The sequence below is a fragment of the Panthera tigris genome, chromosome B1 (genome assembly GCF_018350195.1).
Source record: "Panthera tigris isolate Pti1 chromosome B1, P.tigris_Pti1_mat1.1, whole genome shotgun sequence".
NCBI lineage: Eukaryota > Metazoa > Chordata > Mammalia > Carnivora > Felidae > Panthera > Panthera tigris.
The window spans coordinates 69,355,263-69,499,441 of record NC_056663.1 but is presented as its reverse complement, the minus strand read 5'-3'; the positions used below and the strand labels follow the sequence as shown (position 1 = coordinate 69,499,441).

Genomic DNA, 144,179 nt, shown 5'->3' with positions numbered 1-144,179 from the left:
ATGTGATCTCTTCAGATGGGATAGTTTGGACTTCCCTTACCTGAAGGCAGTGGGATTACTCACATTAAGTTCAGAACTCCAAAGAGAGTGTTTCAGTGAGCAAGATGGAAACTGAATGTCCTTTTTTGATCTTGCCTTTCAAGTCATCTAACAACACTTCTGTCAAACTTTTTAGGCAAAACAGCCTCAGAAGTCTTCTATGTTTCAAATTCATGGGATATAAATCTAATCTCTCTATGGAGTATGAAAGAGTATGAAGGAGTATGAAAGACATATTGCCAGAAATTCATGCAGGATGGGAAATACCATGGGGGCCATCTTTGGAAAGTACGATCTGTCACGGCAGTATTTCCCATGCCACATGACCTTCTGACAACATGTCTTTCATATTTCTTTCATTGAGAGGTTGGATTTATGTCCCATGCTAACTTATTTTTTACTAGATGCTAGCAATAATAAAGACAATGATATAATAAAATAGCAAAGTATCTTATTTAATCCTATAACTACTCCCATTTATAGTTTCAATAATGGAGCTTCACAAAGTCTACTTAGCATGTTCAAAATCACACCTCAATCTCTTTTGCATTGTTGGTGGCAATGCAAGCTGGTGCAGCCACTCTGGAAAACAGTATGAAGGTTCCTCAAAGAACTAAAAATAAAACTACCCTACGACCCAGCAATTGCACTATTAGCCATTATCCATGGGATACAGGTGTGCTGTTTTGAAGGGACACATGAACCTCCATGTTCATAGCAGCACTATCAACAATAGCCGAACTATGTAAAGAGCCCAAATGTCCTTCGATGAATGAATGGATAAAAAAGATGTGGTGTATATATACGGTGGAGTATTACTTGGCAATCAAATAGAATGAAATCTTGCCATTTGCAACTATGTGGATGGAGCTGGAGGGTATTATGCTAAGTGAAATTAATCAGTCAGAGAAAGACAAAAATCCTATGACTTCACTCATATGAGGACTTTAAGAGACAAAACAGATGAACATAAGAGAAGAGAAACAAAAATAAATAAGAACAGGGAGGGGGGATAAAACAGAAGAGACTCATAAATATGGAGAACAAACTGAGGGTTACTGGAGGGGTTGTGGGAGGGGGGATGGGAGAAATGGGTAAGGGGCACTAAAGAATCTACTCCTGAAATCATTGTTGCACTATATGCTAACTAATTTGGATGTAAATTTTAAAAAATAAAAAATAAAATTAAAAAAAATCAGACCTCAAATTGCTAACATAACTAGTCACCCTGATAAAATCAGTTTATCACTGAATTCTTAATTATTATAAAGGTTACTTCTCAAAAACACTTTTAAGTGGAAGCTCAGCAGGAGACCCACCAAAAATGATGGGAAAATGTTCAGGTTAGCCCCACAAAGGGCTTGCCAGGTCTGCAAAACTCAGACTTTTGACTGGTCCATCAGCACTGTTCTACAAAACACTACTTAATTTTGTTCATATCACCTTCCTCTTCCACATCAGTTGTTATGATTTTATTTTAATGTTATTTAACCCAAGGGTCAGTTTTCCCACTCCTAAAAGACAACCAAGACTCCAAAAGAAAATACTGTCTGGCATGAATTCCCTCAAATTCCCTCACCTCTACATCAAGTTTATCTTGAACCACATATCTCTTTTCACTCAATTCCTACTTCTACTCAAAACGAATCCCTTCCCCTGCACTTTGGATCCCCTCCCTTCCTGTCTGTTCTGAGAATTTTGTTTTAATTATGTCCATTTATTTTACCTTCTACCTCCCTTCTTTATGAGAATTTTTCTTCCTTTTAAAAACAAGTTCACATTCCTTATTCTGGAAAAAATAATCCTGCCCTAGTTTCTTCCTGCCTCATTTATGCTGCTTCCTTTTCCAGGTTCCCTTGCAGGTCTAAACTGCCTATCACAATGGTTTACACGTCATGGATTCACTTTATTGTCTGCTACTCATTCTATGACTCATTTTGGTCTGGTTTCAACCACTCACTTCCTTCAACCTATTTTTTTCAAATAACACAACTCTTTAATACACCTTTATGACTAGAGATATGATAGTTGCATATGCATCCTTTTAAATATCCTTCTCATACCATTTATCCCAGGGGCTGTATTTGCCAGGGATAAAGATTTTACTCAAATGTCATCAGTTCGTCACTAAAATCATTTATTCCCTTTACTTTGTGTATATACCTAGAATAGGAAGTGCTGGATAATACAGTAGTTCTATTTTTAATTTATTGACCAGCCTCAATACTGTTTTCCATAGCGGCTTCAACAGTTTACATTCCCAATAGTTTACAAGGATTCCTTTTTCTTCACATCCTTGCCAGCGTTTGTTACACCTTGTCATTTTGATGATAGTCTTCCTAACAGGTGTGAGGTGATATGTCATTTTGGTTTTAATATGCATTTCTGCAATGATTGATGATGTTGAGTACAGCTGTTGGTTATTTGTATGTTTTCTTTGAAAAAAATGTCTATTTGGGTTTTTGCTCATTTTTCAGTTACTTTTTTTGGGTTGTTTTGTTTTGTTGCTGTTGAGTTGTAGAGATTCCTTATATATTTTGGATATTAACCCCTAATCAGATATGTGGTTTGTAAACATTTTCTCCCATTTCATTGGTTACCTTTCATTTCATTGATGGTTTCCTTGGTGTAGAAGCTTTTTAGTTTAATATAGTCCCACTTGTTTATTTTTGTTTTTGTTGTCTTTGCTTTTGTTGTAAAATAAAAAAAAAAAAATCATGGCTAAGACCAATGTCAGGGAGCTTGCCCCTACTTTTTTTTTTTTTTTTGAGTTTTATACTTTCACATCTCACATTCAAGTTTTTAATCCATTTTGAGTTAATTCTTGTTTATGGTTTAAGGTAGTGGTCCAGTTTCATTCTTTTGCATGTAGCTGTCCAGTTTTCCCAACACCATTTATTAAAGAGACTATCATTACCCTATTTAGTTTCTTGGCTCCCTTCTCAAAAATTAATTGAACACATATATGCATGAGTTATATCTGGTCTCTGTATTTTGTTCCATTGATCTATATTTGTCTGTTTTTTAAACCAGTGCCATACTGTTTTAGTTAATATAGCTTTCTAATATAGTTTGAAATCATGAAGTATGATGTCTTCTGCTTTGTTCTTCTTCCTCAAGATATTTTTGGCTATTTAGGATTTTTTGTAGTTCCATATAAATTTTAGGATTGTTTTTGTCCATTTTGGGGTATACACCCAAGTGAAACAAAATCATTAAATCATTATCTCAAAAAGGTATCTATAATCTTATGTTCATAGAGCATTACTTACAATAGTTAAGGTATGACAACAACCATAGTCTGCCAATGGGCTTCATGGATGAATGAACCTGGAGGGTATTTTCTTAAGTGTAATAAGCCGGACAAAGAAAAACAAATGCCTCATCGTATTATTTATATTGGGATTAAAAAAAAAATAGAACTCATAGAAAAAGAAAATAGAAAAGTGGTTACCACGGACTGAGATGTGGGAGAAATAAGCAAAAGTAGGCCAAAGGGCACAAACTTTCAGGTAAAGATGAATGAGGTCTGGGGATCGAATGTATAATATTTTGATTATAGTTGATAACACTGTATTGTATAATTGAACTTTGCTAACAGAGTACAACTTAAATATCCTCACAAAAAGAAGAAGGAAGGCAGGAAGGAAGGAAAGAAGGGAGGAAGGAAGAAGGAAAAGGAAAGAAAGAGGTAAATATTTGAGGTGATGGTGTGCTAATTAACTCAATGGGAGGAATCCTTTCACAATGTATATATGCATCAAATCATCATCTTCAACATTTTAAATATCTTACAATTCTATTTGTCAATTATACTTTAATAAAGAAAAAAGTAGCCTCATGACTCTAGTAAAATGCCAGCTAGAAGAGCCAAGACAAAAATGTTTTCACTTCTCTACTCTCTCAAGCCTACATGGCTTTCAGAGCACATGTGTTACTTATAATTAATATCCAGATGCTTCTCATGATTAAGTGCTTATCCCTTGAAGTCCAGCATGGCAAGCTCAGCCAAAAAGTTAGGAATACTAAGAAAGGCTGTAACAACATATTTTATCATTAATGTCCTCCCAGCAGGGCTGGCCACTTTCTTAGTCTGCTCAGCTGCCATAACAAAATACATAGAATGAGTGGATTAAAGAACAGAAATTTAGGAGTGCCTGGGTGGCTCAGTCAATTAAGCATCTGACTCCGGCTCAGGTCATGATCTCGCAGGTCATGAATTTGAGCCTTGCATTGGGCTCTGTGCTGATAGCTCAGAGCCTGGAGCCTGCTTTGGATTCTGTGTCTCCCTCTCTCTCTGACCCTCCTCTGCTCATGCTCTGTATCTCTCACCCTCAAAAATAAACATTAAAATTTTTTTTTTAAAAGAAAGAACAGAAATTTATTTCTCACAATGCTGGAGGCTGGACAGTCCAAAATCAAGGGGCTAGCAGATTTGGTCTCAGCTGAGAGCTCTCTTCTTAGCTTACAGACACTCTGTCCTCAGTATGTACATACAAAGAGAGTGAATAATTTCTCTTTTTTCTTCTTAAAAGGCCACTAATCCCATCGTGAGAATCCAACACTAATGATATAATCTAGCCCTAATTACTTCCCAAAAGCTGCACCTCTTCCACCTACGATAACATTGGGAGTTAAGAGTTTTGACGTACGAATTTGAAGAGGTTTCAAACTTTCAATAATAGCTACCCTGCAGTTGGTTCCAAAATTACCAAAAACTAACAACTGATTTCAAGATCACAGTTCAGTTCAGAATTATGAACTTCCTCATGAGCTCTGAGTGTGATAAGAGCCATAAATTATAATTTCGTTTTTCCAAAGCTAATGTTAGGTTTGTGGTAGCCATCTACATTCTTCATCATAATAAGTCTCTGGGATTTTCACAATCTTGGGTCATGATGAATCTTTATTAGTCTTGAGTATTCTTGTTGATCCCAACTTAGGACATTTTGGAGAACAGCAGCCAAAGAGGTAGATGACTAGGAAAAGACAGTGGATTGAACATACATATTTAATTTGAGCTTTTCCTGGGACAGCTGGGTAACTCGGTTAAGCGTCCAACTTTGGCTCAGATCATGATCTCATGGCTTGTGAGTTGAAGCCCCGCGTCGGGTTCTGTGCTGACAGCTCAGAGCCTGGAGCCTGCTTCAGATTCTGTCTCCTTCTCTCTCTGCCCCTCCCTGACTTGTGCACGCTATTGCACGTACTCTCTCTCTCTCAAATATAAATAAACATTAAAAAAAAAACTTTTTTAAAAAAAGATCTAATTTGAGCCCTTCCTGAGATTACACCAAAGCTACAATTAAAAGGCTGTTTTAAAAAAAATGCACACACCAGTAGTTACATAGATCAATGAAGCAAAAATAAAGGCCCTGGAAATAAACCCACAGTTACATGGTCAATAGTTAACCTATGACAAAGGTGACAAGAATATACAATGGGCATGGGGTGCTTGGATGGCTCAGTCGGTTAAGCATCTGACTCTTGATTTTGGCTCAGGTCATGATTTCACAGTTCTGTGGGTTCGAGCCCCACTTAGAGGTCTGTGCTAACAGAGCAGAGCCTCCTTGGGATTCTCTCCTTTCTTTCTCTCTGCCCCACTCTGTCTTTCTCTCAAAATAAATAACTAAATACATTTTTAAAATATAATGTACAATGGGGAAAAGACAGTCTTTTCAATCAATGATACTGCGAAAACTGGACAGATAAAAGAATGAAACCAGACCACTTTCTTATACCATTAACAGAAATAAACAGTTTTTAAAAAAATCATACCTTTTTCAGAAGCTGAAAGACACGGATCATAGATTTTTATTTAGTACATCCCAGGAAACCAATCGAATCCTTACTTCAAAATCTTCATATGGCAAGGGTAGTAAAAGGACCAAATGTTTTTGTAGCTTGGGATAATGTTTTGTAGCTTGGGAGTACCAAAATAAAGAGATGGCATTAAAAGCTGCTGAACATGTGGTTAGACATCAGGGCACCTGGGTGTCTCAAGTTGGTTAAGCGTCCAACTTTGGCTCAGGTCATGATCTTGTGGTCCGTGAGTTCGAGCCCTGCATCAGGTTCTGTGCTGACAGCCCAGAGCCTGGAGCCTGCTTCGGATTCTGTGTCTGTCTCTCTGCCCCTCCCCTGCTTGCATTCTCTCTCTCTCTCTCTCTCTCTCTCTCTCTCTCTTTCTCTCTCTCTCTCTCAAAAATAAACAAATGTTTAAAAAATGTGGTTAGACATTAGATCTTCTTTCCATTCCACCCTACCAGAAGACAATTGGTCCCCAAACCCAAGAAGACTAAACGTTTGCTAAATAGACAAGGAAGAACAGAGGGTCTGCAAATTTGGAATAATCAGTTAGAGGGGATGAGCACATACCAAAAATAGGGGATTAAGTGAACATGTGAAAATGAAGTGATAAATTCTGAGACCTTATTGTTTCTCCAACGAAGTTTTTATAACACTAGAAACCTATGCTTCACTCTCTAGGAAACTTCAGTTCACAGACCTTGAACTCATGCTTCTCTAGATACTCTGAGCATCCTTAGAGGAGAAAGACCTAAGGAAACAGGCATTGAAGTTTCCCCCAAAAGACCCAGCCAGGTGGCTCAACAATTCTGTGTCTGAAAGAAGAATGGCTTTGTATTTCTAGATCATATAAATGAATCTTATTTATGATTCTAAGTGTTCCTTAAGTTTACCCAGATCCTTCTTAGATAGGAAAAGAGTAGAGTGGAACCAAGAATAACTAAACCAAGGTTTCATGTGTAACGTCAAAGGTGGGAGTGTATAAGAAATATGAATCCTCACAGAAGGAATTTCATTTGGTACCTGTGGTCCACAGATCATGCTGAAGAAGAGATACAGTTTGTGACTAAGTGATGAGGATTGAAAGATGGCAGCTGATAAAATGTAGATAGATTGCTATTCCAGAGAGCAATCAGGACTTGACAATGCTGGACTTCAAAATAGGAGAAGAAGTTTCAAGGTCTCATTTCCATGCACAGCAACGAAGCACCTTGTCACCACTAGGTTTTTTTTCCAGGAGTCACGTAACAAACAATGCTTAATTCCCTAGTGTAAGAGCTAGGTAAAAAGAAGGGCATTTCCCCCTTCATTCCAACTAGCCTATTAGTCCTCTCTCTTGGACTAGGAATTTGTAGTTCTATATTTATATCATAAGCTGAGACCTATCCAGATCCATATGGAGCTCAGCATGATGTAATGGTTCAGCACATGGCCCAATTTACTAGTTCTGTGGGGCAAGCTAAGAAGGCTTTGGACTTGGCATTAAATCACCTCTTCAGAGATATAGTAGGTGGAGGTGCAGAGAATCAGCTGGGAGGACACCAATCCAGCAATCAAAGAACGGTATACAAAGGATAAGCCATCAATAGGAATGCATCACCACACAAATAGATCAGCACAGAAAATGAGTTTCCAGCTATGTCAAGGCTAACATTTAGAATGAGCTAACACTTGGAGGGGAAAGTTTCAAAAAGATGAAGATGTTTTATCTGAGTTATTATCTGAACAAGGAAAATTGGAGGCCTAGGTCAAATGCCCAGGGGTGGATTATATATCAGACCCTGAAAATGACAAAATAAACTGAACATAAGCAGATTGAAGAACAAAGAATCAGAGAAGCAATCAATCACAAATTTCAAATACTTAAATATTTGTTGTATAAAAGAATTCAAATTATTTCTGAGCTATCATATTTTTGTAACTGGGCATAATCCACTGAATCTGTGCTGTGATCCGTCTATGAGGCAGGGTGGATCCCCACTCCAGTTTTGGTTCAGATGTTGAGATGGCGCATGATTACACACACACTAAGAGTGCATGGAAAGGTTCATTGATCACATAATGAGATTTTCTGAGGAGAGCAGTGCAGGTCTGAAAATGGCTTGAGAGATTTAATTTTTACTGTTATGAAGCAATTGGGCTTGGGTGAGGAGTCCCACAGGCAGACCAAGGCTTGTGTTGTTCAAACTTCCTGCTAGTGTCTAAGAAGGAAATACACTGGATTTTCCCAAAACTTGCCCAGATGTAGGGCAAAAGGGGAAAGGGCATGATGGGGCTTGAAAGCTTTCAACAGTCAAACAAACATCAATAATGGAGTCAGATTCTTTATTATAATCTAGTATACTGAATCTTGAAGTAGCAGAAGTTATACTTAGGAGGAAAATCTTATTTTTGCAGAATGTAAATGCTGAAATGATGAATTTATGTAAGGCTGACTATTATCTTGACGGTCTATGACTATACCCTTGCATGGCATATAAGACACCTTTAGAAACATTTATCTCAATTGCTAGATTAAACAAAGGTGGTCTCGGATGAAGAATTTTAGAGGAATATTATAATTGGTTTTGTACAGCATCTGATACAATATTTGTGTTATGTGAGTTAAATAATAACTAAATCAGATGAATATTTTACCACTATATAAGTTCCAAATCAGATAAATCCACAATGAGTTGGAAGAATAAATAAAGGTGAACTGGGTTTCATTCGAGTAAAACCAATCTAAATTAAGTCAAGAAGCGCATTTGATTCAAAGATATCTTTTAAGTTTGAAAGTTCTCGGATGTCAGTTTTTAAGGGGATATTTCCGTTTCAATACCTACTTGATAGTAATGTTTTTGGATCACTGCTCATTTTTGCATAATAGTCCATGTACATAAGAAAATATACCTCTGTCTTATAAATGGAATCTCTTTGGCTAAAAGCCCTATGTTAAAAAGTACCTACTAGTCTGTCCATATACTGACTTCTGAGAAAAAAATCAATCACACAGATATGTCAGAAATAGCACTTACCAGTATGACATAGAGGCAAGTGAATAAACATGCATGCTTACTATTTTTGTCAGAGTATACATATTTTTAGCTTTAAAAAAGCTCTAACTTTAAATATTATAGCAAAATAAATGTTAACCTATAACTGTTTGAAGTCCTACAACTGAAGGAGATTAGAGTCAAAATTGACAATATTACAAAATAGTGAACAGTGGACCCTTGAACAGCACAGGTTTTAACTGCATGGATCCACTTATGTGTGCATGTTTTTTTTTTGATAAATACAGTATAGTATTATAAATGTATTTTCTTTTCCTTATGATTTTCTTAATAACATTTTCCTTTTTCTCACTTATTTTATTATAAAAGTACAGTATATAAGACGCATAACATACCAGAATATGCGTTAATAGACCATTTATGTTATTGGTAAGGATTCCAGTCAACAGTAAGCTATTAGTTAAATTTGGGGGGAGTCGGGATGTCTGGGTGGCTCAGTCAGTTAAGCATCTGACTCTTGATTTCGGCTCAGGTCATGATCTCATGGTCTGTGACATCAAGCCCCATGTCAGTCTCTGTGTTGATGGCATGGATCCTGCTTAGGATTTTCTCTCTCCCTCTCTACCTGCCCTTCCTTGGCTTGCACATGCTCTCTCTTTCTTTCTCTCTCAAAATAGACCAAACTTTAAAAAAAAAAAAAAGTTTTTAAAAAACTAGAGGGAGTCAAAAGTTATGCATGGATTTTCAACTATACGGGGATGGGCGGACAGGGGACATGCCAGCACGTCCCTAACCCCCATGTTGTTCAAGGGACAACTGTACTTAGATCTAGCTAGCAAGATGATTTTCTCTATTCCTCAATATTTTCAAGAGGAGGATTAAATCAGGCATATCTGTTCTATATCCGCAAAGCTACCGGGTACATACCCCACCTCACCAACCTTTGTGGTAAATCAAAAATTACTTAGGCAGAGGAGTCTGACTTTGCTGATCCCTCATTGCCATGTCATCACACATATGGTTCCCAGGTGAGTTAACTGTGTCTACTTGGGACTACCAGATCTCCTCTGCGATCTTGAGGTCAATCATTGAGTCCAATCCATGCTGCTAAGAAAGCAGCCCTGCGGTGTGCTGATACGCCGTAATTTAAGATGGTGCAAGTACCGGATCTAACAAATCTTCAGCCCGCGATTGTTTTCAATACCCCAAAGAGAAAATTCTCACTACCTTAACACTTGAGTTAAACTGTTCCATCAATAATGCAGATCTCCATTTAATTTTCAATCTGTATTTTTAGTAAAAGTTACATTGGAAGATTAAACCCTTTTCTGTATATATTTCATTGTTATAAATGTACCTAGTATTTGTGTGTGTGTGTGATTGCTGCTTATTGTTTTTATACTTTTTTTTCTTTTAATTCTCCATTTCTAAGCAATATGGTTACTTAAGTTTTATGAAGGGACAGAGTTTTTTCTTTCCAATTTCACATGCAATGCACATGCTTCAGAATGGAGTTTGGAACTAATCACTGGGAAAGAAGGGAAGAGATGAAAAGTTGGAAGTATGAATCTGCAACTGATCACTGAAACTCTGCATTATGAAACTGAATTCAGTAAAGTGATCATTGGCTCTTCTGATAATCCTGCAAAAGTGATTGGTGAGAAGCTAAAAATAAAGATAAATAAGTAGTCTAATAGCCTCCCCCAATATAAAACCTTAGTATAAAAACTTTTCTCATTTGCAGTCAGTAAAGAAACTGTGGAAAAACACTTAAAAACTAAAGAAAAAAATGGGGTGCCTGGGCGGCTCAGACGGTTGAGTGGCTGACTCTTTTTTGATTTCAGCTCAGGTCATGATCCTGAGGTTGTGGGATCGAGCCCCACATCAGGCTCTGCTCTGAGCATGGAGCCTGCTTAAGATTTTCTCTCCCTCTGCCCCGGTCCACTGCTTGTGCACTCTCTCTCTTTCTCTTAAATAAATAAACAAATAATTAATTAATTAAATTAATATAATCCTCTCATCTAGTAGCATTTACCTACTATTAACATGTTAGACTTTTACTTCTAATAATTTTTCTTTTTATGTGTGTTGTGTATTTACCCCTAAAAATTTATGTTTTGTGATTGTACATAAAGATAAATATTAGGGGCGCCTGGGTGGCTCAGTCGGTTGAGTATCCGACTTCGGCTCAGGTCATGATCTCACCGTCTGTGGGTTTGAGCCCCGCATCAGGCTCTGTGCTGACAGCTCAGAGCCTGGACCCTGCATCAGATTCTGTGTCTCCCTCTCTCTCTTTGCCCCTCCCCCCACCCCTTCCTGCTCATGCTCTGTCTCTCTCTCTCTGTCAAAAACAAATAAACATTAAAATAAATATGCAAACGCAAGTATGCTGCTGCTTTTATTTTACTTAGTGCTACACTCTAATTTTCCATGCTGTTAAATTTTCTTCAAAAATACTAATTTTATGTAACTATATAATCTCCCATATTATCAATATGCTACAATTTATTTAACTTTTTTCCCTATTATTGAACATTAAGTTTGTGTCCAAGGAGAGGGTTGAATGTCTTTGTCATAAACAATATTTCAATGATCCTATGCTGGCATATGAAGATTTGTACTCACCTCTAGGTATTTCCGTTGATATAAGAAGTACTTTTCTAGGTCTCAGTGTTTGCCATTGCACACTTATCCACATTTCTTCACAAACAGATTGCACCAATTTACAATCCCATTAGCAGTTCATCATAATGCCCTTTGCATCACACCCTTACTATCACTGAAATTGCCTTTTAAAGAACTTCTACAATATTATATAGGATCATGATACCATTTCAAAGTGATGTTAGATTTTTCTATGATTCTAAGCCAGGTATATTTTCTTTCTTTGAATCATATCCCCATGTTCTTTCCATATTTTTATATTGTGTTACTAAATACTTTTTAATTATTATTTATTTGTAGGAACACAGCTTTTAAAAACTTGTATTTTTAAGCTCTGTGTTCACTTTCTAAAATCAAGTGAGTCTGCTTCAACTTCAGACTTCAACTAAGTGTCAGTAACTCTCCTATATTTCTAAATAAGCAAAAGATTAGACGTAGGAAAGAATACATCAAAAGAACATTTCTTGCTTTCTTCTTTCACTGTGACCTCTAGGCATATTTTTTGTATTTGCATCTTTAACTTGAGTAGAATACATACATTTTGTATGAGGTCAGGAGTCATCATTTTTCTCTGACATCCCCTTCATCTTTTCGAGACCTCATTGTGCATAATAGACGTGTCCACTTACACAAGCACAATGAAATTTGATAAATTGTAGAAAAGCATTCTTCTGTGGGGAAAGGGTGCCACACATGTCTTCGGAATGTAAGGAATTTAACCCTAAGGAGACAGAGTCACATTTTATATAAATAGTGCTCTGTGGCAGTAACTTGCATCAACTTAAACTATTATGTTCGCTTCAGAGGAATAATAAAAAAATTGCTAGATTTTTCATAAACTTTCATCAGAAAGAAGGAGGATGTTCATGAAGTAAGAACTGGTATTGAAACTGCAAGTGCAACATTGTGTGAGGAATTCATGTCCAGAATCTGCCCTCTTGACAAGACAGCTTTTTGACCTTTGACTTTTAACAACTTGTGGTTAAGTTAAAACACTATCTGCAAATCCCCCGGTTAACATCTGCATTGCATTGCAACTATGCTAAAAAATAGGAAAGATACTGAAATGTGAAAATCATTTGATCAAAATTATTTTAATTTTGTTAAATGGCATGAGGTACTTATAAGAGACACTATTTTAAAAAATTCACCAGCCAATCAGAGACAGATTGCATGGATAAAAGCATACGTAAAAATAATGAAGGCCTAAACAATATATTTTTTAAAGTAGGTCTGATGCCTATATGCAAATATTTCCCTGAGAATAGGCACAAGGGCGGATGCCTTATGCATAAAAAAGATCATACAATAGGTCATAAATCTAGACTTCATAAATCTAAAAATATAGAACTAATACAAAAAGCATCCCCTGACCATAATATAGTGAATTCAGTAATTAATACAAAATAAGAAACAAAAGTCCTTCCATTTAGAAATCATTTTATTTGTTTAAATTTTAAAAATTAAAATCTTGTTTATAAATGTTGAGGACAAAGAACTGTAAACCAAAAATTCAAAATATCCAGAAAGTAATGATGATGGAAGATACTATATTTTTCAGATATAAATCATAAAAAAGAAGAAGAAATGAACAAATACAGAAATAAAGGCAAAAATGAATGAGTTAAAATTTTTAAAAAATGATGGGAAAAAAGCAGATTAGAACTAATAAAAAATTAGTTTATGTATTCAAATAAGACAAGAAAAGTAACAAAAATCAAAAATAGATCAAAATCTTAGCTATTAGAATCTAGGGGGAAAAAAGCAGCAAAAATCTTATGTGCACAGAAAGATCACAAGAACATAATAACATAGAAATAGAATAATTTTATTATATTAAAAAACTTTCCTACCTCTAAACATAACAAATTTAAATCTCAGATGAAATAAGTATTTTCTGGGAATATATAACTTACCAAAGTTGACCATGGACTCTACATAAATCCTTAAAAAAAAAATCAAACTAAAAGTTACACATAAAAGAGATATTCCCCAAAATAATAAACACTAGGCCTTGACAGTTTCACAGAGCATTGTTCTAAACTTTAAAACAAATAAACAATTCTAAATTACATTAAAAAATAAGATATCAAATTGCTCTAATAAAGTGTGAGTTATATTGATATTAAAACATTTTTAAAAAGATTGCAAACAAACAAATAAGCAAAAAAGATATACTGACCAATCTTCAATATTTAAGAAAATCTTAGATAAAATAGTAGCAAGCCCATCTAGCAATGTATTAAAATAACAGTGCATCAAGAACAAGTGTAATTTGGGGCGCCTGGGTGGCTCAGTCGGTTGAGCCTGCGACTTCGGCTCAGGTCATGATCTCACAGTTCATGAGTTCGAGCCCCGCATTGGGCTCTGTGATGGCAGCTCAGAGCCTGGAGCCTGTTTCAGATTCTGTGTCTCCCTCTCTCTCTGACCCTCCCCCATTCATGTTCTGTCTGTCTCTGTCTCAAAAATAAATAAACGTTAAAAAAAATTTTTTTTAAAACAACAAGTGAGATTTATTGCAGGCATAAAAAAAAATGGGTGAATGTTAGAAAATCTTTTATTATATGTAATTTTCTTTTTTGGTCTAAGGTTAAAAAAAATGATTATTTTCCTGGTCACTGAAATGGCATTTGTTTAATTTTCTACTGATTTTTTATTTACAAAACAAAACAAAACAAAAAACTTCAGAAAATAAAAATCAGTCAAATTTTCACTAACACCTAGGTGTACACATATGCACACATACACGTATCAAGCCCTGAAACCAGCACACCAAATGGGGAAAGAACACTGGAGTCAGGAACAAGATGAAAATGCTCACCGTTAGAATGACTAATGAACAAGCTGCTAGAGGTATTAGCCATTGCAATTATGGCAGAAAATTTATTTTTTATTAGAAGTTTAAAAATGAAATGAAGTTAAATCAACACTCTTTGCAGATGATTTAATTGTACAGGTGGAAAATCCAAGGTAAGTTATAAAGGAAACAAAAACAATATAGCTACAAAGCATAAAGCCATGAGGTATTAAAGAAACATGGTTGTATTTTTTGATGAAAGAATAGAGAAGGAAGATCTTTCTAACCATGACATAAAGTGAAGTCATTAAAGTGAGATTGATAAAATCATAAGTGAGATTTTTTAAATGCCACTATAAGAGAAATGAATCACAAAGACACCATAAGCAAAAAGAAAGACACTTTTCCTACCTAAAAATAAAAAGAACCTTTTTGTAGGCAATGTGTTATCTCCCAGATATGTGAATACCTAGAAATCAAGAAGCAAGAAGCCAATAGCTCAGTAGAAAAATAAGGGAAGACATGAACAATTTATTGGAAATTTAGTAAAAATATCCCCTGAGAAATAAAAATTATGCAACCTCATTCATTACAACTGAAATCTTCATTAAAGTATGATAACATTTTTTTACCTATCATATAGGTCAATATCCAAAATGTTTGACAAAACACTCTGTTGGGAAGTTATATGGAAAAAACATTTTCATTCATTCTTGGTAGGAGTACAAAATACCACAACCCCCGTGGAGAACAACTTGACAAAATTTAACAAAATTTAAAATACATGTATCTTTTATCCAGCAGTTTTTCTTACATGAAGATTTGGAGGAAGAGGCGGGGAAAGACCTTAGAAGATTCTATATCCTTGTATGGAAAACTTCCAGGATATATAGTTAAGTTTTAAAAAAATACTCAAGGGACTACCGGGTGGCTCAGTCGGTTTAGCATCTGACTCTTGATTTCAGTTCAGGTCATATTATGGTGGTGGGATCAAGCCCTGCATTGGGCTCTGTGCTGAGCATTGAGCCTGCTTGGGATTCTCTCTCCCTCTCTCTCTGCCCCTCACACAATCTCTCTCACTCTCTCTCAAAATAAGTGAATACACATTTTAAAAAATTCAAGGTACACAACAGTGTCATATCTTTTGTTTGGAAAAGTAATAATATATATTTACATGTGCCTATATTTCCACGGAGAAACATTGGAAGATTACACAATGACATAATAAAACATAGTTCCCTAAGAGAGTTCAGTCAATACAGGGTGACCAAGGCAGGGGTGGTAACTAAATGTCTAAATACATATCTTTGTATATATCACTTGGATTTTGAACTTTATGAATGGACTGAACACTCAAAATAAATATTTTTAATTAAAAAGGTATACAATATCTTCCCAAAGTACAGAATATTGTATAATAGAAAGGCTGCATTGCAAGTACTCAATGAGTATTTGTTGAGAGAATGAATACATAAGAATAACACTTGTCTCCTATACGAACAAATGGAAGGAAGGAAAGAGCAGAAGAATGTAAGGAGATAAGAGACAAAGAAGGAGGGAGGGATAAATTCCACTTGACTTTCACGCTTTCCATTTTTATTTGAAGTTAATTTAAGTACAATATTTGCTATCGTATCAGTGAACATTTAATGTAAGTTTCTTTAGGTAATGCTGTTTCAAACCAAAATCATACATCCTCTTATGAATACATACTGGGTGATTATTGAGATACCATGCAAATATACATATGCACTATGCATGCAAATATATTAAGTGTTTCATTTAAAAGAAAATTTGAGGTGGGTAGCACTATTACTTAACTTTGCCTTTTCAATCATAATAAAACTTGATTTAAATTTTTAAAATTAGTTTCCAAGAACTGTATTTCCATTCCGCTTCGCAACACGTTTGAAATGTATTTTAGCCTCATTTTTCCTATGATGCTTTAAGAGGTATTTGAAATGTGCTACAATCCATAGATTGGCACTGTGTATGTGTGTATGTAGAAATAAGAACGATTGTATTTTTCTTACTAATACTAAAAAGTTTTACCCACAATAGAGAAAGTAAATTTCAGGCTAAGTATAATGCATTTTGAGTAAAATACTCAAATAATTAAAAAAACTACACATTTTTGAGAAGATGGGGAATTCCATGGGTACATCATCCCAACCGTGTAGCTTTGTACAGGGTTGTCTTCAGTAAGTTGTTCCTGGCTGACCTTTAATCACATATATTCAATTACCTACTAAATGCATGTGGACACGTATGGGGAAGGCTGTAGGTGCAGAGGGGGTGGACATTTATTCTACAGATGGCACATGTTGTCCAAGGAGCACAGCAGTAAGTATGGCAAGCGGTTAACATTCAAACCACAAAACATGTGAGTGGAAGGAGTGGAAGAGTCCTTGATATGTTGCCCAGCAGAATTTTATCACTGTAGGGACAAGTTGGCTACGTGACTCCCATTTTCCCCTTCCCACAGATGTCTTTATCATGACCGTCCTGAAGCTGAGCAGTCATTGTATATTGAGCACATGTAAGGCAAATATCTTTTTATATTCATAAATCTCTGGATCAGGGGATGCCAGACCTGGACTTCATGGAGTGATCCCAGCACTATCCCTTGAGGTGGAGACTGCTGTGTAAAACTAGAGGCCTGGTCTTGATGCTGTGACGAGATCTGGCTTTTGGATTGTTTCCCTTACAGAAGTGTTATATATTTAATATTGATCTTTGTTCATCTTTTCCTGGATGCACAAATGATGTGGACTATGAGCCAGATTATCATTATTTACTTAAAAAGCAAATGATAACATTGTGGTCCCTCTTACCCTGATTCTTGCCTCAGGAGTGATACGAGGAAAGTCACATAAAATGTTCTACCCACACAAACCTCAACGTCTGTGTCTCCAAAAGAATGGAGAACAATGGATTTTCTTTGTTTATATCCAGTGAAGAGACAGCTGTCTGCCCCCCACCCCTCTTAAGAGGAGAAGAAGGAAAAACAAAAACAAAAAAGACACTTTTGCTCCTTTGGGAAAGGAAGGAGAAGATCCCGGATTCTGACCCTAATCTTTGGGAATGTAAATACATCTTTCCAAGGGCCAGATAAAACACTGGATGTCTCCTGCTTTTGTGACCTAGAAATATCGCCAACCTCTGAACTTCATAGACTTGGGAACGTAAATACCTAGGAAGAGAGTTCTCCAGTTGCTCATGCATCTTGAAGCTTAACCCAGGGACCTAGTCTAAATGGGCACAGAAATAATTCTCATGATATGTGAAGAGTAAGATGCTTCCAGGAAAAGTGAAAGCAAACATTTCCTAACTTTGTGTTCTATTTCTCTCTCTCTCTCAAAAGGCTAGGGCTTTTTACAGGAACACTGAGAAATCCAGAGACGTTTATTTACCCACAAGAGGGAGAAAGTGTATTTGTTGTAGTATGTGGATTAATAAGCTCAAAATTGGTGACCAGTATTCTAAGTGATCATAATCACTAGGATAGTTCATTAGTATTTTCATTACCATTTCTTGCTCTCTTTCAGTCTGTGGTAAAATTGTGCTTTGCTGTCCCTTGAAGTTAGACATAATCATGCGACTTGTATTGGTCAATAATATAGGAGTGAAAGTAATGTGTCATTTGCAGGCAGAAAGCTTGAAAAACCAGCACACTATGATCTTTCCCCTAAAGGGTAGACACTCTGACACCTGGAATTCCTGAGTGAGGATGAGGTGACACATAGCCCAAAGCTAATCCTCGAAATACATATGGAATGAGCAGAAAACTAAACCTTTGGTTTTAAATTATTCAGACACTGTGGTTGCTTGTTATACAGCATTCATGGAACTCTCCTTTCTGACATAAATACATATAAAGTAATTGAAAAAGTGCTATTGATCTAAAGTTCTAAAAGTTGATACACTTTGAGCTCTTTTCTCCTCTGAAACATGTCCGTCCCTTCCTCAAGTGACATGAAAGGCTCAAGAAATTAATTTTCCAGAGATTGCATCTCTGGTGTCAGCGACAACCCATAGAGTCTGATCCTTTCTCATCAAAGGACATTTAATACTCAATTTAAGATTTGAATTCTGAGAGTGCCCTATGTCAACCAATTTCTATTCATATGTATAAATTCATTCAACCAATTTCTATTCCTATGTACATATAGAAATTGAACTCTTTGTAAGAAAGTTGCTTGGTTTAAGGAAATCAACCTTAGTTCATATACATGTGAAATTTGGCAACAAACATTATCTTTAGCTTCCTTAGATACAAATAGGAACTTATTTCAATGTATCAGACAGTAAATTTGAGGAGTCCTCAGAGTATTTCCTTGACTTTTTAATATTCTACAAACATGGTAAGAAGAGTCAGAAAATGTCCTTTAATAAAGTTGTTTTCTTGTTTCCGATTCTGTGTCTCCCTCTCTCTCTGCCCCTCCCCCATTCATGCTGTCTCTCTCTGTCACAAAAATAAATAAAAAACGTTGAAAAAAAAATTAAAAAAAAAAAAAGGGGGGGGCGCCTGGGTGGCGCAGTCGGTTAAGCGTCCGACTTCAGCCAGGTCACGATCTCACGGTCCGTGAGTTCGAGCCCCACGTCAGGCTCTGGGCTGATGGCTCGGAGCCTGGAGCCTGTTTCCGATTCTGTGTCTCCCTCTCTCTCTGCCCCTCCCCCATTCATGCTCTGTCTCTCTCTGTCCCAAAAATAAATAAAAAACGTTGAAAAAAAAATTTAAAAAAAAAAGTTGTTTTCTAAATTTTATTGAGTCAAGACTATTTGTTTCCTATAGTTAACCCTTCTTCATTGAGTTTCTATTGCTGAGTTTTATTTACTATCTTGTGATGTCCCATCGGTAATGAATCAAAAGAACCCTTTTAAATGCAGATCATATACCTACATTTCAAACATTGGACAGCTGATATCCATGGACTATTATGGCAATTCAAGCAATGCTCTGCATTAATAAATTGTGTTCATGACACTCTAACTGGAAGCCAGGACATAATTTACTAATAAATTAACTTCTCATTTTATAATCTCAGATTTTAAAATTGGTGTTTTTTCATTTAGAGAGACAGTTATACTTCTGAAAACAAAAGATGATCGCCCATTATATATCTGAAATTCAGTGGGGACAAGCAAATAAATTACTGTCTTTAAAATTATTATTTATTGAAGGGTTTAAGATTAAACCTAAACACAAAGTAGGCAATTATTTATGCAATTCAACACAAAGATACTTCAATAGAAATGCCCAACTATTGAATTTGAGCCAGTAGTATTTGGGAAGACTCCATTTATAATTATCCCTATCTACCTTTGCTCTGTCTGTTTTTTTTTTTTTTTTTTTTTTTTTTTTTTTTTTTTTTTATGAGAGAAACAAGATCCTCTTCTTGATGGCATCAAATGAGTAAACAAGTTTTGTTACTTTTATCTCCATCCATGGAAAAAGTGGTCTTATTTGAGATCTTGTTTGGTGCAAGCTCTGATTAAATTAAGCTTTTTTTTTTCAAAATCATTATTTTTCCAAAATTATTTACTTTCTGAATATGTATGTAAACCCTAAAAGAATGACTTATTAAGAGTTAATAAAACACACAAAGAATAAATTTGTTTCTACCTAAAATGACTTTTAATAAAGATCTCGACGTTTCCAAAGATACTCAAATCAACGGTTTAGGTCTGTTTTTGTTTTCTTGAAGCTGGTTTTTCTTATTAATGCATAGATAAATAAAAAATGAGGAAAATAAGACAAAAAACTAACTAAACCTGGTTGAAGACATATCTATTATCACAGATGCAAACTTGAGGACAAGTTTTACTTTCTCTGTATACTACCACAATTGTTTTAAACATTTATTTTAATGCATCAAGACCAATTTACCTTCACAGATATCCTTAGAGGTAAGTTACGATTTAAGAATGTTAACATATTACACTTTTTAGTGTTTACTTCCACTTTTATCTAATCACTAAATAATCCTGGATTAATGATGAACACTGAATGCCCTGGGTTAATTGAATAAATAAGTGACATTATTGAACTCTTTTGTTTGTGTCTAGATAAGTGCTCTCTTCACTCAGTGTTCTAAGACATTTTTATTCAGGTCTGATTAGACCGGCTTTAGGGCGACATATAGGCTAATCTGTTCATAAACAAGGCGCTATGAGTTGATGTTTTAAAAATAATAATGTATTAAATCACATAAATATTCTTTCATACACAAAAACAATTCATTGTGGGAGAAAGAAAGACACTCTAGATGTTAATATGAACCTCATCTTAAATTTTAACATAATCTAGCCCAGACCAAAAATATGAAAGAGGGAATTTGGTGTTTGCTGCCTAAAGACCATGAGTCTTTTATTCCAGGGACAACAAGAGAAGGAAAACAGAGATTCTAGCACCTTGCTGTTTCAGAAAAGGATGTAAAATCCCAGTTTCAGCATAAGGTTGAGAATGACAGAGGAAATGGATGTCATCCATGCTACAAAGCTGTTACACGGTTGTCAAATTAAAAACAATAACAATAATAATAAGCCTTTAGATTCTAAAGAGTTAGAATGCAGTCAGCCAGATATGTAATTTAAAATAATTTAGTTAATGTCTTGGGACCTCTGTTACATTATCAGAGATTACACACCCAAACAATATAATATAAAGTCTCTAAGTAGGTGTTTGGACCAAATGATAAGTTTCTTCTTCATATTAGATCTTTGATTTTATAGTGCCCAAGGAAGCAGAGGAGTTTGGATTTTTTTCTCCCCCTTTAATATCTCAGTTGTCTTTTTTTTTTTTTTTTAAATCTCAGAAGAGTGAGTAAGAACAGACATAGAGTTGAGTCCCAGCTTTCCCAGTCCTGACTCCCACACTTTCTCTTGGGAAAGAGTTCCCTCCCTCATTGTGAGTGTTCAATGAATCAACTCCTCCAAGGGCCTTGGGATTCAAGTGGAAGTTTTACACTGATGCTCTGAGGTTTTGGCTCTGAGGAAGAAAGGAATTTTAAGAGTTTTGACATATTATGTATTATTTTGTCCCTGTTCTCTCATAAGTTTAAAAAAAAAACTGTTGAGAGAAAATGTTTCCCAACTACCCTGGCACCAAAGGCAGCACAGAGACCTCATAAGGGATTTTAAAAGAATACCAATCCCTTTGCCCCATCCCTGACATGGTCTCGGGATACTTGCAGTAAAGAGCATTGGGAAGGGGGAGAACTTTAACGTAACCCAACACTTTTGCATTCCAGGCATCTGAGACTTGGAATGAGACCTCATTTCCTCACAACATTGCAAAACTGTACCTCCCAACCTTCTAAGGGACTTGGGATATTTTAAGTTATTTCTGTTGGCATCATATAGCACAGAATAGAAGGTCTATAATAAGAAAATAGAGTAATTCTGTCCTCTCTTCACCTCCTTTCCTCACTACTGCTCGACCAACAACAAATAAGGCTGGAGATATTTCAGAAAAGGAATGTGACAAGGCCTGTTTCATTTTAAAACAGTAGCTGTTGAAGATATTTCCTCTGACTTAAGCATCATGACGCCATGTTGCATTCCTTCCAAAGAAGAGGCTAATATTGTTTGTTTGCTCTTTGAACCTAGTAAGTTACATCTCTAAAGAGAATGTTTTGAAATCATGGATATGGAAATGTCTGGAATTGTGCCTGGCATTTAGAAGCCAGTTAATAAATGTGCATTTTATAAAAAATAACTGACACTATTGCATTTATATGTAAAACCAAATAGTCTTATTTAATAAATTTTATATACTTTAAAAACGTTGTGCTTCTCAAACCTGGATGTACATCAGAATTATCTGGAGACTTAAAAAATAGTATCATGTTTTGCTTAAAGCAAATGGCCTCTGCTCTCATCTTCAGGAAGAGTCAATTCCACTATCCACATGGCTCAGAACCATCTGTTGAGAATTCATATCATATGAATTTTACATTGACAAAAGAATATTAAAGTATGACATATTTGGCTGCTAATCTATATGGTAAAAGTATATAATACTTTTCTAAGAGTCATCTTCAAATCCTATAGGATATTAAACTTTTTAAAAATAAATGCTCGCCTATCACACTATTGCATCTTAAGTGTAATTACAATAAATTAGATGTTGCTATTTCTAATAATTTTTCCAGGAACAAAATGTTTATGTAAGGGCCTCAGAAGGATCCAAGACTATTATAAACATGAATGCCTGAGTAATTCGCTCATATAATTGTGAAATCTAACCCTTGAGGATGAAGTAACATGAAGTATGAATTAAAGCATTATTCAATGAGGGATGAAAATATAGCTTACCTTGAGTTATATTTCGTTAATAGTTGACTGTTTATCAACATTTACCATTTCACCAAGATAAATAACTATATAGATGGGGGACAAAGAACATACAATAAAATAGTTGGGGTACTGCACTTCTATGTCTCAGGATAGCACTGGTGACAAAGACTCCATGTGTTCCGTCAAAGCCCATCAGATGTCAGAGAGTGCTCTATGTGCTGACCGGTTTTAAGACAATAGGCAGTTATCTCTGATGTGATGGACGCATGGCAGGCAGGCCAACATGCCCTTCCTAACCCTCCATATGTGCTGACTGACTTCTGACGTTCCAGAATGCTCCAGGCACACGGGTGGTTCAGTTGGTTGGGCTTCCGACTTCGACTCAGGTCATGATCTCAAGGTTCATGAGTTCGAGCCCTGTGTTGGGCTCTGTGCTGACAGCTCAGCTTCTGGAGCCTGCTTCAGATTCTGTGTCTCCTTCTCTCGATGCCCCTCCCCTGCTCTTGCTCTATCTCTGTCTCTAAAAAATGAAGAAACGTTAAAAAAAATTTCAAAATGCTTTATCCCTCAGATCAGAAGTTGTAAGGAGGTCTGCCTTCAGTGTTTTAAAATACTCTATTTCAAAATACAGATGTCCCGCCAGAATTGCTGAATCAGAATATTGGGGATTGGAAAAAATACGTGTGAAACTTTGATTTCTCATAAGAAACTTTGATCTCTCCCTATCCTATCCACACTTCTACTGGAGCTCTCACCTAAAGCTATTGGCAAACATTTGAATTTTAGTATGAATTCTCTGAATGCAGGTTTTGAAGAGGTAAAGAAAAGAAGAGTCCATCAGGATAACTGTGGAAAGGCCAAGGTAAAAATTTCAGAAAAATGTGGGCTTAATCTCACGTCTTACATCTAAGCAGAAACTTATGAGAGGATAATATTTTACAGGACTTAATATGAACGAGACTTCTGCTTCTTTCTTTTTCTTTTCCTTTCTTTTTAAAAAAAAAAACAATAAAACAGTAAATTTCTGTAGCAGTTTGAAAAGCTTTCAAAAATTTGCAAACTAGAGGAAAATTCGGCAGAAAAATTTAAATGGACAACAATTAATAACTAAATAATGTTTTATGGTGCTTATGGACATTTTCAAAGCACCTTTCCCATACTGAGCATCATTTAAGTAGCATAACAACCTTATTGTTCTGTAGAATTAAGTGTAAGTAGATAGTGATTAATAGTATTTTAGAGATGAAGAAACTCAAGAAGTTTAGGTGGCTGTACCAAATCCCTGTTGCCAGGGCCTGAGAACCTGTGCTTGAATCTGTTTATCGAATGTTAACAGTCCCTCTACAAATCACGAAAATGTGATTTAAACTCCCTAGAAAATAAAAAAAATAATAAATGGGGCTTGAACATTTAAGATATGATTCCTGTCTTGGAATCTAATAATTAAAATATATGGGCAATGTCTTTCTCAAAGGAAAAATATTCCTCTTGTGTCCCTCATCCCCTAGAGAATCCTCTTGCTAACTGTTCCTTAGCTAGGTTCCAAACCTTTCTTAGTGGCCTGGAGAACGTTAGGATGCTCTTCTAAAATTCTTTGGCATTGCAGGAAGCTGGGGATTATGTCAGACCCTCTCTCTCTACTGCTTCTATGTCATTATGGCATAGGAAATATCTGTTTGACTAACATTACCTAGTATTTCATATAAAACGTGAGATACTAGTGACCTCCCATCTTCCAAATTTATCTTGGGAGTTCCACTCTCTGCAATCTACATCTGGCAGAGGTAAGATGAAGGTCAACATCTAATGTTGTTGTTGTGCAATAGCTTCTATCTCTCCCTCTTTTATTTTTATTAGTCCAGCAGAATATCTATTGACTGTGTTGATCTTTACAAAGAACTTTTAGTTTCATTGATTTTCCTCTAATGGTTTTCTCTTTTCTCTTACATTGATTTCCACTCTGATTTTATTATTTCCATCTTCCTCTTATTGGCACTGGGTTTGCTGCTCTTGTTTTCCTAGCTTCTTAAGGTGGAAGCTGAGATTATTGGTTTTAAATCTTTCTTCCTTTCCACCATAAGTGCTTAAAGTTACAAATTGTCCTCTAATCACAGACTTCTTTCTGTTGTCGATTTCCAGTTTAATTCTGTTGTGGTTGGAGAATATATTTGACATGATTTCAATCCATTTGAAGTTATTGAAACTCATTTTATGTCCTAGCGTAGGGTTTATCTTGGACAATGGGTCATGTGCATTGAAGAGTATGTGCATTCTGCTGTTGTTGGGTGAGAAGTTCTCAATATTTCCGGTCAAGTTGGTGATAGTGTTACTCAAGTCCTCTGCAATCTTACTGCTTTTTTATTTTTTTCTAAAAGAAAGTTACTGCGAGAAGAGTATTGAAATAAACTATAATTATTGAGTTGTCTATTTCTGTTATAATTATGTAAGAAATTGCTTAATTTATTTAGGGACTCTGTTTAAGTGCATTTATTCACATTCAGTTGCTAAACCTTTTTAGTGTATTGGCCACTTTATTAATTAGAAAAGTCTATTTCTGCCTCTGGTAATATTTCTTGTCTTAAACTCTACTTTGATGTTAATATAACTACTTCAGGTTATTGAGAATTACTGTCTGAATGGCATATCTTTTTCTTTTCCTTTTTTTACTTCAACTATATTTCTTTGGATATAAATAAAATATTTCTCTCATAGAAAGCATAGGATTGGATCTTTTGTATTCAATTTGGCAAACACTGTCTTAGATTGGAGTTTAGTCTATTTACATTAACATAATTATTGTTAGGGTTGGATTTACATTTTGCTGGGGTTTTTTTCCTATTTCTCATATCTTTGTCATTCTTTTACTGCCTTCCTTTGGAATAACATTTTTAGTTTACCGTATTACTTTCTCTGTCGATTTTTAGTTTTACATATAACATATAGTGCATATACACACACATATACACAAATATGATATTTAATTCTTCACTGATTTTATTTTTCCTCACCAATACTTGGCATGTGTCATTCCACACTGCCTTTTGGTCTCCATTGTTCCCAATAAGAAATCAGTTATTGGGGCACCTGGGTGGCTCAGTCGGTTGAGGGTCCAACTTCGGCTTAGGTAATGATCTTGCAGTCCGTGAGTTCGGGCCCCACGTTGGGCTCTGTGCTGACAGCTCAGAGCCTGCAGCCTGCTTCACATTCTGGGTCTCCCTCTTTCTCTGCCCCTCCCCTACTCATGCTCTGTCTGTCTCTCTCTCTCTTTCTCTCTGTCAAAAATAAACATTAAAAAAAATTTAAAAAGAAATCAGTTATTAATCATATTGTTGTAAATCATTTTTGTTTTGCTGCTTTCGAGATTTTCTTTTATGCCTTTGGCGTTCACAGTTTGACAATATGGATAGGTGTTGTTGTTTTTGTATTTATCTTTCTTACAATTCAGCGAGTTTCTGGGATCCGGGGCATCATAGTTTTCATCAAATTTGGCAAATTTTTAGCCATTATTTCTTAAATATTTTTTTCTATTCCTTTCCCTCTCTCTCCTAGTTGAAGATAGGAGATAGATGGAATTCATGGTGCTTCTCACATTCATGGGGATTCTTTCTTCTACCACCTCAAAGCTATTGTGGATCCCCCCCATTGCAGTCATTGTAACTTGCAACTTTAGAATTTATTTCCTTTTGTGTAGTTTACATTTCTTTACTAACATTCTTTATTTACCAACTCATGGGCATCCTGATTTACTTTTATTCTTGGAACAGTGTTTCCTTTACTTCTTCTGTGAATATATTTATAATGGCTGTATTTAAACCTCTGCTGCATCTGGCAGATGACCCCATTCAGAGTCAATCTTTATTGACAGCTTCTGCTTCTGTAACTGAGTACGAGTCACACTTTATTATTTCTTTGTTTGTCTTTTTTTTTTTTTTTTTTTTTTTTGCTTTTTTGGAAAGTGTTCATTTTAGATTATCTATTGTAGCAACTCTGGGTTCTTTTTTTTTTTTTTATTTTTCTGAGGCCTATTGGACTTTTAAAAGGTCCTTGTCTGGATTTAAACTGTAGAATCTGTCTGCTCCAGAATCACTGATGCCTCTGCTCAGGTTTTTCATTCTCATATTGATATTTTAGCCTGGCTTCCTAGTTATCACCTCCTGTATTTGTCTAAAGGGTTAACTAATGCTTTAGACAGAGGTTTTGCTAAAATACCTTGACCATGTAGTTTCCACCCCTTGCCAATTTACCTGTGTGTGGTTTAAGAAACACAATGTTGCAGCCTGTTTTCAAGTCTCCCTAGGCTTTTTTCTTCATACTCTTCTTGTTTTTCCCCCCTGGGCCTTGTTAGACTTCTCATGCACATGCATAGGTTCCCAGTCAGCCAGTAGGCACATGGAAAGCTTATCTCAGCACTTTTATGGCTCTCTCATTTCCCCATGAAATGTCTGGCTAGAGGATTTTCCTGCCTATTCCCAATTGACTCCATCACCATTGTTAATCAGCCAAGTGGGGGGGTTTGACCCCTACCCTGAATTGAGTTAGTCTGTCCCCTTTGGCAACAAAGCCACATGTTTTTTCACCCAGCCACAACCTGTGAATCTAGCTCTTGTCTCCAAGCAGGGACTAGGGATGTGAGCAATCCCCGGGAAATGGCCAGAGATTCCTGCCATCCTAGCCCAAAGCTCTCACAGGTTTTTGGGAATTAAAAATTCTCAAATTGTGATCTGCTTTTGGTTAATTTTCAGTGCACTTCATGATTGTTTTTGACAACTTTGTCCAGTTTTATACACTTTTTGTGGACATGAGTTACTAAGCTATTCACACAACTATTATTTCATTGTTATGCCAATCTGCAAAAGGCAGAAATCATAGAGACAAAACATAGGTCAGTGGTTTCCAGGCACTTAGGATGGAAAGAAGTTCTAACGACTGAGGTACAAGAACCTGTTAAGATGATGGACATATTTGATATCTTCGTTTTTGTTTTGGTTTTAGGACTATATGTATTTCTCAAAACTCATAAAATTGTGCACTAGAAAAGGGTAAATTTTGCTATTGGCAACTGATAAGAAACCTGGCTTTACAAAAACAATAATACAGTTAGCTAACCTCAGTTTCTTATCCCATCATTGCCAATAAGTATGATAATTGCATTAGTTTCCCATTGTTGTTGGAACAAATTACCAGGAGCTTGGTGGCTTATCACAACACAAATGTGTTATCAGACAGCTCTGGAGTTCAGAAGTCCAACATGGACTTCACTGGGCTAAATTGAGCTGTCAGGAAGGGTATGTCCTTCCTGAGGCTCAAGGGGAGAAAATGGGAGAATATGTTTACTTGCCCTTCACAGTTTCTGAAAGCTGCCTGCCTTCCTCTATCTTCAAAGTATACACCAGATCTTTAAATCTCTCTCTGACTCTGACCTTCTGCCTCCCTCTTCCACATTTAAAGAATGCTTATGATTACATTGGGCTCACCCGGATATTCCAGGATAATCTCTCCATTTGAAGAGCTGAGAAATATCCTTCGTTCCATCTGAAGCCATTTCTCTTGTCACATAATATAATATGCAATATAACATATCTACAGATTCTGGAGATTAGGAACTGAACAACTTTGGGATGCTTACCACAATAATAGTATGTACTTCATGGGTTTGTTGTAAAGATTAAGTGAGCTATAAATATAAAACACTTAATACCAGGAAAGAACAAATAGTACATTAGCTCTATCACTATTAATCATTATTACTATGTAACTTCTCATATAGGGTTCAGGCATGGAGAAAAAAAGGGAGTGTGGGAAGAGGCGGGAAAAACATAAATCAACACAATCTTGCCGACTCGCAATGGAACTGAATGTGGAAATGCCAATTCAATAACTTTCACTCAAACAGTTATCATTCAGCCTTGTATCCCTCTGGCTTTCTGTGCTAATGTCAAGCCTACACATAACCAAATCACAGAAGAAGTTACCCAACTAATTTTGTGGGGTATAGAAAATCTAAAATCCTATCTAATTTCCAGATCCTCAGGCCATCACCAAGGTAAATAAAGTGACTGTGTATCGTGAAAAATGGGCTCATTCTAAGAATTCCCATAAAACTCAACTACTCTTTGTGAATCCATCCATAGACATACACAGCCTTCGGGCACTGTAAAGCTCTTTGTTACACCACAGCAGGATACGTCATTCTCAAGCCTGTGGTTACAAGTAAACTGGAACAAGAGCAAGCCAGTTGCATTTTTCAAATTTCTAAAGCGTTGGTTAGAATAGAAGTCCTTATTCTCAGTCTAGGATATGCAAACCAGCTAAGCAAAAGAGAACATTAATGACTGAGCCTTAGAACCTTCATTTATTCATTTTTTATGATTGCCAACCCATACAATAGAAATGCTTTATTCTTTCAGATGGAAAAAAAAAAACAACATATTTCCCACGTATGTACTTGATACCTTATCATTTTATTTAGATATATTTTTATTTAGTAATTATACAGAGCCACTCCAAAATAACTAAAGTACTTTAAGGTTCATTAGGCTCAGCACAATCAAATATTAAAAGTGTATTTGGCAGAAGGAAATAACTTCTGAAAGACATGCAAGTTCACACTGGAATAACAAACTTTGAACAAACATGCATAACAGAACTAAAACATTGTTCAGAGGAAAACCTGTAGTTTCAAATATCAAATTAATTCATAAAATAATAAAATTAATAGAATAATAAAATGAATGACTAAAACATTTATCTTGAGAAGTTATAAAAACAAATAAACCTATGAAAAGTAAATAGAAGGGATTAAATATACAACCAGACTTTAATACATTAAAAATCATTAAATTAATAGAATAAAAATGAATCTAAGAATTGTTTTCTTTAAAATACAAAAAATATATAAACCATTAATAATCACATCAAGGACAAATGAGTAAAAGCACAACTACAAAATATAGAAATTTTTTGTGGAAATAATTATGAATAGAAAAGAAACAAAAAGAATGATAAGAGAATGTTTTGCTCATCATCCTGTGCAATGACAGTGAGAACTTATATGAAATAAATTATTTTCTGGGAACACATAAATTAAAATTAAATCCCCAAACAGTATACAATATTAACAAACAAGTTATTCTGGAGGATGTCACTATAAAGCTATTTCCAAAAATTAGAGGTTTAGTTTCACAGGGATTTCCACTGAACTTGTAAGGAAAAAATAACTACAATGCAATTTATACTGCTCAAAAACACAAAGAAAAGAATGGAAAGAACTCAAATACTCTTTAGAAAGTTATTCTAATGTGGAGCTAGAACCCAAAAACAATAGCGTAAAAGCAAAGCAAAGTAAAAATCATCCTTATTGAATGATTATGAATGTAAAAACAAAAACAAAAAAAAATAGCAAACAGAATCCAAGAGCACATTAAAATAATACAGTTTAAGAAGTTTATTTATTCTAAAAATGAAAAGATTGTTAAATCTTAGTTATGGTTAGATAAATAGATCTATTTCTATAAATTTACATATTAATTAAGGTACCAATGAAGAAAAATCATACAGTAATTTCCATACATAATGAAAAGTCATACAACCAAAAGCTAACATAATTATTAGTATTCTCAGTAATAGAAGGCATTTCACTTAGTTAAATAATGCTTAATTGGGAAACATTAAGAACAGTTTAATTAAAATCAAGAATAAAAAAAAATTTCTTCTTTGGCACCATGATAATTAACATTGTTCTGAATATATTTGTGCAATTGGATCACAGAAAAAAATATAAAAATTGAAAATAAGGAAAGTTATATTATCATTATATTTAGATTACATGTTTGTTTTCTGGGGAAAAGAATAAGCTGAAAAAAAATTACAAGCAGTAAGAAGATTTATTGAAGTTGAGTGGAAAATTAAATATGTAGAAACCAATGATCTTCACATCAACAAATAACTGCCAGTTGGAAGACATAATCCACTTAAAATAACACAAGAATAACTAAAATATCTAGAAATAAATTTGAGAAGCGCACACAATGTACAGGAAGAGCAATTTAAATCCTACCAGAGGATGCAAAAAGAGGCTTGAAAAATTGTATGGCACAACTTACTATTGAACAGGAAGGCTTCACATAATAAGATGGTAGTTCTCTTCAATTAACTTACAATTTTTTAATTACAATAAAAAACACAAGGTTGATTTATTTTTGGCACTAAACACACTGACCTTAAATTTCATAATAAAATTGAATAAGAATATAATGCAAAAGGCATAATCCATGAAGAAATATTTGATAGGCTGAACTCCATTAAAATTAAAAACTTCTGCCCTGTGAATGAAATGTCAAAAGAATGATGAGCCACAAATAGGAGAAAATGTTTGCAAAAGATACATCTGATAAAGGACTGTTATCTAAAATATACAACAAAGAACACAGCAATAAGAAAACAAATAGCCCATTAAAAATTGAGCCAGGCGCCCCTAGGTGGCTCAGTCGGTTGAAGTCAGGTCATGATCCCACGCTTCGTGATTTTGAACCCCACATCAGGCTTTGTGCCTACAGTGAGAAACCTGCTTGGAGTTCTCTCTCTCTCCCTCTCCCATTGCCCCTTTCTCTCTCTCTCTCTCTCTCTCTCTCTCTCTCTCTCTCAAAATAAACTTTTAATGATGTTTATTTAAAAACAATTGAGCCAAAGACCTTAATAGACACCTCACCAAAAAAGATATGCTGATAGCAAATAGGGATATGAAAAGATGTCCCATATCCTTTGGAAATGCAAATGAAAACAATGAGATGCCACTACACACCTGTTACAGTGTGCAAAAGCTAGAATACGAACAAAACAAATTCTGGCAAGGATGTGGAGCAACAGGAATTTTCATTTATTGCTGGTGGGAATGCAAAATACACTGCCAGTTTGGAAGGTACTTTGGCAGCTTTTGGTGTGTGTGTGTGTGTGTGTGTGTGTTTTAGAAAACTAAACATAATTTTTTCTATGAGACCTAACAATCATGCTCCTTGGTATTTACCCAAAGGATTTGAAAACTTAGATCCACAAACACATACACATGGATGTTTATAGCAGCTTTATTCATCATGGCCAAAACTTAGAAGCAACCAAGTTGCCCTTAATTGATGAAAGAATAATTAAACTGTGGTACATTGGATAATGGAATATTATTCAGTGCCAAAAAGGAATGAGCTATCAAACTATGAAAAGATATGGAGGAACACTTACATACATACTCCTAAGTGAAAAAAGCCAATCTGAAAAGGCAATATACTGTGTGGTTTCAATTATATTATTCTAGAAAGGCAAATCTGTGGAGATAACAAAAAAGGTCAGTGGTGGCCAGGGATTGGGGCAAAAGGGATAGATGAATAAGTGGAGCAGAGATTTTAGGGCAGTAAAAATAATCTGTATGATATTACAACGATGAATACATTTTACTATACATTCGTTCAAATCCAGAGTGTAAAAGAAAAAGAGCGATTCATAATGTAAACTATGAATTCTGGGTTATAATGATGAATCAATTATATCAATTATAATGATGTATCAATGAACCTATCAATGTAGGTTCAATAATTATAACAAATGCAGCACTCTGGCAAGGGATGTTGATAATGAGGAAGGCTATGCATGTGTACGGGTAAGAAGTATATGGCAAATCTCTGTGTCTTCCCCCCTCAGCTTTACTATAAATCTAAAACTATTCTAAAAAAATAAAATCTAAAAAGAAATCAATAAGAGGGTTTTTCTCAACCTAGGCAGTGGAGAGCTGAAAAGAAGGCTTCTCCCTCTAAAACAAGAAAAAGCCAGATCAACTGCAAAATCGTCAATTTTCTTGAACCTTTCAAAAAGCTGATGTCACAGAGCAACACCAAGTAACCTGCCAATCCAATAAGGGGCAAGCATCCATCAGAGAGAGCATAAGTGTGGACTGTCTCATCTATGATAGAACATAAGATGAAGACAGGATCATAAGACACGATGGTAAAAAGGGATCATCTGAAATTTTAATACATTCCTCAAGACTGAGGATGGGACAGCCTAATAGTACACACCTGCTAACAGACACAAAAGGAATTTGCATTTACTCACAAACTATTTTTACAAAACTTCCAGTGGGTAGTAAGTGAAAGACTGGGGACAGCAGCAGCGTAAAAGACTGAAGAGAACTTCTCCTGCCGGTAAAGACATAGAGGAGGAGGTTCACTGCCACTGCTGCAAAGGCAAAAATCACATTTCCCAGCCTGCTCCCCTATCTCCTAAGAAGCAAATGCCTTAGGTAGAAAAACTGACATGTGTCAAACCTGGGGAATAAGTAAAGATCCATTGAGGAATTCTTACAGCAGGCTCAGCAGTAGACTTGTCTTCGCAGACGAAAGGATCAGTGAACTTGAAGATACATCTGTAGAAATCACCAACACTTAAACACAAGGGGGAAAAAAAAAGAATGAACCAAACAGAACAGAGCATCAAAGAGCTGTGTGACAATATCAGATCATCTAAATATTTGTAACTGGAGTCCCAGAAGGAGAACAGAAAGAACACAAGACAGAAGAAATATTTGAAAAGATAATGGCCATACAGGTTCCCAAAATAATGAAAGACATCAAAACTGAAACTCAAGAGGTTAAGAGAACGGAAAGCAGTAGTTAAAAAAAGTACACATAGATATATCGCATTCAAACTGCTAAAAAATATAAAAAAGAAAGCTTGAAATCAGCCAAAGGGGGGGGGAAAAAAAGCCTATCACATACAGAGGAGCAAAGACAAAAATTGCAGCAGCCATTTCATCAGAAACCACACAAGCAAGAAGATAACGAGTAGTGTCATTAAATTTTGGAAGCAAATATGAAAATCTGTCATCCCATATCTATATCTAGAGAAAACATTTCTTAATGAAAGTTACATTCTTTTTCAGACACGCAAATGATTGCCTGAAGAATCCACTGAAGAATAGCTTCAGGGCACCTGGGTGGCTCAGTTGGTTGAGTGTCCAACTCTTGATTTAGGCTCAGGTCATGATCCCGGGGTCATGGGTTGGAGCCCCAGGTTGGTCTCCGTGCTGAGCGTGGAGTCTGCTTGAGATTTTCTCTCTCTCTGTCTCTGTCTCTCTCTCTCTATGCCCTCTCCCCTGCTTGCACATGCTTGCTCTTTCTTAAAAGAAAAGAAAAAAAAAAAGAAAAAAGAAAAAGAATAGCTTCATTAGCATTAAATGTTTATGTCAGGACTGAAGAATGTCCCAAATCATTAATCTAAGCTTCTACCTTAAGAAACTAGAAAAAGAAAAGCAAATTAAAGCAAGCAGAAGGGAGAAAATAATAAAGAGCAGAACAAAAATCAATTACATTGAAAATAGACCAAAAAAAATAAAATCAGTGAAGCCAGAAACAAGAAAAGCTTGTTCTCTTAAAAAAGGAAATAATACAGCTGATAAACCTCTGGCAAGACTGATGAAGAAAAAGACAATGGCACATAAAAACAATATGCAGATTTTGCTGATATTAAAGTGAAAAGGGAAATTGTGTAACTGGATTGTGAGATACAACATAGACATAACACAAAAGTTGCAATATGAAAAACAGTCAAATTGGGAAATAGAAAAAAGGGACCCTCAAAACCTGACATAGCTACATAGATCAAGATGGTTGCATGTGGAACCACAAAGTAGTGAGCAAAGGAGTGATTATTTAAGAAATGGTGGAAAGAGAGCCAGATATTTATGGAGAAAAATAAATCTACACAAATGAAATTTTGATGTGTTAAGTATGAAAATGGGAAATGTAGCCCTCTAAAGTTAATGGTAAAAAGGATATCAGAAAGCACCAATCAGAAGGTGAAATATTGATAAGTACATCAAAATTAAGGATCTTTGCTTTTCAAAGTTTCGAGAGAACATCGGGGTGAAAACTGCAAAAAAAACCAACCAAGACAATGTCATCTAGAATAGAAGAGTCTCTTACAAGATTGGAAAACACTTAATGCTCCTGTTATAACAAAGGGAAATCTATAAGAATAAGAAGTGAAGCTTCATAGATTGAAAAACACGCGAAGATATTTCAAATCTCCCTAATCATCGGAAAAATGCAAAGTTAGATAATTATTTATCACTTTATATCCAACCGATTAAAATATCTAGAAAGTTATATGCTACCGAATGCTGATGAAAGATGTGAAAACATAGGAAGCCCGTATGTCTTAGGTGGAAGCATGATCTGGCAAAGTACCCAACAAACATGAGTATGACCTAGCAATGCTATGATGCCCAGCAATGTTGGATATAGAAACATTCATGTATAGATCCCTATGGGGGTATGTATACATATGTTTGCTACAGCATTATTTGTGAACATGAAAGATGGAAGCACCCTACGTGTCCATGGCTGGCAAATTAATTAAAAAAAAAAAAATAACAGGCATATTAAAAAATATCATGCAACAGTTAGGAAGTAGTGACCATGAAGTATCAATAACACAATGCCATTAATGTAATTTTTAAATACAAAATACACACACACTAGCCAGTAGTTTGTAGCTTACAAAAATATATTCATATCTGAGAAAATACCACACCTTAGAGCAACGGCTGTGGTACAGGAGAAGTGAACAAATGCATTTGGTGATCAAGGGCAAAGGCAAGGGTAAAATGGAGCGACAGAGGAGACTTACAGAGTCCAACAGGATAGTAGGAGTGAGCTAAGCAATAGAGCTTCTGAGTCTGAGCCCTACAACACACACTCATACACACACACACCACACACACACTTACACAGGCACAGACACACAAAAAGGAAAACAGAAAGCCAGAAAATTAGAAGAAAACTCTGCTATGGGAGCTGCTCAAAAATATTATGTTTCATTCATCCAATGGAATATTTTGAAGCTGTTAAAAATAATGAAGTGCTGATAGGAAACCATCTCAAACATATAATATCAAGGTAAAATAACAGAGCCCTGGCCTGTATGAAGAACATGGTACTATTTGCATCATAAAAATTATACATATGAGTAAATGCTTGCGTATGTACAGACTAACTCTGGAAGGACACAGAAGAAAATGGTAGCCGTGAGTGCTCCCAGGAAAGATAACTAGAGAGTTGACACATGACAGTGGGAAGAGACATTTACATTTTATAGCATATCATTTGTTTTCAATTGTGTACTCTTATTTGCATGACCACTTCAAACATTATTTGTTTGAAATGCATTGTTACAGAAAATGTAGGGGGGGAAGAGTTTTCCTTTCTTCCTTTCTAGGTTCTTTGGCTGTTCTTTTTTTTTTTTTTAATGTTTATTTATTTTTGAGAGGGAGAGAGAGACAGAGTGTGAGCAGGGGAGGGACAGAGAGAGAGGGAGACATAGAATCCGAAGCAGGCTCCAGGCTCTGAGCTGTCAGTACACAGCCCCACACAGGGTTCGAACTCATAGACTGTGAGATCATGACCTGAGCCGAAGTCAGAGGCCCAACTGACTGAGCCACCCAGGAGCCCCTCTTTGGCTATTCTAATAATTAAATTGATATAAAACAGATGAACAGGAGAAAAATGCTTTAATTTTGCATGAATGGAAGCCCCATTAAAATATGAGACCCAAAGGGACTCAGGAACTGAGGCTTATATAAAATCCTAGGCCTGAGCTGTGGAAAGGGGTGGGGGGGTCTGGAGATACAGCATTTGCTGTAGCTGGAGATACAAAGGAAAGGGAGGCTGCTTAGAAAGGTGAGAGGAGATGTTTGAAAAACAAAGCCTGGGGGCCCCTAGGTGACTGGGTAGTGGAGCATCTAACTCCTGATTTTGGTTAAGGTCATGATCCCAGGGCTCAAACCCCCTGTCCGGCTCCATGCTGAGCTCGGACGCTACTTGAGACTATCTGCCTCTCTCTCTCTCTCTCTATGTCTCTGTCTCTCTCTCTCTCTCTCTCCCTTTGCCCCTCTGCCCTGCTTGAGCGCACTCTCTCTCTGAAATATAAATAAATAAATAAATAAATAAATAAATAAATAATTTAGAAAAGAAAAAAGAAAAACAAAGCCTGCCCTGTTACAGAGACAAGTTTCTTAGCTAAAAACGTATATCCGATAACAACTGTCTTCCTGGTGCAGGCTGCCTTTCCAATGTAAATTTAGGCAGGTCAAGGGGAGGTAAAGAGCTCTTCCTGAATCTGCTGGGTTTTGATTACCTTTAGCTCAAAATAATCCTCATGCCAAAGTGTCATATTTTAGAGTCTCCTCTCCTTCTGCTCTCCTTCAAAAACTTACACACCAGTAAAATAATTGTCTACTTTGAAATTAGCAATGAGATGATCATAGGCTAAATTACTGGCAAGAACTAAAAATTTAAATATTTGTGAGATTAAAAAAATGTTTTAATAGTTATTTATTTTTGAGAGAGAGAGAGGGAGGGAGACAAAGCATGAGCTGTGGAAGGGGCAGAGAGAGACGGAGATACAGAATCTGAAGCAGGCTCCAGGCTTTGAACTGTCAGCACAGAGCCCCACACAGGGCTTGAAGTCAGGAACCTGCAAGATCATGATCTAAGCCGAATTGGACGCTTAACCTACTGAACCACCCAGGCACCCCTAAATATTTGTGCGATTTTGATTAAGGTAACAAATGGGAATACAGAAACAGGACTGCTGTGAGCTCGGAAAGTCTAAAGGTCCCAAGCTTTATTTAAAATGTATTTTATATCCAAACACAGCAGTTTTAATCCATACCTGCAACTCTCTGCTTTTGTAGTATTTACTATATCACATTTCTTACAGGTAAAGCTATACTTCTGATAAGTCAGAATATCATTTAGAATTCTGAATAATTAGTAGGATGGTAATAATCCCTTTAGGACATGCACCAGCATTTTCTATTTTAAACTGCCTAGGGTCTCTAGATCCTAAGGGCCTTAAAGAATTATCCATGACTAAGCCTAATGTATTGATCTGCAAATGTGCTGCAAAGCTTTCCTATGAAAGTATCTTACCAGCGTGAGGACTAATTCCAATTCCTGTCTCTTCTGGAGTACTTTCACTCAGATATTCAGCACAATTTCAAAGCCATTCACTTAAATTGTCCTTGACATGCTTACTCATCATGCTCTCGGGTACACTCTCAGAAGTCCATCAACCTGCACTCAAAAAGCTCTGATTCCTTAAAGTAGGGACAATATCTTTTCTAAGTCTCTCCATATACCTCACATAACTGATAGGGGCCAATTCTATCTTTCAACCACCCTACAAAACTTCATCAGTACAGTCATTATTTCTAGAGCAGAAGACTACCTTGACTCAGGAATTGGGCATTGACTTATTTTGATCACAGCATGATCTTGTCAAAAACAATGATTTTGGCCACTGTGTTTATTCCTGCACAGGAATAGGAGAGAATAAGAAAAGAAAACTTGAGAACAATTCTACTGCAGATTTATACTTCAGATTCTGGCTACCAGAGGATTAAAATTATTAGAAAGATTAAATATTCAGCTAAAGGAAATTAAGTTTAATTGATCTAAAAATGTTAGTAAAGATATTCCAACATTTCCTTACTTAATGATTCAGAAAGCAATTGCCAACGTGGATAATAACTAGTAATATGATTTGTATGGAATTTACAAAATTTAGGGAGGTATTCATTACCATTAACTTTGGTAATGTTTTCAAAAGGAAATACTGTCAAGGAAATACTCCCATATATTTACGTAGATAAATTGGAAACACGATGTTATTCTCAACTTTTGCACTTAATGAAAACAATAAAAATTAAAACACAGAGAAACAGAAAGGAATCAGTATTGGTTTTTCTTCAACATAGAAGGGAGATAACGTGAGTTGTTGCATTGTTTGACTTTTACCTGTAATTTATTTCAGGTATCAGCAGGCTTTTTCTGTAAAAGGCCAGGTAGTAAGTACTTTAGGCTTTGTAGGACTCTGTCACAAGTACCCAACTCTGCCATTGTAGTGAAGCAGCTATAAACGGCAAGTAAATCGGCATTGTTGTGTTCCAGTAAAATTTTATTTATGAAAACAGAAGGCACGCTAGATTTGAGCAAGTTTATGATTGTTTGCTTCCATCTAGCCTATTTGTTAAAGATAAATGATTTATAAAGGTATGGTAAGGAGCAAATAATAATCCAAGGCCCCACATCTCATTAACTGTGTGCCTTTTGTGACTGAGCTGCCATGAATCCATAAATGTACTCATCTGATACAATTTGACATCATTTTAATCCACACATTACACTTCCCCTCCCCTCAGATACACATTGGTTATCATTGGTAGAATTTATGGATTAATTTATTTCTTTTATTTCACAGTTTATTTTGTTTTGACCTATTGTGGATATTTCACAAAGAAAACTATATTGTCTTAGCAAATATTTCATAGAGTTCTAGTTCTGTTATCAGCATACTATAATGTGAGGAGTAAATATATGATAAAAGAGTTGAAGGAAATTTGAGGGAAGGGTAGAACTTTCAACATGATTAAAGGGATATGTGTTAAATAAATCACTGAATTGAATCTGACTCAGTAAAATTCAATAAATTAAATTCCTAGCTGCTCTCTGTTTGTGTGAATAAATGAATGAGTACTTAAAGATGCCATGCATGTTGAAATTAAAAGAACTAATCATATCCGTAGGCAATGTAACACATTTTTTTTTGTTTTCCTCTCTTACAACTTCCCTGTTTCAGTTTTTTAGGGAAAAATAGTCATTAAATGTCATGAGTGGAAGAGAACCTTAAATCTATCCCTATTTTATTTTTCATTGCCCAAGAAAAATAACCAGTCACAAAAAAAGTCAAACAAATGAACAAAAGATCACTGTCCGCATTCCGTATTTTGAATTTTCTTCTTAATGCCTTTTAATTCTGTTCTCTCTTTTAAGCTTACGGGCAATACATGGAAACTGTCTAAGTAATAGGATTGTGAGTGACATGTAACAGACACGAATGCATGCTAGTTTTATTCTTCTCCTCCTATTTCTTCACCCTATACTTTCAGTCCCTATAACAAATCTCTGTGTTATAATTATGCAGTTACACAAATTTTCTCTATGCCCAGAGTGGCTAATGAACATATCTAGATGGTTAAGAGATACATTGAGAGAATTATAGAAAATTCATATATACATTAATATTTTGTGAGAAAAGATATTTTAAATATAGTAATAATTATATGGCCCACTTACATTGTATTAAGTCTGTATTCCAGACTGCTGCATAATAACTGATTGACAGTAGAAAGTTCAGTCGTATTTACACAATATTTCTAAATACTTTTCCCATTATTAACATGCTTTATTCTTTAAAATTCTCTGAAGCAGTCAAAGTAGGTACTAATATATTCATTTTGCAGAGCTTCCTGGGTAATTTAGTTGGTTGAGCGTCCACCTTTGGCTCAGGTCATGATCTCGTGGTTTGTGGGTTCGAACCCTGCATCAGGGTCTATACTCACAGTGCATAGCCTGCTTGGGATTATCTCTCTTTCTCCCTCTCTCTCTCTCTCTATCTCTCTCTCTCTCTCTCTCCCCCCCCCCACCTTTCTCAAGAGTTATTTATTTATTTACTTACTTACTTACTTAATTAATTAATTTGCAGATACAAAGGTGGGCTCCCAGGGGCTAAATGATGCATACAAAATGAGAAAATCAGTTAATGATAGAACCTAAATTAGAACCCAAATGTCCTTCCTTTCTTATTGGATGTATAGTCTATGAAACTCTGCTGCAATTAATAGTCTTGAGATGTGCGCACCATAATGTACAATGTAAATGTAGATCTAAACACAAAAAATTGAGGTATCTTTCAAGGGATGGGGCAAGAGGCTCAATTCAGAAAAGCTGGATTGGGGCACAAGTTTAAACACCAGGAACAGAAATGGTAGAAACATAGCCAAAGGAGAACTTTTAAAGGCAATTTATCAAATAACATTTTTAAGGAAAGAAGAAATAGGGTATGGTCTTTAAAAATAATGGCTGACAAGAATGAGACAGGTGCCAAGCAGTAGGTTGGGGACAAGAAGAGATCTGTTTCCTCTGCTTCTATGTACCCTGGAGTGAGTTGAGACAGCATTGTGACTTCTCCACAGAGGCCTTCAGTGAGGCTGTCTTACCTATTCTTTCTGAAAAATATTATGCTTCTGTTTTCCAGTGACAGAAAAGTCAAACTTTATTTTCAGCTCATACTGCCTCTTGGACAAAGGAGCAATGACACTGATATGTACATGCTATGCAGGCTGTACTTGTTTAGTCTCAAGAAAAGGCAGGAAAGTTTGCCTTTGTGCAGAAATTTATTACTAACAATTAGAAGGGAGCTGGGATAGTGCCAAAAGAGAGTGTGTTGTTTATTAATGTCATTATCAGCCTTCCATGAAAAGGGTTTCCATTTTAAATAGTCTTATCCAGCATACACCCCAGTGCTTCTCAACCAAGGTATCACCCTAGTGTAGGGTCATTCCTCACCAACATGATAGTCCCATTTGATTGATTAATTTATGGACTTAGCAACTTTTTTAAAAGATCAGTCAACAAATAGTTTTGAGCAAACCTTTGGTCCAATTCTTCATCACTGTTTTAAATCTTTCGTATATATATATTATCTCATTTAATTCTCATGACAACCTTAGAGTTACTAAGATTATGTTCATTTCACAGATGAGAAAACCAAAGCTTGATAGGGATTAAGAACCTTCAAGGTTTTCCAGCTATTAAGGAGAAGAGCAAGGATTCAAACCCAAGTCTGTTGACTCCAAAGCCCAAGGGTTTGGTCCTCATTCTACTGATGGCATTTATTTAGAAAGTCAAGATTTAGACATAGAGAAAGGAAACTAATCATGCAAACGAGTACAGTAGTCAAATAAATAGCACACACAGGAAGCAGTATACAATTTCTGAGTAAGAAAACATGATTGTGGTTTCATTTTATTTATTTTAATGTTTTTAAATTTTATTATTTACTTATTTAAATTTAAATTCAAGTTAGTTAATATATAGTGTAATAGTGATTTCAGGAATAGAATTTAGTGATTCATCACTTACACATAACACCCATTGTTCATCCCAACAAGTGCCGTCCTTAATGCCCATTGCCAATGCCCATTGCCCATTTAGCCTATCCCCCAACCCAACATCTCACCAGCAACCCTCAGTTTGTTCTCTGTATTTAAGAGGAAAAGATGACTGTGTGATTTTAAAAATGAAGAGAGTGGCGCCTGGGTGGTTCAGTCAGTTAAGCGTCTGACCCTTGATATTGGCTCAGGTCTTTATCTCAGGGTCATGAGTTCAAGCCCACATTGGACTCCACTCTGGGCATGAAGCCTACTTACAAAATAATAATAATAATAATAATAATAAATAATATTTATTATTATATATATAAATATAATATAATAAATATAATAAAAATAAATATAAATAATAATAAATAAAAAGGAGGACAAGGGGTTAAGACAAAATTTATATAAGTTAAATCTAGAAAGTTAAGAAATACACAAGTAGGTGGAGAGAGTTGGGGCATTAACCAGAGGGAAATGTGGGAAGAAATGAGGTGGCATAAAGACACTAAATGAAACCTACCTAAGAGGTAGGAAATGCCCAAATGCTCATTTTCAAGAACACACAATGGGCATGTCTGGTGGAAATAAAGTAATGAAACTGTACAAACACAATACCAAAATTTATATGAACAAATATAATCACAGTTCCCGTACCACAGAAAAGATGCTGTGCCTTACTACTTAGGAAGCATCTGTTTCTCCTATTAGAGTCCAGAAAATAGCAAGTCCTTCTTAGGCAAGAACAAAAAAGAGAATTGACAGGTACAGCCTAGTGTGGAAGTTTCATATTGTATAAGAATTAAAACAAATATTATAATCATAATGAACTGTGTTGTGGCCTCACACCTTATGTCATCAACTGAGCTCAAGTCAAGCTGTAAGACGGGAGTTAAAAATGGCAAAGAGGTCATGCAGACAGAAGATCAGGACGAGAGTCAGAATTCCATAGTGGGCACAGGGCTCCTGGGACCTCTGCATTCTTAGCAACTTTACTCCTAGTGTTGACCAACGGGAGCATAGCAGGACTGTCACAGCAATGTGCCTGTCTTCATTAATACACCTAAAAGAGGGATTATCATTACCATTCCTACCGCAGTATCCTTCTTCCCTCTGACACATCTTGTGCTGGGATTCTTCTTATATATTCATGGCCTATTTAGGCCCTAACAAAGGACAGGTACTGTACTTGTGGAGGAGAGAGGGGAGAGCAGAGTCAGAGCATGGAGAATTCTTAGAAAAGCTGCTATCTCTCCCAGCTCTAGAGAGGATAAAATAGAGACTTGTTTCTCTTTCAAACGAGATTTTCCATTTTCTATGCATGACTGTTTACTAGAAACAAGAGAAAACATTTCCTCTCCATGTACAACAGGAAAATATATGTAGAGAAAAATAGCATCCATTCTCCATGGAAAGAATTTTAACAACAATAGAAGTTTGACTTCTTTCCAAAAAACCATGCGTGTGTGCGTTTTTCCCATGAACAGGTGTGGGATTGGACATTGAATTGTGCTCACTTCCAAGAATATTCTCAGATCTCACTCAGATCTTACAAGGAGAATATGAAAAAGAACTCAATAGTCAGATCTCTTTACAGACACCAAGTTGCATTATTACAAAATGTCTTTGGTAGAACATTGTCTTTATCAAGACTGCATTCTAACAGTTCATGCAACTATGTGGAATAAAAGCAAGACCATGATGCTTCAGCCTTGCTTTCCAGTGTAACCATGAAGAAGCCTATCAGCATCACCACTTATTCACTGAAGGCCCACCTGGATAGGCTCAAAGGAAACAAGATGGCTTTGCATGAAAACAATAAAATGAAACTATACAGCAAACCATTCTCTTATACCCAGTCTATATAGCACCCATGTTTTTCTTATGTGGTTTTATGTTGTCACATCATGCCCTGGATCTCTCCAAGTGGATGGAATACTAATACCTCAAACTCATCAGGTTCACAACCAAACCATTCATCTTTTCTCCCACTTAAACTCTAGGCCCTCTCTGTTTCCCAATTCAGACAATGCTGGCACTATCTTCCAAGGCTATAAAACTCAGTAGAATCTCTGCCTTCTTCATATTGTTCATTCTCCAAATTCAGAGGATGGTCATCCTCACCACTTTCTACCCCCTCAGCCATGACCCTAATTCAGACTTTCAACATCTCTTACCTGGAAAATCTCAGTAGTCTCCTAACTTAGCCTCTTCAACCTCTACTGTCTCCCCACTTTACTATCTCTTTCATGCAATGGCCACAATTGGATTGCTTCATCTTAGATTTGATCATTTTAATTCTTTGTTTGGAACCTCTCATTGATTCCTTATTTAGTTGCAAAATTGGCTTTGGCTTGTGCCAAACAAGGGGGAAAGAAAGCAGGAAAGAAGCAAGGACAGAAGACATAGGAAGGAATAAAAATATTCCAAAATCTATACAAATAATTTTACTTCAAAATTGGCTTTGTAGTTTATTTGTTTATGCTTAATGGACTTATTATATAAACAATTCTATTTAGGTAAATGAGAAAATGTATACAAATCTGCTTTTTTCCCAAAAACAATCAAATAAAGAATAAATTACATGCTAATGTAATTAGCTGTATACAAGAGGAAAATGTAGATTAGATTGAAATGTTAAATTTCCTAAATCTGTTAACTGCACTGTGCTTATAAGAAAATATTCTTGTTTCTAGGAAATACAGACTGTAACATTAACAGCTAAAGGATCTGAATGTGCAGCCTACTCTCAAATAGTTCAGAAAAATAAATAAATAATAATTGTGTGTATGTGTGAGAGAAGGACAAGACAGAGAGAGAGAATGGTAAAGCCAATTTTGCAAGATGTTAAAATTGCTCAGTCAAGGTGAATAAGTCATTTTTCCCCTGACATAACATCTATCATTTTTTGCTGCTGAGGACCAAGTAGGAGACTTTTCCCCAGTCCAATATTTATTTCTAATCTCTAATGGACTTGGAACCCTGATAGTTTGCTAATAATTCTGTAGCAGAAAAGATTGGCAGGGTTTATTTGAAGTTCTTCATCTTTGACCATGGGTTTGTGGCATATGTTTAGCAAATAGCTATTTTTGTACATTTTTCCTTTGGTAGCTGTGTTGCAGATAGTTAATTGTTACTGTAATCTATTTTGAGGTTTATTTGCCTGGTGTCTCAAGTTTGTTCTTGTGAAATGAGCATTTCTGGGCTTAAATGTCCTTGTCTGCAGAATAAGAACAGTTGAGTAATCACTACATTACATTTCTAAGGTCCTCTCTCTTCAAAAAAAATCTCTTTTGTGTTTTACTTCCTCCATGTTTTTCTTTAATGCAGAAGAAATTTAATTATCTCACCCATAGTATCTCTATATCACTAGGGAGGAAAAACCAATGCATTTGTGCTCATGATTGAGGTGAAGTAAGGTTTGTTGTCATGCTTGGTCCTTTCTACGCAATTCTAATTTCTTAATTGAGCCTAGAATCGAAAGAAGCTGATGATAACTAGGACTCTAAAAATACTAACTCATGCCTAAGATCACTTGCATTCTTACAAGTAAAAGAAAATTGTTGAAATAATTGATTTGTGGCCAGTCAAATGCTTTCGACTTCTGTTATTTCTCAGCACTGGCTTGTACAGTCACTGTTCCACAGCTTTGCTGCGGTGCTAATTTGGCATTTGCTAAAAATATTCAAAATCATGAAGCAATGATGTGCAGGACAAATGGCTTTGTAGTTGTCTACAATCTTTCCAATGGTAATCAATGTTTATTTGTTTTGGAAATCAGCAGCAGCTAAATACTGTAAAAGGCAAATGGATTTCCTCTTCCTTTTTTCCCAAGGAGAATCTGAAAAGAAATGAATACAAATGCCACTGAGAAGCTGTGTGTGAAGTGGGGTTGTGACCTGTAACAGACAGTGGGTCCAGATGGACTTCTCAGGGTCTGAGAGATTAGGTGACAAAGGCTTACAGATCACGTCTCCAGTAGCTGCAGACCTGCTGGAAAAATGCATAGATAAGCATCTGAGTCCTCTTTTCAACAATAACCCTTACAGACATCCTTTGCCATAATAGGGGGTCTGCCTTAGAAAAAAAAATTAATGTGTAAAAATTTAATAAGGAGAGTCAGAAGGAGGACCTGCTGTTTATCTTCTGGGCCCAAGTCTGCACCCCTTAAGAGCAAAGTGATCTAGGCCACCTGCAAGGATACCATCAAGAAGAAACGGATCGAGCAAATTCAGAGGCGTAGGTCAAGGACCACTGGTAGAGAAGCTGTGGGGACAGGGCCCTGCTCCCTGCAGAGCAAGCCTTCGTGGGTCTCTTTCCAGTCTACCTGCCTGAAGCATCTGGCAGCCCCAACCTGCCCACAGAGGTTGCAGGCTGACCTGACTGCCAGGGGGACTGAGAGGATGCCAGACTGAGGAAGGCAGTCCTTCATCCCAGTTGCCAAACTATCCCTCCTCTCCCTGGACTTTCCTCCTCCTGAAATCCCTGATGGTTTTGGTCTTTCCAAACCACTTTTATTTATTTATTTTTTAAGTTTTTAAATGCTTATTTATGTATTTTGAGAGAGAGAGAGAGAGAGAGAGAGAGACACGGAGAGAGAGCATGCATAGGGGAGGGGCAGAGAGAAAGGGAGAGAGAAAATCCTAGGCTCCCCACTGTCAGCACAGAGCTTCATGCAGGGGCTGGATCTCATGAACCCTGAGATCATGACCTGAGCTGAAATCAAGAGTCAGATGCTTAATCAACTAAGCCACCCAGGTGCCCAGCAAATGGCTTTTAACCTCCTGAATGTTCTTGGGCTGAAGCAGAGCAAGTCCCCCCTCCCACCCCCCAGGCATCCCAGCAGAGGGGGGGCGGGGGGAGAGGAGCTATATTTTTTAAGTATAAAATTATATTGATGCTAAATAAAATCAATATCTTATATGGGGCTAAAGTTGAACGGGATCTACATTAATGGTGGAAATCATTTTTTTTAAGTCAGTTAAAATTCACAAATTAAAAAAAAAAGCTTTAATTCACTCACCAATAAACATACATTAAGCACTTACTTTCTTTATGTCAGGTTCTGTGGTCCACAAGACCAGGTTCTCTGTTCTCAAGAAACTTATAGGTAAAAAACTTAAGAAAAATTTTGCCCTTCAAATATAAATCTTTAAAAGATAAAAATATATTAATCTGTAGTGGTTTAAATTTTTTATTGAGTGTTTTTATTGTGAAAGACAGATGAGTATGCCAAGTATATAATTAAAAAATTACACATAAATGTCATTATGCTTCATGCTTAGAGACCCTTTGAGAATGGTCTCAGGAAATATTTTAATGTTGCTTTCTTCTAAACCATTTTTTAATATTTTCTTTTTCTAATGTTTATTTTATTTATTTTTGAGAGAGAAAGAGAGAAGGAGAGCAGGGAAGGGACAGAGGAGAGGGCAACAGAGGATCCAAGGTGGGCTCCATGATGACAGCAGAGAACCCAATGCAGGGCTCAAACTCACAAACCCTGAAATCATGACCTGTGCCAAAGTCGGACACTTAACCAACTAAGCCACCCAGGAGCCCCTAGTATTTTCATATTTATTTTAATTAACCTTGCCACTCTACAAAGAGCTTGCATGTTAAAAACCAAAGGTGTATTTCCAGGGATCTTCAGGATCAATATGCTAGAATGTTGATGTTCGGCAGAAAATATTTTTATTTGCTGCTATGAAATCCAGCCACCTTCAAGCGTTTAGGATTCAGACATGTAGCTCATGTTGACAACATTGTTAATCTTCCTACACAGACATTCAGGAGAACTTACCAAAGCAGGATAGGGAAAAGTTAGCGTCATTAAAAAAATAACTTCTACTCAAACAATATTGTCATTGTCTAGATGCCAAGGTCCTCTTGGAACTGTAAATGTTTTCATGATATCAAGCCCGACTGTTTATAAGCCAATAAGTAGTTCTTGCTTTCTTAAATGTTCTTGATGTGTTTCTTCCCAAGAAATGTTGTCTTTGAAGGAAAGATAAAATTATTTTAAAAGTACTGCTTAATGAAATAGTTTTGGTATAACTGATATTTAAATAAAGTATAAAATTATATTGATATTTTAATGTGTTGATACTTTCATATAAAAACCAATGTTATATACTAGGCTTAAGTACAACAGGCTCTACCTTAAAGGTGGAAGTCATTCTTATTGTCTTTATACAGTCAATTAAAGCTCACCAATTAAAAAACAGCTTTAGGGAGTCTACCCTCATTAATTAAAATAATAAGTCAATAACTAACCATAAATTAACAACCCAATTAAATAGGCGTTTCTGAATAGGTATTTCTCCAAAGGAGATACACAATGATCAATAAACACATGAAAAGATGTCCACCTCATTAGCCAGAAGGGAAATACAAATCAAAACTGGGATAATCCATTCCACAGCCTTTACTAGGATGACTATAATCCAACATACAGACTACAGGAAGGATTGGCAAGGACGTGGAGAAATTGGAACTCTCACATATCTTTGGGGGATGTAAAATGGTGCAACGGCTTTGGAAAACAGTCTAGGAGTTTCTTAGAGTTACCATGGGACCAGCGGTTCAACTCCTAGGATATACCCACAAGAAATGAAAACATGTCGACACAAAAACTTATACAGGAATTTTCTGGTTTTTTTCACTACTATATCAAATTTATTATTCCAATGGCACTAATACTGCTGGGGGTGCTCATAGTGACATCGCACAAAATTTTATGACTTTGAGCTTTTGTTGAAAGAAAAAGGGCTACCTGCTTGTTCCTTCCTCCATTCTGGGGCAAAATCCACTGCAGGCCATTTACCCAAATAAACCTCTTAATGCGTTAATTTTTTGTTATAGTGATAGAATTCTTCATAAGAACCAAAAGTGGCAATAACTCAAATGTCTAACAATTGATAAATGGATACATATGTGAAGTACAACCATATGATGGAATATTATTCAGCAATAAAAATGAGTGAAGTTTCTATACATGCTACAATATGGATAACTTTGAAAACGGTATGCTAAATGAAAGAAGCCTGTCAAAAAGATTATATACTGTGTATGAAAGTTCCAGAATAGGCATATCTTTACAAATAGAAATCAGTAACAGCCTAACTGTGCAGCTTGGAGTAGGGTAAAATAGTGAGTGATTGCTAATGGGCATTTTGGGGAAATGACAAAGCTCTAAAGATCATTATAGTGGGGCGCCTGGGTGGCTCAGTCGGTAAAGCGTCGACTTCAGCTCAGGTCATGATCTCGCCGTCCATGGGTTCGGGCTTGCCTCAGGCTCAGTGCTGACAGCTCAGAACCTGGAGCCTGTTTCAGATTCTGTCTGCCTCTCTCTCTGACCCTTCCCTGCTCGCGCGCTCTGTCTCTGAAAAATGAATAAACCTTAAAACATTTTCAAGATCATTATAGTGATGGCTACACAATTGTGAATATACTACAAGCCATTGCATTGCACACTTTACATAGGTGAACTTTGTGGTTTGTGAATTGTATGTCAATGAACCTATCAAAAATATCTTAATTGTAGAAAACACTCAAAAATTATAATTTCATTTTTCCCAGTACATACGTTATCTCAAAAAATAGGTGGGACAGAGTTACTAAATATAAGTGATGTTGGAGCTGCTTGAAAATGTCTGAGATTCATTTACAACCAACATACTCATTGAAAAGAAGCTTTTTCTGTTGAAAATCCAAAAATGAAGTAATTTTATCCTTAAATAACAAATATTTCCTAAGTTGAGATTGTATACGATTAATTTTCATCTGTATTTTTTCTCAGAATAATTAAATAGTTATTAATTTAACTAAGCCAGATTTGGCATACATTTGGTATAGTATGACTATAGTTCTATAGGAATAGTTTTTTTAATGTTTATTTGAGTATGAAATTGTTAGTGTACTTATTCTCTAATGTCAGTATTAAAGTGTTGCAATTAGCATACTATTACAAAAAATATTAGAATACATTCAGATTCCTGGGTAAAATTCCAAATATATACATATATACATATATATATGTATATATATAATGATATCTCCTAAATTCAAAATATATATATACATATATATATATATGTGTGTGTGTGTTTGTGTGTGTAACGATATACCCTAAAATATTTTAATAAAAATAGATAGTGTAAATTAGAGAAGTTAATGTTTTTTTAGTAGTTGACTGAAATGCTTTGGTTAGACCTTATAAATAAGAATGCTGACTTCGCTTCATCAAAATTTTGCTATAGAGAAAATGGAAAGAAAATTAATTTCATTTCAAAAATTATTTAAGGGGCGCCTGGGTGGCTCAGTCGGTTAAGCGTCCGACTTCGGCTCAGGTCATGATCTCACGGTCCGTAAGTTCGAGCCCTGCGTCAGGCTCTGTGCTGACAGCTCAGAGCCTGGAGCCTGTTTCAGATTCGGTGTCTCCCTCTCTCTCTGCCCCTCCCCATGTTCTCTCTCTGTCTCAAAAATAAATAAACGTTAAAATTTTTTTTTTAATTATTTAAGAGATAGGGGAATATCTAAGCCAAATGTGATGTTGAAAGCATGTTCATCTATATGCAACTCTGCACTGAATAAAATGTCAGATTGAGAATGGTCCTTCCTAGACAGGACACAACATCCACACACTACCACCACATAACTGATTTTTTTTTTTTGCGGGTTGGGGGGGCTAAAATATTTTAATCTGCAAGAGACAAGATATTTTCATTTGTAAGGGTAGAGATAATTTTACATTCAATAGTAGTACTTCACAGCAAATGAAATACAGTATGTAATTAACTAAGCAGCATCTATAAGCTATTGGTCCCCCTTCAGAAGTTCCTGAAAGTCTTGAGTTTTCATGATGGCCCTGGATACCTGCATATAACTTTATTTTACCCTATATTCACTCAACACCTTCTGTTTTCCCGCATTTGTCCCTATTTCGTACTTTCATGATTTTTTAAAAACTAGAGGAAAATTAATAAGGAAAAATATTCACAATTACTTGGAGAACTGTATAGCTTTGAGTTTTGAGTGTGTAGGAAACAATTGGTTTACAACATCTGATGGATTTCATTTTCATTGCCATTTTAGAGTAACTGTATTTCTCCCCAAGAGGGAGAGATTCAACAAGTAAGTATTTAAAAAGAAGAAAAAGGAGGAGGAAGAGGAAGAGAAAAAGGAGAAAGAAGTTTTTGTTCTGTTCTTGCCTTTGTCTATTCTTGTTGTAGTTGGTTTTCCTTTTATTTTTATTTTTTTATAAATATAATGGCTAATATTTATTGAATGTTTTTTGAAAGATGAAGCAGAGGAATTTGCAAGAAGCACGTGTAGTAGTCAAAACAAAAATTAGAAGCACAGATAGCTAAACTAAAGAAACCTAAAACTAACAAAACTAAATTGTGCAATTACGGGAAAAAGTTTTGAAATTTTCACGAAGTGACTGATTTCATCAAAGTTTGCTTCATTCAACAACCACAGATTATTCACAAACATTTAAGTCATGGATAGGTCCTGCGATGATACAGAAGGTCCAAAATGGAAAAAAAATTGTATAGGGTCTTAACCCACATAATGGCCAAAATTGTCTAGAACTGTGGCTACAGCTCAAGATATAGTGGCAACAAGTAAGTCCATAGAAAAGCAATTATATTAACAATAAAGAAATGATAAATCACAATATTCTAAAGCATCTGCCCACAAATACTGAAACATTCATGAATTTTTTTCTATACAAAATAATACTTCCTTGCTTCTTTAAGTGTAGTCTGTATCTATAAAATAGTTGAGTCTGTTCCTTTCCTTCAACATATTTAATATGACCCTCTGTGGTTGAATAAGACCAACATAGACTGTTGCTATGGTATTTATGTATCCAGTGCACATTCCCCACAAAATAGTTTATGATACTGAATGTATATGAAGGCATTTTTATTTACATGTTTGGCTATATACACAAGGAATCTAAGGTATTATTACAGGGCACTGAGGAAATGCTATTCGACTCTAGTCACTCTTAACTTGTAAAAAAAAATAATCACTACCGCTCTTGAGAGTACCCTCCTCTTGCATTTAGTGGAAAGAAAATTGTTGGGCTATTTCATTTCACCAACATAGTCCTTCCTAGATGGGAGAATTGCTACAATTATTTTGTTTCATCTTTTGATTCCTCCAGTCTGTATCCCCTTTCTATATTGCAAAAAAAAAAAAAAAAGGCAGAACATAAAGAATGGATTATTTGAGTTGACACATTGTGCAATTCTCTTTATTCCCCTTCCTACTCCTAATTCCCCTGTATAAATTAAGAGAACTAATTTTTTATATTTCCTCATAAGAATCCCAGTTACACTACCTATGAGCAGATAGGATCTAGTTTATTTCACTGTTTCTTGCCTTAACCCAGAGTGAATAAAAACCAAAAACTTGAATTAGGAAATAGCTTACCTTTCCCCCTGTCCTTATTCTATAGTGCAAAACATAATCAGGAAACTCTTTATCCCTAATTATTTTTATAATTTAAAAATACAGTGAGTTCAGTCCTTTTATTACTTCGTACATTTAAAATGCTAGGTTTCTTAATATAAAAGCTGATCAATCATGTAAAACATCTTTAACAAGAGTTTATAGAAAGCAGGTACATTTTTTTAATCTGTTTTGTGACAAATTTCTTCATCCAAAAGGTATTTATTGGGTTGATTTTTTTAATCTGTTTTTTGACAAATTTCTTCATCCAAAAGGTATTTATTGGGTTGATTTTTTTAATGTTTATTTATTTTTGAGAGAGAGAGAGCACAAACGGAGGAGGGCTAGAGAAGAGAGGGAGAACAGAATCTGAAGCAGGCTCCAGGCTCTGAGCTGTCAGCACAGAGCCCGACACTAGGCTGGAACTCAGGAACCACAAGATCATGACCTGAGCCAAAATCAGAAGCTCAACCAATTGAGCCACCCAAGTGTCCCTATTGGTTGATTTTTTAAATCCAGGGACTATTACACTATCCATTATTTTCACTGACAAAGAAATCCAGTGATAGCAAGAAGTAGACTTCCACAACAGTAGGGCTACATTTTTAGAATAAAAGTAAAAGGAGAAGTAAAATGAAAAAACTCATGAAAAAAGAAAAAAAAGGATGAAAAACAAAATCATTGAAGGTGTGAAGAACAGTTCTAAGTATTAAAAATAGAGTAGAAAAGGGGCGCCTGGGTGGCACAGTCGGTTGGGCGTCTGACTTCAGCCAGGTCACGATCTCGCGGTCCTGAGTTCAAGCCCCGCGTCAGGCTCTAGGCTGATGGCTCAGAGCCTGGAGCCTGTTTCTGATTCTGTGTCTCCCTCTCTCTCTGCCCCTCCCCCGTTCATGCTCTGCCTCTCTCTGTCCCAAAAATAAATAAATGTTGAAAAAAAATTAAAAAAAAAATAGAGTAGAAAATCATAAAGGTCTGATACAGGAAATCACTTAATTCAGATTATTCATTAAATATTTAATAATTGCAAGTATTTACTTATTACATTTTTTAGAGCTTTTCTTGTATAAGTGCATTTAATCCTCACGGCTCATACTGAGTGATGTTATGTACATATTGGGAAGCCCATTTCCACAATCAAAATAATGTATACATCCATCACCCCCAAACTAGTCCTTTCTTTTTCCCTTTGCCCCAGTCAAGTAAACATTGACCTGTTTTATGTTACTGTAGACTAGTATAGATTATATTACTTAGATTAGCATTAGTTACTATAAATATAACTAGACTTACATGTAAATGGAATCATAAAATATATTCTCCTTTTCTGCCTGGCTCGTTTCCCTCAGAATAGTTATTTTCAAATTCATCTATCTTGATGCATATATAAATAATTGTTCACTACCTTTTATTGCTTAGTAGTGCTCTAGTGTATGGATACAGCACCACTTGTTTATTCACATGCTGATACATATTTGGATTATTTCTAGTTTGTGGTTCTTACCAATCCAGCTGCTATGAACATTTGTATATAAGAGTTTTGGTGATTCTCTTGGGTAAAAGCCTAGGAATGACATGGCTAGATCATGTGACAATTGCATGTTTAACTTTTGAAGATATGGCCAAATGGTTTTCCGAGTGGTTGTATCATTTTACATTCCTGCCATGAAGAAGTGAGGGTTCCAGTTCCTCTATACCCTTTCCCACATCTGGCATGGATTTTTAAATCTTAATTTCAATCATTTTTACACTGTCTACAGTGGCATTGCATTATGGTTCTCATTGGCATTTGCCTAATAACTAATGAATAAACATCTTTTTGTATGCTTATCTGTCATCCACAAATCTTTTGTGAGCCATCTCTTCAGATCTTTTGCTGATTTTTTATGGGTTGATTCTTTTTTAAAATTATTTCATTTTGAGAGTTTTTTATACTTTCCAGTCACAAGTCCTTGATTTTTCTTCTAGTATATGGCTTGTCTTTCCATTTTCATAAGAGTGTCTTTTGAAGAGAAGATTTTTAAAATTTTGATGAAATCCAATTTATCAATTTAGTCTTCTATGGATTATGCATTTGGAAATGTATATAAGATATCTTTGCTTAACACAAGGTCACAAAGGTTTTCCCCTATGTTTACATCTAGAATTATTACCATTTTAGGTTTGACATTTAGGTCTATAATACATTTTGGGTTAATTTTGTATACTCTGAGATAGTATAGATCAAAGTATTTTAATTTTATTATTTTTGCACATTCAGTTGTTCCAGCACAAGTTGTTGGAAAGACTATCCCTTTTCCATGAAACTACTCTTTCATCTTTGTTAAAAATCCATTTCCAAGTATGTGTGGGCCTGTTTCTGAATGCTTTTTTCTTTTCATTGATCTATCTGTCTATCTTCATAGCAGTACCACACTATGTGATTACTGTAGTTTTATTGATGGTCTTGAAACCAGTTAGTACTAGTCCTTTAAACTGTTCTTTTTCCACGTTGTTTTGTCTATTCTAAATTTTTTATACTTCTGAAAGAATTTTAGAACCAGTCTGTCAATTTTTACAAAACACCTGCTGGGATTTTGAATGGAATTTGTCCTTTGGCTGGAAATATGATTTACCTTGGTAAATATTCCATATGCAATTGAAAAAAGAGTATAGTATTTTGTCATTGGGTATTCTATAAATTTCAAATAGGTCAAGGTGGTTAATAGTGTTAAGTCTATAATATGCGTATTGATTTTCTCCCTACTTCTATCATTTACTGAGAGAAGAGTATTGATGTTTCTATCACTGAGAATATTTCCATTTTTCCTTGCAATTATACCTGTTTAGTTTCATGTATTTTGAAGTTCTGTTACTCGAGACATACATGTTTTTGATGAACTGATTCCTATCTGTGGAATAAGGTTTTCATCAAGTTTGGAAAAATTGTGGCCATTGTTTCTTCAAATATTTTTTTTTCTGCCCTTCCACTTCTCTTCATCAGGAACTTGAATTACAAGTACATGAGACTGCTTGAAATTTCCCTACAACTCACTGATGCTTTACAATTTAAAAATTCTTTTCTCTCTGCTTTTCATTTTGTATAGTTTCTCTTATTATATCTTCAAGTTCACTAATGTTTTCCTCTGCAATGTTTAATCTATTCTTAATTCCATACATTTTTCATGTCATACATTGTAGCTTTCACCTCTAAAATTTTGAATTAAATATTTTTCTATCCCTACTGAACACATTGAACATATGGAATACAGTTACAATGGTTTCAACATCCTTTTTTGCTCATTCTAATACTGTGGCAGGTCTGGGTCAATTTTGATTTTCTGAATATTCTTTTCATTATGCATTAGGTTTTCCTACTTCTTTGCATTACTAGTAATCTTGTTTAATAACAAACATGATGAATTTTGCCTTGTTTGTTGTTTTATTCTGAGATGCAATTAAGGTACTTGGAAATAATTTAAGCTTTTTGGATCTTACCTTTCTTTTTTTTTAGGCAGAAGAAGAGAGGTGCTCATTCTAATAATTTCCTAGTACTTGGGCAAGACCTTTCTTGAATTATGACTTTTTCCATTCTGGCTAGTAGAAATGGGAATCATTCCCAGGCCTGTGTGAGTGCCAGAAACTGTTCACTTAATCCTTTTGGTTGGTTGTTTTCTCAGTGTTGGATAGTTTCTTCTTCACATGCATGCACTGATTAGTGCTTTGTTGAATATTCATGGGGACTATCTTAACATCTCAAAGGATCTAATTCTGTGCAGCTCTCTCATCTCCAATGCTCTGTCCTAAGAATCTAGCCTCCTTGTTGTCTCCAGATTTCAACTCTCTCATATCCAACTTCTCAACTCAAGGAGTCCATTTGGTTCTGCCTGGGGGGCCCACCTTGTGCTACAACCTGGGGGCTTACTGTCCTCTAGGGATCACTATGTTGTGATGCCTGATATCCCCTGTTTTAACAACAGTTTTTATATACTGGTTTTATTTGTGTGTGTGTGTGTGTGTGTGTGTGTGTGTGTGTGTGTGTTTTGTTTCATAAACAAGAGGAAATTTTTGGTACCTGATACTTTTCCTTGTGCAGAAGGGGAACTTTTCCTCTTGTTAAAAAAAAAGGAACAAAGGCAAAAACAATAGATAAAGAGAGATCATGGAAGAATTCCTCTTCCTAGCTTGTGTGATTATGTATAGTAGTTGATGGGTTAGCTTTCCATTGCTGCTGTTACAAATTAGCACAAACTTCGTGACTTAAAACAATAAAAATTTATTACTTATAGTTTTTTAGGTCAAAAGCCTGACACAGGTTTCAGTGGTCTAAAATCAAGGAGTCAGCGGGGCTGAATTTCTTTCTGGGGGCTTTAAGAAACAATCCATTTCCCTACATTTTCTAGCTTCTAAAGACCACCCGTATTTCCCTGCTATGGCTTTCTTGTCCCATCTTCAAAACCAGGAACTTTGCATCCATCTGATTATTCTTCTGTAGTCATATCTTCCTCTGACTACCTCATGTGATTATATTATGTCCATTTAGATAATCCACTATACCGTCAGCCGCGTAGATTCTTAACTTAATCACCCCTGCAGAGTTACTTTTGCCACATAAGGTAAAACATTCACAGGATCCAAAGATTAGCATATGGATATCTTTAGGGGATGATTATTCTGCCTGTCACAGCTGGCATTTGGTGTCTTAAATTTTACTTTTTAATTTATTTTTAAGCAATGAGCATGGCAATCACAGAAATCTTTTGGAAAACATTCAATCAAATACAAAGTTTTAAGAAAAGAAATGTGCAAGTTTTTCTTGGAGTTGATGAAAAACCTAATAAAAATATTAATGCAGTTGGCGAAAAAATTAATTGGTCAGAGTTCTTCTTTACACAACTCACTTGCAAGCCCTCCTTTCTTCGTCTATGATACTGGTTCTCTATACCAAGATTAAAATAGTTAAGTCTAACATGCAATGAATTCTATTTGTTTCGGAGTTCAATTATGTTTCTTAGCATTTATTGCCAATAGTCTTTTCTAATTATTCTATATATATGGGGTTTTATATACTAAATGTAAAATTTTTATATATTATAGATATATGATTCAAGATTATATAGTCAATATAGTTTCTAAAACCAATTTCATAAATGATATTAATGACATAACAATAGGCAACATTTATTAAGCATTTGCTCTAAGCCAAGCACTTGATTTAACACAAATAACTCCTTTGGCATATAAAGTAGCTACCATCAAGGGTGCCTGGATGGCTTCGTCAGTAGAGCATGTGACCCTTGATCTTGGGGTTGTAAGTTTGAGTCCCACTTTGGGTGTAGAGATAATAAAATAAAATAAAGTAAAATAAAATAAAATAAGTAGCTACTATCATTAACCTCATTTTATGAGTGAACAAATGAAGCAGAGGAAGGGTAATTTGCTCAATGTCTTAGAGAGAGTATGAGTAGAAGTCAGTCAAAGCTAGGGCAGTCTCACTCCAGGGTCTGCACTCTTGGTCCTGTTTTCACTCCATTTCAAGTTCCTGGGAGGCAGGAACTCTGCCTTAATATTTTGTTTGAGGCGAGGTGAATTTGGAAGAGGTGACAGGGAACATAACATATACCTACCATTACATACTGGTAAATAGAAAAATGGTGTCATATTACTGCTACAAAAGCTAGTCAGCCATACTGGGAAGCCTCTTTATAGCTCATCGAGATTTGTTGTTATTTGCCTTCATGCACGCACATATATGTATACCTGAATACTTGAATCTTGAATACTAGGCATGATTTTTAAATCTTGAAAGAGTTAAAGTCTGAAATCATTTTTACTAAAAGAAAGCAGGAGAGTCTTGCAGATTTACAAATTGTTGACATTGTGGGTCATGGTGGGAACAACTTCTAAACACAGGAGGAAACAAAGGACCCCCTCTCGAGGCATCAGTGAGAACATTTAGTTCAAGGTTACAATCCTCAGGTTTCTCACAACTCTTCCTCCGGGGCTTATTTCTATTACTTGCATGTATTTTAGGTCCATCATCCAACACAAAATGACTTGGAAGAAGTTGCCTACCTATACGAGTTTCTTAGAGCTGCCGTAACAAATTGTCATAAACTGGGCAGATTAAAACAAGAGAAATTGATTCTCTCACAGTTCTGGAGGCCAGAAGTTCTCAATCAAGGTATCGGCAGGGTTGGCTTCTTTTCAGGGATCTGAAGGAGAATCTGTTCCTCGCCTGTGTCCTACCATCTGATCACAACCATCAGTCCGTGGTGGTCCTCAGCTTGCAGGTGCATCACTCCAAACTCTGCTTCTATCTTCACATGGCCTTTTCCATCTTCTGCATCTGTGTCCAAATCTCCCTCTTCTTGCAAAGACATCAGTCACATTGGATGAATGATCTCACCCTAACCTGATGAAACCTGCAAAGACTGCATTTCAAAATAGGGTCAAATTCACAGCTACTGGGAGTGAGGATTCCAACATATCTTTGGAGGGGGCAGAGACACACAATCATAACATTACCCTACCTATTGAAGAATTTAAAAGTTAAGTTAGGAACCACTTAAGCCAAGATTCCACTGAGGCCTGATTATCTGAACACTTTATAGAATTTAGCGGTTTGGTTTCACTCTGAAGACTATCACTTTAGGCATCAAAGCCCTGATAGAAATCAAGGAAAATGTTCAAGTCAGACACTGACCATTAAAATATAAATTTGTAATCCTTCTTTCCTCAATCTCATTTACGTATTATTTATCAATCATGTAAAACCTATATTCTTTTCCCGTCTGTGTTATCTGGTTACTGCCAGGTTCCCCTGCATCTTATTTAACAGTCACTTAATTAGCAGCTATTTAATGGCTTCCTATGTGCTTAACACCATACTAAGAACTGAGGTACTGAAAATGCTCTAAAGGTGACACTAGAAGATCCAGCAATCCAGTCTTCCCATTGTGCTCAGAGAAGGAAACTAAGCCCCCACAAAGGTCAGTTGTTTCTTAAGCTAACCTTTTAGTGAGTAGCAGAGTCAGATATCCCTCAATTGTGTCGAACCGTCTGTTTTTTTGCTCAGTTGATCACTACACTGTAATGTCAGTATAACTCACAAAAATATATGTGGGGTAGTGGCATTTCAATTTTTCCTCTCCGTTCCTGATTATGGCCAATGTGGAGGAGAGGGCTCCCAAGTTATCTCTGGGAAAGGAATCCTCCCCTCCACATTTCACTCCAAGGACCTAGAAGTACACTATAATATGCCAATATGGCAAACGTGTGTTATTGTCATTCTGTACTCTAATAAATAAGCATCTGGGAAAAACCAAAGCTTCTTTCACATTCTATGCAGCTGCTTGCCTCTCTCAAAGTCTGTTTTCTGCACGCCAGGCTTCTAGTTCTCAGCATTTCAATTTTCCCAAGAAAGCACTGAAAGGTTTGCTTGGGCTGCTGCTAATGTCTAGTTCTGCATATAAAGAAGATAGTTACACATGGAACAGTCACATTCTTAATCAAACAATGATTTATGTCCTTCAAACTGGACAATAAAAATTCAGATTGACTTTTTGTAAGTTACACCTTCTTCACTGCAATTCCCTCATCCTTTCTCCAATTTTCATTTTCTGTACAATCAGGAATCTCGAGCACTATTGTGGCTTTATAGTTGCAGGAATGAATTTTAAAAGGGAGCATGATTAATTTTGTCTTGATCCCTTTTTTAAAATCAAAGAGGAAACGTTTCACAGTATGTGAGTATCTTTTTCAGCGCTAAATATGTTCATTTATTAATCTAGGTGTCCACAGTCAAAGAAAAGGGAAGGATTGAGAACTATGCTAGAGAAGGGAAAATTTAGTCAAAAATAAAGGGGAAGAAATCCAGTTAAACGTATTTTAACTTAGTTCCTAAGCCAAATATTCATTAAGGATATTGTTAAACATAATTTTTATAATTATTATTTTTATTACACCAAAATAATTTTATTATATCAAAATAATTATTTGATAGACCAATAATTTGAACAATATGATCATATTGTCAATAATTATTCTACATAAAGTAGTTTGGAGCCCATAACTCACAACTTTAACAGAGAAATATGGTCGAGTTCTTTCTGGAAAAAGCCAGATAATTTTATTTTCAATCTACATAAATTCAACTAATTTCAATCTACAAAAATAACTCTGCAGAGACATAATGTGGCATAACATTCAAATCAAGACCTCTGAAGTTAGATTTCCTGGATTCAAGGCCAGAGATGACAAAGTACTAGCCATATGACCTTGGGCAAATGAATTGACCTTTCTAAGCCTTCCTCAATTTTCCTGTGTATAAAACAAAGATTATAAATAATGCTTGCCTCAAAGGTATGTTTGTGTAAATGTAATGCCACTACAAGTAGTGCAACTATAACTGATTATTTTTCTTTTTTTCCATTTTCCAAAAAAAATTAAATTCAGTTCTATTATGTTTAAAACAGAATATGATTTTATGAAAGTCATTAGAGCAAATGGATTACAGTGGAAAACTTTAAGTTACTGTTAATGTTTCTTTCTGTATGGAATCTTCCAATTTCTATAAATAAGCCTCTTCCCCTCAAAACAAATACTTCTTACCCCAAAATGAGGCTTTACTACAGTCTAAACCCCACAGGGCCTATGCAGGGACTCACTGCTTGGCACAGATTCAACCAACACTTCACAGTTAAAAGTTCTGTTTTAAAACATCCCAAGAATTAAAAACCCATGTTTTGCAAAAATTCAAGAAAAACAGAGCTGACTTATTTGTATAAGATATGGACTGGTTTTATATCAAATGCTGAATTTGCATTAAACATTTCCTTTAATATATTGTCCAAACTTGATCTTACTAAAATTAACTGCTATGGATTGACTATTGTGTTAAGGAAGTGGGGAACATAGATATTCATTTAATTTCAGGAATGGCTTTTTTGATATCAAGATTATTCATGTCAAGTTCAGTATCTGGAAATCTAAAAGAATACATGATTTTAGGTGGAGGAAAGGGAATAAAGTCTACTCACTTATTCCTTAACAATAAGAAATGGAGAAGTGATTTAAGGAAGTTTACAAAAATATATTTAGTAAGAAAACAAACGAAGCAACGAAACACTATATCCACACAAGAGAAACTTCTCTGGAAACAACTAGTGGACTTATGAATAACTCACTTTAAAAGTATTCAAAAGCCATTCCTAATGACCATATTAAAGCTGGTTATTTGATTTCTTATCTTATATGAATTTTGGAGCAATATTTTATAAAAAGGACAGAAAAGTTATGCATAAAGATAGGCAAGAGGTTTTTCATAACATTTCTTAATAAGGTTACAAAAGATGAGAATTTGGCCATGACCCATAAAATTTAATCTGAGTTCATTTCCATTTTTTTTTTTTCCTGGTAGTGTGTCTAAGAAAATGGCTCATTGCCTCCCCTGGAATTTAAAAGTGTAAAATATCAGCACATTGTTGGACTTAGCTTCTCTGGAGATGGATGAGTAGAGAAGATAATCCAGGAGAATACTAACAAACACAGTGTCACCCCTAACAACAATTTGTACAGGAGAAATTAGGTAAAAATAAGTGTCAAAGATATCATGAAGTGACAAATAAGTCATACATAAAACCTAACAATCTGCCAGGATTCTTTTCCCTTGCCCCAAGCTTCTTACAGTTTGTGAAAGACCCAAGAAGTAGCCGTAGATGCCTCTTAAAGATGATAAGTGGAGTTCTAAGCACTGGCTGTGCACACGTCTTTTTTTTTTTTTTTCCACCTACAGACAGGGGCCACCTCCTTATTTCTATCCCTGAAACACGTTATTCTCAATAGTACACACACCAGTACAAAGTATGAGTAACCCTGAAGGCACATGTGCTTGAGAGGTACATTAAAACGAAGAAGTTGGCTAAATGAAGTGCTATTTACTTCCTACAGAGATTTGTGAATACCAACCTAAGCAAGAAAGCACTATTGAAATATCATTGTTGAGGCTATCACTCTGAAATTTTTACAAGATCAAATGCAGACACCTCTGAGTAGGGAAGGTGAGATAGATTTTGTGCCCATCCAACAAGCAAATGTATAATTTATAAGCATTTTTCTTCTCCGAAAATAGCATATTCTCCATTGTTTTTTAACTGCAAAATATTCCCATTCTGATGAAATCATTTTTTAAAGAATTTTTTTTATTAAAAAAGAAGAATTTTTTATCTCACGGAGTGCCTGGGTGGCTCAGTCCGTAGAGCATGTGACCCTTGATCTCGGGGTCATAAGTTCAAGCCCCATATTGGGTGTAGAGATGACTGAAATAAAATAAATATTTTTTAAAAAAGAGAGAATTTTTTATTTGCAATATGTTAAAAAAAAAAAAAAAAAAAAACAAAACAAAAAAAAAAACCTGTGTTCTGTTCTTGGCAAATAACCTTGGCCAACTGCAGAAGCAGATGCTTGCCCACACTGTTATCCAGAAATAATAACAAAAACAAGGTCAGAGCTATCTGAAAAAATCCAGTAAATGAGAGACGAAGAAAATTACAGGAAAGGAGGGATAGACAAGAATGGCAGCTACCAGTAATTCCATGACTGAATTACACTGAATTCAGTAGTGCACGTTCATGACAGAAGGAAAGCAGACAGCCTCGTAGCATTCATTATGCTTCATTCTTACTATGAGCTCGTCACCTGTAATTATAAAATAATAGCTAACAGCTTTGTAATTAGGTTCAAGTGATCACAATTCCAACTTTGCAAAATGTCATTTTCCCTACTCTTTGTTGAAATAAAATAATTTAAAAAAATGTTTTTTTATGTTTATTTATTTTTTTTAATTTTTTCTTTTAATGTTTATTTATTTTTGAGACAGAGAGAGACAGAGCATGAACGGGGGAGGGTCAGAGAGAGGGAGACACAGAATCTGAAACAGGCTCCAGGCTCTGAGCTGTCAGCACAGAGCCCGACGTGGGGCTCGAACTCACGGACCGCAAGATCATGACCTGAGCCGAAGTCGGCCACTTAACCGACTGAGCCAACCAGGCGCCCCTTTTATGTTTATTTTTGAGAGAGAGAGAGAGACAGAACGTGAGCAGGGGAGGAACAGAAAGGAAGGAGACACGGAATCTGAACCAGGCTCCAGGCTCTGGGCTATCAGTACAGAGCCCGGTCGGCCCACGAACTGCGAGATCATGACCTGAGCCGAAGTCGGATGCTCTACCAACTGAGCCACCCAGGTGCCCCTGAAATAAGATAATTTTTTAAAATATTATTAAATATCAACTCCAATCTGCAAAACACACTATGTACCCTGAGGAACAGTCAACAACAGAAATTCATGAATTGCTGGAATTAAATGGGATCCCTGTGTTGTTAGGACAGATATCTTTGAAAGGAACTATGAAATTTTTTCATAGCTTCACAATGGAAATGCCACACAAATGATGCTCATTTGCAAGTTTGTTTAGACATTTCTTCTATGTACCTGGGTTTAGGGAATGAGTTAATCCTCAGCAAAGGAAAAAAACATAATCGCAAGGTTATTTGAGAATCAAAGCTAAATTCTACCAAGTGATTAATTTGCTCTAATTAAAAGTAATTCTGCAGAAATATTTGGAAATCCAATGGTCTGTAAAAATGGTAAATAAATGCTCCCTGACCAACTGTTGCATAGGATTTCACTGTGATTTTGGCACTTACTAATGCTCTCTTATGCTTGTCTGATATTGCTTATGTCTGCTTGGTTATGAGTTTCCAGGTTAATTTCCAGGTTTCAGACACAGTCTCTGTGTTTAGAGATGGGGTAGAGAAAAGCATACATTAGGATCAAGTGAACATGTCGATTAGCTAGGAAAGAAGCACAATTTTTATCTTCTGATAGTAAGTTCAGGAAGGCAAATATCTTGACCCAGATTTGAGTTCCAGGAAGTGCTTATTACCATTGGTCCCTAAGCGAAACGTTCCAGTTTTTACAGCTGTCCTTGTTCCTTTACCTCTCCTCCAGGGAAATGGGGGCTGGAGAGTGCTAGAAGCACCTGGGCCCAGGGGCAGAAGTGGGAGGTGGTTATTGAAGCAATACCCATTCAGAGAAGCTTTTTTCCCCTCCATTATATGGCTGAGAAATGATGGGAAATATTCCTAAAATACTAAAGAAAATAAAATCTTTAATAAGGAAGCATTTCATAAAGAAAAATATTGACCCAAATTTAACTAATATTTGGTTCATACGATTATTTAACTCAGGTAATATCTACCCTCTGATTACTTTTACTCGGGAGCCACTTGATATTTTATGTCTGTTTCTTTTTCTCAGAGATACCACAAGGTACTCCTAAATTTTTTAAAGGTGGTGACTTCACTGTATTCATGTATTTAATCTCTTCCCTGTTTATCCAGCACAGCAACATAAACAAATGCCTGTTACTGTAATCAGATATCAGCACCATATTTCACTGATATTTTCTTACCTCTTATGATATGGAAAGTCATCGAGTGTACATAGTTTATTCCAATAGGTTCCATGTCCAAGACTTATTTTCTTTTAACTCCCCTCTCCACCCATTTGCTCCAGATCTATTTGGGGGGGGGGGGGTTGTTTTGCTTTTTGTCTTTTGTTGGCTTTTTGTCAATCCTACAGAGAAGATGCAGGCCTGGAAGGTCATCAACAAATACATGGCATTGGATCGATTGAAAGTCATCAGGAAAGGCAGAACAAGTAAAGTCAAAGAAGGTATTTCAGGAAGAAAAAGGTACATAAAACATAAACCAAAGTGGTGCTTCAGGGATGCTTGATCATCCACTAAACATAGAACAAGAATCTCTGATATAAAGCACAATAACCTAAAATTTACTGTACAATTTGGTCTTTATGTTCTGAGAGTCAGAACCTGTCAAATGTGTGTTATTTACAGACACTAGTTAGTGAGAAGGAGCAGCCTGACTCTCTGCTGGGACATTCATGAAAATATCCCCACCGACACTGGCGTAGCTTTCTCATTAAAGTCCCAGGAGCTTCTGTTTTTAAGACCAAAAATAAAAAAGGTTGCTTTTCAATTTTTACTCTTCTCTCTCCCAAATAAGGATATTCTTCCAGAGAACAGACTGGATGATCAGCATGTTAAGCTTTGTGACAAAAAAATAACTTTAGAATCAAACATCAGGATAGGAAAATTATTTGTTTATATTTGAGTTGTTAATTGTAACTGCTCATAATATTAAAAGCCTATACCATAATGATAAGTATCTGAAAATGTGTAACTTATCTAATAGATCATTCCATAGAGTATGCTAAGAGAGACGAGTTTAAGGCACGCTTGACTTAATATCCTATTGGTTTGGTCACGTTGTGTGCAAATAAGTCTTTGGGGGTTAATTATTCTTTCTTGTCATATAGAGATCTTTCTCTAGGGTTGGGTTGATAGAGAAGAGTAAAAACATCATAGAGTATTGAAAATTCCAAAGAATAACATAAGAAAACTAGATTTTCCAGGGACTGTGAATTTCAAATTAATTTCTTACTACCTTAAACTATATTTCAGTTATACACTCACCATCTCCAATTTCTCTCCCTACATTTTTAATTTTTTTTTATTTTTATTTTTTTACTCCCTACATTTTTTAAAACCACTCCACTTGGACTTTCACCACCACTATTCCAATGAAACTGTTTTTAAGGGCACTAATGAACTGTCAATTCTCAGTCTTCAGACTCAGTTTCTCATTCCTTTCTCTTTGCTATGTTTTGTTTTTATTTTTCTTGGTTCCAGGACACTAAAATAGCTTGGTTTTCCATCTATCTTGCTGGTCACTCCTTTTCAGGCTTCTCCATGCCTGATAAACACCACAATCTTAAAATTTACAAACGTGAACCTCTCTCCAACCCAATACCCATCCAACCTACAGTCTTCCTCATCTTGGTCGTCACTGATTCTTCTATATGTCTCATACCCACATGCAGGCTGCTAGCTCCACCATCAAAATGCATTCAGCATCTGACCACCTCCCTCCACTGCCACTGCTTTCACCATGGACCAAACCATCATCATGACCCACCTGGATCACAACAACCTCCTAACTGGTCTCTCTGCTTCTACTCTCACCCATGTAGTACATTCTTCACACATCAACTGAGCCTATCAAAAGGAAAGTTAGATGGTGTCACCCCTTAAATCCTTCAATCTGAATAAAAGCCAAAGTACTTACAATGGCATACAAGTCCTTACATGGCTCAACCCTTTGTTACTTCTCTGATACTATCCCTTGCAAGTCTTCCCATGGCTCCCTTTGCTCCAGTCATGCTAGCCCTCTTGTTCTTTCCAGAACACATGAGGCAGTTGTTACCTCAGTACCTTTGAATGAATGTTCCCTCAGTTTGAAATGCTTTTCCTGCAAATATATGTGTGCCTCAGTCCCTCCCTGCTTTCACAATGTCACCTCTTATGAAGGTCTTCTAATCACCCAGTTTAAAATTACAACCCTCACCTTGGCTCTCCTGATCTCCTTTAACTTGCTCTATTTTTTTTTCCATCCCATTTACAATCTTTCAACATTCTGCACCATTAATTCTTTTATCATCTGCCTTCTTCCTCCAGAATGTAAGCTCTAGGAGGGCAGGGATTTGTAAATTATTATTTATAAATTAGACTCTCAAAAAATACTCAATTAATAAATGATTAATTTGCAACAATAACACACTGTTTTCTCATGAAAGATTAAGAGATAGTCCCCTATAATGGTCCTGATCTCTTTATATGTATTTCTTCTTTCATCCTCCTCAACTGTCTCCTTTTCTCCTTCCCAGTGAGCGCTGACAAGCCCTGCATCGGCAGTTTGCAAACTGCTGTTCTAAAAATCTAGAGTCAGACCCACCCCACCCAACAAAGCAGTCACCAGTCTCTACTCAAACATCCTCAGAAGCAGAAATTTATGAATAGCTTTGATTGTGAAAAAATGTCTTAAATTGGAATGAAATCGGGCTCCCTATAACTTCCGACCACAGGTTCTGTTTTTGTTTTTCAGGAAATCCCTGATTAATTATTTTTCCTCTTCCACATGAAATCTCTTCAGGCATTTAAATAGAAAAATATTTTCCTTTTGCTTCCAAAGTTTCTCCTTCTTTTGCAAAATAGCATCCATTCTTCCTATTACTTGAATGGTTCAAAATTTTAAGCCATAAAATTTATTCTAGAGCAATTTATGGCACTTACTCTACAGCAGGCACTGTATTAGTGGGCGTATCAAATGCAATATCTCGTTCAATGCTCACAGCACCTCAGTCAGGTACTACTATTCTCACTTTACAGATGGAGAACCTGGGCTTCAGCGGAGCTTGGCAATTTGTCCAAGGACACAGAGCAAGAAAGTGGCCCAGCTGGAATTCAATGTCAGGCTTTGTCTAGCCCCGGTACTGGACTCTTATCTGCTGCACTTGATGTCTCTTACAAAATTACTACACAATTAAAACATCCAAGTTCCCAAACATTTCCCAAGGGAACATTGTTCCGTAATCTTCCCAGTCAGACCTCAGCTTTTGGAATCTCTGGTTTACTGCTCACGCTCCTGTGCGCACCATACTGAAGCACTCTGGGTACTGTGCCCTTCATCTGTAAAACACGATAACGTGAAAGTTAGTTGAGTTAATATGTGGGGAGGAAACCCGCAGTTAAGAGCACTAGCTCTGGAGTCCAGCACTCTGGGTTTAAATTCAACTCTGTTCCTTATGTGTTCTGATCTTGGGTGACCTGCCAATTTCTCTTAGGCTTCTCACCTGCAAGTCAGAGATAACGATAACACCTTCCTCACAGGTTGTTAGGAAACCTAAAAGAGAAAATCCTCACAAAGTATTTGTCACATAGAAAGTGCTAGATAAACTTAAGCCATTATTCATATTACATAAAAACATCTGGCAACTACAAATACTAATTATTAATATGTGTAAATAGAGCAAGTGTGCTTGGCACATGACAAAACAGAAATAAGTAACCTAAAGAAACCCAAAAATTGCAAAATTAAAGTTATACCAAGGGTAATGATCTTGACAATAACATTAATATGACTAAAATTGACTTGTTTAAAAGCAGTCTATCAAATTGAAGTATAAATTTAGTGTGATGTTACTTACAGAGATACATCTAAAGTCAGATAATACAGAAACAAAAAATAAGAATATATTGGATATAAAAATAACATATTTATGTTACAAATACAAGGGCATAGAAAAATACATGAAATAAAGTCTATGTGAGATTAAAGAAAAATTCAACAGTAATATTAAAGAGGAAAATTCTAACTAAATGCTTTCAGCCTATAGTGGGAATCAAAACAAAAATTTTTAAAGTCATTGGGTATTTTTTTAATTTTAAAGATGACATTAACAGAATCTACAAAATCTTCTATGATTCGGAGAATATATCCGTTGCAATGAGTCGTGCAATATTTATCAAATGTATTAAGATACAAAGAACATCTCAAATAAAAAATAAATAAATATAAAGGCTATATTTGATTATCATAATCCAATAAAACCAGAAAATTATTTTTTTCACACAACACAGTTGATTCCTTACCACTTTAATAAAAGAAAAGGGAAATTAAAATTTAAGACTGTTTACAGTTCTGGGACACCTGGGTGGCTCGGTCAGTTAAGCATCTGACTCTTAATTTTGGTTCAGGTCATGATCTCACAGTTCATGACATTGAGACCCATATGGGGCTCTATGTTGACAGTGCAGGGCCTGCTTCGGATTCTCTCTCTCTCTCTCTCTCTCTCCCTCGCTCTTGCTCTTGCTCTCGCTCTTGCTCTGGCTCTTAAAAATACATAAATAAGCATTAAAAAAAAAAAGACTGACGTTAACACCAAGTGAAAGTTTGGGGCTGTGGTTGAGGACCTTTGATAGGTGTGTGTTGAAACAAGCAGAAGGTCCCAAGATCAAACTAATATATAAAGAAACAGAATAGTTTTAGTCCTTGAGGTATATATGTTGTCCATGTGCTCAGGAGGAAAAAGAAATATATAGGTAGATTGATTTTTTTTCCCTCTTTTTGCTTGTATATAGTGAGTAGCAAAACCACACAGGAGAAAACTTACTCAGATTAATCTCCAAAACATTCTCTTAAACTTGATTTGCCTTCTCTAATTTTTAAGGTTCCTCAGGAATTGTTGGTAAATCCTCTTCTCTTCTGTCTCTGTCCCCTTTACTTCGATGACCACTCTTTTTAAATACTTTGTATTTCATTTCACCAATCTGCAGTTTCCGACCCAGTACTTAAGCTGAATTTATAAGCATTGTTTTTTCAGTTCTTGCCATTTTTCTCTTTTTCCTATCCTAGCCTTTCAGAACTCCTAACAGATATGTGCTGGTCCACTGCATGCTATCTGCCATAAAGAAGTCATCTTTAAGCTCTTTGATTGTCATCACCTAGTATCTATAATCTGGGCTATTTCCTCAGCTCTATCTTCCATAGCTTAGGTTTCTGCAGAGCAAGAAGCTACTATCTAATTTCCATTGCATTTGTAATTTCACTTGTTATAATTGTCTTTTCGAGAATTCCATCTTCTCCTCTTTTTTCTGTCCTGGTGTCTCATTCTTCTTCTGTATTTGTTTTAATATTTTTAATTATTTTCCACATTACTGATTTATAGTCAGCTTTAGGTTATTTATTGTTTCAAGTGATTAGAGCAATAATTCTCCTGTGTACTGTGCCTATAAATTTTGTTTCATGATAAATGGGTTCTTTATATTTTAATTTTTAATTCAGTACTCCTGGAAAGGGGCTTGGTTTTTGCTGGAGTCTTGTTGTTGACCAGTTGTGGGAATGATCCTCTGAGGAAGTTTTGCCTCACTTCTTCTATTTATACAAAAGGTATCATAAAGACCACCTTTTAGGTTAATTTCTCAGCTGGATGATTCTGGCCTTCTCAGATACTCCAAAGTTAGACTCCAACCAAAATGGGACATAACTTTAGGCTTCTGATTGCTTGGAGTAGCCTTTTTCCCAGACACTAGACAAGTATCAGTTTCCTCATCAAATCCTGGGCCATGGGGCAGATATTTATGTCCACCTTTCACTGAAGTTTCAGCCTTCCATGGTTCAGACTTTGTGAAAGAGTATTTTTCACAAAGAGTTCTGAACCTTTGCCTTGCACAGTCCATATAGAAGAACTAAAACTCCAGTCCTGTGCTATTTCACAAGGAGTATGGAACCCCTCTAACTCCACTATCAGGGCCACCACAGCATCAGTTCTATGTTTATTTACTTAAGTTTCATTCTTCTTTATTATTTATTATTATACTATTGCTTGGATATTTTCTTTCTTTCTATGTTCTCAGTGTTAAATCTGTGATATTGTTCTATTTTGTCAAGCATTTCAAACATGGTGGGAGAGTTTCTGCGTCTATTTGCTATACCAAAAGGTGGAACTTAAACTCCCTGGGTGATTTCTTCTACCTGAATGGATTTTAAATTCCCTCTATATTCCATTAATTCCCAAAGTATATTGCTAAATTTGTCATTCTGAATTAGTGGTGCTTTGACCCCCAAAGGACATTTGGCAATGTCTTGAGATATTTTGACTGCCATAACAACAGGTCAGTGCTATTGGCATCTAGTGGGTAGAGGCCAGAGATGCTGCTGAATGTTCTGTAATTCCCAGGACCTTATCTCAGCCCAAATATCAGTGGTGCCAATGTAGAGAGACCCCTGCTGAGCCCATCCGTCCCATTTGTTCTTGACACCTCCACTCGCATGTACATTGACATGTATCCAACCAAGTATTCTTTTTCTTTTTATCCACAAATTTGTTTCTCACTGATCTTTTCCATTTCAGTTAAGGGCACCATAATGAACCCAATTATTTAAGTTAGAAATCCGGCGGCCATTCTTGATACCTTTGTTGCCAATCTTGTTGACTATGCCCTCTAAGATGTACCTGACATCACCAGATTTTCATCTCCACTCGCCTCATCATAGTCTACAATCTCTCACTAGAGCTGCTAAATGGTCTTCTAATCTGTATCCCTTCCAAACTTGCCCATCTCTAGTTCTTTTCCACACAAGGTAATCTCATTGCACTCCTAGCAAAATTCAAAATCTTTAGCAGGGCCCTCAAGTCAGGGGTTCATGATCTGGGCCCTGCTGATCTCATTAACCACCTTTGTACTAGTCCCTGATTCATCACACTTTAGAGAACTTAGCTTTCTCTTTTTTCCTGGAGGATGACGCTTTTTTCACCTCCACAATTCTGCGCACTGTTCCTTCTACCTGGAATGCTTTTCCTCCAATTCTCAGGGTAAATGCTGCTCAATCTATAGATCTGTTTAAATACCTCTCCTCCAGAAGGCCTTAACTTGTGCCCCAAACTGTAACACATCTTCTCTATTATTTCTCACAACATTTATTCAACTTTCAATGTTACTGTTCATATTTTCCCCTAAATGTAAGTCTCATATAATCAAGAACCATGTCTGTTGAGTTCACTCTTTTTTATTGGGCCTGGAATAAGTATGGCAGGCATTCAGAAAATGTTTGTTGAAGGAATTAATGTATACCAGAAATTTAACAGGAATCATTACTTGGCTAACACCAGCTGTAGAGGTTCTGTGAGACTTGAATGTATAAGGACTTCAAGTTTTAGGTGTATGCCTGAATACAGACTACGTATGGACAGGGTATGTACAGCCGCTAAATCGTTAATGCATTATATAATATAGATACATATATGCATACAATATACATATATATATTATAAATGTCTGTATATATTATACGCATACATATATACATATGTGCATCTATGTATATAAGATGTATATATCTTACGGGTATATATGTGTATTAAATATATGCATGCACATATATAATATAGTATGCATAATATATAATAATATTTCTAATATAGTGCCTTAAATTCATATTCATATGTATTCTATAATGTAAATATGTCTTATATATTATAATTTGGTTCTAATCTTCAAAACCAATCCTGGAATTAATAAAACTTTTACATGGCTTTGACATCAGAGGCATTTCTTTCCCATATCTTCGTAAATCTTTTACACTTTGATTGTCCTGGTCCCTAAGTGCCTTGCTCACTTTTTTCCTGTTTCATAAAGTACTATATCCAATGCCAACATCTTCAAAATAATCCCTTTATTTCCTAGTCTCTTTCTTTTCTATTTTCCAAAATTCAGGTTTTCATTGTCATTTGTATTTTTATAGCTTTAGGAATTTTGCTACTCCTACCTGGAAACTAGGTGCTCCAAATCCTTTTTAGAATGACATAGAGAAATACATTAATAAAAATAAGTCAATTACCATATAAATGAATGTCTTGATAGATAAAATATAGAGCTTTGTTTTCCAACAATAGCATTTTATAATGGGTTTATTAACTAGTTCTTTGGGAATGGCTTCTCTTTCTCATTTCCACATTATGGCAGTGAAATAGATTTGAGAGACTCTTTTGGCTTTATAAGAAAGAATATGGTATTCTAGGGGTGCCTGGGTGGCTCAGTTGGTTAGGTGTCCGACTTCAGCCCAGGTCATGATCTCACGGTTTGTGGGTTTGAGCCCCGTGTCGGGCTCTATGCTGACAGCTCAGAGCCTGGAGCCTGCTTCCGGTTCTGTGTCTCCCTCTCTCTCTGTTCCTCCCCCACTCTCACTTTGTCTCACTCTGTCTCTCAAAAATAAATAAATGTAATAAAAATGTTTTTTAAAAAAGAAAGAATATGGTTTTCTTAAAAAGCACCTCATAACCGCCCCCCCCCAAGAAACTGGACTGAAGCCATGAATTTCATATTGTTTTGTGTGTCACAATCTCAGATACCCTATTGACTATAAACTTTGAAGCTGCTTCACGCTCACGATGAGACAGCTGCATGGAGAGTCCCAATGTTCTTGAAAAACCGTGCATGCCTATTTATAAAAGGACATGTGTATATTTTACCTCTCAATCTTCCACAATCCTCAGTATAAAGTTCCAAAGCTTTATTTAAGCCAACCAAATAGATATTTAATTTTTGACCATATATGTTGAGGACTTATACCATTTTTAAGAGTGCTGTCACTCATACAACTGGAAACAAGAATGCAAAACAATGTTTCAATTGCAGTAGTGGTATAAGAGTTTATCAAGTATCACTGTTTGGTCATGGAAATAAGCTTTTTTATATGACTCTAAGTGAAAGTAAGAATTCTTTCCCAGCACAGAGCTGATTTTATAGGAGTTTAAATGTGTTCTTTATTTTTTTTTTCAATCTCTTGCTTTAAACACACTAACTAATCAGTTGACCAAAGCTCTAATGGCTATTATATCTACTTGCAAACTAGCAAATTCAATTTTCAACATAACAACACAAAGTAAAATGAAGTGGAATGCTGTGATTTTAAGGGGGCTTTGCCCTCCTTTGTTCTGTGAACTTTACTGGCTTTCACACCACAGCAGTCTCACAGCTCTTTGTTCAAACCCAACATCGAATGTAAAGAATGGCTTTACATTGTGATTTTCTTACCAGAGGAATCCAAATGCATCAAGAAAAATGTTCATCAAGGCTTGGAACAGAAAGAGGTATTTATTTTACATGTGTCCTAGTTCCGTGTAACTCAACATCATGACAAATGAATTGAGATGGCAATTGAGAGTTGAAATTCTCTTTGTCTCCTATGAATCATAAAGCCTCAACACATGGCCCAACATAACACTTCTAAATATTAGTTACTGATAGTGGGAAACATGAAGGATCACTATCTCACATACATAAGTAGGACCAGACATGTCTGAAATATTGCAAACTTGAGTGGCTTCTGCTTATCTCTATCAGGTGTCTATTAGTCCATTTTTCCACTTAAACACCTGGCCATAGTTTCTGCAGTTCATCTCAATATGTATAAGAAAGACAAATTCTATCAGGGAGGTCAGTCACTGCGATAGAGGGGAGAGAGCACTGGATGGAATTGGGAAGGCAGTGTGGCCTAATCATAACAAGCATACGTGGTAAAGTCACGTAGATTCGGACATGAATTTCAGTTTGGTCCTCTTTGTTCCTGGACAAATTATTAACTCCATTCTTCTATTTCCTCATTTGTCAGATAGAGTCATGAGGACTAAATTGGATGGATAATATTTTTAAGTGCATCAAACCATGCCAATTTCATAGTAGGAACCTGTTATGGGTGGCTGTTGTTATTAAATTAGAAGAAATACCCTATTTCTTTCATGCCACAACTCTCTGGAACTCACATGTAATCATTTTCAAAATATAAATGAAAAATTTGTACCAAATAAGCCTAAATAACAACCAGATCTCCAACTGCGTCTGTACAATCCAATATTTGCCTCTTGCTTTATCTCATGCTCTTTCAGTTGATTTAAATGGCATCTATACTTATATAAGAAATTTTAAAGTGTTAAAAGATAAGAAAAGCAAGAATTTTGTAAAGTATTCAGTGAGAACAAAGCTAATTTAGCTGCCATTTGTCTAAGCAGCAGAAACAAAGCTATGAATTTTTTGAGAACAAAAACATAGAGGGGAAAAGTAGATAGGAGTGAGGAAACCATGAGAACAGAGAGAATTCCAAATTCTGCATCTCTGTGTCCTAGAGAAAGAGGGGGGAAATCCGCATTATTGAAAAAGAGAAAAAGTTACTGGAGATTTTGCAAAAACGATATAGCTGTATATTGCAGAAAATTCTTCCAATGGCCAGAAATTACATTGAAGAGGCTTCTAGAAAAGATAAGATAGAAGTGGCAATTCTGCCATGAACTTAAAAACAAAATGTAAAGACAGAAAAGAATACTGCTCACAATAGAGCAATGATCTGAAATGCTGAAGGCTCTTGAAAAGGATTATGTTGCAACAAAGGAAAGCAGGCTTAAGGAGGACAGCTTCTTGAACTATGCTGTCTGGTTCCCATTACTCTTACTCTTCAAAAAATGTCATCCATTTCTCTCAGAGGAGAACATTTGGCCAAATACGCTATTTAAATATTGATCGTAGAACATTTCCTTGATTTGAAAGTAGACTACCAAGATTGGCAAAAATCCAAACTCTCTTTCTGTAGTCTTTGTCATGATTGATACAGGTAGTTTTTCCTACCAAGACAAAATGGAAGAAGAGCAGAATGTAAACTGCACAATACACACAATTCCTGATGATAAAATACATTGGCTGGAGGTATTGTGAATGATATTGGAGATATTACTCGAAAGATTCTGATTATGTACACAAATATATCTGAACAATCATGCTTCTGTTTTTAACGGGAACATTCAAAAGCAGAAAGGAAAGGTTAAGGGAACCCTGTAAAATTAGTTCTTATGTATGCAAAACTTTGGCTGATGCCTCTGATTTCTGTTATACCACATATACACAAATATTAACCATGCAGTTTAATTTTCAAAGATTTGAAGAAAGAGGGCTGCTAAAGATGCCAGTGCTCACTTATTTTTCTCTCCTGTATCTTAAGACCTAAAGCAGTGTTTGGCACCTACCTGGCACTCAACAAATATTTGTTACATGAATGAATAAATAAAGCCCTAGAGAAGTCAAATTAGCAAATAAACTCTGTAATCATCACCAACTGAGAGCTAATTAGGCCAGAACATCCTGAGATATAAATTTGATCTCCTAGTTTGGGGCATCCCAACCTGAGTTCCGAGCCTCAATCCCGATAATAGTAAGTAGTTTGATTTATAATCAACTGAGAAGAGAAATCAGCTTGTTCGTTATGAAAAAAGAAAAATAAACAATCTAGCTCCTTATCTAGATGTATCGCTTCATGTATTTGGCCACATGTTGGTGTGTGTGTGTGTGTGTGTGTGTTGCTTCATCCATCCTTCTGAATGTTTCTGAATAATACAAACTCAAGTGACCTTCTCTAGTTTAGATAGGCCTCTTTAGATAATACTGGGGTGGTGACTATATTTGAAGAAAATACATCTAAAGCCCTAAGCAGCCTGTTTTATGTAGTGTTTCCAGAATATCTTTTCAAGTTGTCTCCAACAGCAATGACATTTTTTCTCAGAATTGTTAGTTAATTCACTTTGAATCTTAAAATATGCAATGGTCCACAATTATGTGTGAAAAATACTTCAAAATTAGACCCATCCTACCTCATCCCTTGATTATCTTATGCCTAAGTAATTTCTAAAACTTCCTAAATTATTTCTCCATGTCTTCCCAACCTTGTCCTCCCAACACACATGCCAATCAACTCTAAGAAACACTTTTATGACATGGCTTCCTTGCCTAAGAACTTATAATGGCCTCTCAGTAAAACATGGCAGGAGAAAAATGGGATAACGTTATTCTTAGGACCACTGAAATTAATACAGAAAACTAAAATATGGGAAAGAATGATATATCTTGTAGAAAGCTGTAAAACAACTACCACCAAACCAGAAAGCACTGTGTAGATTTCTTTGAAAATAAGCAATAGGGTTCTCAAAGACCTAATTAAAAGAAAATGGGATTATACCAGCAATGACATTGCCAATTTAGACTAAAAGGGACAAGAGAAAGCAGGACAGATGAGAGAAGGCTATCAGGCTGGCTGACTGCAGATCATGAGACTTCTCAACCTCCATTACTGCATGACCAACAAGATGAGACTATAAAGCTGTTGGGCTGTAAATGTGTCCTATTCTCAGAAAGAAAAGGGAAGAATGGTGCTGAAGGTGATTCAGAGATCACTGCTATTTTCACCACAGGCCCAGGGGGCAGAGCTGGTTTCTGCTGGTTTCAGCTGCCTCAGGGGAAGGCTGCCCTCCCAGAGAGTCAGGAGGGCAGGTCCCTTGCAGAGAGCCCTGGGGTGATGGCAAACTAAAGGAGCAAGATCAAGCCATGGACCTGGGAGGTGGGACATCAAGCCAAAGAGGATTGTTCTTGATGCTTAAAGGCCAGTGAAATTTGCCTTTGCTTTTTAATTTTTTTCATGTTTATTTATTTATTTTGAAAGAGAGACAGAGAACAAGCAGGGAGAGGGGCAGAGAGAGAGAGGGAGAGAGAGAACCCCAAGCAGGCTCTGTGCTATCAGCTCAGAGCCCAATGCAAGGCTTGATTTCATGAACAGCGAGGTCATGACCTGAGCTGAAATCAAGAGACAGATGCTTAACCAATTGAGCCATCCAGGTGTCCCTAAATTTGCCTTTCTACCTTTGGACTTACTTGGGACATGTCACCCCTTTCTTCTTTTCTATTTGTCTCTTCTGTAATGGGAATGTTTCTCCCATGCCTGTCCCACCTCTGTATTATGGAAGCACATAACTTGTCTGGTTTCACATGTTCACAACTGGAGAAGAATTTTGCTTTAGGACAAATCATAGCTCAAGTCTCCCCTCTATGTGATTTAGATGATATTGAGATGAGACTTTCGACTTTAGATTTTAGAGTTGATGCTGGAAAAAGTTAAGACACTTTGGGCTCTTTGGTATAGAATTAATGTATTTTGTGTATGAGAAGGACATGAATTTGGAAGGGCTAGTCCTATGGACTGAAATGTGTCACCCTGAAATTCATACATTGAAGCCCTCGGTGTGATGGTATTTGGAAATGGGGACTTTTGAAGGTTCAGATGAGGTCATGAAGGTGGAACACTCATTGTGGGTTTAGTACTCATACAAGCAGAGACACCCAAGAATTTGCATTCTCTCTACCACCATACACCAAGGAAAGGCCATGTGAAGACACTATAAAAAGGTGGCCATCTACAACGTAAGCAGAGAGCCCTTTCCAGACACTGGCCCTGCTGGCATCTGGATCTTGAACTTCCACCGTCCAGTATTGTGAAAAATATATTCCTGTTATTAAAGCCACCTAGTCTGTGGTGTTTTGTTAAGGCAACCCAAGATAACTAAGACAGAGACCAAAACCCTAACCTAGATATGCTGCCTGGCAGATAAGGTAAGGGAGAAGAATGGGGGGACCAAGCAACTCCTGCTGAAGACAGAAAATACAAACCCCACCACACAAGAAAATATACAGAGACCTGTGTTCTACAGCAACACCAGCCAACACACTTTTCTACAAAGTTGGAAACGTTCTACATCTGTGCTGATAATATGGTATCCACAAAGCACACATGGTTCCTGAACATCTGACATGTTGTTAGGATGACTGAGGGAATGAACTTTTTAGTTTAATTTAATTTTAATTTTAATAGTTTCAAAATCTATTCCCTACAGCCTCAAAGAATATTTTTAAAGTTCTTTGAAAAACGAGTTCAAATAAAAAACATGAAAAATGAAAAGTCAATAAAGAGTTAATAAAGCAGCAAAAGATCAAAGCTGAGCTCTCCAAAAAGAAATTTGAAGATAATAAAATCATTAGGAGAAATTAAGACTAATGGGAAGCAGGAAGAAGTAGAACAGATGGGGCTGAAATAAAGTCAGAGATAGAAAGGAAACACTTGAGAAAATAGTATATTTTGTTCAAAAAAATACAGAGGTAAGCAAAACAGGAAAATACAGTTGATTCAGAGGCAGAGTCCATACACACATAATAAATCTCTTTACCTGAACACAGAACAAATAGAATAGAACCAAAAAATATTCAAATATATATTGCAAAAATCTTCCTAAAGTAAAAGAATATATAAATATGTTGATTCTGTGTTATGTTCCAGAAAAATGTGATGAAGAACGACTAACTTTAAGACACATTCTGAGAATTTATTAAAATTAAAGTTTTTAAAAAAAAAAAGAATTCAACATACATCAAAACCAGAAAAGCAAATCACCTGCTAGTTAGAGGAAAACACACACACACACACACACACACACACACACAGTCTGGCCTCTGAAATCTTATCTGCAATGTTTAATGCCAAGCGATAGTGTTATAATGTCTATAGACTTCCAAGGGTATTTTGTTTTGAAAAAAATAAAAAAATAAGTGTGGAATCCAAATTTTAAATCGCCAGGCTGTTGTTTACCTACATAAACAAAACAGAATGCTATACACAAATAAGCAAGGCTCACTGAATATGGAACTCAGGGGTAAGTCTGTAAAAATCATTTGATGACAAAGCCAGTCAGCAAAGAGATGAATGAAGAAAACAAACAAAAACCTCAAGAATGAAGAAGCTGTAATTGATGGTGGGCAGGAAATCCATTCAAAAATAGAATTAATTCAGCTGTGACAAAGTGAAAACCAGAAAGTAAATATTAAGAAGATTAACATGTAAGCATGATAAATATTTTAGAAGTTTTTTTGTGAAGGAAAGAAGTTGGTGGGGGGGGGCAGTCAGCAAAATTAAGAGCATGAACATCTTTATCTGTCATAGGAAGAACTCATGATAAATTTCTGAAATTGATAAGTTAGAAAAAGACCTAATTACTTTAGAAACTAATTACAGATTTGCCATGCATTGCAATGATCACAAAAGCTATCCACCTAGATTAAGTTGAAGCAAAAAGGTGAATTAAGAAAGAACTTCAAGGAAACCAAAAATTGGAAGGGACCTCCAGAGCAACTAACACAAAGGATTAAAAAGGCACCGGACCTCCCCATCTCATCTACCAGCCCCTCTGAGGGTTTCACTTGATCTGTCCTTTTCCTCTACAATTAATTTTCTCCACTCACATAGAGGAAAGTCTAAGATCTCCAGAACATGACCCATAATTGCTTTAGTCCTGGGTCTTGGTTTCTTTTTATCTTTTGCCATTCTAAAATTCTGAGGCAAGTTTTCTGATTGACCTACTTAGGTCAGGTGTTCAATTTTGAACCAATCGTGACAGAAAACAGTTGAATAGAGGGAGTGTGACTGGCCCAGCATTAAGTCACATGTACATCATTGAACTTATCAACTATGGCCTAAAAGCCCAAGCAGAGGTGAAGTTGGAGGGGGCAGGAAACAGGAGTGTCCCCAAAGAAGAGGGTTATTTGATAGACAATAATAGATTTAGGATATAAATATCTCCAATATAATCAGAACCACCACTGGAAGTTTTCACCATCCTCTGTAGTTACCAACGTTACTTATCAGACAGTTCAAATTTCCCTGCTCTCCAGACTGTTTTTGTCCAGTTAGCTGTGACAATGTGTAAAGCCCTTCAGAACTTTCTTTCACTCTGGTACAGAAGTGGAAACATCCAGGCTGCCTCATCAGGTTGGGTCTCTAGGTGTTTATGCAAAGCAAAGTTTCCTGCCAAGTTGTGGTGGACACAGGCTGTGAGAAATCCACACTTACTGCTTTAAGCCACTGAGATTTGATGGCATTTTGTTACTACAGCATTACTTAGTCTACCCTGTTGATATTCCATTCTTCTACTTCCCACTGTGATTCTTCACCGTCCATTGGCTACTGACTGTATCACAGTGGAACAATTCCACTCCAATGCACTTTGCTACTCTTCTTCCCATCCTGCTAATAAGGAAACACCCTCCATTTCCTTTGACACTCTGTCAGAGGAGGCTCCCACACAGCTGTCTGGGTCCTGATGAGAGTATGGCTTCTTTATATTCCAGGCATCTTCTCCAAGACTATAGATATGGGCCTCTGGAACAGAGGAAGGTAGAGCAGATTTTCAAACACTTCTGCCTCAACTACCATCCATTCCAAAAATTAAACCCCGATACTTAATTGTATTCTCCTAGATTTATTCTTCACCTAAAATTTTTATTTCAGAGCCCAATATGTCCCTTCCTCCTATTATACGGCTTCTTTTATTGATCTCTTTCTCCAAACCATAGGACCTCTTAGGTTTCTGAGTGATGCCATGCAATGTGGCAATACAGTCTAATACAAGGAATTCGACAGAGAAAACCTTCATTAGCTGAATGCAAAAGGACAAAAAAATTAAAAGGTTTACCATTTGTGGAAGACTTTCTGTCAACGAATGTACTAAATCACGAAGAACAAATGGTTCTCAACCGCGGAATGGCGTTGCCTCCTCAGGGGACATTTTGCCATATCAGGAGATATTTTTGGTTGTCACCACTTGGAGGGCGTTACTGCCCAGGCTAATGTGAAGATTTAATTAGCAATTTATGTCTTTAATTAGGAATTTGCTACACCAGCCACTGCCATGTCACTCGTCTTTAAACCCAACATGCTATCTCCACTTGCAACCAATAATAAATAAGACAAAGGAAATGATACAATATGAGCAGCAAATAGTATTGTCACAATAGTCACCAAAACTCACATCCTATATTGTAACTGGCACTTATTACCTGATTAAGAGTGGAAAACTGACACTTATGAGAGGCTATACATTATTCCATCATTCTCTTAAGAAAGGCCCGAATCTTGCAAGCTTAATGATAATGTATTTCACAAAGTTGGAGAGGATATCTAAATCAAAGTTTTTGTTTTATACAAAGTTACTATGAGGAAAAAAAATAAATGCTGACCTCAATTTTAACACCCCTGAGGGCCTGAAACAAGGATACAGAACAAGATCTCTTGTTCTAAACAGAAGTTGAGCCAATAAAATAGGGTACTTTATGAGCCAAATAATGTCTGGTGTCCTGGAGCTAAAGAAAATGTTGGCACATCTTGCAAAATCACAGCTGTTTCGGTCTCATTTAGTGACTGGTCCCACTCTTTGCAGCCCAGTTTGCCTTTTGAAATATAGCCCAGCTAGCTATTCTGCAGCATGTGATTAAAGCCACTGACAAGGGAGGTTTTATTTTTTAGCTCTTTGTCTCAAAAGCTTTAGAAATCTTGACAAGTACTGCTAAGAAATACAGATTACTTTTTTTAGAAAGGAGATGCATAGAGATTTCTTAATGTGCACATAATTGTGCATTTTTTTATCAGTAAACTAAATGCACTTTGGAATCACAATGGTAAAAAGGTAACTTTCTAAGATGGAAAAAAAAAAATGGTTGAACTAAGTTAACCATATGCAATGTTGTTGTAATAAAAGACTTCTGTGACTTCATTCACTTACCATGTGCATTTTTAGGTTGCAAAACAGTCTGCCAGCAACCCCTCTGAGTCAGACCTTGAACTAGATAATCAGCTGATAATCTTTAAAAAATTAAAAGATTAAAGGAAAGTAAGCTCAAAACGCTAATCACATGGTACCCTTCAGTTCTTAAAGTATATAACAATGTTTTGAAAGATTATTAAAATAACATTTTCAAAAATTTAAAATCATGACTATCAAGCAAACAGAATAGGACTCTGTAGTCAAAAGTTTATACAGGCAAAATTTTCAAAAGAATGAAACTGCAATCCTTATGCAAATATAAAATGAACATATGTCAAAGATTTTATTTAAACAATTAAATTAATGAGAAAACCAGTAAGATGGTAAAACCATTTCAAAGAGTATTTCAAAAGCCAAGTATCTACAGGCAATGTTAGGATAAGATTGTTGGACTAGATATAAAACTGGTCAATGTCCAACAGGGTAATAAACTGCAAAACCGTTAGGGTTGTCTTTTCCACCAGGCAGAAATTATTTGCATCTCTATGGGATAAAAATCTACAAGTTGACCTCTGCCCTACAACATTGTTAAATAGACAATTCAATACAAAAGCAAGCCCAGCATTGCACTGAAAGAACACTCAAAAATCTCTTCTGGCTATTTCAAAGTGTCAGATAACTTTTCTAAGAAGTCAAATTGTCTTTCATGAATAAAAGTTCTTAATTCTTGATGATACTAGTTTTTAGAGGAGGGTCTTTATCATCTTTATTTGACCCATGTGCAATTTCCATATCTTATTTTCAGACTAGTGCTCTAAATGTGCCCTACCTTGTTCTGCGCTGAGATAAACATTAGAATGTCATAAGACACTGTAGATAAATCTATATCCAGGTTATTTTAGTCATTAGATATAATGTAATGTATACATTGTTAAAAAGCAAAGGTGACTAAAATAAACCTGTGTTCCTGGACCTTTAATATTAAGCATGTCAGAATAAACAGGCTATTATACAGGCTCAGAGATCATAAATATTTTGAACATAAGTCTAAGACATTTTATATTTCAATAAATTCCCTGGGTACCTAATAAACTTAATAAATAAGAATGTTCTTTGGAAAACCTTAACTTTAATTCTAAGACTCACCCCCAGAAAAGAGAAACAAAAACTAACCTCTCACAGTTTGTGACATCTGTTAACTAATTTGCATACCACCTAAAACAATGTTGTATATGCACCAAGAGAAAGCATGATATCACTAGTAACAATACCAAATATATGCATACATAAACACAATCCAATAAAACTCTTAATGGTTCAATTGTTTCTTTCACCATGGGCAACGGTAGCAAACAGTCTTCTATACTTAACTTCTGAAGAAGAGTAATCTATCAAAAGAAAACCCATTTACAAAATAAAAAGCACACATCTTTAATTTCTAATATTTTTATTATAGATTTTTCAGATATGCATTTATTTGCATATTATCAGCTTAAAGAAAATAAATCACACAACAATCAGCTTTTGCATGTCTGCCAAGGTAAATTGTTTTATTTTAAATTTATCAAGTTATAAATAAACCACATAATATGCTTACGTGAACCAAACCACAGCATAATCTGAGTGCATTTGAAAGGCTCAGGGTACTCTCATTGTTTCAGTAAGAGAAAAGAGCATTACTTAAAATTAAAAGCCTGGCGCTGCAGCTATCCATTATTCAAAAATAATGCAGCATGAATTATTCACTGATTATAGCACAAAATACATTGTTAAAAAGCAAAGGTGACTAAAATAAACATGTGTTCCCGGACCTTTCATTTAATATTAAGCATGTCAGAATAACTGGAGGGAAATAAGGAAAGCTGGATCCACGTAAGAGTGAACCCGGCTGCCCAAAAGCAGTGTAGCTTGAGACACAAAATTAAAGCTCATTTCTGAGGATATGGGAATTCTCACCATTAATTTCACAAATTTAGATAAAGATGATATATTCCATAAAAAGCATATGAAAATGCAAACATGCCAGCTTGATAAGGCAAGGTATAAGGCAACCTCACAAATAGTTATTTCAAGTCAATGGCTCAATATAAAACCTGGGTTGCCAAACTTTTGTTAGGCCAATTTTTTTTAGTAATATACTGATTAATGAGGGAAAGGGGGACTTAAAAAGCCCAAATACAACAGGTAAAAGAGGAGACTCAGGAGAGTCAGAGTTTGCTGATTGCGTAGAATCAGAGGGAGGAACTCAGAGATGTAGAGGGATAATGGAAGAAAAGAATGGTCTGAAGACCTCTTCTCCAAAGGTCAGCCTAGCAAATAAGGATGCTAGAAAACAGTACATGAATGTGAGCCTAGAAAAGTTATAATTAGATAATCAAATGACCCCTCTCTCCTTGGCCTTACCAAGGTAACTACCTCTTGTAGTTACCATGTTGTTTTGACATTTTGCTTCGACACATTTGTATAAATTAGAATATATAGTTATAGTTAAAAAAACAGTCTTCATTTTAATGCCTTTAATAGTTCTAATTTATGGTGATATTAAGTTGCCCTTGATTAGGACACAGAAAATGCAATGGTATCTTGCCAAAACACAAAGACCCAACACATGAAAACTATATGTCCACGTCCCTATGCCTAATTAAAATGAAGGTAGAGGGAGTTTGGGGAGAATTATTTGAGCCTGAATAGTATCCAAATTCACTGTTAGTTCTAGTCATTGAGGAGAATTGAAAAGAGTCAGGTTTTAATTTATTTTGTTCATATTTCTCATATTAGAATAAGCCAAACAATATATTTAAATACATTCGATATCTGGTTCTGTTGTCAATATCTGAGCAAGATCAATTAAATCAGTCTAAGTATAATTAGAACAAATCTGAAGAAATCCACTATTATTTATAAAATATACAAAAACTATAGTGTAACCACTGTAAAAATGACAAAATTTTTCAAAAAAGCATCCATTAAAAAAGGCATTCTAAAATAATATTTTCAAATAGGTAACTTATACCTTAAAATTATTTAATTTCTAAGCCACTAGACATAAACTGGACTCAAACTGAGAAAGCAAAACTACCTAATATATAAACCATCAGATTTGGATGATTTCTATATTGAAAACAAAATAAATTTACTTAAAAAATGGAAAATGTGATTCTTGCCGCTCAGAATCAGAGATGGCTGATCATTTATAGATAAAATAAAATAAAATATATACCGGTGCTTTTGCAAATAACCCACCATTTCTATGTAGAATTATCGCATACCCTGATGTTTTTTGCAGATGGCAGCCTCAGGTTTCCAATGTAGAATCGCCTCTGGGTCATATTGAGGCTGCCCTGTTTTAACAATCAGCAACCAAAGAATATCAAGAGCCATTCCTATCAGTACTCAGTCAGACCAGTCAATATGGCATAAAATATGCCTTGTTAAAGGAGTCCGCACCTCTGGTTTACGCTGTTCCGTTAAATGGCATGACAAAGCTAACTGGAATAATAATTGCGGCCACCTGTAACCAGATGTTGAGACTCCTATGATGTGATGTTAGAGAAAAATATAAACAAATATTTTTTGAACAGTATGTTTTTTAAAAGGTTTTAAGCCTGCTTATAGAGCTCAGATCCATCATATACACTTGGTCAAATTCATTTCTTTTATGTATTCCTCCACGCTGCCTCATTCCTAAAAGGACTTGAGGTTTGTGTACCTGATTTCAAAACAAAACAAAACAAAACCAAATGCATAAATATATCTAGTATTCTAGCCAGAAGATCCTTTCATTATTCATTCATAGGTAATACTTTGGCCCCATGTGCGTTGATGTAGGTGAGAAGGATTTTGGCTCTCTGTTCTATTACATCAATAAGCTTTTCAATTCCTTGTCTACCTCCTTGACTTTCCCAATAAACTTTATCAAGAAACAGGGACTGAAGGAGTTTCTGCCGCAAGTGCTGGCTCTTCAAAACAGAAACTGCAGATTCGGGAAACCTGAGAAGATAAAATGATATTTCATTCTTAGTAATTGCTTAGAAATATTATGCCTTACCCAATTGCTTTGCCCTTCATTAATCTGGCATAAATCACACTATCAAATGGTACCTGGAGAATGAAAACATTTTTGTCACTGTCAAACTGACATACTTCTCTTAATAATAATATACTAGAAGAATATGTTTCAAGGGAACTGAATTTTCTATGCTGAATTTTCCATTGAGAACTTGACATACTAATGTCTTACTTAAGGTCATTATCTGTAGGCAAAGAGAGGCACAGAATTAAAGAGTTCTGTTAGCTGGGCAAAAATACTTTCCTCCATCTTAAGCTCCATTTCACCCATGGAAACCTCTTCAATGTGTCAAGTAGAATAGTATCCTCATAAGTGTCAATGTGGGGTTTTATGCAAGAAAATGTGAGAAGCAAAATGCTGACAAATGCATGCCTGAATTTAATGTGAAATAATCCAAAATGTAGGTAGTAAAAAAAGAAATAAATCATTACATAATGCCCAATTAAATGAAGAATTGCTTCTGATTCAGATTATACTTCAGGAATTCTGAGAATCTGGGAGCATGTCACTAAACTGGAATATTAAATTGTTTTCAAACAAATTTAGCAAAACTCAAGTTTTGGAGCCAAGGCATACCACAATGAACCATCCCTGGAAAACCTGAGGCCAACCCAGAAGGGTCCTTGCTGAACTATGTTAAGAGGGGCAATATGTCCTGCTCTTCCTTTAGAAAGTAAAAACAGAGGGTCTAGCATATACATTATTGGAAGAACTTTGTCAAGTTTCTGGTTCAAAATCTTAAGGAATGTTTGAATCTCCCATTGGCCCCATCCAGCTTTCATTCAAATACTGATGAACGCACAATAAAATCATGGGGGTTTAATAGTAATTTTCAAGTAAACTTAGTTGCTCCTTAAAAACGAAAACAAGAATATACGCTTGTTTGAGATGTACAAATAGCCGAAAGTTTCAGGCCTCTGAAACACCTTTTCCAAATTTCAATGGAGTGAGCTAGGGGTGGTATTCAAGGGGCATGAGTGCTGCAGAAAGACCAAAGGCCACAATGCTGGACATGCTTAATGAAACTGAGTAAGAATGGGATTAAATAATGCTGATAAGATGCTCTTAGCTCCCTAGAGACATGTACGATATAATTTAGTGGCCACAGTATTAATTAAGTAAGCATTTTCCTCTATGAAATATTAATAATCCATGATATATAAGTTCTATGACCCTTCAACTAATTTAGCTGTGTCAGAGTGTATGAGATGAAACTGTTAAAATCATGGATCTCGTTAGTGACTAATCCTTTTCATAAAGGAAAATCAAAAAAATTACCTGTCTGTACGTTATATTGATTAATAGGAATAGTCTATGCATAAATCTGGGCTAGCAAAGTCCTCATTTTTGCTTTGCAAAGTGTGATTTACCTATTCAAAGAAAATTTCACTTTAAACTCATTACTCCTCATATTGCATTTAATGTTAATTCTTTGAAAGCATAAATAAAACAGTATTCACATTAATATGAATGTATAGAATGGATGGACCATATTCTCCAGCACTCCTAATTCCTAAAGAAAATTTAGAGATTTAAGAAGATTCCATGACATCAACTCAGTAAGTGATGCATTTTGTAAATTTTTCTGCATATAAAATTTCCTTAGTTTAACACTTTAAAGAAAGAATCTGCTATATATTCACCTAAAATCCACAAAGAGATGTGAAAACGAGTATTAACAGGGCAAGACATGGCAAAAACTCATGAAATTGGGGCTCATGAAACTCTCATAGGAACAGTATTACCTTTAGTCTTGAAAGTACATAAAATACACATTAGCTGATTCGGAGTGCTAGGAAGAACTAAAGAAATAGGCCTCAGTGTTATTAACAAGAATAAAAATAACAGCATGAACCACACAAGTTACTGCATGAAAATTATTGGACTTGGATTTGGAAAACTGGAGTTCTACCCTCAGTTTTAGACTCATCCATGTGCTCTCTAGAAGTCACTTAGCTTCACACAGCTGGCTCAGTCTTTCCCCAATGCACCCCCTTATTTTCAAGTCTCAAACATACCCCAGTGTCCCAGACACTCTGATTTCTGACTAAGGTAGGAAGACCAAGAAGAGTGGCTATGAGCTGGGGCCTGAAATTCAGCCTCAGTGGCTGCAGCCAAGGTTGAATAGCCCAGACTCTATAGGAGGGTTCCCGTTAGTTTCCTTTATTTCCAAAGAGATAAGCTTAAGATACTTTTCCCCATAGTCTATGTCTACTGGAAAGATTTCTAAATGTTCCAAAACCTTTCTACCTGAATTAAATGGCCACTATCCTTTAATACTGTGTCCTAGTCAGCAGATTAGCTCTAATTTCCTACTGCATCCAGAAGTCTCTTGAGTTTATTGTGCCTTTGGACATCCCGCCGTGTCAATATCTGCATGCCTGTTAGTTTCCCTGCCCCATGGCCTGATAATGGAGCTTCTGTCACATGCTCATCCATGCTCTGTCAATTCCTATTACAGAGGTCCCTGCATGCTTCCACCCTTACCCACATGGATTTCCACTGAGGGCCAAGCAACACGATAGATGTGAAATGTAGCAAGAGTTTTCTAGGTTGCATGGGTTGGTGATAGTGACGCCATGACTGTGATCTTGTTCGTTTTGGCTTAGGTCTGTTTCCCATTACGGGACCTCCATTCCCAGATTCCAGATGTACAATGCCATTCAAGGGTTAAATCAGGATTAAATAGGTTAAATAGGATTTAAGTTTTCTCAAAACCGTACTACTTATGTAACAGAAATGTGATGTCCTGCAGATGTTACTATAGCATAAAACTTACTCTTTGATGCCTTCTAACAATTTGAAGTTTAAGTTATCTTCGCTTCTGTCAAAGAAACCCTTGTTGTCTATAAAGACCAAATGCCTTGGGTCATGCTTTCGCTGGATAACGTGTGCTAGAGCCACAGAATCTTGGTTGTCACACTTTGGCCTCAGTCCATTCTGTACACAGGCATCTTCCTTTCGAGGTCTGAATCCACAGCAATTTATATCTAAGCGATTATAAATCTGAAAATGGAAAACGAAAACAATATCCAAGATGCTGAGCAAAAACAAAACTTGGAAAAGCTAGATTTCCAAAGAATTAGTGTTTTCTAAATAGCTGCCTTGCCAGAATCTAATAAGGTCAGGCTCACTTAATTAAAGGCAACTGTCAGAATAAGTCCAGGGTTCATATCCTTCTGACTCAGCCATGGTTAAAAGCATTTCCAGCTTCTAACAGTTCCAAAGTCAGATCATCCAAGTTAGACATCTCCACCCTTAGTATTAAAAATTCCCACTGACATCATATGTAGACACATGGCCAGAAGAATCTCTGACTGTATTCATGACAAAAGATGGAAACCACTGCACTTTCACATAGCTAAAGGCTGTATCTTGTTTTCTTCCTTGGGTTGGGTTATAGAAAACCTGAATTATCTCAGTGGCTCTAAAAGTTTACTGCGTCCCCTAGTTTCTCTGGACTTTAGTATTATACTAACTAACCTGAAATAACATAGAACAAATCTTTGGAAAAGATGTGACATTCAATAATGATAACAAAAAAACACTACCTGAGTGGACCCCACAGTTAGATTCTAAATAAGTGAGCAGAATGAACAAAGCTATTGGGCCCAGTGGGGTTTATTACAGGGATAGGGATTCTACCCTACAGAAGAGGTAAATAGATTAATTAGAAAGGGAAAATTGTGTTATTTTCATTTCTTTGGGGCAGGAAAGAAATAATATTTATTAATCAGGGTAAATTAAAGCCTCAGCTTAGGGGCACCTGGGTGGCTCAATCAGTTAAGCATCTGACTCTTGATCTTGGCTCAGGTCTTGATCTCACAGGTCCTGAGTTTGAGCCCCACACTGGGCTTTGCACTGGGAGTGAAGTCTACTTCTGAGTAGAGGCTCAAAAAGCCTCAGTTTAGGAATTAGATAAATTTCAAGTCAAATCTCTGTTCTCACACTTAGCTATGCAATCTTGTGTAGATTCCTTTACGTCACTGATTCTCAACTTAATTACCTGTATGATGGGAATGATACTATTGTACTATACCTTTTACAGTCAGTAAGAAGATTAATTAAAATATGTATACACCCTCCAGCCCTGACGCAGGCACCCAGAAGATATTCAAAAAAAACCTGAAAACAGTTATAATTGTTGACACACACACACACACACACACACACACACACACACAATATGACATGATTTACCTCAAAACAAGCTTCGAAGACAAAAGGCAATTTCTCCACGCTAATGAAGAAAAACTGAGCCTCAGAGAGGTTAAATAATCTGCTCTTGGTAGAATATACGTAAGTAGCAAAGATTGACACACAAGTATATTTGTCTCCAAAATTCCATGATTTACCCCCTAACACATCATGGTGAACAGTTTAAGGCTAGTCGAAGAAAGTACATATGCTCATGATTCAAAAAACAGCTGGACTGAACGCTGTCACTTTTATTCCTTTGGCAGTCATTCCCATCCTTTCTCTTCCCTTGTGTTTTTGCAGATCCTGTGGGGCTAGCCACTCGAGGAGGCCAATTGCTCAGGAAGGAATGCTGAGAGAGTAGTGCTAAAATTTAGCCTACTTTGAAATGGTACCCACTCATTCACTCATTCATCCAACAAATGTTTATTGAACATCTTCTACCACCTGTCAGTGGGCTGGGCACCAAGGAAAAGAGTTGCCCATGGTCAGTACCTCCCCACCACCACTACTCCCAAAGGGAAATGAAGTGGTCATTTAATTTTGTCTCACTACCACAGCAAACTTTAAGAACTGGACGAATGACCTTCCTCTGTTTTCCGCACATAAGTGGACTTTGTACCAAATAGCAATATTTTGAGAAACAAGGAGTATAAAAGAGGTCAGCCTAAGCCAATTTTCTATGACATTTGCACAAAACCAGTCACATGGGGCAGGGGTGGTCAGTGAGCCAAGAGGCATGTGGATAGCTCAGGGGGGTATACTGCTGATCCACAAGCAACCTACAGATAAAGGGAGGCCTCTGTCAGGATTGGCTCCAGGCAGCTGATCCATGGGGCTATAAGTCTCAGCAATGATTTCTCCAAAAGGTCACAGAGGCCGACTACAGAGAACAGTAAGTCCCCACTTCTGGTTAAAGTGTATTTGCCTGACATGAGGACAGGGGTTCCCCAAAGGTGAGCAAGAGTGCCCCAAGCAAATCACTATAGGTTAGATGAAAAAAGCATAGATCAGAAACTATTAGATTAGAAACTATTAGCCCTTTCTCTTCACACAGTCTGATTAATTTTGTGTAGTAACTTGACTGCCTTTGAATATAAGAGAAACCAAGTGACATAAAGAGATTGTATCTGATTGGCAATTATTTAAGCTAAGATCAGGGAATCAGGGGGGACATGAAAAATAGGCTTTCTAGAAGCTGCTTCTCATCCAATCTCCCCTTTTTTTGCTACATTAACTATTAATTCTCCAAAACTCTCTATACCATTGTCCCCTCATCATCATATGTTTATATGCGGTCATAATGGCATACACGGGGAAAAACATAATACATGGAAAAAAATAAGTCCTATTTACTTTTGACTACAACATCAAGGTCTGTTATGTTGGATAAATGGTTTAGAACTTAAGTTATAAGGACCAATCTATCAAACTCTTCACAAATGGTGTCCTGAACCCTGAGCTCTCTTCGTTTTTGATTTCACACCAGTGAAGAAAGGACTAAGACCTATAGCTACATTTCTGTCATTTCTACACCAAAGCCATGAGTATCAAATATATTAGTGTTAAATGATAAGCACTTTAGAGTTTAGACCCCAACTTTCGGTACTTCTATAAATATTATACTTTTCTATTTTTAAACTACAAGGAAGCATTAAAAGTTAGAGGTGGAAAAGACCAAGTTAGGTCATTTTTTTATTGCCTTCCCAGCATGAGATTGTTTCCTACAGTGTATTTTTAAAGTGCTTTATCTGATCTAATTTTGAATCACTCAACAGTCTGTGATGATTTCACCGCTTCCCCGACAGACTGTTGTGCCATTCAAGTCTAACAGACCTTATTATTAAAAACGGGTGTGTGTGTTCAACTCAACTCCTCTTCCGTAAGATGTTTACCCCTCCTTTTATTCAGATTTACACTTGAAGTTGGTGGGTACAGTGACACGTGTTGAGTGTGTGTATGTGTGCATGTGTTTGTGTGTACACCTACAGATACAGACCCAGTCTGTAAGGCCTAAATAATCTGGGTTTTACTTTGTCTTTCTTATCCTCTAACTATAGTAAATTATGTCTTTGTATTATTGCCCTTGTCTAGCAAGGGCTTACGTAGCTCTTAAATCTTGTTCCCTAGCTCTTCTCAGAATTTTGCTTATAGTCTTCCTTTTGAATTCACATTCAATATACCCAAAATAATTTGACCACAAAACCATCATCCACTCCCTTAAATTCAGTGCCATGTGCCTGGCATTTAATTTAGTTATATATTGAATATATATCTGCTTACTGCCAAGAGAGTGTACCTATTTTTAAAGCCTAATAAAGCATATCCTAGATAGCTACGAATCCGTAATATGGTGCTAATATACTTTTTAGTGCACACATTAAAACAATCATTTCACTTAACTATCGCATAATTAAGCACTGTAGTTCACATGAACATGTCTGCATCCTTAGATAATTATCTTACAAAGAAGGCTCACTGGGGGTAAATTGTATCAGGTAAGTGACTATGAGTATTGATCATCATCTCTGCAACTTGTTCAAATTCACAACCTCTCACCCTTTAAACAAGGAAAATCTTTTACAAAATTGAACCTCTGAATCGGAAGATTACTGCCAACCATCATTTTCCATAAAATTACTCTGTCCTCTTTTAGGAAAATATATCTTTTCAATGTTTACCTAACTAAAATTATACTCAGAAAAATCCAGGTGTTCCAGCCAAATTTTTTTTTTGGTTGGTCGTGGCAATATTTTTAGATATACTGCCTTCTCCTAAAGTTTCTTTTTTTAATTCCATTTTCCTTTTGGTGGTGTTACTTTTGCCTGCATGAAAACATCTCCTGAGTGACTCAGTTATGTTTACAAAGCCTAAACAAGGATGCCTGCACTGCACTGACTAGCTCTCCAGAGCCCCTTAGGAATCTACAGAAATCCAATGACTTTCCACCCTTTGCACACCACCCATTCTAGCTGTGCCTTCAAAATGTGGGTCTATCAAAGCAATTGAGGTACTTTCTTCACATTTTCTTTTTCCTCAAAATAATGGGATTAAATGACTAATTTCAGGCAATGCCTGAACAAAAGCAAGAAAAAAATATTCTAAAAGTGCTCCTAATATTAATGAAAAACATAACAGCAGTCATTTACTGAGTATTTACTCTGTGCCAGGAACTGTGTGCGGAATGCTTTACACGTGTTGCTTCATTTAATCCTCAGAGCAACCTGAAGATATGGGTGCTACCCACAGTCTCATCTGATAAGCAAAGACAGAGAGGCACAAGGAGGCTGGTTGACTGACCCAAGGTCCCTGTGCTCATAAATGACAGAATTCAGGATTCTAACCCAGATGTCTATGATCTCAAAGTCCATGCTCTTTCCCATCCTGGTTGTATCTCTCAGGTGTAGCCAAGGTGGCAGGCACTGCAAAAAAGCCAAGTGCCTTTGTATAGAATAGTAAATGTTACTGCATTCAGCAAATGCTGGTTATAAGCTTTCAGCAGAAGTACGAAGAACTGCAGTGTAGGAGTTTAGGTAAAAATGCATGAAGGAGAAGATATTACAGTTGTGTTTTGAGAGACAGGAAGTCTTAGCTAAAAAAAAATAAGCAAAGGCGTGAAAGTAGGAAATCAAAAGACACCTTTAGAAAAACTGAGAGTACATTAGACCAGTGCTTCTCAGACTGTCTGTAGTGAAAGACCAAGCGGTTTTGATTTTTCTTTCCCTCAGCCCCACAATTCATGTGGGTTGTCGTTTGTTAAATAATAATAATAGGGGCACCTGGGTGGCTCAGTTGGTTAAGCACATCTGATTCTGGGTTTGGGCTCAGGTCGTGATCTCATGGTTGGTGGGATTGAGCTCTGAGCCCCACATCAGGACCTCGCTGACAGCATGAAGCCGGCCTGGGATTCTCTCTCTCTCCTTCTCTCTCTCTGCCCCTCCCCTGCTTGCGCTTGTGCTCTCACTCCCTCTCAAAATAAATAAATAAACTTAAAAATAATAATTTATTACTAGAGAAAATTTTAGTTTATTTATTTTGAGAGAGAGTGAGCGTGAGTGGGGTAGGGGCAGAGAGAGATGGAGAAACAGAGAGAGAGAGGAGAGAGAGAGAGAGAGAGAGTGAGAGAGAATCCCAAGCAGGCTCCATGCTCATGGCACAGGGCTGGATGGGCCTCAATCCCACGCAAGATCATGTCCTGAGCTAAAGCCAAGAGTCAGATGCTTAACCGACTGTGCCACCCAGGCACCCTCAGAGAAATAAAATTTTTAAAAGTACAAAATACCAGCCAAATAGTTTGTGAGAATAAACAGATGAAATTACTTTACCAAACTGCTACTAAAGTTTCTAAGTGTTGACTTGCAATTTTTGTACTTGTCACAGACTAGTCAATCAGCAGGGTCCTTGAATCACACTTTGAGTGGCACAGTGCAAGACTACACTGTCGCTAAGGTGAAGGTGAAGGCAGGTAGCAGAGGAAAAGCTGAGGGAGAGGACTGTACCTATAAGGGAAGCCAAAAAATCTGACGTGTCTTCACGTTTCACTATCATTTTCTCATGTAGAGCTGGAAGAAAAGGCAAGGGAACAGGGCATCGAGGGAAATGTTAAAAGAACAAAAACTAAAGGGAACCCAGGCAAGCTGAAGAGAATAAAATTAAGATGTTCTTCCTAATCTAGATGAGAAATTCCTCTGATCCAGCTATTTTCCTCACTCAACTTTTTTAGTTAAATTACATAACCCTGTAAATTTTTTCGACCTCAGTTTTTGCATACCTCTTAAAGGGTCTCAGTGAGCATACATGTGTATGTATGTGTGTGTCTGATTGGGAAGTCAATATCACCATCTCTTTTCAAGCTGTTTGCTTTTTTAACCACTTAAAAACAGAACCTTTATAAAGAAAACTGCATTTTTAGAGAAAGAGTTTAAGTAATACAATAAGATATGGAATAGATGGAATTTCACAATTTACCATAGTAACTCATCCAAGGCCTGGCACCTAGTAGGCACTGGATAAATGTCTATTATGAAAAGAACTATTGAAAGTTGGCATTCACTTTGTTTTTATTTTTGTTTTTGATGTTTATTTATCTGTTTTGAGAGAGAGAGAGAAAGAGAGTGTGTGCATATATGGGCGAGGGAAGGGCAGAGAGAGAAGGAGAGATAGACTCACAAGCAGTCTCCACACTGTCAGTATGGAGCCCAATGTGGGGCCAAGAACCATGAGTCATGACCTGAGCTGAGATCAAGAGTCAAACACTTAACCGACTGAGCCACCCAGGTGCTCCTGAAATGCAAAAAGACAGTGAGAATTGCTACCATTAACAGCCCCACCCTAGGTACAGAGAAACACAAAAACATATAGACTTACTTATAAGCTATTAACTCACATTGGAAAATCCTTCTACATGAATTTGTCTTGATGTGAACTAGGGTATGATTGCCATGCTATCAGTGAAAAACTCGATGGATCCCTGTAGTCTAATGAATGTGTGAAGGTAGACCAGATCATAAAGAGGAACTTCAAACAAATCCTACAGTCCCCGTGGTAGGATAATACAGTCTTGTTAATACAGACTTAGTGTCTTACCTTGAGAACTACACACAAGCAAAATCAAAAGTGGTCTCACCAACCTACACCGGTATCACTTGGGAACTCTCACCTCATAAAATAATAGATTTCATTTGTGTTCTGTGCTGCCATGGCAACAGGTGCCTGTTAAATTACTACGCATGTAAACGTGACTAGCAGAACATTTGATGAACAATGAGAAAAGTAAAATGAGTTTGCAATACATACATCTAACAGTGGTCACAGGCTCTCTTTTGCCTCTGCCTCTAAATAGCAGTCATTGCTCTATACTACCTAATCTTAGAATTCCATAAAGATATCTATCAATATGAACCAAGTGAATGCAGAATCTCTAGTTTCTTCCATGTTACTGAATCATAAGCAAAGAAATAACAGTATTTACACACAAAAGCATTTTTTAAGGCTGCAATATATTTGGATCTATTTCTATGGATGCAATGTTTAGAATCCATATACTGTACCCCAGAAAAAGTACCTGAAGTCAAACATCATTCTGCCACATTAAGACTCTGGAGAGAGTCACCAAACAAGTGAAAATCTCCTTTTAGACAAAGAAAATTCCCTTTCTGTAATCTGCACAAGCAGGGCTGCAAGGAAGCAGCCTCTGCCAACGACACACCCACTTTCCTGTAAAGATTTATAAAGAACATTCAGACTAAGGAAAACAATAATTTTTATGTTTCATAAAGTTCTGATTTATGGAATGAGTTTATATTAAACAAATAAATGTAAACCAAAAACAAAGTAACCTTGGTATAAGTAAAATGTTTAAAAAGTGCTTTCTTTTGAGGAAATGAAACACCATTTTTAACAATTTAACATTAAATAGAGTTGTAAACAAGCTTAAGATTACGAACATTTACATCTGAGGAAACACTGTTACTGAAAACTTTTTGCTTGACTTGACTGTACTAGCTTTTAGTATTTTTACGGAATTTCTATCAATTTTAGTTTCCCCAATAATGTGGTATTTTATTATAAGGAGATTGGCAAAAACAAGATCATCTAAATGACTACGCGAAAACACAATTCTGATTACAGTGACAAAGATTCTTTGCTTGATGTAACTTTAGTTAGGCTCCTGAAACTTTCTCCCTGGCCTTCCATATCAAATCTAGTTTTAGCAAAACCCTGTAAATCAGTTTAACCAGAACCCCCCCACCACTGATACCTGATCACTCTCAATATCTCATCTTCCTCATCTTCCACTGACCCCAGGGCGATGTCTGATCACCCTGGTCTGTCTTCAGCAAGCATATGGTTAGGCCATTTAAACTAGAACTCCTCTTACCCCTGGTGTTTCCTCTTCATAATTTGCCATCCACTGACCCCTATCCTGCTCCTTGGCTACACATTCACACTTGACTATGCTGTATTCAGATTGGAGCCTTATCTGTCTCCCCCACTAGAAAATCCCATTGCAATGGTTCCTATCCCTACAAGGATCATCTTGAATCGTCTTCCTTACTATCTTTAACAAGTGTCACTGACTCTTTCTTTAACCATGATTAACACAAGCTAATATAGCATATCCCAAAGCTATTTAAACTTATATCTTTCGATGGAAATTGGTTCTTTTTATAAAAAGCTAATTAATTCTGACAGATGGATTATTCTCCGGTTATTGAAAAATAAGTACTGCTTGAATGTGGAGTGGTGGTTGCCAAGGGCTGGAAAGTGGGAAGATGAAAGGATGTTGGTCAAAGGGTACAAACTTTTAGCTGCAAGAGGGATAAGTTCTGAGGCTCAGACTATAGATAATAATACTATATTACATACTTGAAATTTGCTAAGTAGATTTTGAGCATTCTCTCTCATACACACACAAAAGGTAACTATGTGAAGTGATAAATGTTTAAGTTACCTTGATTGTGGTAAATATTTCACGATATAGGCAAACATCAAATCATTACATTGTACACTTTACAATTGTACAAACACAATTGTGTTTGTCAAGTATACTTCAATAGAGTTGGGAAAATAGTAAATAAATAAATTCTGCTTTCCTAAATTAAACTTTTTTCAAAGACTATTGCTACATGTACACACAGAAGTTCCTATTTGAAGATAGATTTGCTTTTATGCTCCTTGAGTTAGCAAATAGCTATAAAATAAAGCCCTTTATGCAACTTGGATACAAAATCCAAGTTTATATCATAAAGTCTTTATCAAAATAACCTAAAAGGATACATATCAGTTTTTCCCCACATTACAAGTAAGAAAAAAGCTGAGATCCTAAGTAACTTGTCCAAGGAGATACAACTAGTGTATGATGTGAATTTCTACCAATTTCTGCCTGACTCATCATACTGCCACCCGAGGTAGAAAAGACAAGTTTCTTGTTTTCATGGAGATTACAATCTGGATGCTTCTAAGTATGATTCACTGTGTATCCTCCACATCGATCAATATCACATCCTGCACCATGCACATACTCAATAACTGTTGAAAAAATGAAGGAATGATTGCCGGCTTCACTCAGCTCACCTATTAAAACCTATCTAATGCAGATAGCTAACTACCAAAAGACCTCTCCTTAGACAAGACCTTCATGTTTTCCTCTATCTATTTTCTTGTAAAAAGCTCAGAATCGTAAAATCAAAATCACAGAATCTTAGAATCACAGAGCTGTAATACTTGTGAAGTTATAAGCTACTATACAAAGGGAAGTTTATTTCAGAAAAATGACCCTAGGCCACGCTTCTCAAAGTTTCTTTAAGAACCTTTGACACATACAGTCATTGAAGACACCAAAAGGGATTAATTTATGTGGGCTACTTACTATATAGAATTTAAACCTAAAAAACATTAACTACCTATGTATTAATTCATTTAAAAATAACACTGGGGGGGCACTTGTGATGAGCACTGTGATGAATCACTAAATTCTGCTCTTAAAACCAACATTACACTATATGTTAACTAACTAGAATTTAAATAAAAGCTTTAAAAATAACAAATAAATAATTTTTGAAAAAAATTAAAATTAAAAATAACACTGATACATCCACCAAATGTTAAACTGTTTGAAAGAAATCGCTACACTTTCCAACAAAATTAATAAGAGAAATGGAATTGTTTTATCAAGTTAAAATGATGTTTAATGAAAAAAGCAGCTAGTTTAGCTCACAATTCAAACAATTGCATAAGCAGTTTTCCTCAAGACAAACATTGCACTGTGGGAGGCATTACAAGTGCCTTAGGCATTCTTCCCATGTTACCACACAGAATTTTTAAAAGATGCATATTTACAGTAGAGATTTAAGAAAATCAATAGTTTCGTTGCTTCATCAAGGAAATTCTTAAGTGAATCAGGCATTTTTTTCCTGTATTTTTTCATGTGAGCACAGTGGCAATGAAGAGTAGGACAGCTGTTGGTACAATTTGGTGCCAGCTTTGATTCATGCTGAGGCACCAACAGATTCACCCACTACTGAGAATATCCACATAATGAAAAAAGCAAAAAACAGTCTCAACATTATTATGGAAATAGTGTTGACCTCACGGACCCCCTGAAATAGCCACAAGAAAGCCATTGCCCTAAACAATCCCATCTGGTACTAATTTTTTCAAGTTCCATTTATCTCTTAGTTATTTATGTCCATAAACAAACACTTGAATATGGTTGCCAAGGGCATGGAACTAACAGCATCTTTATGCACCAGCTCTCACTTAACCCTCTCTGAATCTATTTCATTGGGCAAAATTATTTTTTTTTTTGATATTTACTTATTTATTTTGAGAGACGAGAGAGAGAGAGAGACAGAGAGGGAGAGAGAATCTCAAGCAGGCTCTGCACTGACAGTGCAGAGCCCAATGTGGGGCTTGAACTCATGGACCGTGAGATCATGACCTGAGCTGAAATCACTTAACCGACTAAACCACCCAGGCACCCGTGGGCAAAATTGTTTTCAAAATAAATCTTTTAAAAATAATTACATCAAAAAACATTGAGCCAGGGGCGCCTGGGTGGCTCAGTCGGTTGAGCGTCTGACTTCGGCCCGGGTCATGATCTCGCGGTCCGTGGGTTCAAGCCCTGCATCGGGCTCTGTGCTGACAGCTCAGAGCCCGGAGCCTGTTTCGGATTCTGTGTCTCCCTCTCTCTCAGACCCTCCCCTGTTCATGCTCTGTCTCTCTCTGTCTCAAAAATAAATGAACATTAAAATCAGCTGAAGAGCTTTTAATATTAAAAAAAAAAAAAAAAAAAAACATTGAGCCAGATGAATATCTGCCTGTCCTCTCAAGTGTTCCTATGAAAATACAATTTATATTGAGTTTTCCATGCTTTTCTTATTTGCTTCCTGGTGGCTTTATGCAGGTCCGATGTTTAGACCTCCTATTTTCCTGGAACACAGCAGTTAAGGTTGGTTTCAAATTGTCTGCGGTTCAATGGCATAGGATTAGTGGGGAAGCCAATCCCAAAGCTAGCTCAAATGATGCATTAAACAATCTTTGAACATTGAAAGGTTGTTATGGAATCACACAGGCTGCCTCAAATCATTGATCTCTCCAGCCCAGCTATGTATACAAGATTTAGGATTGAGACATAGTAATTATGCACTAATCAATTTCAGCCCAGTCTATAAATTCCATGGCAAGGGTTGAAATAAGTAAAAATGGCATATCATTAAATAACATATACTGTGCTTTTGATTAATAATTAAATTAGAATTGACCCCGGAATGCTCAGTTGGTTGTCACTTAGCAATATGAAGCTTATGAATATAACTTACCTGACCAGACATTTTCCCCTTTGATTCAGACTGATAAAAGAGCAGACTCTGTGAGCCAATTTCCTAGTCCACGTTTTATGCAAATTAGGCTTTAAGTATAATCAATGCCAGAAATCTCTGAGAATAAATGCTAGACAGTAGGCGGAAAGAATATATAAAATTCTAAAAGCTTTTAAGTTGGAAGCAGACATCTGAGGAACCCGTATGATCCTTAACAGGAGGGATATGCTTTGAAACACAGAGCAGTCTTAACACAGGAAGTGGACCAGGATCCAGAGAAATGCATTCTTGTTGTAAAGGCCAGGTAGCTAATAAGCCATGCTTCTGTGATAAACCAGGGTCAGTATGGCTAGACAACTGTTTCTCTTCAAAGTTGTCTCCATGAAGAATCAAAAAAATAGCTTCAATGCTGTGAAGTAAGAGAACACAGTTTCTCTGTGTCACAAAGTCAGGCCTTCACTAGAACAATGATGTCAAAGCCCAAAACAGAGATTCACAGGCCAGTGCCTTTGTGTTTACTTTCTCAATCCTGTCATATTGCTGTAGAAAGTTTTTAGCAGCAGACGTACATTCCACTTGAAGGTCAGAAAAAGTGAAACTATTTGCCTTTTGAAGTACAGGCCAATACAATTCTACTTTTGGTTTCATAATCTCTCCAAGGTTTTGAGGCCTAACTGCTAAGGGGACAGGTACAAGCTAGCAGGTCAGTTTCTTCAGTGAGGGGGACAGATTTCACAGACTTCCAAAGACTTTTATCGGACTGTCTTTGGAAGACAGGATTCTGAAGGAGCGAGCATGTGTAAATGGGATGTATTCCATGAATAGTCAAAGGGGAATTGACTGTGTGGATTAACCAAGAGGACATCTGGAGAGGAATTACACTGAGAAACAAGAGTACAATAGTTCCCAGGCATAGAAATGACATTGTGTCAGATTCAAAGCCAAGTCTCAAAATCTCAAATGATGACTGAGCCTCACAGATTGATTAGGAATTGTCTAGACAGAACACAGAAATTCCTCAATTCAAGTTTGTTGAATTGAATTGAACCTCAAAAGCAGTACCCTGTATGCTTATAATTCCCGGGTTTTGTTTATAAAGTAAAATAAAAAGTACTATGCTATGCAAACAGGAAACAGAACAAATGGTTATAAAGCAAACTATTTAAATAAAACACCTCCGAAGCCAAGAAAGCCTTTCACATGATGTTGAAGTGGCCAAAAGCAACAAATAAATGCCTTAAGGTATTTGTTACATTAAGAGGCTGTTTCAACCTAGGGAATATTTCTTGGCTTCTGACCTTTAGATCGATGTTCTCAGGAATAGAATCTTTCTAATATCCACCTCCCACACCACCCCTTTTATTGGCATCATAAAACCACAGAGAACCCTGCTTCTCTCGAATTTTTAAAAGCATAGGAGTAATATGTGGTCAACTGCATTTAAAGTATCTAAGTTTTAAAAACACACAAATATCCACTTACTATGCATATAAAATTATTTTTCAATTGGCTGAAAACATGCACACTCATCTCATGACTGTGATCATCTGTTTGGAGAGAGTGTAGGAAGGGGACTTGAAGACATGGCCAAAGGGGACTTGAAGTATTTTTAATGTGTTTATATTTTTAAAGTAAATTATAAAAGCAAATATGCAAAAAAAAGTTGACAGGATAATCCTAAAAGGTGGAAACATTGTGTTTGTTACGTTAGTCTTTGTTCTTTGAGGTGTTTTTGTTTTGTTTTGTTTTGTTTTGTTTTGTTTTCATTGTCTCAACAAAGGGAATGGAGACATTGAGGAACAGAATCTCAGAATATAATCCCAACTAGTTTCCCAGGTTCTGTAGCCTGAGAACCTTTCAGTTAACAGACATGTAAGGAGGTTTTCCTGAAGTTCCCCCATCTGTGCAAAAAATGACAAGCCTTTTACCCCAACCTGACCTGAGCAGCAGGTCCATGGAAACAACCTCATAGGATCACATGGTTTCCTACAGCATCAAATGCTATATAGTGAGTAGCTCTTTATTGCAGAAAATTCACAGAAAAACCTACATGAGCCCTACTACTAAAGACTTGCAGTATTTGGAGATTCAAGAAATCATAGCTATGTGTACATATATACATTCAAATTCTTATAAACAGGGTGATTCTAGATGATATCTGAGCTGATCTATTGAGTACTTGCTATCTGCCAGTGTCTTAGTCCATGTACACTGCCTTAACAAAATACCACAGTCTGGGTAGTTCATAAACATTCATTTCTCACAGTTCTGGAGGCTGGAAGTGTGACAACAGGGTGCCAACATCATCTCTTTTGGGTAAAGGTCCTCTTCCCAATTGCGAACTGCCAACATCTCACCCTGTCCTCACCTGGTAGAAGAGACTTGGGAGTTCTGTCAGGCCTCTTTTACAACAGTACTAACCCCACTCATAGGGCTCTGCCCTCATGACCTCGTCACCTCCCAAAGGCCCTACCTCCTAATATCATCACCACGGGGGCTGAGATTCAACATATGAATTTTGGTGAGACACAAACATTCAGACCATAGGGAGGCAGGTACCATGATAAGCATTTCATGTGATAAGCATTTCATTTCACATCAGTCTCCAACTAAAGTCGCCTTTCTCCATTTAAGTAATAAAGAAAGCAAAGCTCAGAAATTATGAACTTGCCCAAGATTACAGAGCTAACTATTGAAGAAGCTGGGATTTGAAGCCGACATTATATCAGTACTATTGTTTTACATCATTACTATTCTATGTTGCTGCCCTGTGAATTTAATGTACTCAAAACTTGTGGAAATTTTTTAGAATGATATTGGACATTCAGAGGAAAGAGGAAGCTTAATACGACTGAGTTAGTTCCAGGAGACTTTGCAAAGAAGGGATTTGATTGGAGTGTGACGAACAGGCTGCATATTAGCTGAGAGAGCAGAAGCAGTGGCACAGTGGTGAGTAAAGCATGGCGGGGGGTTGGGGAGGGGTCCAATAGACAGTAAATTAACCAAACTATAACACAGACACACGCACACATAACCCTGCAGTTAACCCTTCAGCCTACAGTGCAGAAGTACATATAAGAGATGGAAGATAAGAATGGAAAGGAAGTTAGGAGGTCAAAGCATGGTGCTTCTTTTTTTATTATTATTATTCTTTTTAAGTTTATTTATCGATTTTGAGAGAGAAAGAGAAAGAGAGAGGCAGAAAGAGAGAGAGGGAGAGAGAGAATCTCAATCAAGCTCTGCACTGTCAGCACAGACCACAATGTGAGGCTCGAAACCGCAAATCATGAATCATGACCTGAGCCGAAACTAAGAGTGGGACGCTCAACCAAAAGAGACACCCAGGTGCCCCAGGTCATAGTGTTTCTTAAAAGCGGTGTTAATATTTTTCTAGATAAATGGTACCACTAGACAACCAGGTATTATGTCAGCCATACCAACTATAACTAGATAAGAGATGAAGGGAAATTACTCCTTAGAGAAGTACTCCAACTAATAAAGGAAGAAGAGATGAGGAATTAAAATATCTCTGTCTCTCAATGCCTACTGAATTGATGAATCAACATTGAGCATCAGTAGCTGCTACCATTGCAAAAAAGAAAGACCAAAAGACATTATCTCTCCCAGCAGAAGAATATATCACTATCTATGAAGAAGTCTTGAGAAAATAAGTGAAATCTAAATGTGATCAAGTCTATAAACTCCATACCAGTGTATATGGGATACACATGACAGGAGGACAAATAAGGACACCAGAGAAGTGTAATTAGCAAACTCCAGAATCTAGAACTTGTAGAAAACAAGACATATGCTTTCTTCAATAAGTAGGCTAATAGGGGGGAAAAAATAAGAGGTGGGGGGTGGAATCCATAGATTAAAAGACATATCAACGGATCACAAAGTCTAGGCTTTCTTTGAATCCTGATTCAAAGAAACAACCTGAAATAATAAATGCATAAGCAAGCAAGCAAACAAATAAATAAATAAATAATTTATAAGACAAAAACTTGAACATTGACTGGATATGTGACTGGCATTATTGTTAATTTTTCTTTTGGGTGTGTTTTATTTTCTAGTGATACAGACTGAAATATTTACAGATGAAAGAATATGATGTCTGGGATTTGCTCCAAATTAACGTGGGCTTGGGAAGTAGCGTGGGATACAGCTAAAACAAGCCTGGTTATGAGTTCATTAATTGTTGAATTTGGATGACAGGTACCTGAGGGTTCATTTATTTTTGTATATGTTTAAATTTCTCCAGTAAGGCACGAAGGCATTTAAAATTTATTTTCCAATCCAATGGAAGTCTTCTGAGTTTTATTTATTTATTTATTTATTTATTCATTCATTCATTCATTCATTCATTCATTCTTGTGAGAAGCAATTAGTACAATTAAAAGGAAAGTAGGAAAAAATAAACTCAGCAATAATTTGCAAAGCAAATCGCAGTTGGGGAAGATAGAGACAAGGAGATCAGCTAGAAGTCCCTTACAACATCTGGACCCATATTGATAAGAATCTGATTAGAAAGTATTAATAGAGATAAAAAGAAAACCATAATTGGAGTGATTTTGAGGAACGGACACTTGAATTTCATTTTAATAGGCATACTTAGCTTTATACAATTAAAATTCTCTAGAAACCATAATGTTTCAGTTCTTAGCACGCCTACACCTTCAAAGTTTAGAGTTGGTCATTTTTAATGCCTAGAACAAGACACTCCCATGTCTTTTACCTTAGCAAGATATTCTCTGTAATCAAGTGAACAACTGTGATTCTCATCATAAAAAGAAATTGTGAAGATTTTTCAACAAAGAATAAAAAGCAGTAACATATATTTTCCAAACCTTTGGGCCTTGGCCATCTTTGCTCCTTAGGTCCCTGCCAACTCAGCATGTCAACCAGTATTGCCAAAGCTAATCCCAGACTTTCTTCACTACTTGAAGACAAGACAGTATCTGACTTACATCATCTCTTTGTTTGCTAGCAAATGAACAAAAAACTATATTAATTGCTTGCTTGGACTTACCAATAAATACAAGGCTACCAGTCACCAATGTCCTAGTTCATCAGGAAACATGATCACCAATGTCACTGATCAATGTTTTTCTAATAGTTGATAGATCTGAGCACTCCCATGTGTCTCCAATATCACCGATCACACTATTTTCATCATCAGTGTCTCCTTAACAATGACTTTGGTCACTTGTCTCCAGTCACCAACATCTCTAACCAATAATGTGCCTGATAACCAATGTCACTGATCATGGGATCCTCTTCTATCAAATTTTCTTGACTGTCCGTGTCATTGGCAGTATGCTACTTCTGCAAAACAATAGAACTGATCCAAACTCTTAGAAATCCCAGTGTCCAAGACCCTGGATTGGTATGTCTCTTGTTGTCAGAGCACCTATCTATGAGTGATCTCTGAAAGTCAGAGGTGAGATCTTTGATCACTGAGTAGTAGGGATAAAAGGTGGGGGATGCTTGGAAGACCCTCATAATCTATCATGGAGGCTACAGTGGGAATCTTTCTTTGCCTAGCATTTGGATACTCCTACAGAACAAAATATTCTTTTAGTGAGAACTTATATTTCTCTTGTTTAGGTGATAGTTGGTTGGAAGTTTTACTTTTACTATTATCACATCATTAAGTGAAAAAAAAGTGATGCATAGAAAAAAGAGTGGAAAGCAACATGTCAGAGATTAACACCTATTAATCTAATGTGTTATATTCAGGAACTAAATCATTAGAAGCCAGGTAAAAGGTAGGAGAGTTGACTAACAAAAGACACCTCTAGGGGGAAAAGACCTACCAGGTCATATTGTTGTTGTTTGCTGAATTTGTGAACATAAGTTTACTACTCACAGCCACCTGGGAGAAAATTACCTACTGGCACAGGAGGTTTCCATAAGCATAATTTTTCCCACTCAACTTTTTCATACTTTTAGCCCTTTGTTAGAATCCCTCCCTCTCTCTGAAACTCTCTTCCTATCTCCTATACTCACCTGATACTGCAAGATTTTGTTTCTAGATTAAATGTCACGTTTTTCATCCACATTCTCTACCAATCTATAAGAACCAATAGCATCTTACTTATTTCTAAAGAATTTAACATTCAATTATGATGCCTGATACATTTTATTATGGTTTTCTATTAATGCTATTAGACTGTATAACTCTTGAGGTCGGGGACACTGTCTCACCCATTTTATCACCAGCACTAAACCTGCCAAGTGTCTAGAACAGAATAGGGACCAAAAAAAGTCTGCGAGTGCAAGTGCAAAGAAATGTGTATAACTTATTTGGTTGAAGGTAGAAGCAAACATCTCCCCAAACACATCTCTGCTAGTCCTCCTCTGTCTAAACACTCCTTAATTTCTCATCAAGTAAATAGCTATTCTTAGAAAATACAAGTACAGAAAGAATTTCATTAAATAGTAAAAATACTTAATATTTTCTATTCATTTGATTTTTTATTTTCTAAACTTCTAATTCTCTTCACAAACCTTATTTCTCTATTGCAATTACACTTTTATTTCTTTCACTTCTGACATCTTTAATTTGACACTTTTGATTTAATATTTTAATATAACTAGGTAGTTTTCTTTGACCAAAAATATAACGCCCTGAGTGTGACATTTTCAGATACTCTGCTATTAACTGGAAGGTTACAGAGTTGGATAAGACAGGGACTTGCCCTTGAGAAATTCACAGCTTATTAAAAAAGACAGACTAGTCAAAAATAATTAAAACTTAATAGGATAAGATCTATAATATAAGTATGGAAGTCCATAAGAGTAGCAAAAATTAATGATTTGGGAATTACTTAAAATTTAATGAACAAAAATAATGATAAAATATTTTAATTCTTATATTGGTATCGACCTCTACTATTATTTCTGGATGATCACTTTCTTAATATGTAATACTCACTGAACCTATCATGTATAGGCATTATTCTAAATCCTTCATGTGTGTAAAAGTATTGAATTCTCTCAATGGCCCTCTATATAAACAATATAATTATTCCTGAGGAAACTGAGGCAGAGAGAGATTAAGTAACTTTTCAATGTTAAAAAATTAGTATTGGTAATCAGGGTGGAAATGTAGAAGGCTGGCTCCAGAATCTCAGTTCCTAACCATTATACAGACTATCTCTGAGCTCAAAAAGCAAGTTTTCTATCTCCTAAATCTTTTCCTGTTATTTTATATGAACTTTTGATAGAAATTTCCCAATCTTAGAAATTCAAATGCTCTTTAGAATACTGCCCTTTTTCATCCTCACAGAGGTAAATTTTTGTCTATGTAGTTCATACCCCCACGGCTTCAAGAATAAAAGGTTACTTGTGCCTCCGTCACATTTTACAGGCCCAGTAAAATGGCATGGCCTTTATGAATGTAGATTTGTTAATTGGGTAAAACAATAAGAATGTTGTGTACAGAAAATTAACAACTGGGTTCTGTACTCTCTTGCCTCGCTGTAGCATCCTAGAACAAGTGATTTTCATTTGCTTCAGGCAGAACTTTCCTAAGATTGTTAACAAAATCCATCCAATGCACTCCCAACACATTCCCAGCCACCATGTAAATGAGGCATATATTTGACTTTAAGGTAAACACTGCAGTGTAATTGATGAGAAGGATTGTTGTAGTAAAGATAATTATTATAGTACTCATGAAAAATGGCCTATGTATGTCCATTTATTCATTTATTTGTTCAGCAAACATTTTCCTTTTTTTATTTTTAGCAAACATTTTCAACCAACAACTCTCTGTAAACACCGTATAATGCTAAATACAGGAAGTAAAAAGATAAATTAAGATATAATATTATCAGGAGTACCTAGGTGGCTCAGTCGGTTAAGTGTTGGACTTTGGCTTAGGTCATGATCTCGCAGTTCATGGATTCAAGCCCTGTGTTTGGCTCTATGCTGACAGCTCAGAGTTCAGAGCCTGGAGCCTGCTTCGGATTCTGTGTCTTCCTCCCTATCTACCCTTCCCCTGCTGACACTCTGTCTCTCTCTTTCTCTCTCTCTCAAAAATAAACATAAAAAGATATTTTTAAAGATATAATATTATATAAAAATGTAAAATTTCTCTGGAGTAATATCTACTATGAGCAAAGTCAAATGAAAAACAACAAAGTAAAAAAATTATCTGAGACATACAAGCTTGATAAAGGTTAATTTTCGTGATATAAAAACGTCTTTACAAATCAATAAGGAAAAGGTATGGAATGCAATGAAAAGGGCAATGATTTAAACAACTTACAAAAAAATGAACTGTAAATAATTAATATTTAAAAATAGGATATTCTTAATCTCACTTGTAATGAAAGAAATAAAAATGTAAACAAGATCTCGTTACCCTCCATTAAATCACTAAAAACATTAATCAGTTTTCCACTTCCCAAGGTTGGCAACACAGAGGGAAATAGACACTCTCACACCTTATTGGTAAAATAATAAAATGCTACAGCACCTATAGGAAATTAGCCTTTTGTCTGTTGCACTGTGGGAAGTAACTAAATGTTGGATGAATAAAAAAAAAAAACGTAAGTCTATTCTCACAGATGACATCCTCATATGCATAATTTGATATACTCTTTTAGATACTAACCAAATTAACTCTGAACAATCGAATTAACTTCTGACTTTCAGATTCAGTACTTTAGCCGAGCCAAAATTGGAAAGTCCAATCTTGTGTCATGACTTGAACAGGTTCCAGTAAAGTTTTGCAGAGATCACAGCCTCATGGATTATCAAGAATGTGAAAGACACCCTTACCACCTCCCCCAGGCAGAAGGAAAAAGAAGATAGACTACAAATAGAACTGACCTGCCAATAGAATCAGTTTCTGCAGAGGTAGCAGCAGCCTGATGCCCAATATCTCAAGCCAAATGTGATCTTGCCTCATGCAGTTTGAGTGTACTGGAGGGAATCATCCAGGTAGTAACTGGCAAAGCCTGAACTAAGATAGGAGCACAAGCCATACCTAAAAGAAGATGGATTGGGTAGATACCAAGGATTTGGTCACTGTATGCACGTGAGGATAAGTATCACGAGGCATATAAATGACTCCCAAATTCTTGGCTTGGGAAATTGGAAGATGATGGTGCCATTATCCTATAAAATGAATGGAAGAAAGCATTGCTTAGAAGTTCGTCTCTTAAGCCAGAACTCATGAGTTCGACTCCAAATTCTATTGGATACCAGAGATGTGACTCTAGCCAAATTACTTACTTTCTCTTTGTCTTAATTTTCTCATTTCTAAAATATGAATAATAATAATAATAATAATAATATCTACTTCATAGAATTGTTATGAGGATTAAATAAGTTAATATCTCAGTGCTTAGTATAGAATGCTTAGAACAGTACCAAGCACATAGAAAGTGTTATATAATAGTTAGATTATTAATAGTTTAAGAACTTAAAATACTTATCTTTGTTGAAAACTTATACTAGTGAGGTGCCTAGATTCATCCTAAAGACCACAGACAACGGACATGATGATAGAAGCTGCTGACACACTCAGGAGACCATGGCTCAGTTGGAATTTATTCTCACTCAGTCAAGGTAATGAAGAGAGTGTGACAATGTGAACACACCTTTTGTGAAAAAAAAGCTCTCTTCCTCCGTGATCTATGATAACTCTTATAGGCGGGGAGTATCACTACTTCCCTAAATGACTCTGTTTCAGACAAATGGTACATTTAGGATGCCCTAAGCATCCTATGAACATTACCAACCCCATATTCTTCCTCACATTTGTGTCTATCCTCTTTATCATTTACAGCCTGCAATCTTAGTCAGACTCTTCCCTCTTTACTATTTTATGGCAAAATGCTCTCCCTTGCTAACCTTATACCAGTAAGAAATTTTATATTATTTCATCCAGCCATTCTTATAGGTATCTATCTTTATTTCATACACTATTCTTTCCTAAGTGATTTAAAAAACAAAACAAAACAAAACAAAACAAAACAAAACAGGGATAGGGATGGAGGAATAAACCATCTTTACTAGTTTGCTACCCTGTGTCAATTTCTACAGTATAATGCACAGTAGGAATTGCATAAATACATTATTATTGGTTGAACCCTAGTTGTTGTTTCCCTCAGTAGAAAGGAGAATGACAAAAACAGAAGGTAGGTTGAGATTTAGTTGAAGATTCCAGAATTAAAACAAATGTCACTAGAGACAACTTCTAAAGGGTTTGCCCTTTATTCGGTGTAAGTTAGCTCTTAATGTGACTCAGTTACAAACCTCAAAGTCATTTCTTTCTCATAGACTTTACTTCCAAGCTCATGAATTTCCTCTCCATCCTGCCCCTAGTCATCACCCTCAGGAACTTCAACATCTATATTGACCACTCCCCAAACACCTGGCCTCATGGTAAATATCTTTACCTACTTAGCCCTAGAAATCTTCACTCATTCTTCATTTTATTCCTAATACATTTCATCACATCAACTCCCTTCATTAACCTAAGGATAACCTGGTAGTTGTCACACAGTAATGGTTAAAAAATATGGAATGTAGCCGAACCTGCTGACCCCTCTCTCTGAGAACTTACTAGCTATGTAATACCAAACAAGTTTTAGGTAACTGTTGAGAAACAATTCTCCATTGCAATCTTATGCAATCTGACATCAGATTTTGCTCTGCACTGTCTCTTCAAAGATGTTAGTATAGCAGATAGCCTTGGAAGATATAAAGAGTATCTCCCTCTGATGTGGAAAGCAGATTTGATTTGTCTGCTGACCAAGATAATGTCTCCTTCCAGGGAAAGGTTGGACAGGTTTGCTAGCAGCCTCTATAAGATTGGGGTTTCCTAAGCTTAGGGTTTCTCTGTAATGACCCAAACCCACTCTATGCAGCATTCACCAGGGCCACCCTGTATCAACCCAATGGGACTTGAGGGGCAAAGGAACATGAAGCTCATGCCACTTTCTCCACCATGAGTAATGAAGTCATTTGTCTGTCTCTGACCCAGGAATCTTTTGTCACCTGCTAGCATCTATGAACAGGTGGCTGGCTAATTTGTTAGCTTTCAAGAAAGGTAAGATCTCAGATTTTCCACAGTTCTTGATAATAACCTCTTTATGCTTCAGTTTCCTTTTACTCAGCTATAAAATGGAGAAAAGATGCCTATCTCACAGAGTCAGTATGTTAATTAAATGGAATAACGATATATATACAATACTTAAAACCAGTCTGAGCCTCATAGCTGGACTCAATAACAGTTTTTGGTGACTCTTGACTTCCTCCTTGCCAAATGGCCTGCTCTCTAGGTCAGTTCTCACTGATGGCTTTGCAGAACTGACAACATATATCATCCTCCTCTTGAAAGTTCCTATGCCTTAGACTGTGACTCTGCACTAAACTGGTTTCCTTCTTACAATTTTAACCCATTCTAGTTCCTACACACACACACACACACACACACACAGAATTAACAACAGGAGAGGGGCACCTGCTTTGCTCAGTCCGTTAAGCATCTGACTTTGACTCAGGTCACGATCTCATGGTTCATAGGTTCGAGCCCTACAGTGGGCTCTGTGCTGACAGCTTGGAGCCCAGCACCTGCTTTGGATTCTGTGTCTCCCTCTCTCTCTGGCCCTCCCCCACTTGCATCCTGTCTGTCTCTCAAAAATAAAGAAAAATTTAAAAAAAATTTAAGTAAAAAAAATTAAAAACAAAAGGGGAATGTTTTGAAAATGTCCTAAGACAGACCTAAATTTCCACAAAATACTACTTAACAATGCAACAACAGCAGTCAATCAGTTTTTCTAAAATGGAGAAAGGGAAAAGCAGTAATCAGAATGAAGGGATCAAGAGTAATGAGATCCTTATCAAAAGGAGATAAGTTATAGGAAACCTGTAGGATTCTGAGTCATTCAGTTAAGTAGATGGCCAATATTTATTATTCTACAATATCCAATCTTAATTAAATATTTGCAAAAAACTACTGGAAAGAACACAAGAGAAATGGTGGCCATAAGCTACATGGCCAAGTGACCAGTGAAACACAATGTGGAATGATGGAACTTCAGTGTGGAAAGAAGACAAATTTTTACCATCAACAGATCCCAGGGAAACCCAGCTCCAGCCTCCAGGTTTTAGTAGTTGTAAGAACTTGGATGAGTTCCTTAGCCTCATCAAACATCAGTTTATCCACCTCACAAATACGAGAAGACCATTCCCCTTGAAGAGTTTTTCATGGGTTTCCTCAACAAATCGGTTCTATGATTATTGCAGAACTGAAGAACTGAAAAATTACTCCTTCGGAAACTAATCAAAGAGCTGAGGGACATTTCTGAATATTTCCCAAAAGAACACAAAATTTTGTAATGTGGTATTATACTTGCCAAATATAGCATTGTAGAACTTAAACTCTGGCTTCACAAAAACTCAAGGTATAGAAAATTCCTTAGTGTCAGACTTCTATAACTCAGTGTCAGTCTTAGATAACCACTAATGTGATTTGATAAACTTACCTGTAACAAAAAATCAAAGAGTGCCAGCTTAGACCACTCATGATGATGTATTTCAGTACAACCCCATTCAGGTTTGGGTACTCGGCCATTCTGCCAGCACTTCTGTTTCAATGACTGTTGGTAAGTTCCCCAGGTGAGCTTAACAGAAGAGTGAGTTTCATTACTTGTTGGAGATAAAGATGAGTCCCAGAGAATGACAGGACATGGGCGGCCATCTACAGAATCCAAAAAACAAACATACTTTAGCATGATATTAACACAGTATGTGCCTTCAGGCAGTCACTCATAGCTTCAATCTCTCACCTACCAAATGCAGGAGTTTGAGTAGATGATATTTCATGGTCCTTGCTGGACAATGAAAGGAAAGCTTTTTGAAACAAGACGCTTTAAAGATGTGGCCCAGCAATAAGCCACTAATCACCAATAACAACGTCCTCTGGTTAATGTGGTTTTACTCCACATCTAAAAGCCTGCTACCACGAAAAAGGAAAGAAGCCAGGCATTTATAATTGTCTATTCAATGTCTGAGTGGAGCTGCTATTTGTAATAACAACTGTCTGATTTTCTGAGGCCACAGAAAAAGAATTTTTAGAAGTCGCAAATTTAAAAGTGAAATTGTTTGGTTCACATCAGTCACTATATTCTCCAAAGACACAAAAAAGTAGCAAGATGGAAATTTTTTTCTTTTCTGATGGAAACAGCACTCTTCATAATGGACGTTTATTCACACATAACCTCACAAAGTGCTTTTAAGCAAATGTCATTTCTTCAACTGCATCTGTATAGATGATGTTTTCAAAAAAATCTGTCACCCTAATTGCTTTTGTCTCACTCTTGATAGTTTAGAAATTCCACTGCTAAACTATATAAAGAATGATGAGCCTGAGTGAAGTCATCATAAATGTAAAAGACCATGAAGGGTCCATTAAATGACATTTCAAGCTTAAAACCAATAACATCGCTTTCAAGCCCCCATTTCTGCCAAGTAAAGTCACTGAGAGATGATGTTAAGTGATTTTGCTTATCACTTAAAAATCAGAATGATGCTCTTGGGAAAAAAAATAAATAAGTCACAAAGTGCTAGAAAAGCCCACTTAACTCATTCTTAACAGGCCTGGACAAGAGAGGCCTCTCAAATTATGACTGGAATGTCTAAGACACATCACAGGAATTTTTAAAAGCCCTTTCACATAACCTGAGAGATACTCAATCTATAACTGTATTCCTTTTTGTTAAAGGCATTTGTTTTACCATCTAGCTTGTTTGCCTTCTTGTAGAGTTCCTATGTCTGTGTGGTCTTTACTACAGGAAACCATCATCTTCTACAACCTCTCTTGAATTTGCTATTACAGTGACCTCAGTAATGTTAGTGGCATTCACTTAATCATTCTGATAACCTGCATTCCAGTTTAGCTCAAAAAAAAAACTCTTCCTCCATTTAGCCTGGCAATTTAGTTTAGACCTGGGTATGTAAGAAGTCCTTTAGATTTTGGAAATTATGTAACAGTCATTGACACACAATTTAAAAAAAAATAAATAAACAACATAGATCCAAACTAAGGAACTTCATCTGTAACATCAATCTCCCCTTTTTATTTCCTTTGACTTTCCTAAATGATTTGGGGGCTGCTGGGACCCAACTGTCTTCTTAGATAGAAGATAAATATAATTTTAAATGAGTGTACCCCAAATACTGCATCAATGTAAAAAATCATAGTAATAAAATTCACATAAAAGCAGTCCATCGTGCAGTGGGAGACATGTAGAGACCAGTGTAATCAAATATGAGTGGAAGACACAACACAGCTTTCAAAGACACACGTACTTTAGATTTCTAAATATAAACACCAAGAAGTTCTAGCCATCAGTGTCTTTAGATAAAAGTTATACACAGATAGCACTTTAGATTCTGAGGGCTAGGAAGTACTCAAAGGGAGTTGAAACCTAATACTGAAGCTCAACAACACAAATCAATACAGGAGACAGGCCAGCAGGTTCCTCAACAAGTCACAGGAGGCCCTCAGAGAAACACGGAAATGATCTACATAAACAATTGGAACAGTTAACCTTCTGGGCTGTTTTCCTTTCCCTTAGAAACATTTGTTTCTTATTTTTAAAGCAATTAAAAGCAAATCTACTCATTTCAGGAAATGTGGGAAAACATCAAAATGTAAGGCTAAGAAAACAAAAATCATCTATAATCTTCTGTCCCAGTAATTGGTTATATTATTTATATACTGACCTCTGGTATTTTCCCCATCCCTTTCTTTTCACCTAAAAAACTGGAAATTGTTTTTAAAAATTTAAGAAGTATAGCTTATGATCAGAGCCTAGACTCTGGAATCCAAAAGATCTTTTGAATTCTGGTCACATTACTTCTTAGCTTTGTAACATTAGACAAGTTAAGCAACCTCTCTAAGCCTTGCTTTTATCCTCTGAAAAAAAGGGGGGTTGGGGGGTGGCGATAACACACCTTCTAAAACTGGCTTTTAGGATGCATTTAAAGTCCTCAACCTGATGCCTAACATATATGCACATCCCAGAAAGCTTTTGCTGTAACTATTATTATTATTACACATGTTATTACACATATACATTATGCAATTGCACAGTTCATCAGTCTTCGGCTGCCTTTGTTTTTTGAGTATCTACTGTATGCCAAGCATTGTTCCAGAAACTCCAAATAAGAAAATTAATAAATAAATGCCCATTTCTATTTATTTTCTTAGGGTTTACATTTCCACCAGGAGAAAGAGGCAAACAGGCAAATAAAATAAACATTTGGGACTGTCTTGTATATACAGTGTGTCACAATTGTTTTACTAAATATTTTACCACAAGAGTTTCTCTTATAATTAAATATTTTTAAGTAGCATCACTTTAACTGCCATACAATAATCTAGCCCAGTGGTCAACAAACTGTCAAAGGTAGATAGTAAAGTATTTTAGGCTTTGACAGCCATCCAGTCTCCATCACAACTATTCCCCCAGCAAGTGTTCAACTCTGCTATAGCACAAAAGCACTCAAAAACAATATATCAGCAGATGGATGTGACTGTGTTCCAATAAAACTTTATTATTGACATTGAAATTTGCGTTTCATAGAATTTTCAAGTGTCATAGAAATGTTATTATTCTTTTGATTTTTTTCAACCATTTAAAACTGGAGAAAGCATTTGTAGCTCACAGGGCATTCAAAACAGGCGAGGGGCCAGCTTTGGCCCACAGACTGCAGTGAATCAGCCCCTGATCTAGTCTATGAGCGTACTGTATTTCATTTACCATTTCTCTACTTTAGCACATCGAATTGTGTGAATGATACATTTTCTAAACTATTATTTTAAAAGCTGTTCTCGATCTTCCAAAGGGAGCTTTAAGCTGATAGGAATAATTCATTTTCAATTAGTATTCCGGGTTTTTCTCCACATCCATTCACGTCCCCTCAGCAAAATATTTTGAGTACTGACTATAACATAAAAACATTCCATCCTGCTCTGCTGGAAATCCATGCACCTCAGGCAAGGGGGATTTCTAGAAAGCAAGAAGAAAGTAGGATGAGTAGTACCTCTCAGGCTGAGCGTGGGTGGGGTGGGTCCCATCCACACACTGGTCTTCTTGCTGAGTCTCTGTGCATATGGCCCTTGAGATAACAGTAGTCAGTACGGCTCCAGATCTCAGGGCTATAAGTACTACTGTGAAAAGAATTCCACTTTTTATAAAATATGGCTGTTAAAAGAATTAAATGAACTTTGATAGATCCGAAGGAATGACAGAAAAATAGCCTCTGAAAACAGGAAACTGGTTAAAGCAACTTACCCTGAAGTGTTTCAGAGATGAGGGACATTCATCTCTTCACATTCAGGTTTGTCAAAATGATGCAGTACTGTACTCTCTAGAGAAATCTTAACAGTGAAGAGATAAAATTTTAACTGTCAGAGTGGTGAGAAAGCAGGTTTTCAAAGATATGTGGGTGTTCATGTGAATTAAAGGTTATACAGCTGCCTTAAAAATGAGACTTGCCAGAAAACTTATTTTTTCCCCAAAATCTGAATATCTCCTCTACTGCTGGTGTTCTCCCAAGTCATTCTTTATTCGAAAGACAAAGAAGACATTCTTCTGAAAAGATGAACATGAAAATTCACTAAGAATGTGCTATATACAATCTCCTTTGCCTGGATTTATGAAATGCCCTCCACTTGGAACATTGACTGCCTAGTTTTGTTGAACTAAAGGTGAATGCTAAGCACGCTGGGTCAAGTTGTGAGTGTCTGTCTGCATTTCTCCCCGGGCAAAAATTAGTAAAGATGTCCCGAGTTCTGAAATCAAAAACCCTTTCTACCATATGGGCCAAGTTCCAAGACTTGGAGCCAACTCCAAGGCTCCCCGCGAACAAGACAAAAAGGGAAGTAGCAATTCAGGTTCAGAGTCCATCATTAAAAATGACTACAAAACCTATCAAAGAAAACAAAGGCCTATCAAAACTTGAGACTCATCTTTGTTATAGGAAATGAATTCTGCCCGATTCCACCACAACTATCCACAACGCATTGAAGACAAACCTCAATGCCTTGGATCTCCAATTGCTAAAAGCAACTGTTGGTGCTGGTGTAATGCCAATGATGATGTAGCAGGTGTAACAACTAGTTGTTAATGATCCCTTAAGTACTGGCTGCTCTAATTTTTTTTCAGTGACTATCCCAGTAGGGTTTTGGCAGTTAAAAATATTAGGCTGAAGGGAAAAAGCAGGTAAGATCTCTTGGCTTAGAGTTGGTCAATGTGAACAAGTCAGTGAATGTGAGGGAGGATAAACCAGGAACACAAGATTCTGGGACAGCCTTGAGCAAGGAGGAAATTTGGAGGATTCGATGAGTCCTTCTGCTCAGGGTTTCAAATGTTGTTAATTTACTTATTCAAAACACAAATTTTTACAATGGTCCCTCAATTGTCCTCAAATAGACCTATTAGTTCACGGGTTTCAGACAGAAAGAATTCAGCGAGGCAGAGCAAACACGGAGGACTCGCAAGGTCCCCAGGTCAGGCAAGGCCCAGGCCTCAGACAGTTTAGAGTTTAGTGGAGAAAGACAAGTGTGCACACAAATGACAACCAAACAAAAATATCTGCCTGTTGAATGAGTGTTTGAAGGGAACGAGTGAAGGACTAACATAAAGACTGAGCTTTCAGTGCAAAGTCAAGAAATGAAGAAAGGTTGTACCCTAGAATGGCTGTGTGCTGAAATGTCACAATTAATAGGGGAAGAGATTTAGCTGAAAAGGAGCTGAGAATACGAGGTGTGGTAGAAAAAGAAATCACAAATGTTGATTCTATCCCTGACTTATCACTGGTCTCCACAGGACGTGAGCCAGGTCCTTCGGTCAGCTTGACTGAGGCACCGAGTTCCCCAAGGTCTGAGAAGAGTACCTTCCAAATCTATCTCAGGGGTGGGTGAGAGTCTAATGATATACTGAAAAATACAGCACGGTCAAATATTTAAAAGAACCAAACTTAGGTTAGGTTTTTATGATTTAAAAAAAAAAGAGAGGCAGAAGAAAGGCAGAATTCTTCTGCCTCTCTCTTTTTTTTTTTTAAATCATAAAACCTATGCATAGGTACATACATAGGTATAAAACCTATGTATAGGTTCTCTATAGCCAACCAAATCCTGATTATGGGGACTTGTACCAGAAACAGATTTCTGGGTGATTTGTAACACTTTTATTCAAACAACCAAAAAAGTATTTATTTACTTATATAACTGTTTTTCACTTTATAAGTTGTTTTCTCTAGGTTGGACTGAGTTAAAATAATCTCCATATTTCCTCAAGAGTTAGCTAAGTGTGAAGCTGAGGAAGCAGGAAAGGAGAATGTCTTGTGACTTCCTCCATCACAAACTGCTTAAATAATCTAAATCATCAGCTCTGCTTTAAAAACAAAGTGTCCTTCTCTGTTCTGAACAGACTAATGGACAGGAACTTCTGCTTTCTAGGTCTGCTCTGGACTGCCACTGTATAAATGAAAACTCCCAGAAAATTCCTATCTCGATATTCCATTTAGAAAACAGAAATCAAATGTGACTTCCAAGGGGGGTGGGGGTGATGATGGAGCCAGGCTCCACCAACAATCATATTTTGTGAACAAAGTCCTGGTCACATTAGGGTGACCCAGTCCTGGGCAATTTATTAATGTAGATAATAAGGTAGTGTTTATTAATGTAGATAAAAGAGCCATGAATTCCTGCCCAGGGTGACCTTCCTACAATGCAAAACTCATCATATCACTCCTCTTCTTCAAACCCTTCAATGATTCCCCATTATCTGCAAGATAAAGTCCATGTCCTTACATGACATAAAACCCAGCCACTCTCCACAGACCACAGCTTTATCTTACTTCATCCCCACCTACAACCGTCCCAAACCCTAGTCTCCTTATTAACTCTGCAGTTTCCTAAGCACCTCTGCCTTCACAAGTTTTCCACATCTCTATTCTCTCTACCCTTCCAACACCCACCCCATCTCTCACTCCACCCACAGCGACTTAAGATCCAGTTCTGACATTAGCTCTCTGGAAAGTTTTTACAATGCTCCACCCACCACCCTATGCACACATTCTGGGCTAAATTTTCCCTCTCTATGCCTGCAAGTTCTCCTAAAAATATCTCCACTGCAGTCTTATTATACCCATTTTATATGATACATCTGCTTAGCTGTTGCTACCTTCCAAGCCGAGAGCTCTGTGAGAACAGGGAGTATTTCTTAATCACTTTTGGACCTCCATCTCTTGACATGATGTCTGCATGAAAGCAAGCATTCAAAAAATGTTAGTGAATGAACGAATGAATTTTTCAGAATCCCTCAAGTTTTATCTATAGCTCTGAAGATCCAAGGAATAGTCAATTGTCTCAGAATCGAGGTTTGGTTGGCGCGATACCCTTGCAGTAAACAGTGATTTCATTGTCCTCACTCTAAATGAGTTAAGAAAGATTAGAGAGAAACTTGAGAAACGGAGGTGAGGATATGCAGAGATTTCCATGACCAGGTTCTATTCAGCTTGTGCTCAATAGTCACTCCATGTTTCCATAATCCTGTGAGTCACTGGAATAATAAAAATGGGGTGGTGGAAAGACCCACCAGCCTCTCTCCTCCTGACCCCAGATCACTGTCATAAGAAGGGGAATAGTTAAGGCATCATGGCTACATTCAGGAGTCAGACTGCGGGACAGTGGGAAAAAGCAGGTTACAATCCCAATATGTGATTAACTGGGAAAGCCCCAGGCTACCACCCTGGAGACTAACACATGATATGAAGGGCTTATGGGAGATAGTATAGTACAGTGATGAAGAACAAGGTTATGGGGTTCTTCCAACCCCACTACACATGACCTGTGGACCTCTGGAGGACATGTGTTATATTCGGAGCCTCATTTTCTCCACAGAAAGTCTGTCTAGTAATATCTGATGCATGGGGCCATTGCGAAATTCAGTGACATAATAAATGTAAAGTGTTCAGTGTTCCCCGCATGGTAGATATTGTTACAATCCACTATCAACTCCAAGCGCTTTCTTTAAATGACCATGTTAGGTGCCTGTTTACTTAGTTCAAGTAAACATTAATCCAGATAAACAAATTAAGAAAATCTAAGCAAACGCATCACAAAGGGCTAAATCAGCTTTAAACCTGGATGAAAATAAAAGGTAACATGTACTGAGCCTTATGATGTGTTAGGCACTTTTAGAAATATTTTTTTACATATCAGCTCACTTCATTTGCACAACTTCATGAGCTAAGCACTGTCATCATCATTATTTTTACTCTCATCATCCTTATTATACTAATGAAGAAACAAGGCTCACAGCGATTAAGTTAATTTATCCCAGGCTTGATTCACAACTGGTATAGAATCAGGATTCAAACTAGAAGTCTAGATTGCTAGTTATTATGAACTGAATTGTGTTCCTCCAAACTTATATGTTGAAGCTCTCAGTACCTCAAAATGTGATTGTATCTGGAGATAAGGCCTTTACAGAGGTACTTAAACAGTGCCTGGGTGGCTCAGTCAGTTAAGCATCCAACTTTAGCTCAGGTCATGATCTTGTGGTTCATGAGTTTGAGCCCCCCATTGGGCTCTCTGCTGTCAGCGCAGAGCCTGCTTCAGATTCTGTCTCCCTCTTTCTCTGCCCCTTGCCCTCACCCTCTCTCTCTCAAAAGTAAATAAAACATTTTAAAAATATTTTTAAAAAGAGGTAGTTAAGTTAAAGTGAGGCCATATGGTAGACCCTCATCCAAAATGACTGGTATTGTTATAAGAAAATATTGGAGGGGCACCTGGGTGGCTCAGTCAGTTGGGCGGCCGACTTCGGCTCAGGTCAAGATCTTGCGGTCCGTGAGTTCGAGCCCCGCGTCGGGCTCTGTGCTGACAGCTCGGAGCCTGAAGCCTGTTTCAGATTCTATGTCTCCCTCTCTCTGACCCTCCCCCATTCATGCTCTGTCTCTCTCTGTCTCAAAAATAAATAAACGTTAAAAAAAAATTTTTAAGAAAATATTAGAATTCAAAGAGACACCAGCGATGGGCACACACAAAGGAAAAGCCATGTGAGAGGAACAAGATAAGGTGGCCATCTGCAAGCCAAGGAGAGAAGTCTCAGAAGAAAGCAAACCTATGGACACCTTGATCTTAGATTACCAGCCTCCAGAACTGTGAGAAAATAAATGTATGTTGTTTAAGCCACCCCGCCTGTGGTATTTTGTGACGGCAGCCCTAGAAAACTAATATGACAATCCACACCCTTAACTACAAAGCTATTTGAATTAGAGAGCTCACAGCTTCTTCCCCATGTTTAGAACAGTGCTTCACACATAGACAGTAAATGCTATCAATTACGACTGAATATGACTGCAATATTTGTGCATTCACTGAAATCAGAATGAGGCTGTCTAGTCCTTCTGCACCCGTGTGGTCCATAGACCAATCTAAAGATGGAAACAGATTTAGTACTAATGGAAAGATCATAACCTTGAGCTCAGGCAGCTTCTGAGCGGATCCCGAAGGTTCTGAGTGGATCCTGAAATCAGTGGCAAAAGATTCGGGCCCCCGAATTCTCACACAGGCCACTGGTGTCAGCCCCACAAAGATTCTTGACTTTTGTGTTCACTGATGTGGCCCCCAATGACTAGAAGAGCAGCTGGCACAGAGTAGGTGCTCAATAATGTATTTCTTAAAAGGAGAAAAGATGAATGTGAGCAGATTGCATGGGACTGAGGCACGTGCATGTTTTATGCTGTGGTAACTAGTCATGTCCTTTCTATCGCAGCCATGTGTGGGATCAAGGGACAAGATGCAGAGGCCTGGCAGACAAGGTTACCAGGTCCCCTCGCTTGTCTATGAAGGTATGTAGTGAGCAAACAAGAGGACATTGGAACAGAGTGCTGCTTGGAGGGGATGCCAGCAAACTTGTGTTCGCCAGGGAATTAAAGTATTAAGCTGACCAGCTCAATTTGATTGTTAAAGATAAAACCTTAGGGCTTTTCTGATAAAGAACACAATCTTTTCCATCCAGATTTTTAACAACAAAACGTGATTCCTACACTCCCAAATAAATATTTTAAGAAAGTTGGTACATACGTCCAAGATTTTTAGGATTTAGAGTCCATGTGTTTCCAGGTTGTAGGGACAGCTATATTATGCTCATTACTCCCTACACAATGCTTCTGTCCTCACCTGAGACCCTAAAACCACATGAAATGTGCAGGTGCTGTCCCCCCGCTCTGGCAACTGCCCCATCACTCAGCACGTACAGTGCTGTCCACACGGACTCAAAAAGAGAGTGGAAAATACACACTGGATTTCTCCTACTTTATAATAAAATGAGGCAATGCAAGTTGGGAAACAGTGAGCAACTAGGGATCTACAATGAATTCATATGGAAGTTGGTGGGGTGCCTACAGTTTGTCATCTAAGCAGCCTTGACATACAGAATTCCTGGAACCAGGCTACCTTAATTCGGTATGACAGCTCTGTGGCAATAAGACAGCATTCTAAAAATAAAGCATACATAATGCATCTTCCATGCTGGGCATGAAAAATAGTATAATGCTTAAATGCTACCAAAATGGTGTCCCTTGGGATTCATTCACATTACTGTGCAGACCGCTAGGGAAGTTTGGGCAAAGCTGCTAAATCGAAGATCACAGAGGGGTGCTGGATCTTCTTATGCTCTTGACTTTTATATGAATGTAGTCTGCTTTTCTAATCTTAGATAAACATTTTAGAATATTTTGTTTAAAAAAATTAAATGTATCGGCACCGTATAGTATCTGGTGACCTTTGAAATGATTTAAGACTTTTGCAATAGTTTGGCAGAAAATACACTACTACGTTCAGTCACGTTTGCATCTATATGATCATTTATGGTAAAACAAGAAAATCTGGTAAGCATTGGTTTGCATTAAAAAACAAAACAAAACAAAAAGCTTGCAGCAATGTTCAGAGTGATATGTCCTACTTTTCTTGCATAAAAGTATCATCAATGTTAAATTGTTGAATTGAAGAAAGAAATTAAGTAGACATGTTGGTGTAGTGGCAAATTAGAAATCACCATGCTAAAATTTGCCCATTTTTGCCACTATCCTACAATTATACCAAGTTATATCTGAGAGGCAATATGGGTTAAGAGAATCAACTTGAGGAGGCTTTAGTATCAGACAGAATGGTTACAAATTCTAGTTCCATTGCTCATTAGCTATGTGTCCTTGGACAAGTTTCAGAAATCTTGCCAAATTTCAGGATTCCCGTATTTAAAGTATCAGTAGTATCTGCTTTATATAATGGTTAAGTGATACAATAGACATAAGACGCCAAATGCAGTACAGGAATGGTGTGATGCATAACACTAGACTCATTATAAACTCACAATTGAAGAAGGTGTTATTATTTCAGAAAATGATTTTTTAAAAACAGCCCTTTGATGTTATATTCCGATTCAACTGTGCATTTCCCACATAGATAGGCCCAGGATAGGCATCTGCTCCAGTGATAATTGCTAGATTTTGTGGCATGGTACACCACTGGCACTCCCTACCTAATTACAACCTTGCCTTTCCTCAAGTACACCCGTCCTCTTTTCTGGGTTATCTTTGGAGTAGCATCTGTCAAAAGCTGGTTGGCATACAGTACAAGGTCAGCGAGTCCACTAATTTCACATACATATTTTTTGTATTCAAGGAGAATCACATAGAAGTCATCAAATTATACAATCAAGGACCTGTCCCAAGCTAGCCTGAGCTAATGGCTCTGTGCTGAAAGGATCACCCACAACAGTTTTAGTAATTAAGAAACAAACAAAACCTGAAGACAAGCTTTATAACGGAGACCTTTCACTTTGGACTGAATCAACGGAAAGGTCAATCTGAGAGGCTGGGGGCAGGTAGATCATTTAATCATAGCATTTGATTCTCTTTTACATCTCTTCTTGCATCTCACGTATGCTTTTTACATACAGGCAATTTACATGACTTCGAGCAAAGTTCGTAATTACTCTGGGCCTCCACCACCGTGTCTACAAAACGTTTTTCATGGAGTACTCGCCTTGTAAAATTTTTATGAGGATTTAATGAGATAACTCATGAACAGTACCTAAAACGGTGCCTAGTATATCCTAACCTCAACATTACTTTTGCTGTGGTTAGGGTAGGTGACTCCTTGAGAGAAAAAGAGGCTCTCGTAGCCTGTACTGGTGCATCACTGTGTAAGCCATCTATTTCACTATATTAAACAACCAGATACACTAATATGTTGTGGTGATGGAGGGAGAAGACCTCCTTAAGGGCCCTTAATGGATTTGTTGAAGGAAGCAGATTGATGAAAGTAGGAAAGACAAGGAAGTTCTTTCTGGATATCCAACTCATTGTGTGACCGAGAGCAATCTTCTTCTATCTTTTTTTTTTTAATTTTTTTTTTTTAGTGTTTATTTTTGAGAGAGAGAGAGAGAGAGACAGAGTGTGAACAGGGGAGGGGCAGAGAGAGAGGGAGACCAGAATCCGAAGCAGGCTCCAGGCTTCGAGCTGTCAGCACAGAGCCTGACATGGGGCTCAAACTCACAAACCGTGAGATCATGACCTGAGCCGAAGTCAGACGTTCAACTGACTGAGCCACCCAGGCGTCCCTATCTTTTATCAACTTAAAGTGAAGGTTAAAAAACTTCTACTGCACAGGTTTTTTGGAAAGATTTACTTAGATAAGCCAAATATCTATATTTGATTCACAATACATACTAGCTATGTTCTTGGTACTGTGGTATGTTCTTGGTTTTTATTCCCATAAGGTCAGGAATTCCCTGGGCCTGCACTGATGGGTCATTAACAAGGCATAAAGAATCAGAAAGCTATAGTATGCTCACACCCAAGTGTGGGTAAATAAGATTAGGTAAATAGGTATAGAGAGGGCAGGGCAAAGGCCCCAATATGAAGGTATATGAGGTAAACAAGATTAGGTATTCAGGGTGGAAACGCCCCCCAGCTTAGTACAATGGCAGAAAGCTGCTTTCACAGGAAGGAAGAACCAAATTAGGTAAACAGGTAAATAGGGCTATAGACCAGCTGTGGGGCAAGGTTGCCCAGAACAGAGATAATTAGCAAAAGAAAGGTGCCTTGTTGACCCTGAGGTTGTATGCTCTGTCTTTCTTGTCCCCTAGACCAGTTTAGGTTAACAGACATAGTGCCTAAGTCTGCTGTAAACAACCTTCCCCTGGAACCAGGATTTTGTTTCATATTAACGCAAACCCCTAACCCCACATATCTTCAAAACCCCCTTTCCTTCACGTCCATGAGTTACTGTTCACAGTTTCATTGTCTCTTTGTGCACGTGCATCACCATGTTTGTAAGCCTTCTGATCCTAATAAAAATGGAACAAGGACCCTCAATCGGGGCTCTTGTCTTTTCCCGGACATTAGCCATCTCTCGAATTTTAATCCTGTGTCCCGCTTTCTTGCTAGACAAGAAAGAACTCTAGACCCAGAGTTTACAACGGTACTGAGCATGAATTTATTTTCACAAACATTAATCAAAAGTCAGAACAGAAACAACGCTTAGGACAGGATTACTTACAGGATTTTCTGACTACTCACTCTCCCAGATATTAAAATATCTATTTTAGACCAAGCCAGATCATCAGAGAAATACATACCTAAACTAAATCCAACACTTCCTCCTACAGAAAACACATTATCGAATAACTATAGTGTGAGGCCAGCAGACTATATTGATGGTCCTCATAAGAACAAGCTCTATCAACCTTATTATTTGCATAATACAGAGACTGCCAAGGACATTTCCCACTACCTCTAGGATGAGCTCTTTGTAAGATCCTCCAGGAGAAATCTAGGCCTAAAATTGTTAGTACTAAAACAAATGTTTAGGGCTAAAAATGTTAGTACTTGTCCTCAGTATGGGAAGATGGAAGCAAATACAGGTTTACTGTTAGGAGTCAGTGGAACAGGCTCAGACTATATCCCTGCATTCATTCAAAAATATTTAGTGAACACCTACTATGGGCCAGACTCCCCACTTGAATCTAGAAATGATAAAACAAAGACAGGAAATATCTCTGCCTTCACACATCTACAGACCTAGTGGGAAAAAAAGATGATTGAATGAACAACCAAAATGCAAAGAGATGATACAGAATGAAGCAGAAATAGGTCGTGGGTAACTAGATAAAATCTATCACCTCCTTATGTAGACAGGGAGGCTGAAACAAATCTAAGCTTGGACCGAAAGAAGAATAAGAGGCTCCCAGAGGAAAGTACACACTTCTGTGGAAATCAAGAAAGGGAAGACATGTCAGGAAAAGCCTAGAAATTGGTGGATGGAGAGAGAGATACCAAGAAGCTAAGACTGTCCACATACATCTCCTACCATGAGCAGAACTGAACTATTTATGTACTTTATATCAATGTAATAGCCTACATAAGTAGAATTATATTGTGTAGAGTGTTCATAACTATATTTAAATCATCTCATAGACTCCCGAGGAAATTGGCTTGATTTTACATCTTTAAATAACTACATAGGAGAAGTGAAAAAACAAAGAAAGATATAGTATTGTTTGAGATATAATCTTAGGTATTTAACTCATCACATGGAGGGTCATATCAATACAACCTCATTGGTTTCTTTCCATCACTACTTACTTCTGAAACAAGAGAAGAATGCTAGGATATATTGGGATTATAAATCTCTCCTTCAAATCGAATGCAACTGCACTCTTTATTCCCAAAAATGCTGGATATTCAGAGCACAGAATGAAATATATTCAAGGAATCCTGGTTTTGAAAAAGTTTAACTGAGCAATCAAGAAACCAGGGTTTTAGACCTGTTCAGGTCACATAAAGAAATGATATCTATGTGAGGACTGGAGGGTATGTGAGTGACTCAGTGAGCTTGGTACCTCATGTGTATAGCGTAGTAACAAAAATAGACAATATTTATTGAAGGTTTACTGTGTGACAAGCACTCATTCCACGTATTTTTCATGGATTCACTAACAATAACCTCATGAGGCAGGTATTATTGTCACTTTACAGTTGAGGAAACTGAGCCATACAGAGATACTGTAACATTTCTGGGTCCCATGGTTGGTAACAGCTCCAAGTTCCTACCCACTATCTTATTCTTTGGACTTTCATCCAAGAGCATCCCAGGGGAGTGCCATATTGGGGTACTATGCCTCAGGATCTATTCAAGAATTCACCTTCTCTACACAGGGGCTTTTATGACAGGATAGTGAATGACAGTATAGGATAATAAGCGTCACTCTATGCTATGTGTTGCTTTGCCCAAGACAGACTTGGTATATACCCATTATCTCAATGCCCACTAATATCTTCTTTTACTCCAGGGTGTTCCACTTTGGAAAATAAGTAACACAGTCACCTAAGCCCAGTGGTTTAGAGCTTAGGTTGTGCAGTTTGCCGGGTCTATGTTTGAAACTCAACTTAGCCATTTACTAGCTGTGGAAGTTGAGGCCGATTATTTTGGCTAAATAAGTCTCAATTTTCATATCCACTAAATGTAAATAATAGTGGTATCTACCTTACAGCACTGTTGTGAGAAACATACAGTCAAGGCATGTATGAATTGTATGAATCAATTATTATAGTGCATGGCCAACAGCGAGCACCCAATAAAAATTAGCTTTTACCAAACTTTTGTTAAATGTTTGAGTTGTATCAGCACAATCATGATGGACTATTTTGTGAACTGGAGACATCGAAACATACCTGTGAATCTGAAGCACTTAGACATGAACCAGGATAAGTAAGGAATTCCAAGTACTTCCAAGTGTATCACTGGTACTTCAAGAAGTACTGGTTTTAAGACTAAATTATAATCCTAAAGTCATTGGAAATGCAGTTTAGTTCTTGGCCACTCCCAAGAATCTTAATCCACTCCAGTCCAGGCTCCATAAAATGCTAAATTTTATGACACAAAGCAAGAAAATACTCTTTGAGTTTATGATCCCTTTGTGCTCCTTTTTAGCCTGTTGGGCCAACCTAGATTCATACTGGCAATTTCTGGCATTATTCTGCTTGCAAACACGAGCCACTGACCCACCCTACTTGGTATTCAAAGCCTGGAACAGCCTCAGGATTCAGAGAATATCCTTTATATGGCATAAGCATGGCCACAGATCAGCCCCTTTGCCTGAAACTAAAGTGACTAGCTACATATCCCCAGAACCTGCCAAATCGTCCGTCACCTGAGAGAGTCTTAGAAATCGGGCTCAATAAATTGCAGTCACAGGCTTGAAGAAACCGTAGGGCTAGTTAGCATATATACTGAACACATTACCTATTTTTGCTTCATTTTCTCTGTAAAATAAGGAGGTTAAATCCACTGTAAAAGAATCCAAGGGTCGAAGTTAACATGGTCTGGCTCTGGGCTTTTTAAGAAGATTCCATCTGCTGAAGAAAGATAACCCATTTCCCCTTTCCTTTTAAAAACTCCTAACGAATGAAATTCTACTTACTTCCATAGTAACCTCTCTAATAATATGCCTGACTGTCAGCAAGTTCTTTGCCTCCACCCCGCTTCCTCTTCTCATCATGCAAATTGCCACTGGCTTTAATTAGATTTAATAAGCCACTGGGAAGTGCAGGGAGGGAAATGGAGAGCAAAGATTACACAGTGTGGGCTTACTCTTGCATGTTGAGTACAGCATTTCCCTGGAACTCTCATATCCTCCCAAAGCTGGGAAAGTAAAGAATGCCAAACGTATGGAAAGACATGCTGCTGCTGTCCAAATGTGAAACGTGGGTGGAGAAAATCATTTCGAAAAGGAGAGTGAGGGAAAAGAGAAAAATCAACCCGAATCCCCAACAGCTGCAAATAACGAAGCATGTGAAGCTGTTACCTTGGATGAACTCTGATTTCCTGCTCACAGACGGCAGGGTCCTGTTGAGCCCAAGGATCCTGTCCAGGTGGAAGGCGAACACCTCACTCATGTCCAAGGGCTGCTTGAGCAGTCCACAGGGGCTGGGGCCGCAGCCAGGCACAGAGCCAGCGGCGCTCCCCTCCAGCACCAGCAAGCGGGCTCCGCTCTTGGAGGATATTGGGTGAAGACCGGCCACGGCACCATCCGCCAACAGGCGCATTCTGAGGATGTCTTCTTTGCTCAGCCACGAGGGGGCGCTCTCGCTGTAGATCCTGATGTTGCTCTCCCTGGTCTCGGGCCGCTGAAAATCTGAGCCACCAACCTGCACCCCTGAACCCCGTATCAACCTCCAGGGTCGTTCCCCAACCTTGCCCAGGTTTCCTCCCTGCACTTCAGCATCAGCTGCCCTTGCAGCTTCCTGTGGCTGAAGGGATGGCCCAACCAAAGCCTCCTGCCCCAGGGCCGGAGATGCCACTGCATACTTCTTTCTGCGCTTGGGTTTCACTGTGCCACGGATATTGGCAGGCTTGCTGCGCTTGGAGCGTAGGGTAATGTACACCACGTTGAGCTGCAGCGTGGTCCCATTGCCCTGGGACTCTGGAGGGGCCAGGGTACCATCCAAGGGTATCTCAGGGAAGGGCGCCTCGACGGTGTCACGACCCCGGTGCGGCCCCTTTTCTGCTGCCCTTCCTTGCTGGAGAGAGGCACGTCCCACCTGGCTCACCAGAAAGCCCAAGTAGATGGCGCAGGCAGTGCCCAGCAGGAGGTTCCTCCGGGTCCTTGGGCGCCGGCTGCTCCAGAGTTTACGCACCCGCGGGACGCACAGGGAGCAGATGAACCAGTTTATGAGTTGCCCTGGCTTGTCTGGACAGGTCATTTCTCTGCTGCATCCACATGTTGAGCAGACTTTAAAGTCTGCAGTTGGTTCCTGCTGACATGATGCATGGTTTCCTGAATTCAGCTGTCGCCTCTGCTTAGGTATATAAGTGGTCTCCAGTGGGTAGAGTAAAGGTGGAAGTGTAAAGGGTTGGTGATGAAGTTGGGAATGTTTCCGACGCTCGCCACGACAAACCGTTTAAACTCCTATCAGCTTCCCCGAGGAGAAGTGTGGCTTGTGTCTGAGAATGAATGGAAACAGAGTTAACTGAGTCACAATCTCAGACGAGTTCAGTTCCTCTTCAAGAGTAAAGGAAAAAAAAAAAGTAACCCTTTCCTTTCATAAATATCACCGCCATGAAATGTTTTTTTTTTTAAAGAGAGTTTAACAAATAGACACAAGATAGATGTATAGATTTGATACTCAGTTTAGAGTAATGAAAACAAAGCCCTAAAATCCAAGAATATTTTATAACTTGTAGCTGGAGTCATTTAATTTGATTCTGAAAGAAATGTATTGACATTTGACCAACCCAGGCTTTTCCTTTTTGACATTTAGAAATAATTTAAGACAAGTGATAGGTAGTTTTTAAAAACAATCTATTGCCATCCCGTGTTTACTTTTTAAAGTCCTGCATTACAAATTGGGCAGAAGCATCAAGTATTAACATTCAGTTTCAGAAACATATTATCTTAATCTGATGGTACAGTTTTTTCTTCAGAGTATGTTTCAACATCCTGCATTAGGAATTATTGTAATATGAAACCATAAACATCCATATATCTTAACAGAAGTTACATTGATTCAGTCACACACACATGCACACACACAAACACAAAACACAAATCCGACTGCTTTTCATTCCTTTTCTTCCCACAAAAGTCAGCTGAAAGAAAATAAAGGGATCTTTAGCTCTATTTTTTCACATTATGAAAAAGAAGAACTCACAAGCAACCTTACTTACACAGCTGGCCCCATGCTTGGCTCCAGGAAGAATGTAATCCCTGACTGTAATGCAAAGAACTTTTAAAGGCTGAAGCATGTAAGTAGAACATATTTCATGGTCAAGAGTGTTCCACATTTCAAATATTTCAGCTCAGCTTTAAAAGCTCCCTTGAAAACTACTGATTGCAAAGCAAAACAGTTACTTGTGAACTGGCTGCTGCTATCCCAGTTTTCAGATGCCTAAGTTTTTTTTTTTTTAAATAGTTTAAAAAATAAACTTTGATTTTAAATTCTGGAACAACAAAAGCCGTACAGAAGCAGTTTTCATTGAAATAATTTTCCACTTATTCTTAACCTCTGGGAGCCCTCTAGTGTCCTGTTTGGAAACAGACTCAGAAATGTCAGTCTCCTAAGTTAAAAAGGGATTGGGAGTGTTTGCTTGGCAGCAGCCGGATAAATACTTTATAAAATGAGGAATCCCGTTGCCCTGCTGTCCCTCCCACGTAGCTGGGGATTTAGAGCACCCAGGTTCCCGGAACTACGACTTACCTTACCATCTTGACTGTTTACAGAGTCACATGTGTCTGCCAACTCTTCTGAGAAGAAGGGGCCTACAGGTTTATAAAAAGGTAAGAAAGGGTTAACTTCCACGAGGAAAAAAATAGAACGGTGAGATAAGAGTACGTACAGATAGGCGAAGACATTTATAGTGTGGTCTTGCACAGTGCAACAGCTCACAAAAAGAAGTCATGGATTCTCTCTGATTGGAGGTTGTTTTAAAAACAGGTTAGTAATTGGCTTGGGGAGATTGCATATCCTGGCACAAAGGTAGGGTTGATGACCTCTGGGTGTCATTTAAGCTCCTTTTTTTTTTTTTTTTTTTTGCTTCTATGGCAAATAGAGTCAGAAGGCAGGAAGGCTACAGGGAACATTTTCCCCACTGGAAAAGAAGTTTGGGATCCTAGGGTGAGGAGGGGGTAAGAGATTAGTGTATGATATATAATCCTAAAACTACTACATTTTACAATGCAATAAAAAATAAAAGATCAGGGAATTAAAATATAGAGAAAAGGAAAGAACAATCTTCTAAGTGATAAAATGCCAAAAAATTCTAATACAACTGTTACTTTAGCACTCGAACTCAGACCTCTCTGTTTTTTTAAAAGTTCTGCCACATAGAGAAAGGAGAGGAACAATTCCACTATTGACAATGGCCTAGAAGTACCTGTGGATTTTGGCTAACCTTCATGAGAATTCAAGCATTTTTCCAAAAGCATTTTTCTTTGTGTTCCAAAACTCTTAAAGCTCACTTCTATGAGCACAAGATTATTTTCTCGGTGCTAAATGTTAAGTTCTTGAAAGGAAGCCATAACAGCGTTGCTTTATTATAACCATATTATTATTTTCACACATCGAGAAGAACAACTGACCTCTCAAAATTAAAAGTGCACCTCAAATTAAAAGCAGACGCCAGGTTGTAACAAACAGAAGCCTCTGCTGGCTGTTTCTAAAGCAATTTAATTTTTAGTGAAGAAACGTTTCAGAGTTAGATGAGAAGTGCATGAGTTAGTAAATTTGCTTGGCTGCCACTCTCCCCAAAAAAGGTCTTTTTACTAGAAGAAGACCAGTGCATTGCTTCCCCTTACAGCCACAAGAGAGATTAGTAGAGGCTAAAGTGTAGGATATTTAGAGAATGGGCTCCAGAGAGTAAAAGCCTGGCTTCTAGCCCTTCTTCTCTTCCTAGCTGTGGTCCCTTGTGACAGGTAGCCTTACCTCTCTAGCCTCAATTTCCGTCTTTAAGAGAAGACTAATGACAGCACGTACCCCATTGGTTTCTTGTAATGGTTAAAGGAGATAGCGGTGATGGAATGACAATTTGAAATGCTAGTTAATGTTCTTTATTCCTCTAGCACTTGTTTGAACTTCTCAGAGGCCCTTCTCCTAGCCCAGGCAGCTTAACAAGAATCACCATTGCACCAAGGAGGCAGGGGGTCGGGGGAGGTATCATGGTAGAATTAGGAACACACTCACTGAATTATTGGTATAGTCAATATGTGGATATAACCAACACAGTGGACACGAATATCCGTCAGATGTAATCAGAAAACAGTTTTCATCATTCTCCCCATTGCCTATTCAAACTTGCTCTGTGGCTTAGTAGTGCTTTCCCACTCCCTTGGGTAAAAAACCCAGATATGACTTTTCTAGTCATACTTGGATTTTTTAAAATGTCTCCACTCATTTTCGTCACACACACACACACACACACACACATAATCTGCACCTAACCTGATCAAAATGTTTGATCCAAACAGGGTCAAAAGTTTCAAATTTTGTTTAACTTTTCCTTTTCCAGAAATCACCTGTCCCTCAAAAAGCATAGCCAAAACCTACTGAAAAGGGGGAGGGAAAATTCATCCTGGATTGCTTTTTTTTTCCTGTTAAGACCTTCAATTCCTCACCCACAAGCCCACTCACCCCACTCCGAGTCTCTCTGGCTATTCCCGAGTTGAAGAGTAGTGGGAACAGAAAAGTAGTAACAGTAGAAATGTGTTGCTACTCTATTACATTGTCGTGAATTGATTTATAAGGTCTCTGGACTTTAGTGCAGGTATATAAAGCTGATCATCTGGTGGGCATTTGCAGTTGCTTCAAAAACACCCCTATTACTGTCTCTCCCGCTGGCTGTTGATGTCTCCTCAGTCCCTTGGGATCTGGTAGCCCTCTGTTCTGTTGAGGTCATCTCTTTTCAGGCTGTTTCTCAGCATTCAAAATGGCCAACACGGTGGCTTTCTCATTTGGGCCTGTATATATCGCCCACAAGTGGCCCGATACACACAACCACAATCTTTGGCCTCAGCAACCCCTGGCTTCCCAAGGCAGCAACCTATTTCCCTTGGCGTGGTGGAGCCTCATTCTAGAAGGGGGAAGCAGTGGCAATCTATTGCTCATGGTCACTGTTGACACTGAACAGAAAGGTATATTCTACCATCGGGTGTTATGTGGCTCAAGAGAGAAGTTTAATTTTGTTTTGGAAAAATAAACCTCAATTCCTTGAATGAGTACTGGCATGAAAATTTGTTGCCACGATATAACAGTCACATATGCCTATAACATGTGCGTGTACATATAACACTCAAAATACTTATTACTGGTATTAATATTATGTGATCAGAGAGACTGATCAAATCCTCATACGTAAAGTACTTTCTCTCCATTAAAAAAAAAAAAATCCATGAGGAAAACAAAGTGAAAAGACAATTATTTTTTTATTTTTTAATTTTATTTCATTATTTCTTAATGTTTATTTTTGAGAGAGAGAGACAGAGTGCAAGCAGGGGAGGGGCAGAGAGAGAGGGAGACACAGAATCGGAAGCAGGCTCCAGGCTCTGAGCTGTCAGCGTAGAGCCCGACGCAGGGCTCGAACTCACAAACTGTGAGATTGTGACCTGAGCCGAAATCGGTCGCTTAACCAACTGAGCCACCCAGGCACCCCAAAAGGCAATTATAAGGCTCACTAAAATTACCTGGGAAACTCTGGGGTGCCTGGGTAGCTCAGTCGGTTAAGCGTGCAACTTCAGCTCAGGTTATGATCTCACAGTTCGTGAGTTCAAGCCCCGCAGTTGTCAGCGCAGAGCCTGCTTCAGATCCTCTGTCTCCCTCTCTCTCTCTGCCCCTCCCCACCCTCTCAAAAATAAGCATTAAAAAATTTTTTTTTAATTCCCTTGGAAACTTTTTATATCTTTCTGGAGGCAAGAGAAGGTAGTGAGGAAAAGCAACATGAGCAGGAACTGGAGCCTGTGGTAGCATTTGATTTCTTGACCTGTATGGTATTTGTGAAAGGATGTTTATCTTGGGACAATCTATTGGCTACCCATTTATGATTTATGAAAGAGGTGGTAGGTAGACAAATAGTCTTTTTATATTCTTTATATCTTGCATATGCTCTGCCTCTGTCTAGAAAAGGAGAAGTAATAATTTTTACATATTTTTATTTACAATGAAGAGTCTATGATACTTTCAGCATTTAAAATTAAATTTAAAAAGTTAAAGAAAAATATCATTGAGAACTTTTAGAATATATAGACACCTAGGCCCCATCCACCTCCCCAGAGATTCTAATTTAATTGGTCTGAGGTAGAGCCCAGCAATCCATAGTTTGAAAAACTTCCAATGTGCGGATTTGTAATTCACTCTTCTAAAAGTTAAATGGCTGGGTTCAGAAGCAAATTAACACCTTTATGCAGTTAAGTGATAAGTCTTAGGTTTCATCAGCAGTAAAATAATCTTTAAATCCTTCAAGGCTTCCAGTTGTAAGAACCAAACGCAATAAAGGCTGGTTCTCCTTGAAGCTGGGAAAATTCCAGGACCAGACTGGGCAGTGCGTAGGGCTCCAGATTTCTCACTCACATTTCTCATTTCCCCACTCCTGTCACGTGTACCTTTTGCTGCTACTGTGGGCTCAGGCTCATGTACCTCCTCAGAGCCATTCAGAAAGTGAAAAGGAATATATGAGGACTCCAGTCACTGAAAACCTAAGTATTAAAGCTTTTCCTTGTTGGCCCGTGCTTGTTACATAGATTACACACCTACTACAAATGGACATTTCATTCCTGGATCTGTGCTGACCAGATCCTTCCACTGGGTTCCTAACCCTTGCTCACAACTTTCCTGACTCTCTAGGACCTATAGCCTTCTAGAACTATAATCCTGGCTTTAGCCTAGGTTCTTGGGTACCCACTCTGTCTTGCTTGTCATACAGAATTTGCTAATACTTTTGCTATCCATTCTCCCATCCAAGTACTAACCAGGCCCGACCCTGCTTAGCTTCCGAGATCAGACGAGATCGGGTACGTTCAGGGTGGTATGGCCGTAGACTTTTGCTATCCATTCTAACACCAGGCCTGGGCATCCCCGAGCTGGCCTGTCCTGACCCTGAAAAACCCTTAGGCTTATAGTCTTTGAAATGTTGTCATAAAGGTGTTTGATTGCTACCAAGAAGTTTGTAGTTCCTTAAATTGTGCTCTATATTATATCTGCCTTTAAAACTATATGCAAAAGAAGTTACAGTTATTGTGTTATATTTGATTTAAAAACATGTGCACTTTCATCTGATGTTAGATTATTTAGTCACTCCTAAGGACATCTTTCCTGTTGACCCACATCCACTTGCTGTAGATAGAAGAAACACTCGAAAAGAAAACTGCCTGTCTTCTCAGAGCCTGCCTTACAAATCTGTGAAGTGACGCTGAGTGCCATAACTTGACCTCTCGCGTGTGACCAGGAGGGCACCACATAGGCACATTTCCAAGGGATGAAGGGCCTGACATTTCATTGCATTGGGTATTCTCCCCTGTATCTACTGTTATACCTGGCAAAGAGGAACATGAGCCTCCTTGCCTTTTCCTGCTGTGGAAATCTACCATAATCATCCCTTTTGCCTCATTTCCCTGGGAGGATTTGTTCTATTTGCATAAACTTGTGTCTGCGTCAGGATGCCCCTGCCACATGACCAGAAACCAAGCAATGTTTGTATGGACAGAGCATAATACAAGAACAAATAAAATGTATGACAGCCAACCTGACATAAATTTGAAAGAGCATATTTATATGGTTCTTATTTCCCTTCTGGATAATTAGATGATTTACACATGTTATAATAGCCAGCATTTTTTTTTCTATACTTCTAAACCCCAAGAATGCAGAGTCATCATGGAGTCAGAGAAGAATTAGGTAAATCAGAAACTCCCTGAGGTCCCTCTAAAAGCCCCTGGACAGTCTAGACAATTTAGCTCCTCTTTTACAGCCATGGGTGCTGAAGGCCTCAATTCCCTACCTCCCACCTCCACTCCCAGGCCACAGACAGAAACGAGGACAGACACGCCAGCCCTAGGTAATTTGTGGCTTGGGATAGGAAAACCAAAACCATTTGAGCCTATGTCGAGGAGTGAAGATTGGATAAAGCCATCTGAATCCTTGGGCTCCTTGCAGAAAATTATGCAGAGCTACAAATTATCTCTTTTCTCCTCACCTAAAGCAGAGTTTGTATAAAAGAAAGAAGCTGCAAAGTACATTCAGTGGAAGAAAGTCCCCCTGGCTAGACTAGATTAAATTTGGCATTCTAGAAATGCAACGGGATTATAAACAAACACCTTAAAATACAGGAGAAGAAGCTAGACAGAAATTTGGGGTCCTTTTTTCATTTGCATCTAGCCGTTCTGAGACTCACCTGTGTCCCCCCACTGCGATTCAGACATGTGTTGCATATCTGAGAAGTCGTTGGGGTGTGAAAACTGCACACGCACGTTTCATGAACTGATAGAGAAGCCGGGTTAGAAAAGACAGAAAGTGTTAATATCACATTCTCTACCCAGCCACCCATTCCCACCTTCCCAGCCCTGTAGATTCAAGCCCCAGGAAATAACCACAGACAAACACAGATGGATATATTTTCACATCTTGTTCTGTGATATGTCGAGGCATCAGCAGCCCGCTGTGGTTTCCAGGCAAGGAAATGTGAAGCAGGATCAGGGATGACCCCATTTTCCTGACTGCTTCAAGGTGTTGGCAATTTTGGGGAGCCCTGGCAGGCTGCACCCGTGGCACGGACCCTCATGCTTCACGTGGAAGGCAGCAGCAGCAACAGCAGGCTCAGCAGTGAGTCAGTCAACATTACTAGCTGCACAGACAGAAACATCCATGAGAAGCTGGAATGTGGTAACTGGAAACGACTGGGTGATAAGCATTTGAGTGACAAACCCTGGCATTCTGTGACACAGTTGCATGCTTGTTTGAGAGGTGCTGGAGGTCTTGTTTTATGCAGGAGAGGGTAAGAGTCCGTGCAGTCCTCCCACTAAAGAGTGCTTGGTACCCATAGGCTGCTGAGACTCAGGGAAATGCACAACAACTTACCATTTATTAAAGACCCACTAAAGGCCAATGATATCCCAATAAATGTTGACTGAATGAGTGAGTGAATGAAATAATGAATAAATGAATGAAAATGTTAAGATGATAAAACACAATCTCCAGACTATCGTCTCTCAAAGTGTGGCCCTGGACCATCAGCATCAACTGCACCTGGGAATTTATTAGACATGTGAATCCTTGAGCCACCCAAAACCTACTGGACTAGAAACTCTGGAGGAGAGGGTCTGCAATCTGTATTGTAACAAGCCCTCCAGATAATCTGACATATGCTAAAGTTTGAGAACCATGGCTCTAGTTGAGGAACCCCAAAAAGAACAGGGCAGGCCAGCAAGAAGATAGGAAAATGCCAAAAAAGGAAGAATAGAAAAGAGCAAAAAGTTGTCGTAAGTGTCAAAACAGCATTTGTAATTTATGTAAAGTTATGCTGTACTTTTTTCCTCTTTATGAGAGTTCATTTCCTCTTTGGCACTTCATTCCTTGGTTTGGAAAAGACAGACTGTGCTAATATCATATGTTCTGCCCAGTCAGGCACCCTCACCTACCCAGCCGGACTGATTCTAGCCCTTTCTCAAAGCAAGGTCATAGCATGTAGATACTGGGAAAAGAAGAAATTTGAGAGTGACAAAAATTCACAAACCATAGAATGAAAACCAGGAACACTCCTGGGTGTGGAGGGACTGTCTAAGGAAAATTACAGGAAGAAATCAAATCCTCTGCAGGCCATCGCCAGATCTGTACCCATAAAGACACTTTTTATAGGAAAATCACACTGTTTTCCAAAGGCGGTCCTAGGGTTCCCATGGCCACATAATGTGTAGCATAGACAAAAATTATAAGCCAAAAAGCTTTGGTGAGAAGCCTGGAATGGGTTTCTGAAACATAAAAAAATGAGCAGATACAAAGTAGTGTGACACACAGAAGAAAACTAAATATTTGTATAAGAATGAACATGTCATTTCCCTAAATATAACACACCCCAATTCTTTTTCCACAGGAAATTACCAATGCTTTGGTTTAAGAAAGCACATTATTTTGCAGTTTTTTGGGCAATAAACAAACTTGATTGAAGTAATCATCAGCTCAAAGGCAGCACTCCTTTTTTTTTTATCTCTGTACTAATTCCTCATAATATAGAAACAGCCAGAAATACAGTTTATGACAATAGATCTACATTTAATTCCACTGAGTTGAGGAATTTGTAAACAAAATATTCTTAGCTAGGTGCTTTTGGTAAGGGCTATTAACTGAATGTTTGTGCCCCCTCAAAATTCATATGTTGAGACTCTAATTACCAGTATGATATAAATGGAGATGGGAACTCCAGGAAGTAACTAGGTCACAAAGGTAGAGCCCTCATGATGGAATTTTTGCCCTCGTAAGAAGAGACAAAGGAGAGCTTGCCTCCTTTCTCTGGTCTCTGCCATGTGACGACCCAGAAAGAAGGTAGCCATCTGTAAACCATGTACTTGCTCTTTTTTTCTTGGAAGGATGATGCTAATGACTAAGCACTCTCTAAAGAGACCAGGGAAAGAAAACATTGATGGGATAAAGCACTGATGAATACATAATTGCAGGTTCAAGAAATAGTGGTCAGTCTTACCAAGTTACCAATGCAGCATGGTATCCAGGATTTGCTCACTATCTCCCTCTGTACTTAACAAAAGACTTCAAAATTAAGCAGGAGTATATTCTGCTAAAATTAGTCATGCTACTTTGGGTTCCAAAAAGATACTCGGTGGTCTAGCAAGTCAGGCAGCATGTAGGACCCGACCTTCCAGACTGGATTGCTTTTAAAAATTTTCAGTTCTGTCAGTTCTCCACCTTCTCGCCCATGTACCACCCTTAGAATCTGCCCACATCTAATAGACACATCTTCTACGTTCAGATTTCAAGTCTTCCCATTGTTTTATAGATCATGCCTATACCCAGCATCAAATATGGCAATTCTAATCTGGCCAAATTTGTCATCTGCCAAGTAATGGTACTAGACTGGCTTGATTAGTTTCATAGATTATTCATTTTCATTTAATGAATAATTTACGTACCAATCCATCATAAATTTCAAACTGAACCAAAGCTTATTTTCACCTATTCTCTTATTGGATCCTGGAAAAGGCATTTTTCTTTTCCTTAAGTAAGAAAAAAAATCCTTTAAAATTGGTTGAATTTCTGCTAGCAAGTAGGTAACTTTCCCTCTCAAATACATAATTTTTTTAAATAATGTTTAATAGATGGGTTTGGAATTTCTGTAGCTAAGGCTTTCAAATGTCTAAGAAGCATGGTGAATCTAAGTATATCACTAAACATTTGTATTACTTTTCTAAATTTTCCATGGAAAGCATAATTTGAGATTAAAATATATAACTTCTGCCTCAGCAGTATGTAAGGCTAGATACTCAAAGGCCTTCTTACTTTAAGCCTAGACCCATAATAAATAAGGAAAAACATATATAATCCACTGTTTACAAGTTTTCTAAAAAGGAAGGATTCTCAAATTTAAAACTTCCACAAATTATTATCAGTTTATATGAGGTGAATACAAAAAATCACTAAGCATGCAAAGAAGGAAAAAAAAACAAATTTTAGAATTGTCAGAATCCACATATAAATTTATTATATATATATGTATATGTATATATATATACATATATATACATATACATATATATATATAAAATGTTTAAAGGAAGACAAAGTGAGCATGCAATAAAAAGGGATTAAAAATAATGAGGACATATTTTTAAAAAGTTTTTTTAATATTATTCACGGGTGGGGTGCCTGGGTGACTCAATCAGTTAAGGATCTGACTCCTGATTTTGGCTCAGGTCATGCTCTCAGTTGTGAGACTGAGACCAAAGTCAGGCTCCATGATGGGCATAGAGCCTGCTTAAGATTCTTCCTCTCTCTCTCTCTCTCTCCCTCTCTCTCTTTCTGTCTGTCTTTCTCTCTGTCTCTCCCCTACTCACATGCATGCTCTCTCTCTCAAAAAATAAAAATAAAAATAAAATACCACTCAGGTGATAAAACAAATTGTTGAAATTAAAATTTAATGGATAAAATTTTTGGCCCTGGACCCAATAATGTAGCTTATGTTGAACTAAATCTTATACCAAAAATAACTTTAAAAGTTGGGAAAACATAAAAAATTCTTTGAAAGCATTGGAGAACTAGCTCAAGTAACATTGAGCAGCAAGAATCCTTGAGAAAAGAAAGCACACAAGGTGCACTCCTCAGAATTTTTCTGAGGGCACTTTCCCAGTGTTGGCAAGAGTGAAAAGAGCTCAAGAAGAAAGCAGCATGCTGCTAGGTCTGAGGAGTCAGAGAGTGAGTTTGGGGATGCCCAAGGAGATGGGATTTGAGGAGCAAAATATTGGAGAGAAAGGAACTTTGGAGGGAGTGCCCAAAAATCTGCATTCAAATTTCCCTCAAATGGCTGGTCAGCTTCTGAACTGTGAATGTTCAAGGCAATCCTGAATAAATTAGCAAACAGCAGACAGAAAGCTCAAGAACTGAGGTAGATTTCAGCAACCAGAGAGCACCAGGGTGTTAAAAGATTGTTATTCAAGATGGAAGAGACTTGAAGCGCTGAGACCTAGGCATTCCCTAGGGCTAATGACCACCCCTATGAATAAAAGCAAAATGGAAATAGGCATAACAAAGCTGAAAAACAAGTCTTGACTGGATCAAGGTCATTCACTGTAACTCTTTGACTAAAAATCTTAATACTTTTTGGAAGAATATTCTATAAAGCCTTTACAGTTTATAATTCATAATCTGAAAAGCAACTGAAAATTATACGCATGCTAAAAATAAAAGAAAATGACCAATATGAAGAGAAAAGACAAGAAATAAAGAGATATAGGTGCCATCCACAGGGCCACCACAGAGTCACCACTGCTGGCCCTGATCACCTGGAGAAGCCCAGTCCAATGCTATTTGGCCACTTTTTGCACCTGGGAGCACATCTCACTTCACACTGGACTTCCTCTAGCCCAGGCTACTGCTTGACCATTCTTCTTCCCATACGCCTGTGCAAGTCAATGGCTTCCTGCACCAAATGTCTCCAACAGTAGGCTGCCAGTGGTCATCTCCCCCAAAGGCAACTGAAAATTTCTTGTCAGAAGAAATTTGGCTGGAATCCCCATAGTTCCATAAAATAAGACTTGACAACTTTGTCCTTCTCTCTGACTTGCGTAAACTTTGTTTGCATCATACGTTAGAAGGCCAAAAAATGGCTGCCCATCACATTTTTAGCTGCTGCGGAGTACTCCAGCTTTAACCAGGAGGTGACCTGTACTTACAAGATTCAGACTTTTTAGAAAGTCATTTGTTCGCTGTAAAAAGAGATTAAAGAAATCATGACAGAAGGCAATAAATTTCATCAAGAATAGTAATCTTTATAGTATCCACATGACTGTTCAAAGTATAAACACATTTATTCTAAGAACTAGGTAGTAGATAAGAGCCTTTTGTAAAGTGTTGCTTATTTGTAAGATGGCATATATGAAATAGTCCTAATGAACAGTGAGGGTTAGCTAGATTTACTTAAAACAGGGAACTTTGTGCCTGTGAAAGTTATACACTTGGGCCCGTGAAATAAATACACTTCTTTCAAGTGTATTACGGTGCTCACTTGCATTTTTTTATTCTTTAAACATTAAAGTATGTCATACTATAAAGTACTATAATCTTGTTACTGAAACAAGAAAAAAATATTCATAACGATTCCCACTTCTGTATAAAATAAGATGTTCTACTACCACTGTTCTTCTAACTGCCCAATGTATTAACGATCCCCTGATGTGCTATGGGGCAAGCCCATGAACTGGCAGACTTTCTGCTGAAATTAATTTAAGAGAGTCTGATTACATGGTGAACAAATAGGCTGAGGAAAACCTCAGGTGATAATGTCATTATTATTTTTTTTTTGCTATGGTTTTAGCTTGATAATTAAGGTATATTTTTGTTTAGAACCAAATGACGTTAGTTTTTATGTTTCTGAAACTGGAAATCTTTTTCAGTCAATATTTTAAAGAAACAGAAAACCATAATTATTTTCACTCTGGAGAGCTAGTTAATGAATGCAAAGAGGTTAGAGAAATTTAGAGCTACTCATCATTTAATGGTATTTAATGTTTATTTTCAGTGTGTTTAATATGGGTAATTTCTGCAGGTCCTCTAAAAAAGGAACAATGCTTATTGATTAAACGTGGGAAATGATAGTCATTACACCAAATTCTACTTAAGACCTGTGACTGTATTACACATTATACGGTGGAGTTCATTTCTCATGCAATGTCTTATTTTTCTGAACTATAAAATAGAGACAATCGTTTTAAAAAGAGTGACAGGGGGATGCCTGGGTGGCTCAGTTGGTTAAGCATCCTACTCTTTGATTTTGGTCACGTGACAATTTCACGGTTTGTGAGTTACAGCCCAAGCCCACATTGAGCTCTGCGCTGATAGTGGGATCCTCTCTCTCCCTCTGTCTCTGCCCCTCCCTTGCTTGTGCATGTATGTGTGCATGTGCTCTCTCTCGCTCTCTCTCTTTCTCAAAAATAAACTTTTAGGGGTGCCTGGGTGGCTCAGTCGGTTAAGCATCCCACTTCGGCTCAGGTCATGATCTCACCGTTCGTGGGTTCGAGCCCCGCGTCGGGCTCTGTGCTGACAGCTCAGAGCCTGGAGCCTGTTTCAGATTCTGTGTGTCTCTGTCTCTGCCCCTCTGTTCACGCTCTGTCTCTGTCTCAAAAATAAATAAACATTAAAAAATTCTTTTTTAAATAAATAAATAAATAAACTTTTAAAAAAAGAGAGAAAGAGATAAAGAATCCACTGGTGATTCAGACTTTAAAATACTAAGATTAGAAAGTTAAAAAAGCAAAAGATGAACAAAAAAGATGAAGAATGAGAAAATTTCAACAGAAAATTGGAACCATTAAAAAGAAT

The 144,179-nt window shown here is 37.1% G+C and overlaps 1 protein-coding gene across 3 annotated transcripts; it reads right to left on the bottom strand.

Annotated features, from left to right (window-relative positions):
* Nucleotides 1–85,171: 85,171 nt before the first annotated feature.
* GASK1B (golgi associated kinase 1B) lies at nucleotides 85,172–131,981 on the bottom strand. 3 transcript variants are annotated; one of them, XM_007084212.3, is made up of 5 exons: nucleotides 131,853–131,981; nucleotides 129,461–130,599; nucleotides 113,057–113,271; nucleotides 88,808–89,034; nucleotides 85,172–85,949 (listed from the first exon to the last, which is right to left on the bottom strand). In XM_007084212.3, exons 2-5 carry the CDS (start codon nucleotides 130,356–130,358, stop codon nucleotides 85,742–85,744), a joined length of 1,548 nt encoding a protein of 515 aa, XP_007084274.1. In that variant the 5' UTR covers nucleotides 130,359–130,599; nucleotides 131,853–131,981; the 3' UTR covers nucleotides 85,172–85,741. The 3 variants fall into 3 exon arrangements, with proteins under 3 accessions (XP_007084274.1, XP_015393909.1, XP_007084273.1); XM_015538423.2 differs by lacking the exon at nucleotides 131,853–131,981 and adding an exon at nucleotides 131,314–131,463; XM_007084211.3 differs by lacking the exon at nucleotides 131,853–131,981 and adding an exon at nucleotides 131,323–131,463.
* Nucleotides 131,982–144,179: the final 12,198 nt, after the last annotated feature.

Excerpts from the sequence above, each read along its gene's own strand:
- GASK1B (XM_007084212.3), bottom strand. The coding sequence starts at position 130,358 with ATGACCTGTCCAGACAAGCCAGGGCAACTCATAAACTGGTTCATCTGC. Across the intron at positions 89,035-113,056 it reads TCTTTGATTTTTTGTTACAG|ATTTATAATCGCTTAGATAT; the intron begins GTAAGTTTATCA and ends TTCCATTTTCAG. Across the intron at positions 85,950-88,807 it reads TTGTTAGAAGGCATCAAAGA|GTTTCCCGAATCTGCAGTTT; the intron begins GTAAGTTTTATG and ends TTATCTTCTCAG.